The sequence below is a fragment of the Carassius auratus genome, chromosome 15, assembly GCF_003368295.1.
Source record: "Carassius auratus strain Wakin chromosome 15, ASM336829v1, whole genome shotgun sequence".
NCBI classification, from domain to species: Eukaryota; Metazoa; Chordata; class Actinopteri; order Cypriniformes; family Cyprinidae; genus Carassius; species Carassius auratus.
The window spans coordinates 16,646,460-16,768,355 of record NC_039257.1 but is presented as its reverse complement, the minus strand read 5'-3'; the positions used below and the strand labels follow the sequence as shown (position 1 = coordinate 16,768,355).

The following is a 121,896-nucleotide window of genomic DNA, read 5'->3' as shown; positions in this document are numbered from 1 at the left end:
ACAAACAACAAGCGATACTCTACACTGCTCAAAACTCACGTTTGAATCATCAGTGGCAAATTCTTTAAATCTAAAAAAAAACAAAAAAAAAAAAACATACTTACAGGTTCTGAGTCCGGCATTCAGGAAACAGTCCTTCAAAAAACGACATGATGGCGGGGGCAACAATACGACGGCGAGAATCAAAGTTCCTTCATGTTTCTTGCGTGAACATTTGAGTGGTGTTATGCAAATCTTCCCACACAATGATGTAGACATGTGGGTGGGGGGTGGGGTGGGGGGGTTAAATTAGGAGGGTGTGGATGAGTCTTAACTTTTATAAAGAACATCTCTTTTTGAACTTTAGGGATCTTATCGATTCACAAACAGCTTGTAACACTCCAAAGAGAACGGAAAACTTGAAATCGCATAAAATGACCCCTTTAAGTGTGAACAATAAGTGCTCTCTCTATATTCTAAGTGATGGCCACCAACCATACAGGTCAACAGCATCATTCAGTTCATATTCTGTTTAAATGGAGGACTTCACAGCGAGTCTCAGTTCCCCTACATTTAGGTGCGATAGTTGTGAGATACTTCTTTTTTTTTCTAATTTCTAAGATAGTTGTAAGATAAGTGGTCAACAAAGTATTGATAGCTGTGTAAATATTGTCATACTAACAGTTGAAGTCGGTCTGAAGTTTTGGTTGTTTGTTATTCAATACATATCTTTCTATCAAAGTTATCCGACATTATCAAGATTAATTTGTTCTGACACAGTTTAACTCGGAGTTCTTTTCATGTTTTATTACCATTTTCCAAACTGTAGCAAATAAACTGTGATAATGTGAGAAATGTTGAAGGTGTCTGAAAACATTTTGGTTTGACTGTGTATTTTATTATACATTAAAGACTATGCAGTGCTATTTTACATTTAATTATTCGGTTTCTGTACCTGGACACCTACAAACTTGAAAAAAAAATAAATGTAAACATTGTATAATTAATACAAATAAATGAGTAAGATGAAGGTGATGCTAGCAGAGCATTTCAGCTCCTGAGCGCTGCTGACAGGCCCTGTCTCTGCCTTTAATGACTTAGTTATTCAAGCATAATTAAGCTCAGGCCTGGAGCAGTGATTAATGCTCTTTGTCAGCTTGCAGAACAATATTTCAAGCTTCCTGAGCCCTGGCTCATCTCCAGCTCTTCTATTCTTTCTGTTCGTCTAACCATGCAGTTCTTTACATCTGTAGAAGCAATGACCAAGACTGTGATGTACAGCATGATACTGTACATGTGATGTAGACGACACTGGGGTAAGAAGAGCCACTGTAAGATGACCTACCTTGAGGGAAGTTCACCAGTGGTTGTTCAATATGGTTTTAAATCTTGTTGCATTGTTAATTATTATTCAGAACTGATAGTGTTTAGACACTGAAAAAAGGAACAAACAACAAAATCTTTAAGGAAAAACAGACATGTGAAAATGACAGTTCTGTGGAAGAGAAATACAATCCAGACAATTTGAAGATGTCGGCTTGTGAATTTATTAAGGAACGTTGCAAGCGATTACAGTGGATTCCATTACACTGGTACGGTTAGGAAATCAGTAGATTTCTTTGAAAAATCCGAGAGCATTACTTGAGAGAAAAAAGTCTTTACATTCGAGGAAATTGATGTACGGAACTTCCGTGCTGAGAAAAAAAAAAAAAAAAAAATCCAAACACAATTAACTGATGGATTAAATTTCACTGCCTAGCATGGACATCTGCTGAATGTCAAAATATGCTATATTGCTTTCTAATAATTTGAGTTGATATGAGACATCTGTAAATATACTTCATGCTAGACCCTTATTTTTATGTTTGTATTATCTAAGTAACTGACCATCATACCCCTCTCTCCCGTGTGAGGCTTGTCTAGCTCAGATGGAGAGTTTATCTGTGATCTTTGCACAGGAAGCAGGTTTCGATCTGGAGAAATGATCGTTCAGGATTAGTGAATACTCACAGATCTGCATACATCTGTGTTTGCTCAGGTTAAACAGACCTCGGGATGTTTCGTGGAACTCCACTGAAGCAAAACATTACCAATTACAGAAGGTCTTAAAGAAGAAGATGACGTTTTAAAATGCTTGGATATTTAACAGTTAAAGAAACAACCATGTTAGTAAGAATATACCAACAGAAATGACTGTATATATATATATATATATATATATATATATATATATATATATATGTGTGTGTGTGTGTGTGTGTGTGTGTGTGCGTGTGTGTGTGATATTTTATTTGTCTCATTAAGACCTGAGAAGCAATTAAATTATAATTCTAGAATTAAAACCAAGTACTCATTATATCAAGTATTATTATTGCACATAAAACACTTGGAAGAAAAGATCAAATGTACAATATGACCAACAACGGATTTTGCGGGGAAGGTTGTATCCCAAAAGCTGAGATTGGCTGCCCTCTACTGTTTCATATTTGATATTATCAGAAGGTTGTATGGCAAAGAATGTATTAATACATTAGTAAATTACCTGAAGAAATGGTGCACACGCATGCACACACACACACACACACACACATATGTTACCACGGCCAGTTGAATGCTTGATTGGCTGACGACTGTTATAAGGTGTGCAGTTATTTTCTGGGAACTGCATTACAGTTCAATATCACTTCGCCAGATGATTTCAGTTGTTTCCACTGATCGTGATCAGAAATCATGGCCTAATGCTAAAAGAGTCGGACTCCTAACCCAAAGGTTGTGGGTTTGAGTCTCATACCAGCAGGGAGGTAATGTACAGTGCTCTCTCTTGCCTTCATATCACGACTGAGGTGCCCTTGATCAAGGCACCAATCCCCCAACTGCTCCCTGGGTGCTGCTGCACTGGCTGCCAACTGCTCTCTCTGTGTGTGTGTGTGTGTGTGTGTGTGTGTGCGTGTGCACTTTGGATGGGATAAATGCAGAGCACTAATTCTGAGTGTGGGTCACCATACTTGGCCATGTCACTTTCAGAAATTGGGAAAATAGCAAATACAAAAGTTGTGTAAACAATGCCATTTCAGTGTCACTAGGAGCATAGCCAACAAGGTCTATTTAAGATTTAAAAGAAAAAAATATATATTTCTTGGAAAATCTGCTGGGCTATAAAGCACAAGTGGCCTTAATTATTCTTATTTTTTGGTTTAGAAAAGAAGAATGGCCAAAGTAGATGTATTCATTGCCTAAAATATACTAACTGACAGGAGCTAAGCGAAGAATCATATATATGTCAGAGAATTATTGATTTCTATGTGGAACTTTATAAAAGTGAACATGTGGAAGGTAGAAAACTGTCTGAAGATTGATTTACCACGAGTAGAGGACACAGCTAATGCAAAATTAGAGGAACAATTAACTGAGAATTAGTTATATGAGGCTTTGCACAGTATGGACAGTTGAAGAGCTCCAGGAATTGATGGCCTCACAGTAAGGTTTCTATAAATTTTATTTCTGTATCTTAAGCAGTGCTTTTTTTTTTGGACACTCCTTTTAAGTTGTAGGTTTTAAGTTTTTACTTTTAATTGAAGAAGAGATGAGTTTATAATGTGATACAATAATGGATGTGCACCTGATAATGATGACTCTTTTGTATTCCTAATATGGAGTTTTTCCTTATTTTGCAGAAGAAGATTTTTCTCACCCATTGATAACTTTATGAGATGAGTGTTACAGTGTTGAACAAAGATAAGCTCAAAAGTAAAACAGATATGCCTTGGAAATCACACTTTGGGGTTGATGAGAGTTATAAACCAGAATGGAGAATAGTATAAAAACCACCATTGACCAAAATTAGTCTTGAAATGGAAATTAATACATGGAATTATTGCGGTAAATGCATTTGTAAGTATTATTAATCAGTCAGCTGAAAGTAAGGGCCCTTTCTGTGAAAAATAGTTTAATTTTATTGATTGATGGATGGATTTATTTCTTTATTTATTTTAAATGTGGAACTTTAAGTGGTTGGTGTGGAGTTGATGTGAGCTTTTAACAAGAATCATCTTGTTATGAAATCAGATACACCATGGAGATTTTTCCTTGGTTTAAACAAAAATGTAAAACCAGAATGGACAGTTAATTTAAACTCCATTAAAAAAAAAAAAAAAAAAAAAATGTGGTTTTAATTAATATTTTTCTGAAAGTATTTTATTTTGGGGTTTAAATACAGTCAAGGAAGGAAACATATCTGTCGGTTGCTGAATTGCATTTTTATATATTATAAGAAATGTATATAATTGGTCAGGCAAAAATGGCAATATACTGCATGTACAGTAAGTAGAAGGAAAAAAAAAAGTGATCAAAAATGCTTGCCAAAACATTAACAATTTATTTTAAACTGGTAAAATTTAGAGTAATAATTGATTACATTTTATAAAGATATTAATTGCTTCTTTACCTTTGCAAAGGTTTGTTGTTATAACACCAAACCTTATATATATATTATATATTATATATATTATATATAATGGAGCTCTGATTTCTGACAATTATTTAACTTTTGCCTTGTAAAATATATGGGTGTGCGGTTGTATAGTTGTGTAGATGTTAGATTTGGTAAATTGTTTGCAAAGATGATGGTGAAATAAAGTTCTGTTTTAAATTCAACTTGGTTTTCAACACCAAACAGTTTTTTTTTTTTCCAAATCAATGGTTTAATGAAATGTTTAACAATTAAATCAAAGCTGTAAGTGTTAAGTTAAACATGATGATATGACTTTTTCCAAACGTACAGGCTTTTCACATCTCAAAACCATCCAGTATAGAAATGAGCCATCTTAAATGTCTTCGTCCACATGCTTCGCCTGACACACACACAAAATACAGAAACATTTAAAAACGGTCAGCTCAGATCAAATGCATTGTTCTCTGTGTTTATCTTTTTAAAGGACATTTCTCATTATATATATATATATATATATATATTAATTTTACATATGTGTATATATTACATAACGGTCAGTTTCAAAGTAAACCTACTCCAGTGAATATATCTAGCAGTAAAAAAAGTGACAACTACTTTGTTTAAAATGACAATATTTGAACTAAACATTGACCACTAGATGACACCAGAAACACATCAGTAAGTTAAGGGTGCTTACCTTACGCTTGCCACACCGTCTGATTCGGTTACCTACAGGCCCAGACATTCATTACACATCAGTGATTTGATATGACTCATACAACACACACACACACACACACACGCACACACACAGAGGCTAAAACGTACCTGTCAGGAGGAGGACAGATAGTACCACAATGACCCCAGCAAAGATCAGGCCTCCAATGCGCAGATTCTCATAGTCTGTGAATAAAGATATTCTGATTAAGGAAAACAAGACGCAAAATTCTGATTAAAACATTCTGAAGATGATTTAAAATGATATCGTTCTCCTGTCTCAGATGTGGACCTGGCTATACTAATGAATTAGAATTATTCTTAAAGAGTTAAAGCTTTTGGTCTTAATGGGCCTAGCAGAATTTGGAATATTTTATCCTGGATATTAAGAATATGACCATCAGGCAGTATTTATAGGTAATCAGATTATTATTGTCCACATATACAGAAAACTGAATTATTCAAGAGGAATTTGCTCATCCTTACCATAGTAGAAGTCAGCATCTGATTCTACTATAGGGACTGGAAACAGAGAGACTCAGAATAAAATCAAATGAAATTAGGCACATATATATATTTTTTAAATTAAGAAATCAGTGAATATACTGTGTATATATATATATATATATATATATATATATATATATATATATATATATATATATAGATAGATAGATAGATAGATAGATAGATAGATAGATAGATAGATAGATATAAACTACATATAAACTACATATAAACTAGTAGTGTATACTATATTTACAAGCCACCTAGTATTTTCAGTGTTTAGCAGCAGCTGTCAACTTGTTGGTTATTCTCATACATCCCTAGTTATAACGTTCAATAAAATCATATCACCTTGGAGCCATTACACATCATTGTTTTTAGCTAAAAATAGAAATCCTTATGCATTTTTTGTCTTTCATGTAGACTACAAAAATGCTGTGGGGCCTAAAAATGCAAACTTAATTCAAAGTGCACATTTTTTAAAACTATACCATTATAGCCTCTGTGTAAACTACAAAAGCATGAATTTAGATCTTTAATGATATATATATATATATATATATATATATATATATATATATATATATATATATATATATATATATATATATATATATATATATATATATATATATATATATATATATATATAATTATTCCATAGCCTTTCCTATTATATATATAATATCCCCTAGGCTAAGGAATAAGGGGTATGTGATTTCCCAAAAGGATTTAGTTCTGTATTTGTTTTGTGGTCGAGACATGCCCTACTTCTGCCCAGAAGTGAGAAAATGACAGAGTAGAAGAGGAAATCAAGGTCTACAGGGAAAACATGGCATAACTGTCATTTTGAGTTTCACAATCCAACACAACAGTCTGAACTGAAACACCTAAAATAACATGCAAACACAGACCTGCAAAGGAAGTGGTGTGGATTTTCACTTCAGTTTATTTGAATAGCGCTTTCAGAATAGATTGCTTCAAAGACGTTTTAAAGGAAGTAATGGCTTAATGCCTATTGAGCAAGTCAAAGGCAACTATTTGCAAAACATAAATAAATAAATGAAAATCTGCCTAAGTTAATAAGTGTTTGTGTGTGTGTGTTTGTGTGTATATATAAGGCAGAATAGGCAGAATAATATTAAACACTGCATCAGTTGAAAACAATTTCTATCGCAGAAACGCCCATATTCATAAATTCAGCTATCATTCCATTTTAATGCACATTTGGTGCAACAACAAACCATAAACCCATAATGCTTTGATTGTTTTTAAATGTTACCAAGAATCTCGGTGTGATTTTTGACAGTGCTTTTAAATTTGAAAAACAGATTAGTTCTGTTGTAAAAGCCTGTAAGGCTGTTGGCTAAAGTCAAGCCCTACCTGCATCGTAAGGAGTTTGAAAGTGTAATTCATGCTTTTATAACATCTAGACTAGACTACTGTAACTCTTTATATGTTGGTCTGGATAAGTCATCTCTTCAACTATTACCATTAGTCCAAAATGCAGCCGCTCAGCTTTTGACTGGGACTAAAAAGTAAGAGCACATTACCCCTGTCCTAGCTTCACTACACTGGCTTCCTGTCCACTTCGGGATGGATTTCAAGATTTTATTGTTTGTTTTTAAGATTTTAAATGGGTTGGCGCCTGCGTATTTATCAAAGCTTTTACATGTCCACGCTCCTGTTAAAGCATTGAGGTCATCCAATCAGGTGCTCCTCAATGTTCCAAGAACTAGGTTCAAAAATAAAGGTGACCGGGCTTTTTCACTGGTGGCACATAATTTGTGGAACAGTTTACCTGTACACATAAGAACTGATCAGACTGTTGGTATTTTTAAGTCATTACTTAAGACACACTTGAAATCCTCGGCTTTTATTTCGAGCTGAGCTGTGACGTTGTGATGTTTTTACTGTATTTGTCTTATTTGTGTGTGAATTTTTATTTTTATTTTCTGGACATTATTAAGCACTTTGGTCAACCATGGTTGTTTTTAAATGTACTATATGAATAAATTGATCTGAACTGAACTGAACTCCAGCTCTCATTAGCAGTGTGAAGTAGAGAGTGGAAAATAAAAGTACAAATAAAACTCTTTAAGATTAGACTCACCTGCTCCAGAAGACATGGCTGCTGTCTGTGGGTCAAAGTGCAGAATGGCAAAACTGGCAATGCAAATCATAATAATGCATTATAATCCAACAGTCTTGGCGCTTAAAGTAGCTAACTGCTGCATGCAGTTCAGTGTATTTGAGTTGAATACAGTGTAGTGAATAGTGTCATTGTTGTAATTAATGTGGATATCTGTACACAATAATTTGTTGCTGCTGGAAAGCAATAATCCCCTTTTCTCGTAATTTCATAAACCTTCAGCAAAATCCCACATTGCTTTGTATGCACTGTACTCGCTGACTTCTAGCCTGTCATTGATTTGGATGTACTTCAATTTCATTTCATGAGTGCCCACTACTGGCAGGACTCATGTATGGAACGCGGATGGGGGCAAAAGTCTTTAAATGGGATGCGTGAAATCTGTCAATATGCAGCAATTTTGAAAATGTTTGTTTTATATGAAAAGACATTTACATTCTGGCTGTGTTAGGTCTTAGTTTTAGCCACATTTCGTATATGTGTTTAGGCGCACAGATTTATCACATTATGCTGAAGAATTTTCATTGAATGTGCCTCTCTATGCACACCGATTCAGGCCGTGTCTGAACGTGTAATGCTTTTAAAATCAGTTTTACCTTTAGATTTATCCACATATACATTATTTATTTTGTTCATTGTGCTATTGCTTTACCGATAAATGCTGTGCTAGAGTAATTTAATTAATGTTACAGTGTAAATTAAGAGTTTTCTACTTTCATTCTAAAAAATGCTGGGTTGTTTCAACTCAGCTATGGGTCAAATAAGGACTAACCCAACTTTTGGCTTAAAAATGTATTGGAAAAATGTATATAGTGGTGGATAGTCCATGTTTGACCCAAATTTGGATTGAAACAACCCAGCATTTCTTAGAGTGTGAGAAAGAACTTAAACAACTAAAAGGTGAAAGACAAATCATGATGTACAAATTCATTATCCCTCATGAACAAATTCCCTCTGATGTTTGCATACAAGCATACCAGTATACCATTATGACATCTGTTGTTTGTATACATATATACCAATGTACCACACATATTTGCATATCACATATGCAAATATATTCAATTGGCTGTTCTGCATATTGTTCCATTAATGCAGAAACCATTATGTTCAGACAGTCAAATTTCACGCCATCTATTTAATTATTTTGGCCCCGTCTGCCTCCATAGCCTTGCAGTGGGTTTAACCCTCATAATGCATTCAAAATCTGTTCACAGTTTTATAGTAGTACTATTTTCATGTAGTCTGTATACTGTATAATAAAAATGCATCAGAAGCACACAAGATTTAAATGATTTTTTAAAACAACCAACACTGAAACCAATATACTGACCTGAAGAACATAAAGAACCATACAGCTCAACTCGAAAACAGCAACCAAATTTCTTTATTTCTTTATTTTTATTTTTTAAAGAAAGGTTTAATTGCAGATCCTCTACATTTCTCTCATTTCTGTTCCTCCAGGCTTTCTTAAGGATAGTACTTATATTGATTGCCTTCCCAATCCATATCTCATGAGTAATGATTAACTTATGCTTCTTTGAAGAGAATGTGACTCATAAAGCCTCAGTCAGGGCAGTTTGCCTTTCAGTTCTACACGCAGATCTTGTCAGACAAACCAACACTTCAGGTCCATGATATTACATTCATCTGTAATGCTTTGCTCTAGGGCACAGTGGTTTTAGCTTATTGTTAATTCCTTGCTTAAACAAGCAACCGCTCTTGAGCTAACCTTTAACCACTTCACCACACCACCCACAATTGGACACACTTACAGTGACAAAAGTTTTTAGTGACAAAAACTTTGAAACATGAACAGTTACTGTAGCAAGTTGACCCCAAAATTACTCAATAAATCCAATATACTTTCATATGTTAAGATACACTGCTACCACATGTCCATTAGAATTTGTTTAATTGTATTTTTTTTATGTTATTAGCTTAAATTGACCCCAAAATGCTAACTTGAAAGTGTTAAATTTAAAGTGACTCAAAAAATGAATAACACACACACACACACACACACACACACACACACACACACATATATATTAATAAGCTTAGTTGGTAAAGCATTGAAAAATAATTTTAGATGAATATATAATAAGGTCATTTAGAAACTACACAAAAGTCTCTGGGACCCCTACAAAGCGAATTTTGACAAAAAAACATGAGCATGAACATGCAACCTAACATGCCCCAAACCACAGTTGTCATGTCATGAACATAAACCAATAATAAAAAAAAAAAAACACTGTGCTTGTCAAATCTGACCATTTTTAGAAATTCTGATGATTAACATGCTGCAGAAATCCATAACTCAGTTACCATCTCACCTCACCTGTACTGTGGAGAGCTCCCCTTCCTTCTGAGGTCTTGACTACTGTGAAAGCGTGTCTTTAGTTCTGGTGTATTTCATCCCTCTACCACTCCCTGACTCCTAGAGCATTCGTAAATCTGACCGCCCAACCATTCTTTGAAACACATTTATTAGCCCATAAACACTGGCCTTCAAACTATGATAAAATACCGCTGGGCCCAACCTTTGGAGTCATTGCCCAAGGGAAGTCCAATTACATCACAGTATAAAATGCTGGGAGTGATTGTGGCCAGATTCTGTCTAGTCGGCTATAACCAACGGGCCTCAGAGAGCTTTGGTAATTGACTTCAGATACTCAATTTTAGTCGACAGCACGGTACTAGATGCTACAATGGTGTCAAATCGATCATTCTGATGGATAACCAAGTCCAAACGGTCTTAAATAAAATTTTACCTGATGTACTGAAGAGAGCCATCTTTTTCTGGCAGGTGATGTATGACCTTTTTAAAAGAACCAGAAGAAGAGAGACTGACTAAAGCAACATAAACTAATTCACACACCGATGTCTGTTTCAGACAAAGACTTTATTTATTTTGAAGCACAAAGAGCGGCCAGCAGCTGCACAGATATGAGACTAATATGTATTAAATTCCTCTCTGATAGCGAAGCATCTGTAGCGTTAGACTGTGTTCTTCAATACATTTGATTAATATTCTGTGAAACGCTTCTCTCTTTATAAACTGACCTACATTTCTACAACTCTCATGGGTTTATCACAGCAAGTGATGTGAGGAACAACACACAAACATACATACGCAGACGCACACAAATCTAAAGGTTGGTCTCTTTAGAGGCCGACATTTTGGTCCCAATGAATAGTGTTTATAAATATGAGTGATAATAGTTCGCCCAATAGTTAGTTCGTCCAAAAATCAATATTCTACCATTGTTTACTCAACCTCATGTGATTTGAATGCCAAGTTCACCATAGATATGGTGTTACAGATTGAAATTTAAGTTGCTTGAATCTCATTCACGCTGGCTTACATTAAAATATGGCGCAGAGTTGATCACACAAAATGCACAAACTAACATAGAAGAACGCCGAAAGAGATTTGAAAGCTACATTGGAGGTTTTCAGCAAATAATGATTAAAATTTCCGTCTGTTCCTTCCTTGTGTATATTTCATAATATTAAATACAGTTTTCTGGTGCTTTTTGTTTGCACCAAAGTCCCACCCTTATGAAAATTAACCACAGTTTTAATAATAATAATAATAATAATAATAATTATAATAATAATAAAAACATGGTTAGCACAAATTAACTATGGTTTTGCTACAAAAACCATACCACTACAATAAAACCATGTTTAATTTTCCAAAGTATAGTAACTATTTAAGGTCAAAATATACTTTCATTTACATGTTTTTCTAGATGTATATTTTGCTTTATTCAGTTTGTCCACCAGTTGTCAACACTGCCCTAGCGTGTTGTTTCACCGTCAAATAGGAAACTACTTTTTTTTTTTTTTTTTAACTAAGGTTCTTTTCAGCTCACAACTTTTAGATAGATATGGCACAGACACTAAACAGGAATACAACATCCTTTGTGCTCATGTTTTTACTAACTACGTTGAAAAAAATAAATAAATTGGCTACACATGCACTAGTATACTTTATGCTTTACCTTACTGTATGGAAAACAGCTGCTTGGACATTAAGCAAAATATCTCATTTTTGTGCTCCACATAACAACGACAACCATCTCAAGTTTTAATGACATGAGGGTGTGTAGACAATAATAAAATATTTACATTTCTGGGTGAACTATTCCTTTATGAAAGTGAATACGTAGGCTACAGAAGGCGTGAGATAGTCAAGGTAAAGGACACAGGTATGTGGCACTATGGTGAAGTGAACTGCTTCTGCGGGCACACTCTCAAGCCGCAGACGGTTAGACTATGGGTCCGAATGGGGGCTTTGAGGCCGGCAGTGTTGCAGCTGATCATAGGAAAGTGGTATAGCGCCCCCTATGGTACAGTGGTGGTACTGTGTTGTTTTTGTGCTTGGTCTGGGAAAAATGATTGAAAGATTGTCGGGAGAAGGAGCCCTGAATATGGGCGTACACGCACACACACACACACACACACACACACACACACACAGATTTATACAAGCTCTACCATACACGCGCACACATGTATACAGTGTATATCCAAATATATATTCTGCATCACATATGAATCAATACTTATATTAAATACTTTAAATATGTGTGCATATAATCTATATAATCTAAAAGAGAAAAAAAAACAGCAGGTGCGACACAAATGAGAAATTGCAAGTGTTCTTACCAACAATAACAGTAGCAGTTATTCAATGTTGGATGTTAAAGCAAAATTGTTTTAGAGATACAGTTCATCCAAAAAATTTAACCATGGCATTTTTTTTTCTTAGGTTTTTTCATTATATAATAAGGGCTACATGAATAATTTTTAATATGATCTCTTTTTTGTGATCAACATAAAGAAATAAGTGCATACAGATTTAGAACGAAATGAGAATATTCATTTTTGGGTGAACTGTTCCTTAAACTGCACATAAAAGTTTGATTGGAGAGGAGCCAAAAATGTTAAGAATGATTTGCAGAAAGTGGCTAGTTTTGCTAAAACATTTCACTCAAGACGGACTGTTGCAAAAGGGCACAGACGAAAAGACGGCTACGGTTACTGTTCACGTGACAGGACTAGAGGTCTACGTACAAGACACTGGCCCATTAAAATCCCAAGTCATCGTCGCCTCCCCCAACAAATCTCTGTCTCCTCTCTATCCTCTCATAGCCATGGTCTGGAATCAGCTTCATCATCATCCGCATCCGCAGCATCAGTGAAGTCGTTCAGCCACAGCTATGTGTTCAACAGCACTGAGAAGAAATAAAGCCGATATTACAGCAAGCTCCCTGCTTTTTTGGTCATTTCTGATTCCATAATCACACTTTCATAAGGAAAGTATATGTACCTAGATTGTTTCAGTTCTCTGTTTTAGGGGTCTCCTTGTCTTTATGAAGAAGAAGAATAAAATAACTGTTAAAATTGTTCTTAAAGATGACCAACGTGTATTACAAGATATAGAACTGATCTCACCCTTGGGGACCATGGGGTTCTCTGCTTGAGCTTCTTCATCCCCCGGAGCCCTGAGGAAATATATAATATGAAGAAAACTGGTTATAAACTCATGCAACACATGACAGAGAATAACAGAGGTTCTATAGGACTAACCTAGTCTTCTGGTTGATACTGCAGCGGCATCTGCGGCCTGAAGGGTGCACACAAGCAAAACAGTTTAGATCAAACTGATGAATGTCGAACCATACAAACGACCTGTCGGCTTTATTTTGTGATAATGACTGGGATAATAAGGGACAATAATCTCTTACAAATGTTATTCTTGTAACTAGACTGAAATGTTGATAGCAAGCATGTGTTCATTTCTATCGCTGCCACTGAGTGTGACATATATTCATGCATCTCTATTTGATAATAAAACTTCATCTCATGCTCAGTTGAATAAAAGCACTGCTGTATAATTGTTATCTATTGTGCTGTTCGGCAGCTCAGTTTAGCTATTGTGCTCTGATCTCTTTTACACTAATTTCTACACCATGTAGTTTCTGAATGAAGATGTTGAATTAAAAAATATTAAATAAAACAATGTTTCTTACTGAGAATAAGGAGCACTCCCAGAGCAAACAGCACCACAGCAAACGCCAAACCCCCGATCCTCAAACTCTCATAGTCTGGTTGAGAAATAAAGGATATTAATTTTTGGAGTTGTCTTTGAAGAAAAACTCAAGCTTATGTGGAAAACACACACACACGATTTCAGTTTGCAAACCAGTTTACTTATATAATGCAATATTCTCAGATGAAACGGGATATTCAAAGATAAAATAAATAATAAAAAAAATGGTAGCATGGGACTTTAAATTGTATTTTATCAGGGATAATTATGTACTGCATTTTAATTACTATTAATGAAGAAAAAAAATGAAAAAAAGAAAAATGAAAAAAAAAAAAATTCAGAGATTTCAAGTAACACATTTAATTAAACGTGAAATTTTGAAGTAGGAAGACTGAAATAGTATCTTCTAAAAATTATTATTATTATTATTATTTTATTATCTTTTTTTTTTTTTTTTTTTACAGTTTTTATTATTATTTTTTATATATATTTGTTACTGTAGAAGACTGAAATAGTTTCAGGCCAGTGTTGGTTATTAGTTATTTGACATACCTAAATTCAATATCCAAAGCATTTTTCCAAAGAAAATCCCTGGAAAAATTTGGGGTTAAGGTACCATGCTCAATTGTAACTTTAACCAATGAGTTACCACCATCCATGGGTGTTAAGATGAATTTTCGTTTCTGAATTTTGTTACTCCAAAATAATCTGTCAGCAGATTGCAGGTTTTTGCTTCTAGCAAACTCGAGGCATGATGTTGTAACTGTGGCCTCACTCAGAAGTGGCTCGTCTCTAGCCACTCTCCAACAGAGGCTAAACCTGTGTAGTGCTAAAGTGGTTGTTGATATCTCGGCAGTCAAAAACCTTTGGAGCTCTGCCAGTTAGAAACTGGCCTTTTGGTTTCTTCCCTGACAACTGCCTATATGGGTGAACAGCTTCATGTACTATCTACAATCGTAGTGGTCTTTTCTAATCTTTCTCTTCTTTATAGTATCATCACAGAGTTCCTAAGAAGTGTGATGTGATGATAGTATGTCTGATGTGAATTTCTTTCCTTTGTGTTTTTTTTTTTTTTTTTTTTTTTTTTTTTTACATGCGAGGCTCTATTTACACCTGGAATGATCTTAGGTTAACCACATGTTTGATTGACAGGTCCTTCACAGCTGCCCAAGATGCATCAAGACATATTAGTATTTGGAGTGCAAATGTGATGTGGTCACATGCTGAAATTGTGGTTTGAGTGGATACAGACTGTATTGGAGCACAATTTGACCTGTATTTTTCATATTTCATCATATTAGTCACATCAGTCAGGACAATTCACAGATTTTCAGATGTTACATAGCGTCTGGAGATGTTAAAAATACTGTGTAAAAAACTAATTTAGATTACATTTTGAAATAATGAATTTGGGTGTAACTGCTTTCTAAGGCAACAATTGATGTGACTGTATGAAGTGTGACTATACAGGTAATGGAAGTAGAGGTCTTCACAGTGCACCCGAGAACCGTCGACCCCGGACTCGACCCGGGACCCGTACGGGTTCAGGTCTATATTTTAAATCATCAGCCGGGTCCGGGTCGGGTCCGGGTCGGGTCCGAATCTATACCTCGGGTCCCGGGTCTGTTTAACATTGTGTGTAATACCCGTGCGATCGGAGTCATCGGACTCGGATAACATCCGGCCGTGATCAAAGACTGCTTGTGTTTTTTGTAACTTGCAACTTGTAAAATTAGGAAAAGAAAAGAGTGAGCCAAAAAAAGTGATCTTTCTCTCTCTCTCTCACTCGCAGACTCAAGAGTTAATACAAGTGCACACACGGTAATGCTTGCAGACTTGACACACTCATGTTTAATATATTTCAAATCAGCAACACAATCTGAGGTGAACTGTCACATGAATGTTTTCTATGACGCTCAAATTGCGTTAAAGCATTTTAGGTTGATAAAGCTAGCACGCATGTGCAGTTATGTTTCTATGGCAAGCAGTGAGGGACACTTCGACCGCCAAACCGCGTTTTACATTTTCTCCCGTTTTTATAATATTATAAATTAACCGTTTAATCTTAAAGTTTTAGTGGTTCAGATTCAGACTGGATGCAGAGCAGAGAGCACATACAGAGATCAGATGATAGCAAATAAATAACGTCAGTGGCCATGGCATTGCACGAGTGATCGTTATTATAGGTCAAAAGGCAAACAGTGTAAGTTATTATGCGAATTAAGTCGAGTCAGAATGTACATGTGCACAGTAGCATTTGTCATCCGTCACCGTGACATCAAGTGGACTTTTGAAGCTGAAATAATGAGTGGATTCCACTTGGACTTGGAATAACGAGAGGAATAACATTAATAACTTTCTTTTCGGAAGATTGTAATGCTTCACATGCAGTCAGGTACAAGGAAGAGAGACCACGGCTCTTTAAATTAGGTAAGACAAAATAGCAATAATAGCAATATTATAAATAATAGCAATTTAAGGTGGAATATGTGAACGTCGGGTCCAGTCGGGTCTGTGTCTTCCCGGCGGGTTCGGGTCCAGATTTCAAATAATATACGGGTCCGGGTCGGGTCCGGGTAGGCATTTCTCGGATCTACACGGGTCCGGGTCCAGCTTTTGAAATAAAAGACGGGTCCGGGTCGGTTCGGTGTAGTACATTTACGGGTCTCTGTCGGGTTCGGGCACGAATTTTTGGACCCGTGAAGACCTCTAAATGGAAGCCAAGTTATATTCCACTTTCTATGTGTACCTGCTGTAAGAAGTATGTTCCTTATATTCCCTGTGCAAGCTTTTGTAAGTATTGATTCTTACCATATACAAATGTTTCCAATGGCTTCTCTTTTCCATCTGACAGAAAACAATAAGAGATTATGCATGAAGCCATTTGCCTTCTATACATATATATGGTAAAACAGAAATATGTGAGGTGGTAAATGCAAAAAAGCAGAACTTGCCTTTGTCAGATTCAGACAGAGCTAAGACAGAAGATCAATACAGAAACAAAACCATTATAAGAAGAGTGAAACACATTAGTATTATGGATCTTTATATTCACAAAACAACCAATGACTGAATCCAAACTATTTGTTTGTGGTGGGTGTTTTTGCTTGTTGAGAAAGATCTCAGAGCCCTAAGCTAAATGCAATATTGGCAGGAATATGACATTGCCTAATGAATGTGTGATCCGATGCAGGCATAATAACAGGGTTTTGACAGGGTCAATACAATTTGTTGTATTTCAAACTCCATTAGACTAAATCAATGCCTGTGAGACAGGAGGGGAAACTCATAATGATTAACATCTTACTGATTTGTCCTCTCTGTAGCACTGAAATGAGTTTAAAAGTGATTTTCAAGCAGTTTAGGATGGGTTTTGTGCTTTTAAATTTGTCAAACTTACATCAAATGTTGATTGTATACTAGACTAGAATCACCATCAAACTGAAAAAGTATTTAAGGAGTTAACAGTCTTAAATACAAGCCCGGAAGTTTATTGCATCAAATAATCTATTAACAAATATATTAATATGCCACTTGGCAGTTGATAATTTGACAGGTGAAGATATTTATAGCTTTATTGCTCTGATGATCATTTGACTTTGAAATGAAATTACATATTTCCTCTTTTCACTCATCCTCACACAAGAGGTGATGGAGACAGCAAGGTAAGAGGAACTTTATGGAACACAAAAACAGGCAATGAAAAACGACAGGAAGTGAAAGACTGAAGGTACAGTAGAATGAACAAAGCATGACAGACACCTGAAGGAAGAGTGGGAAAAAAACATGACAAAAAAGGCATGATGGAAAATAACATACATATAACAGAAAGAAGGAAGAAAGAATGAAGGGAAGAAAATGACAGTGAAGAATGGATGGATGGATGGATGGATGGATGGACGGACAGACGTAAAGAAGGAAGGAAGGAAGGAAGGAAGGAAGGAAGGAAGAATGAAGGGAAGAATGAATAGAAGAAAAGGATAGTCAAGGAAGGACGGTTTGGAAGAAGGAAGGAAAGATGGAAAAGATGGAAGAAAGAATGAAGTGAAGAATAAATGAAAGAAAAGAAATGATGACAGAAGGAAGGAAGGAAGGAAGGAAGGAAGGAAGGAAAGGATGAAAAAGACAGTGGAGGATGGATGGATGGATGGAAGGAAGGGAAGAAAAGGACAGTGAAGGGATGATGGACAGATGGATGGAAGGAAGGAAGGACAGAATGAAGGAAGGGAAGAAAAGGGACAGCAAAGGAAGGAAGGATAGAGGGAAGGAAGGAAGAATGGATGGATGGACAGATGCATGGAAGGAAGGAAGAAGGATGGATAGATAGATGAAGGAAGAAGGATGGAAGGATGGATGGAAGGGACGGAAAGGAGTGTGAAGGAAGGAAGGAATGATGGAAGGATGAATAGACGGATGGAAGGAATAATGAATGGAAGAAAAGGACAGTAAAAGAAGGCTGGATGGTTTGATGGATGGATTGAACGAAGAATGGTGGGAAGAAAATGGATCAGGAAGAAAAAGAGAAAAAAATAAGGGGAGGAAGTGACAGAAGGAAAGAAGGAAAAAAATCAATGGATGGATAGAAGGAAGGGACTATGCAGGAAGAAGGAAGGAACAATGGAAGGAAGGAACAATGTGAGAATGAATAAGGAAGAACCAATAATAGGGAAAAAAAGGAGAAAAAATAATGAAGATCAGGAGGAGACCATGAGAGGCTTCCATATCTGCAAACTTTGTTGAAAAATAACTGGTAAATTACCGCTTTGAGATCATGTTTAAACAGGACCTTTAATATCTGCCAGTTATCTAATTTGAGAAATGGTCAAATTACACCAGTAAAATGTCATTTCTATACCACACCAATTTACTGAAATGTGACTGCGAAAAGAAAGCCAGTGATTCTGATAACATTACTGGCATCTAAATGGTTCCATGAAGAACCTTTAACAACTTTTCTGTTGTGCACAACATTATTTATACAGGAACAATTTTATTCCGATGATTATGAAAAAAAAAAAAAAAAAAAAAAAAAAAAATATATATATATATATATATATATATATATATATATATATATATATATATATATATATATATATATATATATATATATATATATATATAAATAAATAAATAAATATATATATATATATATAGAGAGAGAGAGAGAGAGAGAGAGAGAGAGAGAGAGGGAAGAGCAGAATGTAAACTTGTGGTTGCAGTGTGAAAGATAACCAGATAAAAATTAGTCTGACAATCAGCAGTGCTTTTAGCTGTGGTTTGCTGACAGCTGAAGGATACATTTTTTTACCAGTGTAGAGAGCTGCGTGTGTTTCATGTGGCCTAAATTTGGGAAGGGTGGAGTCTCTCGGAGGACTGAGATGGATGGGAGTGTTATTTAAATAGATGCTCTCATTTCACAAATGAAGTTTGTTTGGCAAAAGCAGGACAGCAATTCACAGACATGTAAAAGCACATATACAGCACAAACACAGAGCTGAGTCCAGTGAAGAACTACAGAGAGCACACACACACACACACACACACGCGTGATCTCAGACTAGAGAGGTCACTGATCAAATTCTCAGTTAAGAACTCTAGGATGGCGCTAATGTGTCATGTCATGGCTTTTCCCCATGCTTTTCCAGTTCTTTCCAATCCCAGAGGACACAGGGAGTCGGGAGTGAAAGGGAGGGGGCACTTACCCGCCACATAGACTAGGAGGGAAAAAAGGAAGACCAGAACAGTTTCCATGGCAACTGCAATGGGGAGAGAGAGAGAAACAGAGGGAGAAAGAGATAGTAAACAGAGTGAGAATCGGTGTTAGTGGGTTACATGACTAGAGTTCTCACAAGCTCACATTATTTATAATCACGATAATTCTCTATCCTTGACTGGCATGCTGTCATTGTATCTATGCGTCATTGAAAGAGCACAGTCAGAAAGCCTGACAACAGGTTGAATTTAGACTGTAGACCCAGAAATCAGAAATATGCATCTTGCGGTTTTTAGAAAATGTTCCCTCTTTTTTTCTTTTCTGCCATTTTATGAAATGTCTTGGTTAAAGTTGTCATACAACAGCCAGGATTGCCTGGTATGTCCAAAATATTTATTACATTTTGAGTAATTAAATAATTACATTTCACAATATAAACACAGAAACTATCATTCAAAAGTTTGAGATTGGTATTATTTAGTTAGTCTCTTATGCTCACCAAATTAGTGTTAATCAAAAACACAGTAAACCAGTATGGTTTCATATATTGTAATTATATAATTAATGTATTATATTATTTAATTAATGTAATATATTTTAATGTATAATTTATTTATTTCATGCAAAGCTGAATTTTCAGCAGCCATTACTTCAGACGTCAATGTAACATGATTTGTCAGAAATCATATGCTGATCTGCTGCTCAAGACACATTTCTTATTATTATACATGTTCAAATTGTTAAAAACATTTTTACAAATATTACTATTAATATTCATGTTATAAAATAATAGTAATAACAACAACAACAACAACAATAATAATAATAATAATAATAATAATACTAATAATAATTATTATTATTATTATTATTATTATTATTATTATTATTATTATTATTATTATTATTATTATTATTATTATTATTATCCAACTTAACCTTGTAGTTATGCATGGTGCAGTAATATATTTTGGATAAACGCTTTATAAACTTGCTCTAAAATGCTAATTAGAAAGGCTTTTAGTTTAGAGACATAGCCCTTTATTTATATTTACAAAATTCATCCCAGTCATTATGAATACAATCAGTCTATTAATTCCTTCAATTCAATATTCTACAAACTTCAAATCAATTGTAAGCATGTGTGCATCTCTAAAGTTGTTCAAACAGATATGAACATCTTTGTATTTTACCTTATTTTAATGTTTAATTGTTTAATGTTTGCATAGCTCGAAATCTGTGGAAATGTGGAAAACGCTGCAAACACATGTCATACAAATCTGCCTTCAAAATGAGCTGTCTTACTGGGTTTTTCTTTTTTTTTTTTTACTTTCTGTCAGTGAGTGCTGTAATAACATTTATCATAGAAGGACAAAGTCATTTGTTCTGTGTCATGGGCAGGATATTACTGGATTCTGCCGGTAGTCCCACAATCCCTGTGACAGCTTTCAGGGACCCAGTCAGAGCAGTGTCATTTACTAGAACATTAAGCATTGGAGAGCCATCGACAAGAAAATGACACGGAGCAGAGCAGATTAACTGCCCTTGACCACAGGAAGGACATGTATCATTCTTCTCTGAGTGTTTCAACAAATGGATTGTGTCACAGGAAAAATATTTCCAAATGGACCATTAATTTACCAAATCACAACACAGTCATTGAGATAGCTTTCAAACTTTTACAAATTTAGACATGTAGATTTAAATTCTATTTCTTTCTTTCTTTTTTAATCTTTTAGTCATTATGTCAGGTTATGGATATTTGTTCACTCATATGGGTTTCTTCACACACAAGACAAATACATGTTTAAAAATACCAAACAACCCTGCTGCTTCTGAAACCTTTAGAGCCAAACCTTCCATCGCCACCCTGCTGTTAAGTAGGGCACCATCATGTCGAAATGGTGTCATGGTCAACCTGTAAAGGGAACAGGGTCATTCTGAGAAAATGTGCTTCCCAGGACTAACTGATGAAATTAACATGATGCTGCTAATTTATATCACACTCACCTAACTCAATTTAGTGTGCAATGCAACACATATAGCCATAATACAATACAGTTATATTTGTATGACAGGAAAGTATTGGGTGGGCTCAAGGTGGGAACTGAACTCAGGTTGCTGTGAGCACAGTTGCACTATATAACCACAAGGCTATCTGCGCCAACACATGACGCACAATTTACACACATTAACTTTAGATACTTTGCTCCGCCAGTGAAAATAATTCCACAAGTCAAAGCACAGCCATTTCAACATGCAGTAACATGCAGTAGTGGTATTCCCTTTGAATCATTTACAGCAGTTCGAACTGAGTTAAATGATTCAATGACTCACAGAGACAATTACTTATCTCAACCCATTGCTGTAACAATTTAACCTGGATAAACAGTCAGTAAAATCTCAACAATAATGATGGAAGCCTGTTTCCGCCACTGAATAAAACAAAAATACATCTCAAAAGTGCTTCATATGAACTCACAATTCTGATTCCATAACAGACTGAACAGACTCCCATAACAGACAGACAGTTTGTCTAAATTAGAAAAACGCAACACGGACAAGTGAAACACCTTTGTGACCTTGTTTATCCAGATTTTTTGAGAAAACACAATTTTGTCTTTATTACTGTTCTATTCAACTCTGTTATTCTGTGACATTCCCACTCTAAAATACATATTTGACCTTTCTGACATCATATTTAAGGAAGTGGCATCTCTTTATCAGTGTTTCATTTCAACTGCACTTACACTGAACTTTCTGAAATTCAATATTTGAACTTCAGACATTTTGCAGACGAAACAGTGGCGCTACCAGAACTACCTACTGAACTATTGAACCTCATATTTGGCAATTGAAAAACCAACCGTATACTTATCGGACAACATTCTGAACACGGGACATATTAGTTTTTGGATTAATTTGGATTTTCTGTCTGTAGAGTAATTCTATTCAATGCAATACTGTCTCATAATGTTGTACTCATTAGATCCATCATTTTACAGATATACAGTAGCAGACCTCTTGGCTACCAGATGTCCAAACAGCAGAAGGGACAAATGAGCCAAAACCACAAGGAAATGAAGGACATCTGGGAAATATTGTTATCTACCATCTTGGATAACCTCATGTTCTTTTCAACTTTATCTAGAGACACATTGCTCTACAGCTACCTTATGTGTGATTATGTTAACACAGCATAATAACGCCCTTATCTTGGTCTTTTTTTAAGAGCTTCAGTCTTATCAGCATGTCACCCATTCCAGAGGCACTGCAGTCTGCTAATGGACAATATCAGTCTCAGTGAATTCACAAGGAGAAGAAGTGTTTGGAATGAGCCGATAACAACGACAAAGTTGTTATTCTGTTTAACCAGTTCAATCTCACCTGAAAATACAGCCTTGGGTCAGGATACTCAAACATGGTAGCAGTATTACTAAAGGCTATTACAAACATTGTATCATGTGATGTAACATGGTATTGTGTGTATATTGTAAACAACAGACACTGTCTGTTAGATCAGCCTGACTTCTCTCTTCCCCACGGCAAGCAGTCTCTTAGAGACATGAGCAGAAACCATCCACACTTGTGTTTCAATATCCATCACAGTAATGAGGGCCCACCCAAAAAAATCATGCCCTGGCCAAGTTAATTTTATCGATGGCACTGATTATAAAGAGAGTTAGTGGTAGGGATAGAGTTAGGATTATTTTTTACAGAAATGTACTTGGATAAATCACTTGTGCCTTACTGACCTCAAATAATTTTCTGTGTGGAAAGAAAATCAATAAGCAGTCAATGCTTTACTAAACAGACACCTGTTAATGGTCTCTATACAAGTATTTATCAAAGTGTGGGTCTCTACACTAGGCCTACGTGATAGTTTCTCTTTTTTTAGAATTGTTTGAAATGGAGGGAAACATTTTGAAAGTATTCTTGTTAAATATGTGTTTGAAATAAGCCCTTATAACCTTATTCACTATTCCATACATTAGAGCACAAATAAAGTCTTTGCATGCACAGTATTCTTAAGGTTGGGATCCATTTGCTCGGCATCTTTTGAACTACAAGTAAGTAGAAGCCAGTCTGTCAACTCACGGGCGCTAGAAGACGAGACTTGTTAGGCTTCAATCATCAAACACAGCCTCTGACCTCAGCAGACATATTGACAGAGTGCTATAGTTAGATGCACCAATTCATTTCTCCTTCTGAGTAAAAGCCTCCCCAGTCAGTCGCTGACCCGTGTAATTCACCCTTAAAGTCAATTGAGACCATGTTGTCGGCCACGGATATTTCCTGTGCTCCCTGGAGGACAAAAGGGAGACTGTCGCTATATCTGGATAGCTTGCGAACAAGACGAAACATAATTCACTCCCAATGACTGTCATATGTAGCAAATACAAACAAACCACTGCTTGCACAAACACACAAAGGGATTGGTAGAGTCGGCCTAGATTATGTACATTTCTTTCTTTCTTTCTTTCTTTTATTTATTTTTATTTAAGAGTTTTACTTTTAAGTGCTTGCACTCTTCACACTGTTTTTGAGTGTCCCACCAAGAGCACCACATTGTGAACAGAAGAGCATCTTGTGTAAGACGCCAACCAGTCATAAACGAAATGCATATGTTGTTGTGCTATTTTTGTCGGACTGGTTTCGTCATCAAATACAGCTTGATCATGTAAGCAGTAGTTACTAGACTATATGTCAGAAGCTGAGAGAATCTGACCTCATTAATATGACTCACGCTATGAGAGCAAAAAATATCATCAACAGAGCCTGGCACCGGCTGAGAGCTCTCATGACTAGGTGTAAGAGGACTGCAAGTGTTTACACGCATTCATTCTGCCAGAAATGGAGCAGTTTCTCTCCCCATCTAATTAGCTCTCTTTTATGCTATTTAGGCCCACTTAAAACACCAGCTAGGGGGGAGACTTCTCATGCCAGTTGCCATCTCTATTTTAGGCAGAATTTGTTGGGAAATGTATGCAGGTGAAATCAATATTTATTTTCATTGACTTTTACACAAAGTGGTATTGTGATATTTCTGTTTCAGGAACATGTGTGGGAACACCTGGATTTACCCGACCTGGATTTCTGAATAAATTGGTCATTAAACAATTAAAAATGCTACGATATCATGGTGCCAATGTGTACTGTAGATGACCACCTGAAAACAGAGTCCACATAACACAATCACAGAATGGTAAAATAGCACAATGTAACAACAACAACAAATATTATGTGTAACTTTCCTTTTGTGTGTGTGTGTGGTTTTTCTGTAATGCTGTGGTGTTAATTATTATTATTATTTTATTTTTTTTCAAGAAACTTAAAGGATGGGAACATAGACGTGTATGTAACATTCTGTAGTATGCTGTAAAATGCTAGTGCTTTTATTGAAGAACATTCTGGAACTAGTCATAAAAGACAAAAGTTTTGGATAACTCATTTTGATAACTGTTTATGTTAAACTGTTGTTGTCAGCTCAGTATTATGCCCGTACCATGTAACTGTTATGCATAAGTAACAACAGATTACTTGTTTTAGTTTCATGAGCACTTTTAATGATACACAAAAAGTAATCAGCACATCAAACTTCATGAAGAAACATAAAAAAGTAAAGCAAATTAAAATGAACTATAAAAACTAAAAATTAAAACTTTTATTATTATTAAAACAGCATAATGCACATATATAATAATAATAATAATAATAATAATAATAATAATAATAATAATAATAATAATAATAATAATAATATTTAGATGGTATCTATCATAATTTTACATCCAGCACACACTGGTGTGCCTGTTTCCCTTCCCTCCCTCTGTTTTTATCTGCAAAATTATATCTAAAGTATTTGCGATCAACTTAATAGCATCCCTTTCATTTGGAAATAATGTGATACAGTTTAAGTAAACTGCTGAAATGTCTGCGGGGGTGTTGATGACAGAAAATGCTAGTATAAAATAGACTGCAAAACAATATTGACACACTGTACTCTTTATTTTCTTTTTGGCAAAGCTCATATTATTTCTGATAATACACTAGCTGTCAAATGCAATGTCACCCACAATAAGTCCTTACCATACTTCAGCAGAACAATACATTTATGTTCAGAACATTGTTTGTGACAGATCCAGGATTTCTGTTTAATGAATAACATTTCATTGTGAACAATAGGTCATCTTTGACTATTTAAGGTGAGACCCTTCTCCAGCCTTTCATCACAACCGTAACGAGGGTAAATTGTATCCATGACAACAAAGCTTTCATTGGCGCGTTGCGAGACGAGGGTGCAGAAATATTGCTATGGCAACTGTATCCGTCAGGTGATTACGATTATGATTAGTTTTGAAAGAGATAGCGCTGACAACCTGGAAACTGAAATTGATGGCTATCATTGTTTGATACAACGCAGGACAATTCCTTGTCTAGACATTCTGGCAAATCAGACATTATTTGGAAACGCGATGGCATTAACAGCACGTTATAAAAATCATATAAACGCGGGATATAAGATGCAATTAATAAATGCATACACTGTAAGGGACGATTAGTACAATTAGATAATCATTTCCCCGGACTATAATGGTCACCTTGTTTTGTGTCACCCTGAAGGGGTCTGTTGGTGTACATTCTCCCACTTGTTTCACTTACAAAACCGAACATGTTATTTTGATACGAATTGCAATAATATGATTTTAATTCAAGAATGAGAAATGAAGAAAGAATGAATTATGAAGAAATGTGTATCCATTGACCAATCAGAATCAAGTATTCCAGAGCGCGCGTGATGAGCGCTTTAACTCTGCGCCCTCCGTTAACGAATCGATCAGAACCCGAAGATAACGCGCTACCTGTTGTGCACGGAGCTCAGTCGTGCTCATTACCGGACCCCTCCCAACCTGTGGATTTTCTTCAGCACGCATACTAAAAGCCCTTTTTTTTTCGTCTTTCTTTTTCACGCGATGATATATTTTCCTCCTCAGTAATTCAACTCTAATCCGCTCGCGCGCCATCAACATTCATTCTAGACGAAGAATATCAGACATTTTCATTATTATAACACAAATAAACCACTCCATAAATAATATGCCAAAACATATTATTATGTTTTGTTATGTATAATAACGCATAAAGCACGGACACACCCTCGCGCAACAATAACATTGTCATTCTACAGCATTTTATACTCACACATTTGTTCAACAAACTCAAATTCACTTATGCTATGTGTGAACTAAATTATGCATCTCAAGATAAAATCGACACTGTCCGTTTATTAAATGTTTACATTACTTAGACTGATGATGTCATTGGAGTAAACGCGAGGCTTGACGCACATCATTCCAAAATTCCTTCTTTATAATGAGGAAACATCACGCAGCATCTCTAAGACTAAAAAAACAACAGCACACGCCCTAACTGGATAAGTGACTCCATATCCTACCTCGTCTCATCTCCTTGTGGGTACTTGTAGGTAGATGGGCAACAGTGGGTCAAATGCTGCTTCACGATCCGCACGACTGTAGGGGTCCTCAGGTCGTTGTCTGTTAAGTGGATTTTTTGCGTTTTGAGAAGGAACGAAAAGTTATGAATGGTTAAAAATCCACTTAAGCGAGCGTTCGATATTGTATAGCAGTCAACAAGGTTCACCTCCTCTTTTCTGATATAAATATATTGACTGTTGGTTTGTCCCTCGTCTCTTCTCTCCCGCTCTCTCGGTTCCCGCCCCGCCACGCGCGCAATGAGGGACACCGCGCGCGTTGGTCGCGAGTAGTGGTTGGTTGGTGTTTATAAGCAAGCATGTACGGGAACATAACACAAGCCTTCAAAGCTTATCTAAAAGTCTATGCAGAGTCTTTCGAACTGACTCCAAAAAAATATTCAATAGCCTACTGTTTTTTTTTTCTTTTCTCGGCGTTCAAATTAGATATCTTTATTTTGGTTTTCTTAAACAGCAATTAGTTATAATGCAAAGGAAATCGGAACTTTTACTGAACTCTTCAGGTTCTCAGATGACTCTCCTGAGAAAAAGACCAGCGTGCGACCTCACATTCAGACGAGATCTAAAAATATCTCAGATGTGTCCCCAAATCTGGACTGATACCCAAGGCAGTCAATCAGAAGTATAATAAAGGCTATATTAACCTTTGTCAGTCTCTCTTTTTTATTCTAAAGTTGTTCTAGGAGAAACAACTGGGACAGATGTGATTCTGCAATATACCCAGGATTGGGGTGGTCTAGCCTACTAGTTGAGGTACTTTTTACTCCGTGATTATTTCTCAACATTTTTGAAAGTCAGTTGCTGCATAGATACATAACTTGGTTACCAGAACAATAATAATGAAATTATATATATATATATATATATATGTATATATATATATATATATATATATATATATATATATATATATATAAAACATATAGTGTAGCTTGGATAACTGGATATTAGTCCTGGTTGTGTAACATTTTTATTGTAAAATAGTTGTCAAATATTAAATGTTTATGTATCTTACAGTACCTCACTCTTTCAGATGAAGTGTTGCACTGGATATCTGAATGTGCCATAGTGGCTACGGCCCAATGAGATACAGAATTTGTCAAAGCTAGCCCCATTCTCCCCTAATGATCTCTGTTCTCGGTTGCAATAGGAGAATAAAGCTCAAACTGTATCAATTTTGGCATGATTTATAAAGAAACAGTATGAATCATAAATAGAAGAGGACGGACCCTCACATAGGCTAAAACAATGTTACCACATTTTATCGTAGTTCACAGACACTGATTTTCAAACAAAATGAACACCCCTTTGGTCATTAAATACATTCAGAATACTCCCTATATTATTTTGTAGAATCAGTGCAAGGATACCAAGTACCAAGGAAAACAATACAAAGAGGCAACAAAGGCTCCGTTTCAGCAGCTGTGCCCTGAACTTACAGTAAAATGCAAAGAAAAGAAATAGGAAAGCAAAGCAACAGAAGGGGATCACAGGATCCTCGATGCCTTCAGCTCTGCTTTCCCTAGTTGAGTTGTTTTATTGTTTTCTTACTTGAGAATGTGTGATTAATAAAGTTTGTTTTGTCCAATTGTGGCTACATATATTGCAATATTGTCCCATGTCAAAGTGCATTGATCAGTCCTTCATCGTTTTCGCTGTATCCACTGTTGTCTTCAGGAATGGACACATCATATAGAAAAGAGACATCAGGGCTTCTCTTGCTAAGATAAGATATAGACAGGTTCAAATAAGTATGATTGTGAAATAACAATATTATGAATTAACAAACTATGTGTCCTCATGATGTCCAGCTCACCTGCATCTCGCTGTAGATCCAGGGCAGAAGACTGGTCACTCTGCTATATACTCCTGGTTTTTGTCTTTCTCCACATCCAGCTCCCCAGCTCGTAATTCCAGCCAGATACCAGCGGTTATTATCCCCCTTGCACACCAGCGGACCTCCACTGTCCCCCTGAGACCAATGACAAGGACAGAGAGAAAGCAAATGGAACATGGACTTTCAGATCATTGTGAACAGGCATGTATAACAATGACAGTAAAAAGTATAACAGTGTAAGCATAAAATAAATAAATAAGTAGTTCTTTGAAAACTACTAATTTTTAGTCTTCACTACCAGTCAAAAATTATTAATATTATTATTATTTTATGAAATATCTTCTGCTCACCAAGCCTGCATTTATTTGATCCAAAATACAGTAAAAGCATATATATATATATATATATATATATATATATATATATATATATATATATATATATATATATATATATATATATATATATATATATATATATATATATATATATATATATATATATATATATATATTATATATATATACTTTATATATACATATATATACTTTTTTCACCCAATATTTTTGCTGTACTTAAATCTTACTGTTCAAAAGCTGTTGAATGGTACTTTAAAATAAAGAAATACATTTTATTAAAATAAATAAATACATGTAATACAAAGTATTTTATATAAACAGTTTTTTAAACAATTAACCAATTGTTTCTCAACAATTCTTATGTATGCATTTATTTATTTATGCATTTGGCAGTCGCTTTTATCCAAAGCGATTTCATTTTAATCATTTTAATCATTTAATGATTAAATGAAAAATTGGGGGTAATATCACTGACCCATTATAATTTTTATACAAAGTAGTTCTTAAAGCAAATTTCATCATGCACTACATACTTGGTTGAATAAAAAAAGAGTTGTAGCACTGTGAACAATAGCATAAAGTATTAGCCCAAACCAGAATAAATCAATGTCATGAGACAAAGAAGCATTGGGGGAGACTTGGCCAGTGAATAATGCATTTGTCTGAGGTCACTTGTGCTCTAGTAGCTGAGGAGACTCACCTGACAGGAGTCCCGGCCCCCGTTCATATCACCAGCACATATCATATTCTTGGTGATGGCCCCACGGTACACCTGACTGCTGTTACACAGAAGCGTGTTGATGATATTCACTGACACTCCCATGAGGCTTGTAGAGCCAGAGGCTGTGAGAGCAAAGGAAACGCTCACAGTCAAAGGTCAGCTTAAAGCTCCAAAGAAGACAAAAGACATTGAAAGCTGTACCATGGGCAGATTTCTAAGATCAAATCTGCATTTTCAAACTATAAAGTATGAATAAATAAAAATAAAAATAAAAAAATCAATAGTTTCAATAGTTTTTGTAATAATAATTTTGTAATAATATTTTAAAGAATATTTCTTATATAATTACATTAATTGCATTTTTTAAATAAAGATAATATAGTAATTTGTTAGGAAGAAAGTTATTTATTTTATTGTGACATTATTTTTAAGATTTAACACCCAATTTGTAATGACCGTAATGTGATCAGATGCTTTACTTTTACATTTATTGGTAATTCTCATTATTCTCAATAATGATCGTTATTGTTTTTGTAAAAATTGTCCTATTAATATATATATATATATATATGTGTGGTGGGCCGTTATCGGCGTTACAGTTATTGACATGGATGCAGCTAAGATGTCACCGGGTTTGCTTCAGGGAATTAGTAATTTTTTTTAAAAAGAAGCTTCCCAATGGAAACCTCGACAAGACACACATGTTTCACACACACTCCGTCTGCAGTGCGTATGCAGTCCGTGTGCGTTACGTGTGTGGTGCAGAAGCAGCACAGACTCATACTCATTGTGCTTTCACACAGGACGCGTTTCCGTTACTTTTAGTCATTATTTTATTTGGGTAGCACACATAATCTGAATGCCTTCGGCAGAATTCAAATGAGCCATTTTAATCTAGATTAATTCCAAGATTAATCTAGATTAAAAAAAATGTATCTATGCCCACCACTAAAATAAATATATATATATATATATATATATATATATATATATATATATATGAGGTGGCTAGTATTGTATATATACAATACTATTATAATGTATTATATTATTATGTTATTACATTTATTACTAAACATTATATAGTGTATCATTTTATTTTATTTTTGTGAATCACTGTGTGAATTCACATAATTGTGAATCACTACATGTTCTGTGTTTATTTTCTGTATCACACTGTCCTGTTTAGGGAAATTACACTTTGTGCCGTTACTCCTCCTCTTCCGTTTTCATTCATTTTCACTTTTATCTGCCTGTACCTGCTCCCTCTTGCGTTGTCCCAAAGCCAGATGTCCAGCACTCTGATCCATCAGAAAAGGTTTGGTCAAATGTGGGAAAGCAAACTGGCTGCACAGTGTCTGGAATGAGAGGGAGAAATATTACTATAGAATGTTTGGAATATAGAGTATATGCTGTATAGAGTCATACACCATAAATTTTATATTTGTGGCACTTTATGGGCGATAAATGGTTTCACTGTAGAAAAAAAAACAGTGCATTTTCATTTTAGGGGAAACTATTTCATTAAGAAAATCCAACTCACCGGAGAAGGTTACAGGACTACTGAGTTTCAGCAAAGCAACATCATAATCATTGGTGTTACTGTTGTAGTTTTCATTCACTATGATCTTATTCACAAGGTAGGATGTCTGAAGGGCACTCTGGGAAATAGACCCAGCATAGACACGCCAATTTCCAGAATTCCTCATTGAGCTGTGATCAAAATAAAAAAGCATGTTTATTTTAATAAATGTTATAATGGAGAGAGCGAGAGAGAGAGAGAGAGAGAGAGAGAGAGAGAGAGAGAGAGAGAGAGAGAGAGAGAGATTAAAATAGGGTTAGGGTTAATCTAACAATGAGCCTATTTTCAAAAATAGTGGAGTGTTCCTTTAAAGGGGTCCTGAAGTGAGAAATCACCTATATATATATCTAGGTCATTGTGCTATAAAAACATCCTGCACATTTCAGAAATTAAAACTTTAGAATTTGTCTAAAAAGCTTATATTATAGCCAAAATCTGCCAAAATGGCAGATTGTGGAATTTGGCACTTTATGATGTAGTAGTGTGGCTAGACACCACCTCCGCAGAAGAACAGGTCCTGCTTCTACATCACTGCCTGTTTAGCCCCGCCCACCGATTCACACATGCAATAAGAAAAACACAGGTCTATGCAGAAACCAAACGCTAAAATTTATTTGATGAATATGATTTTTAATGAAGTGCCGCATCAGTTATAACACTGCCCTTTGTTCATTTTAGTGCTCATTCATTTCAGGATCAATTAAAAAACTTCAAAAACTTCAAAAAACTTGGACCCTGGCTCATACAAATTTGTAAGTTTTGCGGAAAATCATTTGAATTTACCAAGGTGACAAATTTGTAGGATTTCATATGAAAGACCACCTCTAAACCTACCCATAACAGAAAACATACAAATTGTATGAGTGAGGTCATACAAATTAATACAGATTAGCCACCTCATAAAATCAAGTCATGAAACAGCTTTGGAGTGTCTGATGGTTTTAACTGATTTTGGATACGTTTTGTAGTGTAGGTTCATATTAATGAGTTTAATTTGAATACTTTTTCACATGTATTACACAAAAGGAGAATTATATTTGATTGTATTGACAGTTTCCCAAACACACATACACTGACACACACACATACGAGTGAATACCAACCCTTGGAAGCAATGGGCAGCTGACACAACAAAGTCTGGAGAGACCAGTGATCCACCACAAACATGGCTTCCAGTGTAATGCAGGCTAACCTGCCAAGGCCACTGGCCGCTCTTGGAGGTGCTGCCCCCTATGATCCTGGAGGCACTTTGCTGCTTGCCACAGTCTGAAAAGGATTCCATAGTTCAACATGGGAAGAATCATTCACTAACTCATCTACACAAGTTCTCATTAACAAATATAGTTGATAAGGTTTAGTTATGCATCACAGTTATTAGACATAAACTGAGATTAAATATGACTGGTGGTTTACTAGAAATAGATTAAGTCCTACCTGTGCATTGAAGCGAGACTGCTTTCTCACCCTGACAGCCCAAACTGAACAGACAAAGAAAGATCACAAAATACATTATATACTGTTGAGGGGACTGTTATCTTGACAAAACAAAACTCTACGCTCTGATATAATCTAGTCTTACCTGACATTGACCAGACCCTGTATTAGTTTGGCTGATCTCGGTCCTACAGTAAGGGCTACAGACGTCGTGCTATCCACTGGATTTAATGCATAAGACCTAAGGCACAGAAACCAGAGGCATCAGTCATATTAAAATAGTTGCTAGGACAAGATTCATATTTGTTCATATCTCGACCACTGAGTTCAGATACAGTAACGCATTAAGGGGATCGTTCACCCAGAAATTATAAATATTTCATAATTTTTGCTCATATTGTTCCAAACCTGTATGACCTTTATTTTCGAATATGGAACAGAATGAAAAAATAAATAAAAATAAATAAATGAAAAAGGCATAATGATTCATATGGACCATTCTACAAAAGGTAACGATGTAATAATGATCGCATTTTCAATTTTTGGGTGAAATATTCTTGTTAGTTGATGTTATTTTTAATTTATTTATTTTAAATATGTTTACCTTCTAAAGCCCAGCTGTTCACAGATCTGGTCAGCATAACTCTGATCCATTCCCTGATAACACACTGGGAGGAATCGACCATCCTGAGCAGTTCTGATCTGCAACACTGCACCTTCACCAAATCTTACTGAGATTATTGAAGAGGAACAAAAAAGTGTATTTAATTTCCATGATTGGTATTTTTGTTTTTATTTGTTTTTATTTTTATCTCAGCTTTAGTCATTTTAGTACTTCAAGTCATTTATTTCAGTAATTTGCCAAGACAATTTTGACTTTTAAGTTATGTTTTTTTCCATCTTATAGCTATATAAGGACCACAGAACCAGTCTAAAGTCACTGGGGTATATTATTAGCAATATTCAAAAATTTTTTTTCAGAATCAAGATTCGCAAATAGCTGTATCTCGGCCAAATATTGTCCGAACTTAATAAACCATACATCAATGGAAATCTTATTTATTCATCTTTCAGATGATGTATAAATATCAATTTCGAAAAATTGACTCTTAAGACTGGTTTTGTTGTCCAGGGGTCACATATATCATCATTTATTTCAATTATAGTTTGCAGTTGCTTAAGTATAAACATTTGTTAACAATAACAACAGTCTTGAATTAGTTTAATCAATTCAATATATATTCATAACTAAATCCATTATGTTCTCTGGTTTTTATTACCTAACACAATTTTTGCAGTGTAACCAGCAATGCAGCTTTCACCATCATGTGTCGTAATACAGTAAATAGAGGCCTTGCTGTGTACAATAAATGCTTTTCTAAGAGCAGTACGGTTTCTCGCTAATCTTGAAATCTAGTTTCCTTATCTACACACGTCATCATTGAGTGTAGATCCACTTTTAAAGCCAAATCACTTTCTGAAACACTCAACCACTAATCTCTCTGTGTTGTGCCCCTCAGTTACATCTGACTGTCAGCCTCTTTGCTGTAGAAAGTGTTCTCACCACAGTTTGTCTCATCGGCACCCTGTTGGCAGGTTTGGATGGCATCACACTGCTTGGAGGAGTTGGAGCAGGTGTCAGGTACACTCATTCCATCTTGGATCTTGTGGTGATCATGTTCCCCGCAGTCTTTTCCTTTGCAATCACTGTCATGTTCCTGTTCTTTGCAATCGTCTCCCCTGCAGTCATTCTCATAATTTCCAGAATTTGAATTGGATCTATAACGCACTATACCCATCAGTGAGAGTGGTACACAGAAAAAAACAAAGCAGAGGGGTTTAGATACAAAGTAAGCATTGATGGTGAGTCCTGTCATTCCGTAAGCATCCCTTCCCTTACCTCCAAGCCAGATGGCCAGTGCAATGAGAGCCAATGCCAGCAGCGCACCAACCCATCCACCCCAACACTTGGCACTCCGTCCACAAGACTTCTGCCTTTTTGTAGGAACTAAAGCAACAGGATTCTGTCAGCAATTCATACTCAACGAACCACTCACAATCAATTGAAGAGATTCAGTACATACCAACAACTTGCTGTGTGGTGATGATGACGGCGTCTACCTTTACTGGTGCTGGATCCTTGGGAACATAGCACGGCACAGGTTTCTGCGTGTACCCATATTTGTCCTGGAGAATGACCTCCTCATAGGTTATAGGAGGTGTCTGTGGTTCTGCTGCCACAGTGTAGTATGGTGGCGGAGGGTCCTTCTACGAAAGAAAAAGTGAAAGGTTTCATAGATGATTATGAACTTTTTCCCTTAGCTCTATTATGGTTGGCGTGGTTTGACAAGTTCATTGTAAAGCATTATCATTTTAAAACAACAAACAATGTCACGCAATGCTCTTAGAATTTGTTTGTGCGCCTTGTCCTAAACATTCAAAATGCCTTGACTTTCCTCACACACCAGAATTCTTTGCATTCTACATTCTAATCAAATGTCATAACAAATATGTCAATATACTTGTATTTCTGGTCTACTTTTGTTTTACCTTAAAAAAAAAAAAAAAAAAAAAAAAAAAAAAAATCAAAGTTGGCATGACATTAGGTTTTGATGTACTGTACTGTATAGCTGTGTGAAATGGCTCAAATGGATTTATGGATCGGAAACAGGTCTATGTAAACGGAAAGTACACTGAAAAATAATAAGATGTACAAACAATGTTCAATAGTAAAATTACCAGTAAATGTCTGGCAGACTATCTTTGACAAGGGGTTGATGTCTCAATGCTGATCTGTAACCTACATAAACAGTTTGGTCACTAGGATCGAATGGATTGCTTCCTTGTGAGAACACAACAATGGGCAAAAAGGATTACATTGTTTCTTCTTCTGGGTGTATGTCATTACAGGAAGTGTTTATATTTACAGGAATAGTTCTGTGAAAGTATATATCAATTATTTCCATTGTCGTCATTCAGAACTCGTGTAACTTTCTTTCTTCTGTGGAACACAAGATTAGCATTTCTGATGATGACTTAAAAAATGATGCAAATAAAAGTGGTCTAGTCCAGTATTATACTGTTATTCCCTGTACGGAGCCTTTTAATGTCGCGAGTGAATCAATAAGTCAATGAGCTGAACTCGAGAATCGAATCCTTCCACAAATGAAATTAGCAAAAACTGAACATCACAGGACCTGCATCTTGAACACTTCTAGGTATTTAACCTAATTAAAATACATTTGCATCTGCGAGTAACAATTGTCTCTCGTGTGAACGAGCACTGAATCGGGGTTTTGCAACTGATGCTCTTGGGGAACAACTCTAGTAAAATGATTTCAAAGCACTTCAGTATCTACGTAATATTGTTGTGGCAATGTATGCTAGTCCCAAACACTCTGACATGTGTTATTAACTCTTATAAAAGTTTTTTTTTTTTTTTTTTTTTTGGTAGTAAAACCATGGTTGATTACATCTGGCTTGACTGTATATTCTTTTTAAACACTGTATTTGCAGTAGGTCTACACCTTCAGAAACTATGGATTTGAAGTTATGTACAGTAGTATGGAGCTGTTTATTTGTGACTGATGTATTCCGAAGACCACAGACTATCTCACTTGAATTTGCATTTCAATGGCTGCTTTCTCTGTCACTTTCAAAAGATGTCCCTCTTCAGCCCAGCGAGTAGGTGCGTACAGTAAGTGCTTCTAGCTTCTTGACCAAATAATAATAATAAACCGGTTTACATTCACTGTCTCTGCACTTTCACACCTTGCCAGGACTTGGTGGATGTGTCTTGTGTTTTGTATATTGAATTCATGTTGTATTCATGTAGTTTACATTCACCATAGAAACCGATCCTAAAGTATCACAATACAGCATGGGAATCTGGTTTCTGATTACATTTTTGGTGCAGTGCCAACTTGATGATGTCAAATATGAATCAGTCATAATAAAAAGATTAAGAGAGGCTATTATTATGTACTATTTATAGTGAGCGATTCTAATTTTAAACCCTTGAGAAAATATCGCAGTAAAAGTTTATTGAGTACTAGAAGGAAGAGACATAGTCTAACATACTTAAATACCCAAACAATACTGACCCCAGGATAAGATTCAGTCCAGAATGAATAGTGTGTTTCTCTCTGCCATGTAGGACAATGAGAGTGTTATTTAACTACCTCAATGTACCATATTTATTTAAATCCATTCTTAGAATTCAGTGGGCTTTAAAACAAGTTCATACTCTGCAGGTGATCTACTTTAGATAGCTGGAATAATCCAACTTCAGGTTAAACACCCTCAAACAATAAGACTTAGGTTTGCGTCTGCATTTGACAAATGATATGTGGTTTAGCTCTCGCTTTGTTGTGTCTGAAGCTGAAACAGAGAACGAGAATGTTTTCATTTCAATGTGGAAAAACTGGTTTGTCAAAACTCTCACCCTTTTCTAAGAGAGAGACTAGCATTTACTGTATATAAAGCAATTAGCAGCAAGCTGAGGCAGTAAATAATAAATAAAATATAGTCTTTTAATGCACTACCTCTACATTTTTATAGTTATATTTAATGAGCAGTAGATAATTCTTTAAAATTAAGTTCAATTAGTTAACATTGATTAATGCAACTTACAATGAGCAACAAATATTTGGGTAGCACTTTATTTTACAGTCCTGTTCCTCATGTACATAGTATGTACTTACTATAGTAATTACAATAACTGTGTAATAACTAGGTACTAACCCTGAACCTACCCCTAAACCTAACCCTACCCCATGTAGTTACCTTGCATTACCAGAATGAAGTACACTATAAGTACATGTAAAATAAAGTGCAACCAATATTTGCATATATTCATCTTTGTTAATGTTAGTTAATTATTTCAGATCCATCACGTAACTGATACAATTTTTTATTTGAATAAAATATTAGTAAATGTTGGATTGAACATTAACTAAGATTAATTAATGCCTTTAAAGTATTGTTAATAGTTATTTTATGTTAACTAATATTATAGTTCACCAGTGTTGATAAATAGAACCTTACTGTAAATTGTTACTATTATATAATTTATCAATATACAGTATACCCACTTATTTGTTTTTATTTTTAATCAATTTCAAATGGTGTGTTAGATTATACATGCAGTTCATTAATAACTTGATTGGTAAATAGTCCTACAAATGAAGGCGGAAAATGCATGAGAAAAAAATAAAATAATTAGTTAACGCAACATGCATAATTAATGCATTTTTAATAAGTCCCACTTTACCTTTAGTGTCATCTATTGTTACTTTTAACGCTTAATATCTAAAATCATGAGGTTAAGTACACTTATTATTTCAGTTACTTGACTAGCCTTTTTTGATGTCGTCATTTCAATTTCAATGTTTTAACAATGCAAAGCCAGGTCAAGTATCTCCTGAGTGTTTGAGACCCCCGCGATACAAGCAAGCCTAGACTCATACAAATGCATTCATATAAACCATTGAAATAGACCACACAATACAGAACTTTAACATGTCAAACATGCATAAAAATAATTACCTTGTCATTGTCTGCCATTAAATGAGGACTATGGTTAGATCCAAAGTGTCTGTGTATTAGGGTGGGCGGGATTTTAACCTGTCTCTACAAGCCTAAAGAAAAACTGAGATCCCCTTTTCTATTTCTGACCTGCTTTTCAAGACGTTGTTAGGACTGCCCTCTTATCCTCCTTCTTTTATTCATAATGGAGGAATGCCAGTGCCATACAGTATCTACCTGCTCGACCAGTTTCACAACTCTAGAGCCCTTGACACTCTACCCTCACCTCCTCTCTGGCTCACGTGGAAACAACGAGCTGAAAACAGTCTCGCATCCAAAAGAACTTCCTTGTGGGAATGTTATTAAAAGAGAATCACTGCTTTGCTTTAGGCAGTCCTTATAAATATTATAAAACAATTGCAATTTACTACAATTCTGTGTTCACTCCACTCTCATAAAAACAGTTAATGCTTTGAGATAAAAAATAGTTCTATTGGATGAATATGGATGACTAGTTGGACTAAAAGCTGCTTGATTTATCAGAGACTTGAGAGATGTATATATATATATAATCATAATAATAATAGTAATAATAATAATAATAATAATAATAATAATATGTACGTCAGTATTTGGGGTTAAGAAAATATTATAGGTGCGGCAAGCTGTGTTTATTTGTGGCGTGACATTGACTAGCATAAATTTAGACTTTAGAATAGATTGTTTTTTTTCTGTTTTTTTTTTTTTTCAAAGGAGTTATAATGAGGCATTTGCAGTACAGTTGAAGGGTAGGTGGCCAATCCATAAGTATTGAAATATTAATCTTTTCTGTGCAGTTTTACCCAATTTTACATGATTTTAAGTTCTCCAAAAACTACCCCTGTAAAAATACAGTAAAAGAGTATTATTGTGAAATATTATTATGCGTACAATACAATACCAGTTTTCTATTTGAATGTTTTTTTTTTATGTGACCTTTGTTTCACTTTAACCAATCTTATGTGTTCCTGCTGAGTAAAAGATTTAATAACTTCCAGTAAATAAATAGCCCTAATATTGAAGTGCACGTCTAGAGCGCGTAACGTATACAGTGACACTTTCAGTGAGTCAGAGTAGCAGTCGTGTTTACAGTCAAATCATGTGGATCCTTGTTTCAAAGTAGCTTTTATCACTTTTCTCTTTTGTTGATGCAATTTACAAGTTGCTGAATATACATTCTTTATCTCAATGTGTTTCATGTTTTGTGTTACAGCACACATAACCTTCATTGTATTCTGCTCTTCTTTATCACATTTTCTAGAATTCTAATGGATTGCATAATTCAATAAATCAAGGTTGTCTCATGTTTTTCATGTGTTCACAAAGAGTGTTCATGGTCAAACATACTCTCCAAGCAAGATATCAATATAGGAAAGGTAAAATAAAATATAAGAATTCTTTCTTGACCAGAGGTGTATTCACGGGGAGTGAGATGAAAAGAAACTCAGTGACAGCGGATGAAGGAACAGCTACCTGAGGTGGAGAAATATGTTTAATTATAGCTGCCTTTTCTGCCTTGTCATTCTCTCTTTGTGAGGTGTCAGTGGAGCTCTTCCTGTTCAGTGTTGATGAACAGATGATCACATGATGATGAACACCTTGTTTCACCTTCCAATTTTTATATATAAATGAATACATTGCACACACACACACACACACGTTTGTTTTTGTGAAAAGTGGTGACATCCCATAGGCGTAATGGTTCTATCGGCCTACACCAACCCTACCCCTAACCCTAACCCTCACGGGAAACATTTTTACTTTCTCAAAAAAAAAAAAAAAAACTCATTCTGTATGATTTCTAAGCGTTTTGAAAAATGGGTACATGGGTTATGCCCTCATAAGTCACCCTCTCCTGGTAATACCTGTGTCATACCCATGTCATTACACAGAATTGTGTTCTGTATAATGAATTGCTCCACTGAAACCTCACAAAGAGAGAATGACAAGGCAGAAAAGGCAGCTATAATTAAACATTTTTCTCCACCTCAGATAGCTGTTCCTTCATCCACTGTCTCTGAGCTTCTTTTCATCACACTCCCCGTGAATAGTTATTTCATATATTGATATCGTGCTTGTAAAGTATGTTTGGCCATGAACACTCTTTGTGAACACGTCTCTATGCATGACAAACATGAGACAAGCTTGATTTATTAAATTTTGCAATTTCAATATAAACCAAACAATAAATTCTAGAAAATTTAACAAAGAAGAGCAGAAAACAATAGGTAGGTTACATCAGCTCTTTTACTGGCTATGTGTGCTGTAACACAAAGCTTAAAACACAGTGAGATAAAGAATGTATATTCAGCAATTTATTGTATCAACAAAAGATAAAACGTATAAAAGTTACTATGAAACTAGGATCCATATGATTTGACTGTTACTCTGACTTTTTGACTATTTGTCTCTGAAAGTGTCACTGTATACGTGCTCTAGATGCATTACATTGGTTAAAGTGAATCAAAAGTTACATTATAAAATACATTCAAATAGAAAACTGTTATTGTATTTTAAGTATACTAATATTTCTCAATACTCCTTTATTGTATTTCGACAGGGGTCGTTTTTGGAGAACTTAAAACCAAAAATGTAAAACTTGTAATTTTATAAAATCATCTTTATAAAATTTGATAAAACTGAAAAAAAAAAAGGTTAGTAGTCTTAATACCCACATTCACTTCAACTGTACTGTAAATGCCTCATTATAACTAATTTTTAAAGAAGGGTGGACAAGTCTAAATATTTATGGTGATCAACATTATGTCACAAATAAACAATAAACTGGCTGCACCTGGAATATTTTCCTATCCCCAAGCACTGACAGCTGAGGCAATGACGTACACATGTCTTTCTTATGTAGCAATGATCCGTGATCAAACACGGTGAGCGTAAACAAGCTTGGTACTGCTTCGCTGACTTATACTGAAAGATCATCTACAAATACTTTGAAAAAAAGGGGTGTAACCTATTTTTAATTAAAGTATTTACAGTTTGTTACTGTCATTATATCTGCTATTTACAGTAACTAGTGTGATGTCACACACACGTAATGCAACACACATTACACCTCATATAATATTATAATTTTTTTATAGTTATATTATATATCAAATAAATGACAATTTCACAGTGTAAAGTACTATTCAGTAATGCATTTAAACAACAAAGAGTATTTGATTATGAGTATTACTGTAATGCAAAATGCACTTCAAAAGGCTTAGATTATACATTCATCAGCAGGCAAAGACTAAGGTAAACATATGGGATATATATATAGACTCATGATGTAATCCAGGTTAGAACATGACACTTTCATAAGACTGATGGCAAATAAATAAATGAATAAAAAACACTTGAAACATTCTGAATATCTTTCAAGATAAATAAATGAACACGTTTTAGGGGAAGCTTTGTTTTCATTTATGGCATTAGAAAATAGGCTCAGGTCCTTCATTTATCATTGGAGAAATGGGAGTCATCTCCTTTAACAATGAAAGGCAGTTAAACAAATGAGTGCAAGAAATGAGTGTCATTGTTAATAAATGCTTTTATTTATGGCTTTTATAATTATATAATTAAAGTCAAGTACATTAGCAATCTTATTGACTGGGTATGATCTCAGCTGGGAGGCGGTTTTGTTTTCTTTAAGTGTACTTTCACTTTACACTGCCTCCTGTTGGCCAAATGAAGAATGGGTGCTTTGGGATTTTAGATTCCTGTATAACTACCTTCCTGCAAAGTTCAGCTCTACCCTATCGAATATAATCCATGGTTTTACTACAAAAAAAATAAAAAAATATTGTCACGGGGTGAAGAACCACTCGACAAGAGGTACGTGAAATCAAAAGCCCCGGAGGGTGGGTTTATTGAAAAGTGAAGGGTGCCTGGTGAAGTGTCCTGATCTGCTTTCCGCTGGTTGGTGCTCCCCGTGTGCTCTCCGTGCTCCTCTGTGCCAATCAAGGGGAAAGTGGGTGTCCAGACTGGTTAGTCCAGCTTTGCGTTCTGTTTGAGAACCTCTTCTCAGTGCAACATGTGCTGCTTTTCAATGTGCTGGCTGATGGGGAGCAGCTGTGACCGATCAGCCGGTGACGAGGACGTGCAGGTGTTTTGGTTTGGTTTCCAGGGCAACGCTGATTCCTCTGGGAGTGCTCGTCACATCCCCCCCCCCTAAGCGTCGTTCTGGTCCTGCGAAGACATGTAGAAAGTAGGGGTGAGATTAGGGGAGGGTGGGGAATGACCCCTGACAGACCTGCATAAGCTGTCCAGATCCGGGAGAGGCCATCGGCGTTCGCGTTGGCGGCCCCAGCTCGATGGCGGACTTCGAAGTGGAAGTCCTGGAGCGCTAGGAACCAGCGAGTCACCCTGGCGTTGGTGTCCTTGGCGCGGGCCATCCACTGTAGGGGCGCGTGGTCGGTTACCAGGGTGAACTTGCGGCCCAGGAGGTAGTACCGGAGCTCCAGGACTGCCCACCTGATGGCCAGGGCTTCCTTCTCCACAGCGGCGTATTTCCTCTCGGCGGGGGACAGCTTCCTGCTGATGTAGATGATCGGATGCTCCTCACCTTCCTGAATTTGGGAGAGGACCGCTCCTAGTCCTGTGTCGGAAGCATCCGTCTGCAGCAGGAAGGGGCAGCTAAAGTCCGGGGCGCGGAGTACCGGCGAGGACGTGAGTGCTGCTTTCACCTGGGAGAAGGCTTCTTCCGCCGACGGGGTCCAGCATACTTTCTCCGGCTGCCCCTTCCTGGTCAGGTCTGTCAGGGGGGCGGCTAAAGAGGAGAAGTTGGGGATAAAACAACGATAATAACCCGCCAACCCCAAGAAGGCTCGTACCTGGGTCTTTGTCTCCGGTCTTGGTGCGGCGTGGATGGCCTCAACTTTCTTGTCTTGCGGCCGGATGAGTCCTCGGCCGACTTGATAGCCCAGGTACTTGGCCTCAGAGAGGGCTAGGTGGCATTTTCGGGGGTTGGCGGTAAGTCCAGCCCGCCGGAGCTCCGAGAGCACCCTCCGCAGACGATCCAGATGTTCGTCCCACGCCTCGGAGTGGACCACGACGTCATCCAGGTAGGCGGCCGCGTAAGCTTGGTGAGGCCGCAGGAGGATGTCCATCATCCGCTGGAACGTCGCGGGGGCCCCATGTAGGCCGAAGGGAAGGGTCCGGTACTGCCAGTGGCCACTGGGGGTGGAGAAGGCGGTTTTCGGCTTGGCGGCCTCGGAGAGCAGTACCTGCCAATAGCCCTTGGTTAGGTCTAGGGTGCTGATATACCGGGCCCTTCCTAGCCGGTCCAGCAGTTCGTCCACCCGAGGCATGGGGTACCCGTCGAATTCGGAGACTTCGTTCAGGCGGCGGAAGTCGTTACAAAAGCGGAGGGTGCCATCCGGCTTTGGGACCATCACAATGGGGCTGGACCACGGACTCCGGGATGGTTCTATTACCCCCAACTTTAGCATCTGTTGGACCTCTTCCTCAATAGCCTGCCGACGAGCCTCCGGGACTCGGTAGGGCCGTTGCCTAACGACGACTCCTGGGGGCGTCCGGATATGGTGTTGAAGCACGTTGGTCTGCCCGGGCTGAGAGGAGAACACATCCTGGAACTGACTGACCAGGTGCTGCAGCTCCGTCTTCTGGGCAGCCGAAAGGTGGGGGTTGATATCCACAACCACGGGCTCGGTGAGGCTTAGGGCAGCTACTTGGTCCCGGGTCCCCACCCATTTCTTTAGGAGGTTGACGTGGTAGAGTTGCTCCGCCTGCCGTCGTCCCGGCTGTCTCAGGCGGTAAGTGACCGGTCCAACCCTCTCGACGACCGAGTAGGGCCCCTTCCAGGAGGTCAGAAATTTGCAGGCGGAGCTGGGGACCAGGACCATGACGCGGTCTCCCGGTTGGAACTCCCGTGGCTGGGCTGTCCGGTCATAATGACGTTGCTGCGCTTGTTGGGCCCTGGTGAGGTGTTCCCGGACTAACGGCATCACTCGGTCGATCCGTTCCCTCATTTGCCGGACATGTTCGATGACGGTACGATGCGGGGCCGGCTGCTGCTCCCACGCTTCCCGGGCCACGTCCAAGAGGCCCCGGGGTTGACGGCCAAACAGGAGCTCGAAGGGGGTGAAGCCAGTTGAGGCCTGGGGAACTTCGCGGATCCCGAAGAGCACGTAGGGGATCATGAGGTCCCAATCCCGCTTGTCCTCCGCCGCCACACGTCTGAGCATTTGCTTGAGGGTCTGGTTAAATCTCTCTACGAGGCCATCAGTCTGGGGGTGATAAACAGTGGTCCTCAACTGCTTCACCCGCAGCAGCCGGCAGAGGTCAGCCATTAGCCGGGACATAAAGGGGGTTCCCTGGTCAGTCAGGATCTCTGAGGGGAGGCCGACTCGGCTGGCCAGCAGAAACAGCTCCTGGGCGATGGACTTTGCGGTGGCCTTCCGCAGGGGGACTGCTTCTGGGTACCGGGTGGCATAGTCGACGATGACCAGGATGTGCTCATGCCCTCGGGCAGACTTCGGCAACGGCCCCACTATGTCCATTCCAATCCGCTCGAAGGGCACCTCGATGATAGGCAGCGGGATGAGCAGGCTGGGGGGAGGAGTCCGGGGCGACGTGGCCTGACAGGTCGGGCAGGCCTGGCAGAACCGCTTTACCTCGGCGTCCAGGCCCGGCCAATGGAAACGGTCGCGGATGCGTTGGGCAGTATTGGCTGCCGCGAGGTGTCCTGCCATGGGGTGGGAATGGGCCAGCTCCAGAATGGTCTCGGTCTTGGCACGAGGCACAACTAGTAACTTTTTCTCCTCCCCCCTACGCTGGGCGACACAATACAGCAGGCCATTCTCTACGACAAAATGTGGGAGAGGGTGGGGCCGGGGAAGGACGTCCTCTCCATCCACGACTCGCACCTGGCTCCAACAGTGCTTGAGTCGGTCGTCCTCCCGCTGTTCCTTGGCGAAAGAGCCCCCTCCAGCGGCCTGTTGGTAGACATCATAAAACAGATTAGTAGATTGGGAGGGGGCCTCACCTTCTCTCCCACTGTCGGAGACGAGCAGGGCCGGTCGGCGGCGGGGTCCAGGCGGCCGCCTCGGTCTTCGACGGTTCCCCTTGGGGCTGGCAGGCTGGGTAGCGGCGGACAGCAGCTTCTCGAAGCCGGGCCAATCCCTTCCAAGCAGTACGGCCACCGGCAGGTCCTTCACCAGGCCTACCTCCACTGGCCAGGTGCCTTGGGGGGACGAAATGACCATTTCACGGGCCGGTACTTGACGAGTGTCTCCGTGCACACAGGTAATCGGTAGGAATCGGCACTATATTGTCAACGAGCACCATCCTTCGGATGAGACGTTAAACCAAGGTCCTGACTCTCTGTGGTCAGGTGTGACCTCGGCATCCTGGCTAAATTCGCCCATTGGCCTCTGACCATTATGGCCTCCTCCATTCTGCACACTGGTGGTTGATGAGGAGATACCCCCTGACAATGTAAATGACAATGCGCTTTGAGTGCCTAGAAATGTGCTATATAAATGTAAGGAATTATTATTATTATTATTAATGCAACTATCTTATCAACCAATCACACAGCAGTTGCTTCAATGCATTTAGGGTTGTGGTCCTGGTCAAGACAATCTCCTGAACTCCAAACTGAATCTCAGAATGGGAAAGAAAGGTGATTTAAGCAATTCTGAGTGTGGCATGGTTGTTGGTGCCAGACGGGCCAGTCTGAGTACTTCACAATCTGCTCAGTTACTGGGATTTTCACGCACAACCATTTCTAGGGTTTACAAAGAATGGTGTGAAAAGGGAAAAACATCCAGTATGTGGCAGTCCTGTGGGCGCAAATGCCTTGTTGATGCTAGAGGTCAGAGGAGAATTGGCCCACTGATTCAAGCTGATAGAAGAACAACTTTGACTGAAATAACCACTCGTTACAACCGAGGTATGCAGCAAAGCATTTGTGAAGCCACAACATGCACAACCTTGAGGTGGATGGGCTACAACAGCAGAAGACCCCACCGGGTACCACTCATCTCCACTACAAATAGGAAAAAGAGAATACAATTTGCACAAGCTCACCAAAATGGACAGTTGAAGACTGGAAAAATGTTGCCTGAGTCTCTGATGATTTCTGTTGAGACATTCAGATGGTAGAGTCAGAATTTGGCGTAAACAGAATGAGAACATGGATCCATCATGCCTTGTTACCACTGTGCAGGCTGGTGGTGGTGGTGTAATGGTGTGGGGGATGTTTAGCACACTTTAAGCCTCTTAGTGCCAATTGGGCATCGTTTAAATGCCACGACCAACCTGAGCATTGTTTCTGACCATGTCCATCCCTTTATGACCACCATGTACCCATCCTCTGATGGCTACTTCCAGCAGGATAATGCACCATGCCACAAAGCTCGAATCCTTTAAAATTGGTTTATTGAACATGACAATGAGTTCACTGTACTAAAATGGCCCCCACAGTCACCAGAGCTCAACCCAACAGAGCACCTTTGGGATGTGGTGGAACAGGAGCTTCGTGCCCTGGATATGCATCCCACAAATCAACTGCAAGATGCTATCCTATCAATATTGGCCAACATTTCTAAATAATGCTTTCAGCATCTTGTTGTATCAATGCCTCGTCTCTACGGCAGTTCTGAAGGTGAAAGGGGGTCAAACACAGTATTGATATGGTGTTTCTTATAATCCTATAGGTGAGTGTATCTCGAAAGTTAAATGTCTGAGCTGGAAATTATGTCACATCCACATGAACCTTGTTCCAGTCAATTAAAAACAAATAAAAAGAAGTATTTTGCAAAGATAATGCCATAGTATCATGTCCAAAAAATACAGGTTGAAGAGTAGGCCTACTGTGTGCACCACTGAGGCACAGACAAACAGAAGTGCTACTAAACAATGTATTACTGCTGTTTCTCTTCTGTTGATGCACTGAGCAGCCATATTGGATTCTGAAGTTGATGTTGTTGTGATTCCGATTCAGAACTACGACTTCTGAGACCATTCTGTTTCGTGTGTTCGATTATGGTTGGAGCTGAACTTTGCAGGTCGGTAGATCTCCAGGAATAGGATTGGGCAAAATTATGATTGTATTTATTTTGGATTAAATAGGCAACTTTCAAATTGTCTAAATTCTTTCAAAAACAGGCCATTTGGCTAAATTCAGCTCAAGTCTAAGTTGGTATGAAACACTTATTTCCACGAAAGAAGAAATTAATACATTTTGTACACGTTTTATTAGAGCAGGAAGATGCCAGAAGGACAAGAAGGCAATTATATCAAGAAGCAAAATTTCAACACATAATTGTTGTTGTTGTTATCGGTTGTTATCGGTTGTGTTGGCCTTCATTCCGCCCTTGAACAAGTCTCTTCTTCACATATTAGCAGAAACGAGAAAAACGAACCAGTGTTTTGATGAAATAAGCAGTTAATTTAGAAAATCATGTTATAATGACAGCAAGTGACACACCAAAATGAAGTATGTCAGGAGAAAACACATGGGAAAGTGCTGAAGCTGTCAAAACGAAGCATTTTGAGGAAAGACAAAAGGGAAGTTACACCCACTCCTGGCAGAAAGTTCCCTCTAATTTACCAGACTCATTCAGCCGTCATCCATACAGCTCGTCCGGCCCAGTTGAGATCCATATCTGTGAACTTTTTCGGTAGCTCACACATTCATGACAGTACTACAGTATTGTGGTAGGTTTAGCACTGTTAGACATTATTTTTAGATAATCTTTCCCCCAAAATGAAAATGACAATGAAAAATGTAAAACAACGATAGCTTATTGTTGCTTTACAAGTAATAGAAATGGTAACTTCTATCAAAGTAGGTGTTTTTTTGGTTAGAATAAGCTGCATAACTGACCACATTTTATCTTATTAGTAAAAGGTCTGTCTACATGAGACTGCTTCTGTGAGTTTGGTCACTGGTGAGAGTAGTATGTCTTACCAGAAGAGGGCAATGTTTGACCTTTTTTTAGGTTGTCCTGGCTCTATTGGGTGCCGTTCTTTGCTTTGGCCAAGTGGCTTCCAAACAGTGGTGACCTTGATAGTTTCTGGGGAAGTGCTGGTGTTTCCAAAGATGGAATTGAGGCATTCAAAATGAGACCGATAATGACAATAACAAGTAGTTTTACACATTATTAATAAAGTCATCTGAGTGGTGTACAGACTGCACTCAGTCTTATCTATAGACTTCAACCAGTTTAGATGCCATGTTATATTTAACGTGGTTGAAAACAAGGCTTTGAGGGATACACTTACAGTGGGCAGCCCTAGAAAATAGTTTGGTTCTTGAATTAATCTGCATTTTGATAGAATCCATTGAGCAAATGATTCAGTTAGCCTCAGTTAGCCATGTCTCTTGACTCCGAAATCATTTAGTGCTATGCCCACTTTGTTGTGCATATTCAGAGCTTAGTGAGGCAAACATTCCTTCAGTAAGGGATAGATGGTATTGGTTCTCCATAGAGTCAACACCAAGTGTCAAAGTTCCACTTCTGGATGTCTTAGGTCGTGTATGCTACCAGGTTCCCTGAGAAAGGGAACACCTGTGTCTCATTGCCATACTTTCTGTACATCTCAGAACAACACATTCTCACTCCCAACTCGTCACATTGATGCTTGGTCAGGGCCCTTTGGTGTAATTTGTTGATGCACAGGGTACCACTATAACGGAATTTTTCAATGTGTAGGGTCTTCCGTTACTTTCAATAAGAAAACTTTGGCAACAATATGCCGACGCGAAAGGCATTGGGAATTTTGTCGTCATGATTAAATTTTAATTAGGTAATTATAATTACATTATTGCATTTTTCAATGTTAACCGTTACAACAATTTTATTTACATTTCATATTTTATGCTTATAAAGAATGAGCATGTAAACCAAACCCTGCAACTACAATGTTCAAGGCCTAGAAATGTAGTAAGGACATCGTTAAAATAGTCCATTTGACATCAGGGGTTCAACCTTAATGTCACAAAGCTCTGAAAATATTTTTGTGTGGAAAGCAAACAAAAATAATGACTTTCTTCAACAGTTTCTTCTCTTCCGTCTCAGACTTCGACGTACATTCACCACAGTACCACGAAAGAGAAGAATTGTTGAATAAACTCGCTATTTTTGTTTTCTGTGTGCACAAAAAGTAGCAGCGAATAAGAATGAGACTGTGTTGTGCTTGACAATTTTGACCATTTTTCTTTTTCTATTCCTTGTTTTTTTTTTTTGTTTTTTTTTTTGAAAAGCAGCAGTGGAACCATGGAAACACCATGAAACTAGGCCGAAAACACCAGCACATTTGACCAAATACACAAATGAAACCCAGTAATAAGCAAAATGTAAATACACTTCCTTATTCAACAAGGGCTGGGCTACAAAAACAAAACATTATGAAATAGAAATCCCGAAAATAATGTATTTCTTTTTTTAACTTAAAAAAGTACAGTTTAAAAGTTAAATGTGTATTAGTCTTGGTAAGCATTTGAAAAAGACTGTAAAATATTAGTTTCACATGTTTGGTTAAATGTATTAGGGCCAGAGAACTGAGTTGTGAGGACCCTCTTGGAATAGTTCCATTTCTTATTTAATTTCATTAGATTTTTATTTTATTTTATTTTTTTAAGTATTTGTAACCTTGGACCACAAAACAATTCTTAAGTCGCTGGGGTATATTTTTATAAATAGCCATTAATTTTTTTTTTTATATATATAATAAAAAAGAAATGATAGACAGATTTTTCTTTTATGCCAAAAATCATTAGGATATTAAGTAAAGATCATGTTCCATGAAGATATTTTGTAAATTTCCTACTGGTAATATATCTAAACTATTTTTATTTTTGGTTAGTAATATGCATTGCTAAGAATTCATTTTGGACAACTTCAAAGGCAATTTTCTCAGTATTTAGATTTTTTTGCACCCTCAGAAAAAAAAGAAAAGAAAAAAAAGACACTTAAGACTGGTTTTGTGGTCCGGGGTCACATTTGAAAGAATAGCTCCTTAGCATGCTGAATTGGAAACTGTGTTATCATACCATTTTATTATTTTATTTTTTTTTTGTGTGTGGTTTTCACCCTGCTAGATTGGATTATTTGTTCAGTGCTGTGTATTTTCTGTTGTGTGACTATGAGAACAGGGGTCAGAGATCTTCCAAAAAACCATGGCAACAATCTGCACTTCGTGTCAAATAATTTTAATCTGGGTCCATCAATGTTCTAGTTACATAGTTAAACTTCAACTTTATTCACCCTCTCATAGAGGCCACGTGATGATCTCAATGTGATCTGTACTCTCGAGGGAGATCTGAGCAGTATGTGCATTTTTAGTCTAAATATAGACATATGCCCTAGATATTGACGCTCCTCAGTATGTGATTCATCCTGAGTTTGACCTATTTACATACATACATAAACAAACACCCCCCCTCCCAAAAAAAAACAAACAAACAAAAAAAAAAAAACACTATTATTTATGCATTTTTCATTTTCAAATCATTCAGATGACTTTATTTTGAAAAACGGTAGCTGAGCATGCATGAGGCGACTATTGCTATTAATAGTTTCACTTGTTGAGATGACTCTGCTTAATAAAATGCACACTGGCTATTGTAAGATCACAATTAGATGAGCAAATAATTTAGAAACAGGGCTGGCATATGTCTAGCTGCTAAAGAGCTTTTCTGCAAAAGCAGACTTGTTGAGTGAGTTTTGTGTCATGTTTCATGTGATTCAGACTTAGATCAGGCGTGTAAGTCTGTTTGTAAGAAGACTGATCTTAGACCAGCCTTTGCTTTTCAAATAGTGAAGAATATAACTTCATACTGTGGAAGGAAACTGATTCTAGACGATGAGTTTCACTGTAAATGTGTCTCCAGGCCTCGGTGAGGGTGTGAGCTGGATGTATTAACACACTGGTTTTCAGTTCTTCATCTAATGGCAAAGTGAAACATTCAGACCGAGTGAGTCAAATTTGCAGCTTTCTTATGCAAAAGGTCATTCTCTGCTGAAAAAATAATAATTAAGACACAATTTATAACAGAGTAAATTAATGTAGGTTAATAAAACAATATTTTTATTTGCTTTTTAATATATTTTTATTAAATTATGCTCAGAATTAAAACATTGATGCAAAACTATTTGTTAAAATTTTAGTATTTTAATATTTATACTTAAATTTAAAGCAATTATATAAAAGCATCTATGAAAGCGAATGCAGCAATATTTTCTGTTTTATTTTAAGATGTTTTTTTTTTATACGTGTTGTATTACAATGTATTTTAACTGAAAACATTTAACAATGTATAATACAACATATATAAAAACATAAAAAAATATAAGTTGCATTAAGTAACACTAAGGATAACGTGCACACACACACACAAGTTTAATACTTTATGTTTTGGTTTAAAACAATTACATAAAAGTATAAACATGGAAGTTAATACAACAATATGTTTAATTTACTTTTTAATATAGGTATTGAGATTTTATACTTAAAAAAGAAACATAATTATAAAAAAAGTATTAATAATTGGTCAATGCGACAAAACCTGCAAATGGACAGAAAATCATAATATACACAACAGATCAGTCTCTTCTTCTCAGAAATTGGTTACAGATTCCAGCCACACCCCGCCAAATGTCAAAGTTGGTTTTCTGTACTCAGAAAAACAAAAGAAAAAAAAAAAATCTGCTAACAATAGATATGTGGAAGATAGTCAGTCGGATGAGCAAAAATGCATTAAAATGATGTGCAATCACTCTGCATGTATTACCACTAACACTTCAGGCGAATATATGCGTGCACACGTGCATGTGGTCACACGCTGAAATGAAAACATATTTGTAGTTTAGCACAGAGAAACACCTGTTTTTATAGATTAGGAAAAAGTGAATATCACAAACAGTAAGAACTTAATGAACTATATATATATATATATATATATATATATAAAAGAAAACAAGCAAAAAAAAAAAAAAAACTGTAAATACCAAGAACAAACATGATAACTCTGGTACTCTCCCTAATTTATGAGTACACTGGTATTTCCCTTTACAATAGGAATAGTATATATAGATTTACATATACACTGTAGATTTACAATATTTTTCATTTTCACATGTTCACGTACACAGCTACAGTTTTGGCTTGATGGTATGTTTATAACCGAGAGAGAGAGAGAGAGAGAGAGAGAGAGAGAGAGACATAGCTTTCTCAGAGTCGGGGAAATACTGTATCTGCCATCACGGAAGACCGAACAGAGAAAAACAGAGAGAGGGGAAGTTCACAGTGCAAATACATAGAGAGCCAGTCAACCACTCAACCTCACATTCAGATGAGAGATAGAGAGAGAGAGAGACGTGCGGACGGAACTGAGCAGCAAATGAACATCGCACTGGCTCTGTTAGCACAGTTATTTAGTTATCAGGACCAGTTCAATTCAAATACAGAGAGTTTTTATGTGTGTATGTTCGGAACTGGACTGGAATCGGGATTTAATATTGGATATGATGCTCAACTGACATAAACATGGATTGGACTTCATGGATTTCTTTTTTGGTTGTGTTAATAAACACTCCAGCTTACATAAGAGGTAAGATTTATTTATTTATTTATCATGCTTCTTCTTAATTTTGCTCTCTCTCTCTCTCTCTCTCTCTTTCTCTCTCTCCCTCTCCCTAGACAATAACAATATATTTTACTGGATAATATTATAAATTATTTATTTATTTAAATTGCATATTTATAAAAATATAGTATACACAATACTGAACCCATAAAAAAAAAAAAAAAAAAAAGAAGTCAATGCATAGTGTAAGGGGGCGCTTGACTTGAAGTCCCCAGTTTCAGTCACCGTGATGATGAGAGTGATGTAAATTCCTCGCCAAATTTGGACTCCCCAGTGTTTTCATGCCACCTACACATGAAAATTACAGCTGATCAGGATTTATTCACAGTACTGTAAATACCTCGAATGTGAGACTTCAGCTTTGACTGGAACGAGCGCAAATAAACCACTTCTCTATTGGGAAGAGAGGATAATTGGGTCAAAGTATGGGAGATATGGGAGAAGTCTGTAGATGATTCTGATCGTTTTCCTCTTCTTTACAGGTGAGCCACTGGAATTAAATGTGACTATAGACATATGGGAGGGAAATGTAACTGTGCTCTGGGATCCCCCTAAAGGTGCCCCTGTGAATGCCCTATATCAAGTAAAGACAGCACTGTAAGCAGAAATTTTGCATTACTCTCCACCAAACAGTATAAAACAATGTATATGTTCTCATTTGCCAAAAATATTTTTTTTTGCTTTTTAGTTATTGTAAATGAAATGTACAATACGCCAAAGCTAATCTACTTTTATTTCATTTGATAGATACTCGCGTCGTAATGCTGAATGGGACGTTGTGCCAGAGTGTAACATGACTACAGAAAATAGATGTGATCTTGGGAACTTTATATACAAACCGGAAACGAAAATAAAGATTGGACTGTTTAAAGGAAATTGCAACGTTTCATGGTCATCAGCAAAACGAATTCGTTTAATTAATAGTAAGTATTTGTAAGACAACAATTTACCTAAAAAAAAGAGTAATAAATACAGCTAATACTACTTTCTTTTAAGTATAAAGAACATCTGTTTAACTGTCTACAGGTTGTCCAATTGTTAATGGTGGTCTTCCTTCCATGTTTTAGGCAAACTGTTGGCTCCAGAGTTTGACTTGTCTTTCTCTCCTAATACGGTGAAGGTTAAGATTTACAGAAAGCCGTTTCTCAATGATATTTTTAAATATGGATCAATGTACTCTGCCATGCTGTACCCAAAAGGAAAGGAGAGTCAGGTTGGTTTTTAGTGTACTATCCTAAAATAGTTTTTTTTACAAATTGTAAGTGAACGTTTCAAGGTTACATAGGTAACCATGGTTCCCTGAAGGGCCAAGATGCTGTGTTGAATGCTTTGGGAATGCCCCCGGAGCTTGGAGCCTCAATTTTTAGGGCCTCAGCCCCTGTTCTTGAAAGGATGTTTGCTCCCTGATTGAGATGCCTGAGATATAAAATGCTCTGAGTCAGAGGAGATTTCCCTGAGCCCACAGGAGAACTTGGTGCATCAGCTTGTAAAGGTGGCACAAACCCAGATGCAAATTATGTAGGAGACCACCAATGTGATGTCTGTGTGGTCAAGCACATGATGGAGGACTGGGCACCGTATACTAAGGTTTGTACCTCTCCATCTCATCTGGTGGGATGATGCTGAGGACAGGGAGAGATAATTCCTGAGCATCTGCTCCACCACTGGCATTGCCCCAAAACCCTTCTCATTCAGCCCCATGATGTTAGAGTAGTTTGTGACTGTAGGGCTGAAGAGTTGGGATGAATATGGTTTCTCCTACAATCTGACACCTCGGTATGGAGATAAATGGATAAACGTAAGGCCCTGATGTGTCGGCTGCAATCTGGCTTTGAAGAGAGTGCTTGACGAAGGACGAACCCATCTCAGATCCCTCCGCAAAAATTCAATTGTGATGCCCACAATAGCAGCTGCCACTGTGCCTTGGCAACAGTGGGGCCAGACCCAACCGGATCACAAACTTGGCTTCATCGAAGACGGCCAGGTGGGAGTGGAGAAAACACAGTCTGAAAAAGAAACCCCATCAAGGGCTGCCCGTCCATGCTCCCCTCCCAAACAGACAACACAGAAATCGTGTAAACTCAAGAGATAGCTTGGGCATGGAGGAAGACACGACTTGAAACACCCTCCACTTGCCACATTAGATTTTATTTTTACACTTAGGCAATGTCTCTGAAGAGCAGAGGCTAACGTGTGCTTGTTGGATGCGCCTTTATGCTTCCTGGTTGCTCACGTCAGCCCGCTCGTGACATCTCGCTTCTCCGTTGGACTGATTTCACACATTCTTCAAAAAGTGGTCTCGACGGTGGTGTTCCCAAAGTGTTCGACGCAGCTCGATGTCCTGTAGGGGAACTTGCTAATTGTATTGTGTGTCATTGCAATCTCTAAACCAGTGTTTTCTTTCTCTGATGTAGGCTTTAAAAAAAAATGATGAGGATGAAGATGGAGAGGTGGAGTTCACATCAATACCGTTATGGAAGGAGTATTGTGTCCATGTGAAAGTGGAGTTGGAATCTGATGACGTGAGCAACACCTCATTACCACGCTGCATACATCAATCAGAAGGTACTGTAGATCACATGGACACTATTTGAAAAAATAATAATCATCAATTTTTACAGAGTTCTCTCAAATAGAAGAAGGTTCTGATGTTGTTTTTATATAATGCAAACAAAACATTAAAGGCTCTATCATACACCCGGCGCAATGCGATGCAAGGCGCAGTGCAAGTGTGTTTGCTAGTTGAATTTTCCCGTCCAGTGCCGCGTCGTTTAATTAGCAAATGCAGTTGCACCCATTTGTGTGCCCATGGGCTTGCTGGTCTAAAAAAAATGTGTGTTCAGGCGCATTGCTATTTTAAAGGGATAGTTCACCCAAAAATCATAATTATGTTATTAATAACTCACCATCATGTCTTTCCATTTATCTTCCGAACACACTTTAAGATATTTTAGATTTAGTCCAAGAACTCTCAGTCCCTCCATTGAAATTGTGTGTATGGTATACTGTCCAGGACAAGAAAGGGAAGAAAAACATCATCAAAGTAGTCAATGTGACATCAGAGGGTCGGTTAGAATTTTTTGAAGCATCGAAAATACATTTTGGTCCAAAAATAGCAAAAATTATGACTTTATTCAGCATTATCTTCTCTTCCGTGTCTGTTGTGAGAGAGAGTTCAAATCAAAGCAGTTTTTCATATCCGGTTCGCGAACGAATCATTCGATGTAACCGGATCTTTTTGAACCAGTTCACCAAATCGAACTGAATCGTTTTAAATGTTTCGCATCTCCAATACGCATCGTTGAATATATTCCACGTGTCATCAGTGGTTTAACCATAATTTTCAGAAGCTACAAAAGTATTTTTTCTGTGCAAAGAAAACAAAAATTACGACTTTATTTAACAGTTTGTCTCCTCTGTTTAAAAAAAAAAAAAAAAAAGTTGTTATTTTTGTTTTTTGTTTGTTTCTTGTTGTTTCGTAAAATTGCGGTTTGAACCACTTATGTTAAATTATTTTAATGATGTCCTTGGTACATTTCTGGACCTTGATTGTGGTAGGATCCTTGCAGTCTATGGTAGGGTCAGAGAGCTCTCAGAATTCATAAAAAAAAAAAAAAAAAAAAATGTTTTCCGAAGATGAAAAGAGTTCTTATAGGTTTGGAATGACATGAGTGTGAGTAATGACAGAATTTTCATTTTTTGGTGAACTATCCACTTAAAAGAAAAAATCAGGGTCATTCAAGAATTTTCATTTTGTGTTTGGGTTTATTATGGCCTGTGTATGTTTCTAAAATTAATTCTTTGTGAAATTTAAATCACTTTCTCTTGTTTGTCAGATGTATCCCTGGTGATCTCCATGTCCTTTGTTGGTGTAATAGGAGTCATGTCTTTCTTCATGTTCGCAATCTGTTTCTTCCTGAGGCGTCCTGGTAAAATGCCCGCTGTTTTGGTGAGTCAACTTGAGGATTTTAAAATAAATGCAGTTTCATCAAAACCAAAAGTTCTAGAGCAAGCCAGTTTCATAGTCTTAAAAAAGGAATAAAGTGTAAGCAAGAAAGCTCAGTACTGACCCATATCATAAGTGTCGCTTCTCCTTTCGAGGAAAAACAGCAGAAAAGGGAAACGATGGGGATTTTTTTAAGTCTTGTGCATATATCACCTCAATGTTTGGTTTAAATGATAACAAAGTTCCACTCACAATGAAACTATGTCTACACTTTCAGTTTGACAAATAAAAAGAAAATAAAATCTTATGCTTACCAAGGCTGCATTTATTTGATCGAAAATACAGTAAAACAGTTATATTGTGAAACATGTTTACAATTTAAAACTTATTTGATTATATATATATATATATATATATATATATATATATATATATATATATATATATATATATATATATATATATATATATATTATTTATAAAATTTATATAATATAATTTATTTCTTATATGGAAAAAGCCAAATTTTAAGTAGCCATCATTGCAGTCTTTGCCATGTGATCCTTGATTTGATGGTCAAGAAAGGTTTTTAATTGTTTTTATTTATTTTTTTCATTAGTAGTTATCAGTGTTATAAACAGTTTAGCCCCTAAATATTTTTATGGAAATAACAATATATACAATTATATTTTATTTTATTACATTTTATTAAGGGATTATTTAATGAATGCATCCCTGCTGAATAATAATAATTGATTTCAAATAATTGACTCTCCAAACATCAAAATAATTTTTATTATCTAATTTTTGTGTTCAACAGAAATCTGCTGTGAATGGATGGAACCCTATGAATGTCGGATTGATCCAAGTGGAAACAGTCACTGACAAGGGATGGCTCCTGACTAGCAACAAAAAGGTGGAAAAAAGTAAAGAATTTGATGAGAACAAGGACCTTTTGGAGGAAGACAAAGAGAGAAGAGAGAGTACAGACAGTGGAGTGAGTGTCGGCCAGCAGAATTCGATTAAGAACGAAGGACTAGACGGACTTACGGAACAGGAAGACAGCGGCTGTGGCAGTCTGACAGGCACAGAGGACAGTCTCAGCAGTGGAAGAAGAAGCCTGGAAGAGCTCCCTTTTCTAGATGGTGAAGTAAACAGCAGCAATGAAAGTGAAAGAAAAGATGACAGTGGCTTGGGAATAGGAGACCAGGATGCTTCCGACAATCTCACGGGAACGGACGTTGACCTCTCTGAGATAGTAGTACTTGGGGATGGATATCGTAGTCAGAGTCCTTCAGCTGATGCTCAAAGCGAGGCCACCATCCCATGTGATATAGACGCCAACATGGCCAGCCCTAGCGGTGGCTATCGGTCTGGTCATGTGACATGCTTGTGTTCTGATGTTGAGACTTGCATGTGGTGCAAAACCAGGAAGCTCCTAACAGACAGTGATTCATTGTCTCATGAGCAAACCAGCTGTACTTTCACAGCCAATAATGACAATGACAGACTGAACTATTTGAAAAAATCTCCTTTAGATTCTGTGAATGTATCGGGATTGGAAGAGTCATCCTTCCAGTCAGAAGAGGACTGTGGCGAGTCGTCGCTTTTTATCACCTGTCCACTAATGCTACAAGAACCTTGTGAACTGGACATTTTGCCTCTTAAATTAGGAGACGTAAAACTGACATTCACGTGAGATGTGAGACATTTTCATAATTGCGAAGCCACTGGACAAAGCATATCTGCTTCTCCTCATGCTGTTTGTCCAGCTGGCATTTATTCCTCATTTAGATGCTGGGCTGTCAGAAGTGGGGCTGCCCCTCTGTGACTTCCTGCATGCATCGGGTCATAATTTTTCCCATATGCTGACTATAGAGGAGACATCCAAGTTTCTACTTGAGTGACCAAGATAGATATACTATCAGAATATGATGATGATGATGCTGAGTCTAATGTCATGTATCTGCCCCACCACTGATACAGTTTTATACAGACTCAATTATGTTACACTCTCTAAAAAACAACAAAAAAAACATGGTTCTTCTGAAAGTTTATTTGTAAACTTCCATGACATTACTGCAAAAAAAAAAAAAAAAAAAACACATTTTAGAACCTTTATATTTAGGAGTGTAGTGTGGAGAACATTTTAAATATCAGAAAGAAAAAAAAAATGTTTTACTATAAAGAACCTTTTACTCAATGTAAAGGTTTTGTAGAAGGTGCTTCATAGAACCATCAATGACAATTAAGTCATTTTTTGCACATGCATTGTACATATTTACATTATATGTATGCACTTACATTTTCTAAATGCTGAATATTGAAAAAAAAGTGTTAATAAAAATATCATTTTTTTTCATTATATACAGTATATATTTATAAATATATATATAAAAATTGTGTTAATCCTATACATAACTCACCAACATGATATATATGGTGGTTGCAAGAGTGTTGCTATGTGGTTGCTTTGGTGTTTGTGCATTTTGCTTAAGCAAGCACCAATAATAATAATAATAATTTTTTTTTTTTTTTCATTCACTTTTATGCATTTGGCAAAAGTTTTTATCCAAAGCGACTTACATTACATTCATGGTACACATTTACACAAATTATTGCTTTACCTGTGTATTTAAACCATGAACTTGTTGTTGTAACACTAAGCTAAACTTGTATTTATTTTTTCTTCTTTTCACTGTTTAGCGTCCTTTCAGGACAAGACACAAATGATTTTCTCCAAAATTCCAAATGTGGTCCAAATGTGCACTTCATATCACCAGCAAAAACATACGCAAATCATAAGGCAAGAATACATGCCTGAAATTCCAATGTAATAATAAATATACAAATATTAATGACACAGGAAAAACCAGCACTTCCTCTAGTGGAAACCCACAAAACCATGTGACTGTTTGCCTATTAAAATGACAGGAAATGCTTGTGATATGTTGTGATGATGTGTGCAAACCACGTCAATTATTTAAAACAGTTTTACTGCAAAAAAAAAAACACCTGGTGGAGAATCCATGACCATTTTCCCCCCTATAAACTCCTGGATATAAACACATCTTCCAAAGCAAGAACTCACAGATCTTGTGCAAACCCATTACTCAGTATTTCCATACAGTCACCGAGCTATGACGAAACAGACTTGAGAGAGCGGATGAGAATGAGAGAACGAAACTCCGCCGCAATCATTGACCTCCATCTTCAGATAGGTAAGGAAACAAAAAGTACTTTGAACCACATCTGATTAAAATAATGTCACAGAAGCTCACAAGGCTCTTTGCATAAAAGAAAAAAAAAACATGGAATGGAAATGCTGATTTAGAGTCAAACAATCATGGCGATTCCACATTGTGGAAGTATCTGAAACCTTTTCAGAGAAGTGTATGTACTGCTTTAGAAATAATTAATGTGCACTTGAAGTAATTATCAGATCTTTTTTTCAAAGAAATAGCTCAATCTGATAAGGACTGCAATATAGCACTAGAGTTGATTTCAGTATTTGCTTTCTCCGAAAAGTTGTGTGTTTGCAGTCATTTGTAGAATGGCAGGCACTTTTGCTTCTCATCTCAATAGCAAATCGATTGCTCAAAGAAACCACACCACTTCAACTGAGACAGAACACAACGACAACATTTATACCCACCTAACACTCTGTCATTATATCGCACACACTCATTTCTGAAACTGTCAGGCTGATGAAAAAGCGAAAATGGTTCAGTTTCTGTTCTACAGACTACCCTACAATGAAACAGGTGGTAAATTATATGTTACTTTATATAGAAAAGTCTAAAATACCCAGAGAAAGTAATACTTTAGATTTTTTAGTGTTCAAGTTTTATATTAAAGGACAATAATGATTGCCTTGCAATGCATCTTTTCTGAGACTGTACATCCACAGAACCCTTAAACTATAATGGAAAAATCAAATGTTATAATAGATTTGAGTTAGAAATTATTTGTAAGGTTTGAAACATGCTGTTTCGCTACGATCAGCCTCTGTTCCATATTTTTGAGATATTCAAATGTCCTTGTAGACACTTGTGGCACTTTTGGACCGAGACCATACCAGTTTTCATGTTAATAAAACAAATGGTTGCGTAGTTATAGGCTTTTTTATGTTTTATGTTTTTTGTTTCGTTTTGTTTTTTGTTTTGTTTTAGTTTTTTTTTTCGCCATGACCTCAGATTGAGATTTTACATACGTGTTCTGATTTTGGTGAAGATATCTCATTCCATTCTTTAACTTGGCTTACACATCACACACTAATATGCTTCTAATATCCAAATCCGTTAAAGTATTTTTAGGCTGCAATAATTAGGTAAACCGGAACCGGGAACTCTTCCCATAACACCTGATGTACTTGCTACATCATTAGAAGAATGGCATCTACGCTAATATTAGTCTGTTTCGCTTAGTTGGGGACAGTTCTTTTACAACAATATTGTTGATTTGATTGCAAATGATTGCACAGACACTATTTGAACCGAACTGAGACGATGACATCACTGAATTCAATGATGAACTGCCGTTAACTGTCATTTTGCGTTACTGACACACTGTTTTCATAATCAATGTTGTTCAGTTGCTTTGACGCAATCTTTTTTGTTTAAAGCACTATATAAATAAAGGTGAATTGACTTGACTTGACTTACAGGAATTTTACTAGAAGTCGACCAGTCCTTTTCAAACGTTTTGATGCTATTTTGCGATGGTGGGGCAGTGAGAACTTTTTATTTGTGTGTTCCCTGGAAATAGAACCCACTGCTGCTAACGCAATACTCTACCACTGAGTCACAGGAACACTCCAACAACACAAGACATTTAAGCCTGCGACTGACGGTTTAGGAGTTGTGAGCAATTTCTTTTTCACTGTAGCGCTCCCATCAGGCTGATTGAGGGAAGCCTTAGTGACATTGTAGGCAGTGTAAGTACTACCATCCCTAAAAGTTTCAAGTCTATACAACTCATGGTTTGGTCTGCACAATCAGTTTTACTTGAAGGTTCCTGATCCTTGGCCATTCTAACAATTACAATAGGGTTTCAGTGCTACACACTTGAACCCCTAATAATGAGTATTGACAAATAAATCACATTTTAATGGTAAAAGTGTAAGGATATCAATAGTATTGAATTCTTTCTCAATTATTGCCTCGTGATTCTCTCATACACTTTTTATTCAACTCTCAGGATTTTCAAAACATCTTTAAAAAAACTACTGAAACTGAATATGATCATAAGTAATTTTATTTAAATCCTTATTTGTGCATTAGTTTGCGCTGTATAGAGTTTTATTGTTACTGTACCAATCAACGTAATGCATTCAGTTGAAGTTCTGGAGAGCAGCTGAAACATACCAAAGACAAAACACAGGAAGTGCTTTAGAATGTACTTCCTGTCTTTGATGTCACAGCTCAAAACATCTGTGATAATTAAATAAGAATAACAAATTTAATTGTAATTTAAAGTAGTTTTGGATGGGAAGCATGTGAACCCTTTAAATTCTTGATACGTCAATCCAACTACCCAAATGAAGATTAAAGAATCCCAGAAAAACAAAAAACAAAACAAGAACTAGAATCTAAAAACTAACTAGATCTTTGGAAATTCTACAGTAGAGAACTCCACAGACATTGCATTTATTGATCTGTGTCAGCCTTTAACGAAAAGATGCCTACAGGTTAGAAGAAGATTGGAAAATATTGGAGTTTTTGTGAGTTAAGCTGACATCTCACTCCCCCATGCGAAAAACTGCCATCAGCTTAGTCATGCCTGCGGTTTCCCAGCTTCTATGTCGCCCTCACAGATAGTATCTGCCACACAGGGACGACACTGAATGGAGAGATTTTGAGTGTATCATCTCAGGGTTTGTCCCACTCTAATATGTTGATAAGAGATAACATCCCACTACACACTTCCATGTTGTTATCAACTTTTAATGAGTCGACAAGAAGCTAACCATGAAGTTAAACTTCAGTTTCACAGTGTAAGTTTATGTAAGATTCAAATGTCAAGTTTTGACATTAACGTGGACTGATGCACGGCTCATGCTGAGTATCAGAGAGGAAGTGGGTAGGAAGGTCTGATGAGGAATGTGGTTTTTATTTAGCTGTAGTTTCTCAGTATCTCTGAAAAAAAAAAAAAATGTATCAAGTTAATTGTAGAATGCAATTGCCTCGTGCATACATTTTACAACTGCATTCCACACTTCACAAGAACTTTAATCAGACTATCATCTGTTTAAGCCAAATAATATTCTGGTTGTCAGGGGCAATTGCAAATCTCACGCAGTGTGTAATATATATGTGAATGTAAACAATCTGCAAAGTTGTAAATTAGAAAGTGCACAAAAATGGCTAGCTCTGTCATGAAAACGCATTGGCTGATGGCTTGTTAAAGGGGTCAAATGATGTTGCTAAAAACAACATTATTTTGTGTATTTGATGTAATTAAGGTTTAAGGTTAAAAAACACATTATTTTCCACATACTGTACATTATTTTTTCTCCTCTATGCCCCGCCTTTCTGAAATCTGTCAGTTCTTAAACAAATCATAAGTCTGAAAAGCGAGGTGAGCTCTGATATGCCAGCTATCCAGTGCATTGTGCTTTGCCAAATAGCTCAAGTGTGTGACAGAATTGTTACGCCCCTCACCATACTGTGTTCTGACGATTCTGTGCTACCCTGTCAGATTTTTCTTCCTCCCATTAAAACAGATGGCAGCATAATTTGATAGCGAAAAGTGTTACCTGTTAAATTTGGCTTGCATCATGATATTTATAAGGTTTGAGGCTTTATTAACATGTACACCTACCCAACACCTAAACCTACCTTTACAGTATGGTAAATACAGTGTTGGTAGCATAATCTGATAAGTACCGTTATTTGTCAGAACACTGGCTGAAACCCATTACAAGGCATTTGTTGCATTCAGTGGGGACATAATTACTGATTATATGTCTGCATTTGTGATCGGAGAAACACTACTCTACACTGCTCAAAACTCACGTTTGAATCATCAGTGGCATATTCCTTAAATATAAAAAAAACATAACTGTGAGTCAGAACAGCCATCATCATAGTCTACTCTTCCCGGATCAGGAAACAGTTTGCCATAAAATGCGTTGCACACATCTGTATATTTAGGTTGAACTGTTCTGGAACAATGTTGTAAATACAACTTAATCACTTATTTCTATTTGTGTCCTCTTTTGGAAGGCCAAACAAAGTAGGTTCATTGTCACAACAAAACACAGCATCACACACAGTGGGCTTGAGTGAGCAGCGATGAGTTTGAGAACGGCGTGGCCAGCGGATTCGGCGAAGGAGCGGTCAGCGGGCTTGCGGTAACCACGTGTGACAACCCCAGACTGGACTCTGCTTCGTCCACAGTCAAATCCAGTATGGATCAGTTCCAAGCATGACAAAGCAGATATCGCCCTCTTTTGGAAGGACAAATTAAAGTAGTTTCACTTTCACAATGAAACACACAGCAACTCCACAACATGGTAGTGTGCCAACAACAATACTAAAGCGAGAATAAAAGTTAAAGAGCCACACAGATGGGAAATCAAAAATTGCCTGTATTACAGTGTATGATGTAGCTGTCCATCAGTGTAAACAATGTGCAAAGTAATTAAACCAAAAAGTACACGATTTATAAAGTTATTGGCTTCTAAAGTAAGGAGTCAACTCTGAATCGCTGAAACGAGTCGTTATAGATTTCAAATCTTTTGCCCATCTCTATGTACGTCACTAGGAACACTTTGCATAATAATCTCCGCCTACCGTCTTGGGAGAAACGGAACTCTGACCTGCCCCACCGCCCCCCACACAGACGCTCTGGTTGGTGTGATAGCGTCGTGTCGAGGAGACAGTGTGTTTTTAATTGTAAAGGCAAGTTAGTTTTATTTTCACTGCCAAAGAATGAAAATCAGAAGAACCAATGGCTAAAATTCATTTTTACCACAATACCAGAGCAGTACAACAAATCCCTTTTGTTGTGTTCACAACATTTCACTGATGACTGCTTTTCTAATCTCGGTAATACAAGGCTGGATTTTCAAAGCGTTTGGCCATAAAAGAGGGTTCATTACCAACTTTATTTAGACCAACAAGCATCTCTGAATCACAACGCGAAGTATGATTATGAAGTTATGTGTTTGTTTTCTCCCGAGCGTCTTATCAGTATGTGTGCTGTCTGCAGCCTTTGTCTGCGCTGATCTTCATTTACAAACACGTCATTGAAATGAAGTGTAACAAGTGCTGCTAACAGATATTCTGTGATAAAGTAATCCATATGAAAACAACGCGATGTCCGTTTTTCACGTCTCGGTGACCACGTCCCCGCTCTGAACGCGCTATTTAGATTCAAACTGAAGTGCGCGGCTTGAATACACCCACACAGAAGAAAAAGCAGCGAGACTGTTCAAGTTTTTTATTTTACTGTTTGCTTCGCGATGAGAGGAATAAGACATTATTCACCCCAAAAAGATGCTAACGCATTGTTTACCATGAAGTTGTGTGCGGAACAACCAATCAAAACTGACTATGTTAGTTGACCAATCAGAACACAGTATGCTACCGAAAGGAAGCAGGTATTCATGTCTGCGAGTACTACTTGGCAAAGGTCCCATTATGTCCACTCCTACCATCTTGTTGGGTTGCGACACTGTAATTGGTTGTAGTTTGCCAGCTGGTTTCTGATTTTCATATTTAAGCTTTTGACATTTTTCACAACGCTTGACATGGTGTTTTACATCGGTCCACATTCCAGGCCAAAAAACAACATGATGCAATCGTTTGTAGGTCTTGAATATGCCACCATGACCGCTTAGAGGATTGGAGTGGTAGTATTGAAGGACAGATGGAATGAGACTGCGAGGGAGGTACACCCTGTAGTGGACTTGGTCCTTTGTTAGGTAAGTCTTGTGATAAAGTCTGTTGTGCCTTTTCCACAGTCCAAGGCACAACAACATTTCAGTGCAAAACTAGCCCCCAAGTGGAAAGGTCCTTACCGAGTGCTGAGAAAATTGGGACCGCTGAATTACCAGATCGCACTGGAAACAACTGGGGAGGATGTCAGAACAGCGCACGTTTGTAATTTGAAACCGTGCTACCCAACAACGGAAGAGTTAGAGCTAATTGAAAAAAGAAAACTCGTTAAGATTTTCGAACAGTCCTCTGATGAAGATGAGGAGTTTTTGGGCTTCTAAGAGAAACTCAAATATTAGTTGTTTTGCCAACCATGGGTTGTTTGTCCCAGCGGGGGGGAGTGTGGCGATGTAAAGAAAATCCGCCCCTTCCGTGCCCATATCGGGATGTGGAACAATTAAGGTAAAATCATAAAAAGGAAAAATCGCTTTGGAAAGGGGGGGGGGGGGGGGGGGGATGGTAAACGCGAACGCCAAGTGGCAGGAAACTGAATCTTTTGAACAGCTTTGCGCGAACCGTTTGGGGATCTCTGAGAACTGAGGTAATTTTAAAATTATATTTTGACAAAATGACAATGTTTTTTAACCTTGGATGGATTTAAACCTATTGTACAGGACTTATAAACAGTGATAGGAAGCTTAGAATTTTCATCTTACTGGCTCTTTAAGCCTTCTTTCTTTGCGTGAACATTTGGGCGGCACTATGTAAATCTTCTAACAACGTGATGTAGATATTTGGGGTCATGTTAGAATGAGCCGTTTTAGGTAGGCATGACAATATTCACAGCACGTGGCAAAAGCTGATTGATTCACATTGCATCTGCAGGCGATGAACTTACTGCTTTATTTAAATAGCAATTTGGGGCACGTTTCCCTTCACCTTCTCCAGCTCCACCTGTATAGATCTGATGCAAGATATTAAATATGGTATTATTGCTGCAGCAGTATATCTGAATATTCATAGCACTGTACTGATGCATTCATTGACAGAAGGAAGTTCTTGTACTTGCTTTGTAGCAACAGCAATAATCTACAACAGTAGCAATAACAGCAGCAGCGTAGCTACTGTAGATCACAAATACATCTACATTGTCATATGTGTTACCACCCTAAAGTCTTCTTAGAGTTGTCATGATAGAATTAAAGTTGTCTCCCAAAAGTAAGAATCGACTCTGAAAAGTTTAAACGAGTCGTCATTTGAATCCCACTTCTTTGACATCCAATCTAAGAACTGCTTTGAACAAATCGTTTGGGAATCCTTGGAAAATTAGGTGATATTGGATGCATATTTTGACAAAACTAAAGTGTTTTTGACCTTGCATGCATGTAAGCCTAATATAGGAGACTCCAAAAGCAATATTAGGAACCTTAAAGAATGGAATAATAGGGACACTTTAACTGACAAACCAGTGCAAATGATTCAGTGAAACTGAATCATGATTCAGAACGTTTTGCAAAGCTGTTTCACTGCAAAGAATCAAACTAATACTTAATTCATGCTAGCAATTTGATGCCGCTGTAATTTTGAAGTGTGTACTGTGAAACTGTAATGGAATAATACACAAATTAATGACATGGGATTAACAAATCTTCTTGTACATGCCATGATGACTTACATGATTACTTAAAATGAACAATGAATGGAACACAGTCAATGGAATCGGCATCATTTATTCACCCTTATGTCACTCCAACCCACATGCTGATATTTTTCCATGGACCAAAAAGGCTACATGAACAAAAGATAAAGAGCACACCGTAAGTAAAAAAGAGTATATGTGTGTGTGTTGGGGCATGTTTTTGTGACATATCAGGACACACTTTGTATAATGACATGGGTATGACACATGACGACATGACCCATGTAACCATTTTTCAAAACGCTCATAAACCATACAGAATTTGTTTTTTTGAGAAAGTAAAAATGCACAAAGTTTCCTGTGAGGGTTTTGGTTAGGTGTAGGCTTGGTGTAGGGCCTAAAAACCATTACGCCTATGGGATGTCCCCACTTTTCACAAAAACAAATGTATGTGTGTGTGTGTGTGTGTGTGTGTGTGTGTGTGTGTGTGTGTGTGTGTGTGTGTGTGTGTGTGTGTGTGTGCGTATTTATAAACGTACATCTCAATAAATGAGAATGTCATGGAAAAAGTTCATTTATTAGCTGATTAGCATATCACCATATTCTAATTGTTGAGATTATAATTACAGATTAGAGTATTTTTTTTTTTTGTTAAATGTGAACCAAAAGCACTATAATTAAAAGAACCAAATACTTAAAGTATTCAGTCTGTGTGCATTGAATTGACTTAATACACAAGTTTCACAAGTTGAGTTGAGTTACATTTAACAAAACCTCCCTCAATGTAATTATAACCTCAACAATTAGAATATGGTGACATGCTAATCAGGTAATCAACTCAAAACACCTGCAAATGTTTCCTGAGCCTTCAAATTGGTCTCTCAGTTTGGTTCACTAAGCTACACAATCATGGAGAAGACAATCACTGACACCCTTCACAAGGAGGGTAAGCCACAAACATGCATTGCCAAAGAAGCTGTCTATTCACAGAGTGCTGTATCCAAGCATGTTAACAGAAAGTTGAGTGAAAAGAAAAAGTGTGGAAGAAAAAGATGCACAACCAACCAAGACAACCGTAACATTATGAGGATAGTCAAGCAAAATGGATTCAAGAATTGATTGAACTTCTCAAGGAATTGACTGAGGCTGGGATCAAGGCATCAAGAACCACCACACAAAGACATGTCAAGGAATTTGCTGAACCACTGACACGTCAGAAGCGTCTTACCTGGGCTAAGGAGAAGAAGAACTGGACTGTTGCCCAGTGGTCCAAAGTCTTCTTTAAAGATGAAAGCAGGTTTTGTATTTCAAATTGCTTAAAGTCAAGTGTTGAGTTTCCACAGTCTGTGATGATTTGGGGTGCAAGGTCATCTGCTGGTGTTGGTCCATTGTGTTTTTTGAAAACCAAAGTCACTGCACCCGTTTACCAGGAAATTTTGGAGCACTTCATGCTTCCTTCTGCTGACCAGCTTTTTGAAGATGCTGATTTAATTTTCCAGCAGTATTTGGCACCTGCCCACAATGCCAAAAACATCAAAAGTTGATTAAATGACCATGGTGTTGGTGTGCTTGACTGGCCAGCGAACTCACCAGACCTGAACCCCAGAGAGAATATATGGGGTATTGTCAAGAGAAAAATGAGAAACAAGAGACCAAATGATGCAGATGAGCTGAAGGCCACTGTCAAAGAAACCTGGGCTTCCAGACCACCTCAGCAGTGCCACAAACTGATCACATCCGTGACACACTGAATTGCAGTAATTAAAACAAAAGGAGCCCCTACCAAGTATTGAGTATATGTACAGTAAATAAACATACTTTCCAGAAGGCCAACAACTCACTAGAAATATATATATATATATATATATATATATATATATATATATATATATATATATATATATATATATATATATATATATATATATATATATATATATATATATATATTATTATTATTATTATTATTGCTATTATTATTATTATTATTATTATTATTATTATTATTATTATTATTATTATTATTGGTTTTATGAAGTATTCTAATTTGTTGAGTTTGAGTCATCACAATTAAAAGAACAAAAGACTTAGACTACTTCAGTCTGTGTGCAGTGCATTTATTTAGTACACGAGTTTCACAATTTGAGTTGAATTACTGAAATAAATGAACTGTTCCACAACATTCTAATTTATTGATTTATTTATTGAATTTATTAATATAAATAATAATATATAGTAAATTATGATTTATTTGGAATGTCATGAGGGTGAGTAAATAATGACATAATTCTTTAAGTTGTGAAGTCACTGCAGCATGTCAGTGTCTGTGTGGTTTAAAGAAAGGTCTTTTTTTTATCATCCTGTGGGGTTTGCATGACCAGCAGATGTTTCTGACAGAACTGGTCTCGAAAATAGTCCCTAAGTTTAAAAAGCTGTTGAACCTCAAATGTTAACTGCTGTTTCTCACTTCCTACAGACCACCGCAATGCTTTTCGTGTAGCTTGCCAGCTCAGGAAACAAATAGCCTCTTTAGATGTTTGCATAAGTTGCATGAGTTGAAGAGCTAATGAAGCTCTGTCTGGCTTGCGGTTTAGTGCGCTGTATGATGTACTGCAATAAACTGAATCAAATGAAAAACAACGATGATAACCAAAGAACAAAGAGGAAAAGCAACCACAGTGCTTCTATTTTTATAAATTGAATATATATATATATATATATATATATATATATATATATATATATATATATATATATATATATATATATATATATATATATATATATATATGTATGTATGTATGTATGTATGTATGTATGTATGTATGAACAAAACATTTTGAGTGGAAAGTTGAATTGAAAAATAAAAATAACAAAAAAAACTAGTAAAGGATAATGTTTGAAGAAACACACACACACACACACACACACACACACAGAGAGAGAGAGAGAGAGAGAGAGAGAGAGAGAGAGAGAGAGAGAGAGAGAGACAGAGTGAGAGAGAGTGAGAGAGGATAATATACTAGACTTATAAATCTAATAAATATTTCTTAACAGGAAATATATCACTCTAGAGGACTAATATAAATCACATTGAAGATATTGTGACCTTTCTACTGCGACTGAAGATAAATATATATAGTACATATGGCGACCTCTGACATTATTTTTTACTTAGAAAAAGTTTGACTTGAGAAGAAGGCTTCGCTGTGTTTTTGTGGTGACACTGAAACAGTGAGACAATTCACAGAATGTCAGAGAATGAGAAAAACAACAAGAGAAGTGATCGCAAAAAGCATTAAAGGTGTGTTTTTTTCCCCTTAGCTGTGGGAAAATGAATCATCAACACCCTAGCAATACTAACACCTTTACCCCAGAAACGTGATTCACACTTTTCACAGAAATAAAAAATAATAATAAATTGAAAGACTTCAGAATAATATGGAAATAATCTGTTACAATTCTTGTAGGTATATATACACTATTTATAGACATCGAGAGAATGTCATATGAGCAGTGATGGCCGTTATTTCTTGTCAATGAGTTTGATGATTGAAAATGGATGTGAAGATTTCGCAATCCCAACTTTCCTGTAAAGATACACACAATGAAAATAAGCCATGATTAAAACGATTTCACACATAAACACACCCAAAAAACTATTAATAAACTATTTCTTACTTTAAAATTTTGTCTTTCACTGAAGGCTCTGTCAAAGAAAAGAAAATAAATCCTCACTGTTACTTGGATAGTTGTTCATTACTTCAAGAATTTTAATAAATGCTGGTTTGTAAGGAACGAAGATGCTACTTACTTTTGCACTTACAATATTTGATTTTCTTGATGCATATCTGAAGCAAACAGATCAGCACGAACAATCCCAAGATCCCAAATGCCACAACTCCATCACAGATTTTTAAATAACACACATACTGTATAGAATTTACGTTTGCCAAGATATTCTTCAAACCAACGATACTACATACTTATGTTGGGCTCTTGTTAGACTTATGGATTTATGCCACACTCCAGTTCACATAATACCTATCCTAAACTGTAGAATTCGGATGTCACAAATTCTAATATGTTGAAAAGAGTGTCCCAAAGGAGCGTGGGTGGTCTAAAAGTTCTGGTAAGAATACAATGTATAGATCTGTGCATACTCTAATGGCTAATACTTTCCTCAACCCATTGCACTTTGGAAGAGATTTTAGTTTAAAACCATAAACTTTAATAAAATGTGCAAAAATGTGTTTCATCTGACAGCAACCACATTGTGGATTTGTATAAAGACACATTTGACCATTAAAGGCGTAGTTCACCCAAAAATGAAAATTATGTTATTAATGACTTATATCATGATATGTGAGTCAAGATTCATATTCCATCACAAAATGTATACAATATGTATGCTTAACTGAAGAGACTTATATTTGAGAGATATATCATATAATTTATCTTTCATTTGCATGCTCATAGCGTGTTAAAAAATAAGTAAAGCACACCACATAACAGGCTTTAAAATAATTACTTATCAGTAATTGGTAGCTATACGAGGCTACTTGTTACTGACTGCAGCCATTTTTTTTGTTTTTATGTGACATCACCACAGACACGTGCAGGAAATCTGTGATTGTATTAAATTCCAAACTTGTGACTAAAAGTTTGACAAAAATGCACACACACTATGTACTGGGCAGAATACACTATTAATCACAGTTAATGCTAATTATGAATGCTGATTGCTAATTGCTAAAATCTAGCATATTAGCTTAACATGTATTATGAAACGTTAAAAGTCGGATGAACACAAAATTACATTGACAAAGACATTGTCAATGTATCCCTTAAGTTCTGAACACTGTAAACATATTAAATGTGAATGTATTTACATTTATTCCTTAACAAGAAATTTGTCATAACACCATCATAGCAGTTTTATTTATTTTTAATTTATTAAACGTTAAGTCTTCAAGTTAAAAGACTTGTACTGTATTTGTGAACAGCAATAGCCACGTTCTGATAAATAGAGTTTCTTACCCATGATGCCTTTTTCCTGAGAGCAGCTGTGCTTTTTTACAATGTGCTCAAAAGAAAGGTGAGATTTTCTTTTTTACTCAGAAAAACAATATTTTTTTTTCTGATACAGTGCTAGCTTTCTGTGTCGCTAATTAGCCTTGTGTACATGCTGACCGGGAAAAGCTGATGTTTTCTAAACTGGTCTGTCTTCATTATATTTTTGACATTTTCTAAAAGGCCCACCCTTTTACAATGGCGCTTCATTTTCACCTGACTACTCTCGCTTGTTCTGATTGCTTCTTTAGCATATTGGCTAGTTTGTTTTCATTATGACGACGTTTCTTTCAGTCATGCCGAGGCTCAGGCTACATTGCCTTTTTCATTTGGAGACTGGTGATTCAAGGACAAATGGTAAGAATGTGTTCGGTTGAAAATAAAACGTTTTCAGGTATGTTCTGTTCTGGTAAATGTGAAGTATGCCGCAGCATGTCTTCACCACGTCTTCTTATATACACCTACATTTGTCATCTAGTTTAATGTCACCTGTCTGGTTATGAATCAGATGGAATGAGGTTTGCGTTCTCATTCAGTACAGTGCACACTTTGTGGGGGAGGGTCGGTTTTACATAAATATGCATGTGGTTCGTACTGCCCTCTGCTGTTCAAGAAATGTTAAATACATTAGGCTGGTGGGCATTAACCAACAGGTCCATAAACCACAGGCCCTTTGTGGACTTCCTCTCTCGGAATGCAATAAAATACCCTTTAATTCAACAGGGGCTTGCATAAGACAGCATAGGAAACATAAGGAAGGAAATACAAAACCAGAGAGATAAAGTTCAGCCTTGTGAAAGCGAAAGACTTAAATGCCCATGTCAGTCCAAGTTCAACCCCATGGCTCCAGATGTGAGTTTTCTTTGGTAGTTAGTAATTTAGTTCTGGAACACGTTGTTATACTAGTTTAATCACTGAAGATATATTTTCTAGAATTGTAACTACAGGTTCCAGATTTGTGGGCTTCAGATGAGAGCAGTATTTGCATTATTTGTAAGTGAAACCAATTGAATGTGAAAGCAGCTCCAGAGTCTAATTTATTTTTACTCTTTGTAAACAATAACAATCGCGTGGTTTGATGACGCAAAGAAGGAGCGTGGAATCATGGGATTTGTTGTCTTCTACCCAACCACTGACGGCAATCAATCAGACGGAAAGATAAATCATGGATTTAACGGATGCATATTTTACTGCAAATATCTTACAAATTGTAACTTTAAATGACAATCTACTAATCTGTACACTTTTTTGTGTGGTGTGTAGCGAAGTGGTGTAGCGACGTTGTTGATCCAATTCATGAAACCAGTCTGAATGATTAATTTACAAAGCTGACTGATCTACTTCTACAATTATAACTCAATGACCCAATGATCACTGGAGGGACACATTATCAGGAAATACAATTGTAATGATGTTCATAAGACTTGAAATATGCCACATAAATTAGATAAAGGGATAGTTCACCCAAAAATGAAAATGATATAATTAATTACTCACCCTCATGTCATTCCAAACCCATAAAATTCCCATAAATTCCCCTTCGGTACACAATTGTTTTGCACTCAAAAAGTATTCTTGTAGCTTCATAAAATTATGGTTGAACTGATGTCACATGGACTATTTTAAGAATATCCTTACCCTTCTGGGCCTCGATCGTGGTAGGACCCTTGCTGTCTATGGAGGGTCAGATTTAATTAAAAATATCTTAATTTTTGTTTCGAAGATGAATGAAAGTCTTGTGGTTTTGGAACAACACGAGGTTGAGTAATTAATGCTATTATTTTCATTTTTAGATAATGAAAAATAGTCTCATTAAAATACCAAATCACCCTTTCAGCATACTGAGTGATATAAAAGGATCTGTAGCAAATGCAGGTACGGTATGTTTTATCCAGATACCGTAATAGTGTACTGTAAATGTGTAAAAGAGATGAGTAGGTCAAATGTAATATGAGTTGGATGATCAATGAATATTAACTCTTTAAGAGGAAATGGCTGTCCCTATGTGGGGAGTTCCCCACTTGCACCTGTTTCTGTTTATTTCAAAACTGTGTAAAGCTGGTGAAAACAGAGCTGCCGCCCTGCAAACGAGCAGCTGCAGAGTTCAGAAGAAGAGCAGAAAGGCAGGTAAACACAGCGCTCACTGCAGAGTTCTCAGAATGTTTTGAACACGGAGATCAAGGCATTAACCACAACCTGTCACATGCCTCTCGCTGGGCTCCAGGCCTGAAATATCCTAAAATAACACCTGTGTGGTTCTCGAATAAATGAGAGCTTTTAAAAATTTGCTCAGGAGGACTTTGTACAAACACTGCACAAGCTAAATATAAATAAATAAATAAATAATAATATATGAATTACAATAGTTACTTCATGATTTATTAAATTATCTGATCGTATTACTGTATATAATATAATATAATATAATATAATATAATATAATATAATATAATATAATATAATATAATATAATATAATATAATATAATATGTGACCATGGACCACAAAACCAGTGTTAAGACTTGATTTTTTATGAAACTGAGATTTATACATCATCTAAAAGTTGTTTACATAAGCCTTCCATTGATGTATGGTTTGTTAGGATCCGGCAATATTTTGCAGAGATGCAACTATTTGAGAATCTGGAATCTGAATACTGAGAAAATCGCCTTTGAAGTTGTCCAAATTAATTCTTAGCAATGCATATTACTAATCAAAAATTACGTTTGGATATATTTATGGTAGGAAATTTACAAAATATCTTCATGGAACATGATATTTACTTTATATCCTAATAATATAATATAATATAATATAATATAATATAATATAATATAATATAATATAATATAATATAATATAATATAATATAATATAATAATCTTTAAAGCATGTGCTGTATAATAGCTGATTATTTATGACAACTTATAAAGTGCCTTATAATCTTTTGACTGAAACATTTACTTTAACACTCAGACGTGTCCTTCTCAGGCCTGGATTAAGAACACATGGGGCCCCTGGGGCTTTAGCAAACCTAAGGGCCCCCCTTCATCGTAGCCTATCTTGGTGCCACAATGTTCTCTGCAACAGGAATAAATTTTATATTATTATTATTATTATTATTATTATTATTATTATAAAATCTCCAACACACAGACCTACAGTGTGTATGCACACTAAATATTCCAGACTTCAACACTTTATAAATATAAACACATTAACACCAGTCATATGAAGTCAAAGCAAACGGGTTTCCAGAAGCAGCAACAACTTTTGTGCATATACGATCCCTTAAGGAGTTTAGTTTAAATAGTTTTATTATTAGAAAGTTTTAGAAAGTTAGAAAAAAAAAATCTGTCCCTAGAAGAGGAGAACCATCAGGGCTGGACTGATGCTAAAATCCAGCCCTTCTGGCCCACACAGTCCCCCATATATGTGTTGCTGGGGTTGGGGAAATTGAAACAAATTATTCATTAATAAAAAAAACGGACAGAGACATTTGATGTTTTTTAATACTTCAAATGCACTTAATATTAATAACCCATTATATTGCAGGCTCTTAATTATTGTTTCTGCAATTAAAAGTTTATTAGAGCTATTAAACAGTCCTTTGTAGTTGTCCTAATGAAAAGCTAATTCTTGCAGAATTATCTATAGTATTAGTAAACCTTTATAAAATTGCCTTTACTGAAAATTGAACCAATAGCTATTTTTGTGACATTAATAATAAATACTTTACCCTTACACTTCACATCAGAGACTTTACGGTTCAAATATACGGTAAGTGTCATGTTTGGGATTCAAAAAAGGGCAAGCGCTGCATATTATCACTACTGAAGTAATTTGAGCAATCTTTTGGACAGAAATAGCACAGACACTAATATGTGGGGGCATGGTGGGATTTCGGCAAACGGCGCACAGGGAAAAGCGCGGCTGCTCCCGAAGGGCAACCAGTTCTAGGTCAGCTTTTCCTTTCCTCCACAGCCAATCACGTCGGGTCCTGATACTTCTGTGTAATTATGCAAGAGATTACATCATATTTTACTTTGGTTTTGCTGTAAATGATTCAGCACATCTATAGACAAATACTTCCTTCCACACCGATTCTGTGTAATATACTGGTAATACGGTAATCTGAATCCGTTTTCCTCCATATGAGATTTCAGGATACGAGTTGAGATATCACTACAAGAAAAATAGGAGCACTTCCTTCTATCCTTCCACAGAATGTAACATATTCTAATACAAAAAAAGATGACAAAGATATATGAACAATAGATTAGTGGGAAAAAAGAAAGACAGAGGCAAGGGTCAGTTATAAAGGGGCTTGATTCTGAATTGTATGTTAGTTTTGAACCTGCTTTGCCTCGTGAAGACACATCTCCATGAACATAGTGACCTGACTTATCCTGCCGGTCTTCATCAACATCAGATCCGTTTGGAATACAGATCAGGATTTCATTTTAAAACAGTAAGATCTTGCTTAGTTTTTCTATTGTGCTTTTTTTTAAATTATTTATTTCAATTTAAAAGACTGAAAAAGTTTTCCAAAAAGAAAACAAATGTAAGACAGCTGATATTGCTTACGTTTACTTGTAATTGTTCTATGGGTTGTGATTATTAGCAGTATCATAATTGTTAATTAAGTTGTTTGTTAAAAGTTATTTACATGACGTTTACTGTAAACTCTGTTCAGTACGTGTGTGTATTCGTGTCAGGTGGCATGTGATTAGAGTGTTACGCTTTACATGGGCTTAAAAGGGAGATTACAAATATAATTTTGCAAGAAATAATTGATTACCAGATATTCAGTTCCTATCCTTCATTTATTTATTTATTTATTTTTATGTAAAAAAAAAAAAAAAAAAAAAAAAAAATCCATTCCTCTCAATAAAATAATGTTCAGTACATCAATTCATACAGTATGTTGTGTTTCAATACATGGCAATGTATGAAGTGCCTTATATCCTATACAGTGTTTGTCTAAAACATTCATTCCAAATCTCAGGTATTCTTAAGTATAATTATTTATGTAAAATAAACAGAAATTCATAACCTATTTTAATTTGGTTTTACTGTAATGATGCAGCATCTCTGCACACAATTACTTCCTTTTACATTGGCATTGTACAATATCCCAGTCATGACAATTAGTCTCAGCAGATTTTTCTGCATATCAGATTTCAGTATATTAATGTATTCCTTTAAATCAGCTTGACTGGCATTGGTTTTAGAACTAGGGCTCTGTTTTAATTTCTATTTTATATATATATATATATATATATATATATATATATATATATATATATATATATATATATATATATATATATATATATATATATATATATATATATATTTAAGCAGTTAAGCAACATTCTTATTCATGTTCTCACTGGCTTTGTTTTTCACGTTCTTGCTCAGTTTTAAAGTCATTTAAAATACAAAAACAAAGTGAGTCATCGAGTAGCATGGTACTTCAGTATCTATACATCATAATAGTTGCTGAGCAACTTTGTTACGATAGCAGTATCAACAACATGTTTAGTGAGGTAAACAGCTCTGGTCTTGGCTAGTCAGTATGAGTTGCTGGAATTCATTACACACAGTTTCCTAACACAAGACTGAGATGTCGACCAATATCATGGGGTCATACTCATCAAGAAGAGGTCACACTGAGCTGACCCTGTAGAAACATGATCACTTTCCCACTGAGAACTTTCACAGAGAATATTTTCTCTACATCTCACTCAATGAGAGACCTCTCTCTCTCTACAGAATGAAATTAGAGTGATAACAGAGCTCCAGGGTCAAGCGTTCTTTGCTTTGGTTCACTTGATTATATTGATAGTTTTATGTTTGTTTACCAGATTGATTGACTATAGACAAGTTTACTGATTTGAGTTTAGAAAATGAGGCGAGAGACTGTTTCTATTTATTTCTCTGAAGTTTAATTCATAATGTACTGTACATATTGAGTTCTCTGGCATTATGAGGTCAAATGTAAATGTGAGGCAAATTCTTTAGTCATGTTGAGTAAATTTACTCCTTAAAGGAAATAGCACAAGACTAGTTTTAGGCAGCTTACATCAGACCTAACAGGATAGCATTATCATTCATCTGTGAGGAAATGATGAATCACATGCAAAGGAGGTTAATGAATCTAACTTTATCAAATTAAACAAATTAAACTGACTGAAGAGAAGGTAAACCAAACTAAACTGAATCTGACCTAGACCACAAAACCAGTTATAAGTAGGACTAGTATATTTGTAGAAATAGCCTACGATACATTGTATGGGTTCAAAATTATTGATTTGTATTTTTTATGCCAAAAATCATTAGGATATCAATTAAGGATTGTGTTCCATGAAGATATTATGGCAACTTCCTACCATAAATATATCAAAACGTATTTTTGATTAGTAATCTTTGTTGCTAAGGACTTTGTTTGAAAAACTCTAAAGGCTATATATATATATATATATATATATATATATATATATATATATATATATATATATATATATATATATATATATATATATATATAATTATTATTTTTTTTTTTTTCATGTTTAAAATTCATATTTTAAATAGTTGTTTCTTGGCCAAATATTGTCCTATCCTAACAATCATGCTTCAGTGGAAAGTTTATTTATTCATAAATCTTATAATGTATATGTTTAATCGTATAAATTAAAAAAAAAAAAAAAAAATCTTTGACTTATCATTTTGTGATCCAGGGTCACAAATGTGGAAAGGATTTCGCAGTCATAAACTGTATACTGATAGGTAGCATTTTCAGAAGTAAAGTGCAGTGAATCAGTGAAGTAAAGTGAATTTAAGTAAAATCAAGTACATTTAAATAAGGTAACTACAAAAAGATGCACCATCATTAAAAGTATAACACTGACTTCTGAAGGGAACATTTGAAACCTTCTTATTAAAGAAAGAGGTCACTGAATTATTACACATTCTGACATGAGCAATGATACAGCAACATCATTATATGATATGGTCAGTTATTTCATTGTGACAAACCGGTAGATTCCTGATCTACATTAAAAAACTGTTTTCATGAGCTGTCCTAATTAAAATACTTAAAATACAGCATAATTACAATGATAAACTACTTGTCATAGCCACCAAAACCTGTTTGAAAGGACATCTGGGAAATGAGGGCTATTTCCTGTATAAAACCAGCTTCAAAAACCTTCCCTGAACCCAGAACAACTTGTAATCCTGCTCAACCAAGCACAAGATTTAGCTCCGTCCCAATGAGGAAGTGAATGCAGCGGGAGGAGTGACATATCTAGGTGAGATGGGCGGTATCCTCTTACATAGGTACGGGTTTTGATCGGGGGCTGGGAAACTCCAAACAAATCTCCACTAGACAGAAGCTGGATAGGTGGAACATTTCAAAAGACAGAGTCTAGAAGCGTAGAGAGTTTGAAACAGCATTAGGGCAGATCGGGTAGCAGTAATTGTTAAGTGAAAGACAAGACGAGAAAGAAGTTACTGACAAAGAAAATAGAAGCATTGTGCATTAATAAAAGGAAGGTTGCAGAAAGAGGTGTCTTTTTTGGCATTGAAGTGGCTTCTGTGGTCTCCACTGGTCATACTGCTGAGGTCTGTACGGCCGGCAGATTCCAGGAACGTGCCGACGGCAGTGATAAAACCATGAGGGTGAGTGTGAACATGCTCAAAGAACAAATTGATGTAGGCAGAACAAAGATAAGAAGGACATTTACTTTGCTGATCACTAGACTGACAGGTGTAGATTGTGTTGTTGTGGGATTTTGAGAAGAAAATTAACTTTTGGATGGCATGGTCGCATCTGTCGAGAATTGTGCGATTATTGAACATTTGCTATAATCTTGCACCGATCTTTATGTCATGCCAAACTCATTTGATTTACAATACCGAAAATTACGTTTCGTAGTAGTGTTTCGTAGTAAATTCAGTAGTAGTGTTTATAAAACAGTTGCGTTCCTTGCTACTGTACATCCATCATGTCATTATCATGTGATAACGTAAATTATCAGATGCATTTTCATTACTTCTCTCCTGTGGCCCCATGGGATTATAAAGTGTCTATCTGATATGCACATTTTAGAAATAGTAAATTTTCGTTACTGTTTGGTTACTTTTTTTCACATGCTGTTTTCATTTATAGCAGGATACTACATAGTATGCAGACTACCAGTCTGTGTTCGTAATGGGGATTTTTCGGTGACTCTTTTGCAGGTTACATTGTTAGGCCAGTAGGTGGCAAGTGACTGTTTTCGTTATTCAAACAACTGATTAATTCAAGGAATAGAACATGTGAACATTTTACAACTGAGTCATTCACTTAAATAATTAATAAAAAAAGACACCATTAATCATGATGGAACGTGACTATAAATGAGTCATTGAATAATCCACTCAACCTACCGTATTTATATAAAAAAAACATACAGTAGAAGCATTCAGCAACGAGACACTTCTAGTGTGTGCTGGTGTTCGGTTTGGGACAGTTTTCATCGGTGGACGTGCAAGTGACGGGTTGTTTTGAAAAATGTAAGTTACGCAATCTTAACTTCTTAGAGTAACACTTTATTTTATGGACAACTATTAACTGGCATGCATATTACTAGCATCTTGGCTGTTTATTAGTACTTATAAAGCACATATCAATGCCTTATTTGGCATGAATGTAATTAAGATTTAACTCCTAAACAACTACCATACTAACTATTAATCTACAGCAAATTAGGAGTTTACTGACGCAAAAGCCGTTAATAGTTAGTTAATTGTGAGAACTGGACTTAAAGTGTAAAAAATAAATAAATAAACTAAATTTAAATATTTGAAACAACCCATGGTTTTGCATTGATAAAGAAGGTTTGGATGCATCTAGCAAAAAAAATAAATAAATAAATAATAATAATAATAATAATAATAATAATAATAATAATAATACGTATTATATAGTGCAGGAATAATCACAGCTATAAATTGTGGACATGATCAGTTATTGTACACTGTCTTGATTTTTTTTTTTTTTTTTTTTTTTGTGCTTTGTGTAGAGTATATGGAGACTACACATGGTTCAAAAACACCTACTTTACATTTCAGTCATTTGAATGGGCCTGGTTCCTGTTGCACGGCGCAAGTGAGATTAGAATGCTTGAAGCTTGAACTGCAAAACTGAGAAGTTAATAACAAATGCTTGGCTGCCGTTTGAAAGGAGCTGTTGGGTTGGCATGTGTATCTAATCTGCTTTGGCATGAGTCAGCTTTGATACTTTCTCACCTGAGAAATCTCTTTGGGTTTGTTACTGTAGGTATAGTATTTCTCCAGTCTCCTCAAGGGACCTGAACGATGATTAGTGTTTACTTGTACAGTAAAATCAGTAACAACACTGGGCATGACATGGAGTCAATAATTGCTGGTGTATGACTAGATCTCTTTCACAAAGCAATAGTACCAGACCGAGCTGTAAAAAAAATAAACAGTATGAGTTTATATCCAGACATTCTGGATGGGACAGACCATGCTAAATGACAAAACATTTAAGCTATCCATCATTTTCTTGCCTGACATTGTGCTTTTGTGCAACTGTTTGTTGTAATTTAATAGTTTCTAGTAAACGGTCACTCCTCTGAAACAGACATGATCCTGTTTTACTAGCTTATTCTTTCATTTGCTCCTGTTCTGTCTGGTTTTAGATATGTTGTTGTTGTACCTTTTACATTCAAAAATTCCGTACTGTTTGCATTCTGGTTTCTCTCTGTCCAGATCTCATTATGTGATAATGACCCATTCACACAAAGTTGCACTTTCAGTCTCTGTCTCTCAAAGATCTTTCAGTGGTTTCAGTATTTGTTGAAAGGGGGATTCAAATTCCAATGTCAGCCTTTCAATTTGAATTTGATTTGCATTCTCGCCAATACAATACACAATTTCACCCGTACTATATTACAGTATGATGCTGAAACTAATGCAGACGATAGGTAATTTGATAATACAACAAATTTCTTTACACAATTACCATATTGCGCTGTAATGTTGGATAATATTGCAAATAGTTTAATTATGATGATTGCTGATCCCTTTGGCTATGATCTTTGACCTCTAGTGGATGTGTAATGTGTTGAAGTATGTTAATGATATAATTTTATAATCATTTAAGGGTGAATTTAAACACAGTTCTGTGTTTAGTGAACTATGAGTTGTCACCAAGGCATGAACACACAAGATTCAACTGGTTAAAGATAAGAAACATGATTTTAGAAGCTAACTAAATAAATAAATACATAAAATACATACATACATATATATATATATATATATATATATATATATATATATATATATATATATGTGTGTGTGTGTGTGTGTGTGTGTGTGTTTTCTTTTCTTTTCTTTCTTTTTTTCTCCAAATTACTGATGTATGTTTGTCTTATGTTTGTCTCTCGTATTTAGTTGTGATGTTAAAAAATTACATGAATCAAGGGAGTGTTCTGGGGAAATACCTTTTTGGGAAAAGCCATTATCAAATCTCTTTTGACTTAGAAGACACATGTATGTTTAAGGTGTGCCATCTCATTGTGGTTGATAAATTAAGAAGAAGAAAGAAGAGCACACCCAGTCTGTATTGAGAACACTGTGGATGCTGCATGATGAATGCTTTGTGTCAGTACAACTCCATCATGTAAGAAGTCAATCAAGCATCTAGAACTTGTTGTACATGTGGACACATACAAGCACCACAAATTTGGAAGCTGTCCCACCCCATTCTTGACCTGAGTTCATAGGGTTTCTTAGTGAAACTAAAAAGTGTGGCTAATCAGGTTGTGACTCCAATGACTTAGACAGGAACAAGTGCCATTAGTTATAGGCTTCTATTGATATAAACTGGAATTTGGATCACTTGCATTCTGACTAGTTTCTGTTAAACTGTGCCATTATTGACCAATAAAATTGTTGAAATTACATAAAAAAAAAATAAAATAAAAAAATAAAAAATCTATTATTTCTCTCTAAATAAAATTTCACAAGGGGATTCTGTTGTCGCCAAATATGTGGAACATATAATATAGTAATAACACAGTAGCGTTAGATTAAAGTTATTGGTAGAACTTTCTTTTACAGTCCTGTTCCCCATGTACATACTATTTACATATTATAGTAATTACAATAACTATGTAATAACTAGGTACTAACCCTGAACCTACCCCTAAACCTAACCCTACCCCATGTAGTTACCTTGTATTACCAGAACTTTCTTAGATAAATACACTGTAAGAACACAATAAGTACATGTAAGTACACATACTTAAAACAAAGTGCAACCAAGTTATTTCCATTAATGAATTTAAAAGGTAGCTTTAAAAGAATAAACTTACAGTACATCATATTAAGTACAGCATAAGCATATTGCTTTTCATTCATGTATTCTCCGACAATGATAAAGGAGATGTTTATTTGGAGATTCTCATGCTGTTGTCGAAACTGGACGCGTGTTTTGGAACAGTTTGTTCTGACTGTTATTTCACGGGGTGTTTTGAGTGACAGAGGTGTCTGGAATCAGCCGTTACACTGATGCTAAGTCTTAGTCATTGTTTTGACTAGTTGGCTGATGTTGAAGTTTCACCTCGTGCTCTCAGATGTGGCATTTCTGGTTTATTCAGCCACGATACAGTACACATTAAAGTAAATAGGAAGAGGTTTTTGAGGAGACGTTAAAGTTCAAAGATGTTTGAGTGGTAGTTTTTAAAAATGTTCTTAAAACAGAAACAACAGTCTATATTAGGGTTGCCATGAGCCATGTCTGATCTGATACAATCAAAATTATATTAGCATCAATACACGAGAGAAATGTGCCTGAGCTGTCAGGAGAGTACTGGTCTCTGAGCATGACAACATTGGGACTAATATAATTTTCCATAACCATCCAGGATCAACAGGTGTAAAATTTAAAGAGATGCAAAAGCCCATTGGATTATATAACCAAGAATCAATATATAATACACATAATATCTATCTATCAAATGTGTAATAAATGCAGCTACTGTTTATTTCTTGCTGCAGCTGAACTGCGGCCTACATGTTTAAGCTGAGTAGGCTGCTTTACAGGGAAGTGTGTGAGATTTCAAGAACAACTGGGAGCAAAAAAAAAAAAATCCCATGTGACACACTGAAAGCGATACAGAAAGTTACAGCTGAGTCATAAAGCTTTAGGGGATTGTGGGTATGAAAGAAATAAGAAAATAACCTCTCACTTTTTTCGATTTCCTCTTCTCTCTTCCTTATTCTCATTCCCAGACTGAAGTTCAGGTTCCCGAAGAGAACACCAGACCCTTAAACCCATCACAGCAACAAGGTACAGCGTCTGGGGTTGCTGGTCTCACGTGTCAGCCCAATACTCGTGATTTAAGTGGGTGTATTACCAGAAAGAAACCACACTGTACTGATTTCGACTGACTTTCGTGTTCTCCTCCAGCGGCTCGGCCCGGAAAACACAGAAAACTCATGACGGCTCCAAAGACTCAGGCGGGGAAAAGGCCGAACAAGAAAAAGATCATCATTACAGTCCTGATAGTGGTGGTCGTCCTGGCCATCTTGGCTGTGGCTGCTTACTTCAGTAAGTTCTAGGTCATTTGAACCCCGTCTGGATTTCAGTTGAGCCGAAAATGATGAAGGCTAAGGCTGGTTGTCCTGCTTTCACTCCAGTGAATATTGCTCAGGGAGGATTAGGTCTCAAACTCAAAAATGTAATCTAAAGACTTGGCTGCTTTAAGTTATTGGGCATTTCTAATGATTCAGCGTTATTAGCCTGTATTGGCAAATTGTCACACTTAAAATCTGTCATTATACATCTTACATATGACAATTTAAAGAGAAAAAAAAAAACACTTATAGAATGGAAAAATGATTTAACAGTAAAACTATAAAAGCCATCATTCAGATATATTATTATGGTAGACTTAAAATAGCATGAACAGATCATAGGATTGAAAACGTAAAATCTCCAATTAATGCATTGTATGAATTGATACAATTTAAAGCATGAAAATGTAAATGTTTAACATTCTAATACTTAAAATGAAAACGTGAACCGTATTTAAAGTTTGTGAACATTTCAATTAATAATTTGTACAAATAATAATAACGATAATATATCACATACATTTATAACATTCCAATACATTTGTAATTAATTAAAGTATCATACAAACACACACACACACACACACACACACACGCACACACACACACACACACACACACACACACACACAAATATATATATATATATATATATATATATATATATATATATATATATATATATATATATATATATATATATAACATTTCTTACACATTACATACATTATTTCCTGTAAATATGAATGCTACAGATTTATTCGATTTTCAATATGTGTTGAATCAACAAGTTATGAATTAATATATTTTATAACGTTTATAATATTTAAAATGTTGACAACATGCTCTGACCTGATTAATAAAATGAAATAAAATAAAATAAAATAAAATAAAATTATTTTTATTGTTATTAAATTATCTTATCTTGTGAATACAGTTCAGTTGAGAGGCAGGCCTCTTTAATGTTTGTTTTTAATGTGAGTGAGGGACACCAACCTACTATTTTCTGTTTATAATCTTTCACACATTCACTTTTTACAATAAAATGAGTCACAGACTGAGTCTTAGTCTTATCTCCTCTTCTCATCAGCAGCAGTTATTTAGTCACCCCTCTGACCGTTGTGACTCAAGAAACAAAAACAGACTGATTCATTTAACCTCATTTTTGGTTGCTTTAATAACAAGTACTGTTTTTACTCTTTCCTCCTCTTCATGAAACAGTCAAGCAGTTGATCGAGAGCAAGTATTATTTTTGCTCCAAGTCAGTGAAGTTCATTCCGCTGGAGAAGGCCTGTGATGGGAAGGAGGACTGCAGCGGAGCCGAGGACGAGTCAGCCTGTGTCACCAAGTTTGGAGCCAACTCCACCTTCCCCCGTAAGACACACACACACACACACACACACACACACACACACCTGCTCACCAACATGTATGCAGTCAGCACTGCTAGAACCTGTGTGTCTGGTTTCAGGAAAAAAAAAACAAGACAGATCCCCCAACACTAACCTAATTTCTGACTGATAATATGTTAAAAGATTATTTATATATATATATATATATATATATATATATATATATATATATATATATATATATATATAATAGATTTTAAAACTGTTTGTCTGTCTCTGTCTCTACAGTACGGCTGATAACATCCCGCAATGTGCTGCAGATCTTCAGCCCTGATGAGAATAAATGGAAAAGTGTATGTTCAGACAGTTTCACCCAACAACATGCTGAGACAGCGTGCAAGCAGCTGGGCTACTCAGTGTGAGTTTTTAATCCACAAAACACTGTCGTTACACACTTAACTTCCTGGTTCAACCAGAAAGACGTCAATACCCGAAGTTTGCAACACTATTTGATTCATAATATTAAATTAGAATAACAAACTTGGATTATTCTATTATCTGAGATACTACTAGGTTAATTAATAGCCTATGTTTATTTTTTTGTTCATTTTCTGTTTTCATTGAAATATTGGTTAGTTTTAGTAATTGTGTTGCATGTTTTTACCATATATAAAAGGTTTTTTTATTTATTACACAATATGAATATGAATATATATATATATATATATATATATATATATATATATATATATATATATATATATATATATAGTTATTATTATTATTTTTAAAAATTTTCCCCATTATATATGAATAATAATCCCCCCCCATTATTTTATATATTCATATACACATTGTAAAATAATAGTAATAACAATAAAATAAATAATAATAATAATTATACATACTGTATGTGTGTGTGTTGATTTTCATTTAATATTTCATTTTTAGTTTTATTTACTTTGTTATGGTTTATAGTTTAAAGATAGTTTCAACTAGCTGACTAAAGGAAGATAAGCTTTTTCATATTTTATTTCATGTGTTTTAGTTTCAGAAGTTTTAGTTTTAGTTAACTAATATCCATCTTGGAATAAAACCTCCTGTAAACATATTAGAATCCTAAATATGTGTAAGAATACAGCTCATCATTTGATCTCAATGTCATTGTCTTGTGTTTTTCTGTTCTCAGTAAACCCACTTACAGTGGAGTTCAAGTGGGTACACTGCCGACTGATCTGAAGATGTCTTTCTGTACGGTGGGCTCATCTAAACCCCAGACCTTCCAGTCGACCGTATCAGATCTGTGAGTATTCATACTCTGCACATACAGTAGCCTTAAAAGGATTGGGCACTTCTGAAGTTAAACATTTGAGTAAAAGAAGGGCCTTAAATGATAAAGCAATAGATATGTTGTTAACAATTTAGACAAGAGTAATTGGCCTTTTTTCTGGTTGTCAGATGTTAAGTATGAATCACGTTTCCTCATATTTTGGGGGCTGCAGGAGCCGTTATTAGTTTTGCCTGTAGGCATTCTGACATTCTCCCATGTTTTCTCTCTCTTTCTCAGTAAAGTATGCAGTAAGGGAGAAGTCGTTACATTAACCTGCTCAGGTAAATATGCAGTCATTATTCAACAGCCAATTATCAATAATGGAACACATGGATAATTACAACAAGCACAAAACTAGCAATACATCATCAGAGGTGTGTTGAGTCATTTGAACTGGGCAATTTGACATGCTAACACATGTTTTAAAGAAACAGAACAAGAGGAGAACTGCAGACATTTAGCTTCATGTTTGGTCAAAGTATCCCTTGTGAAGTGCTATGCTAGGAACAACATATATTTTATATTTACATTATGACATATTTGTATTGTTACATTTTATTAGAACATACAACTTTACTATCATATATTCTCTACTTATGATGACAGGCACGTTTTGTGTGTGATGTATCATTGGCCGTTTTTATTTTGCAGCGGAGTGTGGGTTGTCCAGAAACCAGGAGCGGATTGTAGGCGGACAGGACGCTATCATTGAGAACTGGCCGTGGCAGGTCAGCCTGCAGAGCATCGGCCAGCACACCTGTGGAGGGTCACTGGTGTCTCCAAACTGGGTCGTGACTGCGGCCCACTGCTTCAACGGGTGCGTGTGTAAAACACTCTTACAAAGCAAATGCATCTCTTTAACCCTTTAGCTCACACAGGCATTTCATCTGCAGTTAATTAATGATTGAATTCAAAATATGAACACTTAAAAAAAAAAAAACAACAACAACAACAACAACAACAATAATAATAATAATAATAACTATTATTATTATTATTATTATTATTATTATTATTATTATTATTATTATTATTATTATTATTATTATAAATAACAATAATGAAAAACAACTATCTAATTAACTAACTAAACAACATCAACAGCAACAATTATATATATATATATATATATATATATATATATATATATATATATATATATATATATATATATATATAATATAATCTTTCATAATGTATATACTAATAGTATATACAAATGTGCTAACCATTCATATATATATATATATATATATATATATATATATATATATATATATATATATATATATATATATATATATAAATATGTTAATTATTATTATTATTATTATTATTATTATTATTATTATTATTATTATTATTTACATTTGGTACACTGAAAATAAGGTGACCTAAAAACAATAACATCTACATTAACTGGTTATATTAAAAGCCAATATTTTGTAATATTGTTGAATCAAAATAATTTAATTGATTTATACAATATATCATTAGTACCATTAATATTATTTCATATATATATATATATATATATATATATATATATATAATAATCACAATAATATTAGCATTATATGTATGGTCTACAACTACTTTGGGTTTATTACATTTAATATCCAATATTACTTAATATTTTGCTGAATACATTTATTTATACCACTAAAAGTACATAAAAAGGGGTAAAATTGATAGAAATAGCTTTAGCACTTAGGTTGCTTTTTTTTTTTTTTTTTTGCGGTGTATTTGCATTTGTAGCTCGTAAGCACCTTGCAGTTTCATTAAAACCTGGTTCATTAATATATGTCTATACATTTTGTATAGGCTTCATTCAGGTAGTTAACACAACCAATGATGTGCTGTTTTGAAGCCTGCAAAGAGTCTCATAAATGTCTGTTACTTTTGGAAAACATGAGTCATGGAAGTAAACATGTTTTTATCATTAACTTCAAAGATATGTTCATAAACGCCATTCATTTCTGAAAATCATTTATAGCCCTAACAAGTTCACCCAGTTTGAAAACAGTACGCTGTACGTCATTCATCATTCACCGTGCAAAAAATGTAAAGAACTCAGAACTGAATTGTTTGCATCTTACCTGACGCATACATTTAAGCTTTGTAAACAGAACTAATACAGGGTATTTCTTAAACGAGTAATGCATTAAGAAGGTCACATTGTTCTTGTCTTCTTCAGGGAGGGTAGGAAGGCGCTGATCCGATGGAAGGTAGTCTCTGGAAACACTTACCTGGGCTCTGCTGATGCTTCTTCTGTGGACAAGATCATCGTCCACAAATATTACACGTCAGGACACAACGACTATGACATTGCCATGATACGACTTGAGTCTCCCATCACTGTAGGAGGTACATCACCGCACACACACACACACACACACACATACACACACGCGCGCATGGACGCACACACACACACACACACACAACACACACAGTTTGACTTTCAAAACCTAAAAGTTTGAGTTAACTCGATATAACAGCATTCCATTTAATCTCCCATCAGTATTTTGAAAGTAATTAAGAAATGTACATGTACAGTAAGAATATTATTATAATAATACTATTATTATTATTATTATTATTATTATTATTATTATTATTATTATTATTATTATTATCATCAGTTGTTGTAATAATATTTACATGATAATAATAATAATAATAATAATAATAATAATAATAATAATAATAATAATAATAATAATAATAATAATAATAATAATGATGATGATGATAAATTAATTGTATAATCATTATTAGTATTATAGCATTATATGCATTAATGGCATAAGTATGAATTAATTATTATTTATTATTAAACTAATTACGATTTTATTTAAAATTATTGTATTGTTAAAGTACGTAGAACTAATTAAATTAAAGTCCAACTTATTTACATTTTTTTTTTTTTTTTTTTTTATTTAATGATATATTTTAATACATATTCTACATAATTGAAATATTTGTGTGTGTGTCTATATAATGTAATTATGGTATATTATAGTCCCACAAGATATTTAAATATTTAAACAGTTAAGTCAATATAAAATATTTATTTTATTAATTATAACTTTTTTTGTATGTGCTAGATAGCTAAATAGCATCAGCTATAATTTTAACATCACCACATCCCTTCAATCCTTCAAGGTCAATGTTTTGTGTTTTTCTTTTGTTCATGCCAAATGGGAGTAAAGATCATTATTCTTTTTTTTTTCACATTCAGAATCCCGCAGGCCAGTATGTCTGCCACCTCAAGATCTTGGTCTCAAAGGAGGAGAAAACTTAGTTGTGACCGGCTGGGGACATCTGACAGAAAAAGGTTCCTTGCTTTTTTCCCCTCTCTAACAGAACCCTTATTATTCAAACTCAGTTTACATCAAATACCTCTAAGACCGCCTGCAAACTTAAACCTTATCTTGGTGTTTTCCTGCAGGAAAGTTGTCTTCAAAGTTACAGAAGGCTCAGATCCCTCTTGTAGACAGAGACCAGTGCTCAAGCCCCATAGTGTACGGCGCTTCTCTCACTCCCAGGATGATCTGTGCTGGTTATATGACGGGAGGAGTGGATGCATGCCAGGTAGGTCTCAGTTTTTTTCTGTGTACCATTAGGTAAAACCATTACCATGTTATTAGAATAACATTTGCATGTGTTCTCTTTCTAAGGGCGATAGCGGTGGTCCTTTGGTCTATTCATTCAACCGCTGGATGTTGGTGGGTGTTGTGAGCTGGGGTTTGGGTTGTGCCAGACAAGATCATCCTGGTGTTTACACCAATATGGACCAGATGCTCGACTGGATCCATTCAGTCATGAAGGTATGAGCACATTGTTCTGGAAAAACTCTAGCTGTGTACGAAATGGCATGTTTGTTCAAAACCTGTTTTCGACAGCTAGAAAAGTTAGATAAAAAAGTTAGATTAAAAGGATAACTGTGACTTTTCAAGAATTTTCTGAATTCTGGGAAAAGAGAAGTCTGTATTGCAAGGTATAAACTCAAAACTGCTAAATATAAAGTTAACATTTTCACAGAATTTTTTCCCCCTTGCAATTGCAAGCAATTTTATGTTCCAAAAATAATAATAATAATAAATAAAAAAAATCGCAATTCTGTTTACATTTCACAATTCTGACAGTTTTTCTTCTTACAATTGTAAAAAATTAATTTATAAAAAAGTCAGTAATGTGCGATATAAATTCACAAATGTGAGACAGTCAGTACTGTGCAAAATAAAAATAAATAAATAAAAACCATTTACTTTTACATTGTGTGGCAGAACAGAATTGTAAGGTATAAATTCGGAAAAAGTCATAATTCTGGTTTTAAATCACAACTCTACGTTTCTACGTTTTTCTCCGAATTACGAGTCAGAATTCAGAAAAAGTCAATTATCAAGGCAATTGTCTTCCACAATAGAGAGTGGCTACCATTACAATGGGTAATATGAATAAAATTTGTATACGCTACGTCTAACATGTTCACTTTACCGCCATTCACAAATCCTCTCCTGTATGTTTTTTTTTTTCTTCAATTAATTTAGACATACTGCTCTTTTGACATAATGTATAGTATGGGAATAAGCATATTCAGACGCAGCATGTGTCTGTGTACACCAACACTGAAAGCAGAAGAGTGGAATACTAATGGTTGTTTGTTGTCTTCAGGAGTACCAGTGAGTCTGGGATGGAGAGAATAACAGTAAAAGCCACAGCACAGATTTACAGAGATCTTCAGTCCTCAGAAAGAAGATATTCTATTGATCCACACAAATTTGTGAAGGAATCGCTGTGGGAGTTTTGCTCAGGGTCTTAAAGGTGCCATGAGAAAGTTTTTGCACACTGAAATATATCATGTATGTACAGTATATAATGAGAACACAAATGCTATCTTTTGTGCATCTACCACTTTTTTTGGGACAGCAATGCAATCTTAAAGGGACAGCTTGTCTTTATTTACTCACCCTCATTGCTCCGAGTCAGTAAGACTTCCTCTCTTCTGGGAAAAAAACAAAAGAAGATGATTTGTAGAATGTTCAAGCTGCAGAATTCTTAGAAAAAAAAAAAGAAAAAAAAGTTCCAAATGGGTTGAAGGGTCAATCAAGTTCCAAAATAGACAAAAAATGTAACTCAAGGCTTCTGAAGTCATATGATAGCTTTGTGTCTGGAACACACTACAGTTTAAAGTTTATATCATGCCATTTGCGTTTAATGTTCGGAAAAGAGAAGCTTGGACATTCTGCTGCATTTCTTCCTTCGTGAGGATGAATAAATCATAATAATAATAATAATAATAATAATAATAATAATAATAATAATAATAATAATAATAATAAACTGTCCCTTTAAATCAAAGTGACGTCAAATGGACTTTGAGACAACAGTCACAAGAGGGTGCTGTTTTTTTTTTTCTTTCTCTTTTAATATGTCTGTCTATACTTGTACTGCATGAGGTCTGATGACTTATATTGGGTGCCATGTTATATCTTGAATTAAAGCCAGTGCTCATTTACTAAAATTCCATGATGCCTTTGAAACGCTTTACAAATGTTGCATATACTATTACATATTTAATGATAATTTATGACATAAGATACAGAGGCCAACTTATTTTATATAGACTGGGATTAAGCGCTCAAAAGAAGAGTGACACCTGTATTTAACTGCTTTGTGTATGTGAACGCCACATTTCCCTTTGTGAGCCATTATTCAATCTAAATGAGTCACAGTCAGTCCCATCTGGCTTTTCATATTTGTTCAGAAAACATTTTTAAACTGCACACAAAGCTAAGATGCGTCATTCAACCTGTGTCCATGCCTTGCAACTTGTTTAACTTATTAATGTTGGTTTTTAACTTAGGGTGGATTCAGGTAATTAGGGCTTTGTTGACCGTCATGTCAAAAAAGTCGCCCATTTTATCTGAATTCACCCTAATTGTGAAAGTAAAGGATATTTCTTTGTAAATATTGTACAGATTTGTGTTTGTCATGTCAAATTCATTATATTAAAGTGAAGAGTGGTAAACATCAAGTTTGGTCACTGACTCCACAACCAGCGAAAAAAAAAATAAAAAAAACAAAAAAAAAACACAACTAGTAATATTTTTTTGCAAACCTTTATTCCGCATAGTGATATAGTCATTAGTTTATTAGTTTATTCTTTACAATCCAGAGAAATCTACTGAGATGCATAGTTATGACAAGGAAATGTGACAGATGTTGGTACAAAGGGAAGTTGTACATACATGTTTTTTTAATGTTCTTTTTTATGTCTGTGTTTAAAGTGCTCAGTCAGAGCCAGTGATCACAAAACTAGTATTCAAATGCTGTCCATCCAGACTTTTTTTTGCCTATTATTTTGCCGGTTCCTTTAGAAATGTACAGAAGAGGGAGTTCAAATGAAAGGAGCATTCTCCTGGGTGCACTGATGGGAGGTACAGAAGGGCTTGTGTTTAAGTAGATTAGATAGTTGTATATTTAGGCTGTTGTCTTGGTTTAAGTATAGGAATAAAATCTCTTAAATTTGTCTAGACTATGTGGTGGACAAATAACGCTTGTGCACACCCGCAAAATACAAACTTGAAAACTCTACATTTGTCCTTATATGATGGCTAGGTTTGGATTAGCATGCTAGCATACTACTAGTACTATTTTTGCAGTATGCAATATGTGATTTTAAGCATGTATGGAATTCCTGTTAAATTAGGTCACATGTTTGATCTATAGCATGTGTTGTTGTTGTTTAAATTAACAAAACAAATTGTGATATTACAATTATAAATGGATACTGGCAATTAAAATAAATCTGAAATAAAGTATAACTATTAAATGGAACACTTACTGTAGATGAAAAAAAAAGTGAATTAAATTAACGCTGAAGTGCTAAAATTACTCAAATTTAATAACAAATAAAAGCAAAATGGAATTAATTTAAACAACTACTACTACCACTACAAAAAAAAAACAAAAAAAAACAAACAAACAAACAAAAAAAAAACTTACAATGTAATGGTAATGTTAAAATGTAAGCTAAAATTAAAATGAAAACCAGGGTTGCCAGGTCTGCAAAACAAAACCAGCCCAATCAAGACTAGCTCAAATGTGTTTCTTCCATTGTCAGACTTGGCAACAATGATGAAAACTGAACATATAAAATAAAAGCTAATTCAAAATTATAATAAATATAGTAACAGCACATGAATGGGGAAGTCATGGCCTAGTGGTTAGAGAGTTTGACTCCTAACGCTAAGGTTGTGGGTTTGAGTCTGAGTCTCGAGCCACCACGACTGAGGTGCCTGATCTCCCTGGAATTATTTCTGCTAGATTTTAACATAACGTGAAGCATATTGCATACTGTTATACATATTATTTTTTTTAAAAAGAGACAGTAATTAATATATACTGCCCATTATGTAGTAAGAAGTATACTTAGCCATTCCAAACATAGCCAGTGTGACTGGAATCCTTGATTATTTAAAAATATTGGAAGTCTTAAAATCCACTAGAGGGAGACAGAGCGTCTTGGAATGTGTTGGAGCACACAGAAGTCCTCACACTCTCTTGGCTTGGCAGTGAGAGTGAGTCACCCAGGCAGTGAAATCCAGTTGTTTTGAAATCCATTATTTGTAAGTCTGCTTTACAAAAGGTCAATCTGTTCCTGAACGAGATCAAATTGGACAGAGCCAAACTCTCAACTGAATATAGTAGAAGGATTTTAAAAGAGTGCAAGTGGTTTTGGACATCCCACGTGAGTACAGTGGAACAAATTCTCACTGCAAAATAGAGAGGAAAAAATGTGCATGTAAAGCACATTTTATATTTCAGATCTAAAATTTTCTATCTACCAAGATCGAGCAGCCTGCCTGAAAATGCAGCTGTAGATATTTCACTTAAATTAGTATTTGTAACATGTGACATGACCCTAAAAGTGTAAAGAATTTAATAATATGTTGGCCGGATTGAAAGATTTTTCTTTTTTTATGACAGAAATCAGAAATATCCCTTAGGTTTCCTCGCTATAACCCTTCAGATCCAGAGAAAAATAGACTGATGTGTGCAGATTCATTGCTCAGTGCTGCAATATTAGGATACGGTTCATACTGCAACACTGCAGCTATGCAGTATGGTTTCAGCGCAGAGACTCGCCTACCCAGACATTACTAATCGAGCCCAGAGTTGGCTGATCTGAGCCAACCAGTCCAGCAGACACAAGCAACAAGACCAATATATCTATGCGTCTATACAGCTACACAGTACACCAGTGGTTCTCAACTGGCTGCCAATACAGTGGAATGAAAGATACTAAATGCATTATTTTATGAAAATACGATCATGCAATAATTATGTGGCATTTTGGCAAATCTTAACCTCCTTATGCTAGTAAAACAGATTCCAAAATTTACAGGTAATCTGACTTTCGAAACCATCATAAAAACTGATTTAAAATACTACATCTGGAGTTTCAATGCATCTATCTATTAGTAATTTCAATGCATGATGCAAAAAGCACTATAGTTTACACCACTTGGTGTAAAATGCAAAGCAAAACCAGTTGAGAATCACCTCACTGTTTCATTATCAATAAACATCTGATTCAAATAAGTGCAAAATATTTAGGGGGGAAATAAATACATAAGCAAAGCAGAACAGGAATTAGGTTAACATTACAGCTAAATAATAAAAAATAGAAGCTCTAATAAAAGTTACATTTGCACCTTTTGCATACAACAGTCCATTCTCGAGAGCCTAGGCACTCATGTATATCATTTTTTTTTTTTTTTTTTTTTACATTTTCCTTTCTTTTTTTTTACAGTATTGCTGATCTACGTAATCTCCTTGTTTATGTGATAGTTTCCTCAAATACACTAGCTGCAAATGACAAAAGGCAACAAGCTGTAAGAAGCATAACATGGTAAAACATTCTGCCATAAATTAATCAAAGAAGCAATGTGAACAGCTCGACAATGCTAACCACATTACTGTACAGTGCATCTTACAGACAGAGCGGCACCAAACCCTTTCTCCAAAGCACAGTTGATTTTAACACACATTTATGGATGCAGTTCAAAGGAATTCAAGCTAGGATTTCATACCGCTCTGTCAAAGAATCCCAAACAGTTGGGATTGCCGAAGCCCCTGATTTCTAAAAGAGAGTCAAGTGATTTGGAAGACTGCTAATATGTGCACATACAAGAGATATAGCCATTCAAAGAGACAAAATATTCCTGTTCCACTATTCTTAATATATCACCACTGCAGCTGTTCAACTACGTAACTATAAATTCTTCATCATTCTTACTTTGCTCTACATAAAGAATGAGCATTCAAAACACTTCTGCGTACATCTTTATGAATAAAGTGCCCAGAAACGACACCTCTGAACTCTGCCATAACTACAACCACTGCGTACATTCATCTTTGGGTTATGGCGGAAGACTAGTAGAGTTTCATTGCATTTCTTATTTATTATTATTATTATTATTATTATTATTATTATTATTATTATTATTATTATTATTATTATGCTGCGTATTCGCAAAGTGACATTCATCGCATGTTATAAATTCGTTGATACATTTATACTTAACCCATATATGGATATGAACGGGCATTGTGCATTTATGGGGTTCCCTATACAAAAGGAAAGAGGAAGACAAACGAAACAAGATGGACGCAACAGTAAATCATCCACCATTCCACTAGCAGTTCTGTTTTGGCACTTAAATCTTAAATAACTACTGAAGTATTTGGAAAGTTGCCTTTTTTGATAAACAGAGTTAGCTTTACAGCTCCAGAATGTCTAAAAAAAACTCAATCCCACAAGTATTTTCCACCATTTGTGTGTTTTCTTGAATAAGCATCAAACTACTCTGATATATGAGGAGTTTTGAGAGGTTTATGCTAATGCTAGTTACATGTGCACTGTAATTAGCCATTGAGAGGCATGTGAGGTATTACTATCTATTATAATTTGTCACAGAAGTAGTGTGTTTTTGTACGATGATATGAAAACATAAGTATTCGTTTTCAGATGCTAAATGTCAACATTAGCAGTTAGCAACAATATTGTGCCCGGTGAAGTTTGGATGTCACGATAAGTTTTACCAGTTAACTACAGTGGCCCTTCATGCCTGTATGTTGGATACATACAAGATGAACTGTGACGATGTATACGACAAGCACAGATTGATCAGTCATGTAAGAAAAGACTGGAGAACACGATTCAGAGAAATGGATATATAGTACCCTAGATGTACTGTATAAAAGCGTTCACATGCATTAGGAAAAGTTATTGGTTATTGAAAGCAGCATCAGAAGATCATTCATTTTCTACAGGGAGTTGATTTCTTGGGATTGTCTTTATATTTTAATGTTTTTTTCTTTTTTTGTTGTTTTTTGTGTTTGTTTTTTTAATGTGAGCATTGTTTAATTAACTTATTTATATAGCATTTGAAGGCTCCCAGGAAGCATGTGGAGCTTGAAGCATTAACAGGCACCTGTGTTTTATCTAAAGCAGAAAAAAATGAAAAGAAATGAATAAACCGTGCTGGGCTGGATGCTGGATATACACACGCCTTATCTCTGTTAAGTCCTTTTATTTTCAGTTCCTTTTAAACAATGCTTTAGCCATGAAAAACACTCTACACAAACTTTTCTCACACAAGACATGTCACAATGCATGTGTTGTAATATCAACATTGCCACAAGGGGTGCTATTGCGTAGAGTGTGTTTCTGCCCTTCAAGTGCACTTGCATCCTGTTCTTTATGACCTCAATATCACCTGTAAAATTAGTGGGAGTGGTTAATAATCAGACTTGGTTAGCTGCTTGAATTGGTGGTAAACATATTCCAATTTGTAGAGGCACCCTTGGTTTTTAATCTGTAAGTTGTTTAGTATTTTACAGAAAGGCGTTTCTGTGTCTGTTTTGTTACTGACTTGTTAGCTTGTGAGAGATTCCACCGCGGGATCATTTGGAATGCAGTGTGAGGACGTTGTAAAGTTGCACTGGAATTGTACCGCAAACATTTTATAATGTGGGTTTTGTGCTGTCGAGCATTGAAAGGATATGGCAGTTCATGAAAATGGCAGTGTGTGTGTGCTGTGTCTCACAGACAAGAACAGAATGCAAGCACACTGAAGTGTCTCCCATCATCTGCTCTCCGAATATCTTTTTATGCCTTTTCAGTCCAGCAAAGGGTGTGTGATCCAGCCTGCAGCACTTTGTATTTTTCCTCAAGCACAATCTAAAATATATATTTCCACATATTTATATGTAGCATTTTTTTTCTTTGAGATAAAGATAATAAAATGGTCCATTGTTATGACTTTCTTTCATATTGTTATGAATATGTATGCATGTATACATATGCTCATATATGTACACACACATGCTCTTTTCATGCCTTTGGTGTTGGTTTGCTGTCTGCTTTGGATCCCGGGAGGCCATTTTCTGTATTGTCATTCCCTGAAGAGCTCACAAGGCACTCTTTACTATAAGACAAAGGAAAACAGACAGACATTGACAAATAAGAGTGGCCATGAAGAAAGAAAGAAAGAAAGAAAGAAAGAAAGAAAGAAAGAAAGAAAGAAAGAAAGAAAGAAAGAAAGAAAGAAAGAAAGAAAGAAAGAAAGAGAGAAAGAAAGAAACATATTTTAAAAAGATTATATTTTAACATTTTTAAAAATCCACCTAATGTCAATTTTATCACAAAAAAAAAGAAAAAAGGAAGAAAAAAGACATATGATGTGAACATTTAATATTGACTTTGAATTGATGTGAATATACACATTTTAATTATTATTTTAAAATCAAGGAAAATGTTGAATCTAATTCAGAAAATGATCTTCACAGTCGACATTCCAGAATAATCCATTCAAGTGTTCAAATATAGGTTAAGTTATAATGAATCAGACAGAAGAATTAGGGAAATGTTGTCCTAAGAGGGATGACCCCTATAACCACTACCCAGAATGCCTTATTGTTGGCATTTACTCAAAATGACAGAATGATATTTATTGGCATTTGCTCTGGTGTCACAGGGGTTTTATAACTGTCAAAGTCACGAGACAAGCACTGGACCCTAGTGGGTCGCTCAGTTAGTGTGCAGCACTCATGCCACCATTTACAGAGAACAGAACGGTGGATGACTCTGCATATTTCTCCCTGTTGTGGCAAACCCCTGTCCATTATAATTGCAAATGTGCTACATATCTGTCTGTCGGTCGGTTTATAGTGTTGGGTCCGAGCCGACCTTGTCAATCTGAGTCAAGTCTTAGACTTTAACAAATTGAGCTTGAGTGGAAGACATTTTATATATTTTTTTTTTCCTTCATTTTATGTTGTTACTTATGCTTTTAATCTTTCATGTTCACCAAGACCACCTGAGTACGTCTGAAACCAAGTTTATTCATAATTGACCTATCGGTGAGATCTATCTATATGTCCGTCCGTCCATCTTTCCATCCATCATAATATCATGTGTCTAAGAGACCAGTTATAGTATCTAGTAGCTAAGTATCTACCAAGCAACTAATTAGAAAACAAGGGTAAGATAGATTGGTTCATTTGTTTAAACTTTACCGTTTCATTACTGTAGAATTGTTTTATCAGGATAAAACTGACTTACTTCTTCTCCTGGACCTTGTTTAGAATGGCGAGGACTACAGCTTTCACTACCATGATGAGAATGATCAGACCTATAACTCCACCAAGCACGGACACAATGATGAGGGTCAGTGTGTTGTCCACCTCTCTCACTGTGAAGACAAACACACGTTGAGTTGATCTGGGTGGGTATAACACCAAACATAATGGGAAGAACAACAATATTATTAAAATGAGGCCCTTTGTAAAATAGAGAGTGGAGACTCACATTCGTCCACCACATAAAGAGTAAAAATGGCACTATGGTTGCGATCCTTCTCCTTGGGATTGCGGGCGAAGCAGATGTACTCTCCCTGGTCCTCGAAGGTGACGTTATGCAGTAAGATTGAGATGTTATTCTGTTTGCTGGAGCCGACAAACTCCACCCGCTCATGATAGACTTTCACATTAGGTTCTACTCCTTCTGCTGGGATGATGGCCTCACAGAGCTGAGGTAAAAGATAGTGTCACTAGAGAGTATTTGAACAATTAATCCACACCCTTTTTTTTTGCATGAACTGCATTAAATAAGTGCACTTGAGAAACGGTTGGTTATCTCACCTTAATCAATGTCCCATTGTCTTTGAACTGCCAGTTGAAGTAAAGGTTTTTAATGCCAATGCAGCTGGCATAAGTGCAGGGTAAGAGCACTGAACTTCCATTCATCACTTCTATAAAGTGGACCTTTCCTGTATTTACCTCCAGTGCCTGAGCGTACCACACTCCTGAGACAAATGGAAGAGATAAACACAGATTATGAAGAACCTTTTTAACAATAAACAGTGATTGAAAGAGTATGGTTTGAAATATATATGTGTGTGTGTGCGCATTATATAGCAGTTTTTAATTGTATAATAATTAAATACTCAGTATTCACAATACAGTGAGCAAGCACTGAAATTAAAAAAAAAATAAATAATAAATAAATATATCACAGTTTCCACATAAATAACTTATCATAAAAGCACAATTGTATTCTATATAAGTAATAATAAGAAATGTTTTGTCGGCAGTGAATCAGCATTTTCAAATGATTTCTGAAGTATTATGTGGCACTGAGACTGGAGTAATGATGCTGAAAATTCAGCTTTGACATCACTGGAACAAATTACAACTAAAAACAATTTTACAGTTTAATAATATTTCTGACTATTTTAAACTTACTGTATTTCTGATCAGATGATTGCAGACACTGTGAGACTTTTTCGAAAACGAAAATAAATAAATAAATAAATAAAATAAAACGTGTATACAAACTTGTATATATGTATGTTATGTTTTTACATATTGCAGTTTTTTTTTTTTTTTTTTTCTCTGGCTTTGGTACTACTTTTACATGTAAGGTGTAAATCTAATTAAAAACTTGTAAAAATCCAGCTTGTAACAGTGTTCGTCATTCTTTTAAAAACTGACAACTATCATAATCATTGTTTCAAAACATAAGGTATAGGTATAGGAGAGGGCTGGCAAGGATTTAACCTCCTGGCCCCTCTAATGCTGGATTCACACCAAACGCGAATAAAGTGTCAAATTTGCATCTAGTTTGCCGCTTGAACATTTTGAATGCATTCATGAGTTCACGTTTACATATAATTCGCTGAGGTATGGTATACGTATTTGGCATGCTGTCCGGGGAAGGGCTCTGAGCTCGGGAATGGCCCGAACCTAGAGTACTCCCCAAAAAGCAAATGGACAAGAGGACAGCCGCCAGATTAAGAAAGCCCCCCAAAAATGGCATTGAGTACTGGCGGGGCTGATTTTATTTTCTGAGAAGTCATCTCGTTGGCGGGCCGGAAGAGCCTACTTACTCCAGTGGGAGTGACATAAGCGTTGGAAAGGTGAGTTCTGCCGACCGATAAGGAGGAGCAGCATGGTTATACAGCCTGACCAGGAGGGCCCGAGCTGCCTCGACTGAAATAGGTCACAGTGTCTGTGTACGGGCCCTACTGGCTGATAAGCCCCTTCTATTCAGAAGGCGAAGGGCAAATGGCTGACCGAGAGGGCCCATGAAGCCTCCGACTGGAGATTAAGACTCAGGACGACAGATGTCTGGGTCCTCTCGGTTTGGCAGATAAAAAGTATTTTTGGGCTGACTGTCAAGGAGACTCTTGTGACATCCGACGGGAGGTTGATACTCACGGCATTGGAGGATGAGACTAGCTTGCGGGCAGCAAGTATGGAACCCAACCAGGTGAACTCTTGCCAACGTCGGAGCACACGCATTAGCCTCACCGGATGGGGAGAGGAAAAGAAAACCCATGCTGGGAGGCTCTCGCTGCATCCGATGGGGTATCAACTCAGAACATTGAATGGGTAAGCCTCACCAGGCGGGGGGAAAAGATTTGAGGATAGTGGAGGGAGTTTAGACAGTATTTGATTGGAGGTTGAGACTCGTGGCATCGGACGGTTAATTCTCGCCTATTTTACTAAATAGGTCAACTCGGACGTCAGACACGGATTTGCATCAAATGCGTAAATGCACAAAAGCAACATTCACGCATAACGCGCCAGACGCTCAATTCACATCATTCGCGCAAACTAGATTTGCGAATGAGGTGAATTTGCATCTACAGCACCGCTCTAAACACCTCATTCGCGCCACAAGACCTCCAGATGCGCGGAAATTCGTCTTTACATTGACTTAACATTGAAATCATTCATGCCAGATGCTCTGTTCGCGTTTGGTGTGAACTCAGCATGATGAACCTGATGACGAGGTCATGCTTACCTAAAGACTTCCCATTCAAGGTACGCAGCAATAGCGGCAACCTGAAGAAGCAAACAGGTCTACCTGAGAAACTCAGAACCGTCTCCAAATCAGCTGGACCGTCAGGGGATGGAGTCGCCATTCTCCCTGGAGCATTCCAACTCCATACCAAGAAAAGAGATCCTCTGCATTGGTGAGAGTTTGCTCTTTTTCCAGTTGCCTTGAAGGCCCAACAAGCTCAGATGCCAGAGCACCAAGACCCTGTGCTCGCACAACTGATCCCGAGATTGTGCTAGTATCAGCCAATCATCCAGATAGTTGAGAATGCGAACACCCTGCTCTCTGAGGGGAACAAGAGCAACCTCCATGAATTTCCCGAAGGGCAGGACCTTGTACTGATATGCCCATCCTTTGAACGCAAACTGCAGAAAAGGTCTGTAGCGCGGAAGGATGGATACATAATAGTAAGCGCCCTTCAGATCGATCACTGCAAACCAATATTGAAATGCCCGACAACCAACACCCGAAAAATGTGTTTATGCATCAACATCTTGAAAGGTGGCCAATAAAGGACCGTATTCAAAACTCGCAGATCCAAGATTGGTCGTAACCCACAGCCTATCTTTGGTACAATGAAGTAAGGGCTGTAAAACCCCGTCCTCGTATTGACTGGAGGATTCGGATCTATCTGGGCAGCCGAGAAGTGCTGGGCAAAGTTCTCGACTGCATCGTCGAATAGGCTGGTCTGGGACACAGGGGCATTGAGAAACCGGACCTGTCTAGTGTCCCTCATGTCTGACAGACACAGCCAAAGATGGCACTCCTGGACCACTAACGTGGACATTGCACAACCCAGTGAACTTGTGGTGACCTTCGTCGCTCAGAGCATGAGGTCAGTGGCGGTTCGGAGCTCTTTCAGAACTGCTGGATCGTGACCACCCTCGTGCAGGTTCTTCAGTGCCTGAGCCTGGTGCACCTGCAATAACACCATGCTTCCCCGCAAGCTGCATAGGCACCGCCATTTAGACTAGATGAATGCCTACAGGCCTACAGGCCAGGGAAGGCAGTACTGACTCTCCATGCCAGGAGGAGGCCGACTTAGGACACAATTGCTACGACGCACACCACCGGCAGGATCGCCAAATACCCCTTTGCTGCACCGCCATCGAGGGTGGTGAGGGAGGGGGAGCTCACCGGCTGGTTTCTGGCAGTAAAAGGTGCCTTCCAGGACTTGGTAAGCTCATCATGCACTTCCGGGAAGAAAGGCACTGAGAACCAGTACTGGCTGCCCCGAGAATCCAATCATGGATCAGATGTGCAAGAGGAGTGATGGTCCCCAGAGGGTTGGTTCCCTGCGAAGTTTGCAACTACTGTCATACTCAAACCACCCGCGCTACTGCCGGAAGTGGTTCTCGTCTGTCGGCCGCCAGAACGAGCCCCAGATCACAGCAGAGGCAATGGGATTTGCCCCACTGAAGGTAGCAGAGCCTGGTTTACAGCTACGAGATGGTCATATTCCCGTATTGGGAACACGACTTATTCACGAAGGCCCCCTCAGCGTGCTCAATGCCCAGACATGTGAGGTAGTGATCGTGACCATCACCCGTTGCCAGGTAACGACCGCACCCAGAAATGCATGGGTGAAATGGCATCCTTATAAGGATGATCCATCGTCTTTACAAAGACGCACCTGTGAAACTCTTTTACAGAAATTTGCTCTTTAGGAAATGCTCTTTTAGTGCTGAGGCGCACATGGGGGTTGGTCGCTTGTAAAACGACAGGGGGTAGTTAAGCCTAGAGTGCGCAACCAACTTGACACGGTAACGACCACAGCTGAAGCGCCGTCTCGCCAACATACGAAGCTTCCCAGAGCGTGCTGAACACGTAGTTTACAGCAGACATAGTTGTGTAGAACGATACTAATGTTCGGCTCTGAAACGAAAAGCTGGTATGCATTGCATAGTATGTTAGGGATTCTTGTTAGGGAACTCATGTCCAAAATTATACCCTGCAAGAGCGGGAAAATTTGGACCACGTGCTTGATAAGATAACATATGATTTATGATACCCTAAGCAAATACAATATCTAATTGGTCAAAACAACATTTGAGGTGTGGCCAAGAGGCCAGTTTAAATACTCAGGACACCATCAAATTCAGCTTTTAGCTTTTAGCTTGCATTTCGCTTTTGCTATCTGTCATGCCAGCTTTTAGTGTTTGCTTTTCAGCTGCTGCTTTTAGTCGTGACTTTTAGCATTCTTTGAGCGCGGTTCAAGCATGCTTCAGCATGCACGCCTGCTGCTACTTAGCCACGATGAGAAGAAACACCACCTAGTCTCGTCAAACTTTACTTCTATTCTTTTACTTCAGTTTATTTTCTTTTCCGTTGAGAGTTTCTTGTTCTGAGTTAAGTTTTGTAATGCTGTGTTTCCGAGTCTGACCTCGAGTGCCAGTTCAACTTCAACCAGTCCACAACCCCGCATCGTCAGCCAACGCTCAACCACGGGTTTACCATGACGTCACTTCAATGACTACTGAACTTCCAGCCAATCAGCAACGTCGGGAAACCCCCTTTCAAAGGCAACAAAGGTAAACCCCTTTACACAGGCAACACAAGTAACTATCTCCAGACTCTGATCTGTACTGGTGTATCTGATATAATTTTAACCTTACTGAGAAACTCAATGCGAGGGTTAATTAAGTGATCGATGGCTGTTCATGTCTATGCAATTCCACACATTGCTGTAAACTTGGGATTCCACATTTTCATTCTCTTAGACTGATTATTCCCTAACTTTCTATCTTCCTGCAACTTGTGTGAATGTGTGCGTGCGTGCGTTTATGTGTTAGATTAGTTTATATGTCTTAGATTTATCTAATAAAGCATTATTCATATTGAAAGGAGAAGTATCTTGTGTTTTCTGCTTACAAGTTGATGTCTTAAACTGCCGATCTTGGTACTGTGCTAATTAATAGTGTTTTCACTATACTTTGGGTATTAATATCCAGTGCAGATTTGATGTTAAGTGGCTCGTTCAATGAATCGCCGTTCAATGGCCGTCTCAGTGATCAGCCGTGAAACAGTGATTCTGTTCAAGTTCCCTTTAAAATCTTAAATGATTCGCTTTGAGCTAAATTGAACGGTTTCCCGTACAATTGCATTCTCAAAATATGACAAAAAGAGCCATTCAGTATGACATTTATATTTGTTTTCTATCCCCAGCTCTGGTATTTGTAGCATGTGTCTAAGAGCCATTGCAGGAAGGGCTATTTATAAATAAATCCATCTCAGTATTTAATTTAGTGTTTTCACTATACAGATTTGATGTTAAGTGGCTTGTTCAATGAATCGTTGGCCGTCTCAGTGATCAGCCATGAAATGGTGATTCTGTTCAAGTTCCCTTTAAAATCTTAAATTATTCCCTTTGAGCTAACAATTCCCTTACAATTGCATTCTCAAAATATGACATAAAGAGCCATTCAGTATGACATTTAGAGTTGTTTTCTGACCCCAGTTCTGGAATTTGTAGCATGTGTCTGAGAGCTATTGCGGGAAGGCCTATTTATAAATCCATCCATCTCAGTATTTAATTTCAGTTCATACAGCAAGATGTTCTGTGGTGTTCTTGCTTTTTTGTAAGTATAGTTTGCTTGAAATTACTGCAGTTTTGGGTGGTGCGACAATTTCTCTAAAATGTTTCTTCTCCTGTAATTATGTATAGACGTTTTGAGACGTAGTCAAACTTAAGGCAAGCAGTTTAGATCAAATAGCCGAGTGAACGAGTTAATCTTTCGTTCGTTATCTGGCTCTGCTCTGTGTTCATCTTCAGTTCTCTCTTCACAGCAGTTCAGTCAGTGTACTGTATGTGTAAATTAATTACCCTGTGATATTGGTTTATTTGACCTCAGAGGGAGTGTCAGCCACGTTAAAAAGACAACAGTTTAAGTCATTTGTGGATTAATGCTTATCAAAGACGTGAACCATTTCAAACGATTCAGTTCGATTTGGTGAACTAGTTCAAGAAGATCTGGTTACATCGAGTGATTCGTTCACGAACCGGACATCACTACACTGCAGTGAATGCAGACAATCCTGAATAAAGTCGTAGTTTATGTTATTTTTGGACCAAAATGTATTTTAGATGCTTCAAAAAATTCCAGCTGACCCTCTGATGTCACATGGACTACTTTGATGATGTTTTTTTATTACCTTTCTGGACATGGACAATATACCGTACATACATTTTCAAGGATTTTCAACCAACATCATTCAAGGGTTAAAATCTTTTGCTCTCAAGCAAAATTCCTGATTGCATGTATTTCTATAGTTAAATGGCTGGGTTGCACCTTTGAAATTCCCCAAACAAAGGTAATCTTGCTGTGCATTGTTAGTATGATGTTAGACCAACATAATTAACACAACATTAATCATTAGGCCTTCTATTATTATTAGTGCAGCAAATGTGAAATTGAGAAAATACTTTCTTCTGTTTTGGCACCTATTACAAGAAAGTGATTCTGAAAAATTCAGCTCTGAGAAAAAGCAGAAGAAAGAGAAACGCAAACGTCTGTTTCTCTGCAACCCGGCAAATCATTTTATTGCTTTTCATCACTCTGTTATAGAAAACAATTCATGACTTAACAGCCCAGTGGTTTTGGTAATTAATCTAACCAAAGCAATCGTGGAACAAGTGCTGAACAAGACGTCTTAATGCTGTGGATAGCATACCTTCAGCCATGTGGATCAACTCACATTCATGCCTCAACAAAACTCTACCCACTCATTGGTGAGGAAGCAGATTAGATGTTATTATTGCTAAACACCATCACAAGAATGCAATGCTAATTTGTGGAAAGTCTGCATATTTAATTTCATCCCTCTAGCAGAATTAAGAAGAACACCAGTGATAGAAACCTCACGGAAAGACATTATGACTAAATATGTGGATTACTTTTGTGTGTGTGAATTGATTTTTTTATTTTATTTTTTTATGTTAAAAGTTAATGTTTAAAGCAGGAGACGATTCAGCTGCAGCATGCGCTTGTAAGAAACTGAATATTATCGTGTCTTGATTTTTGCATGCTAATACAATGCAACTGTATTGTTCTCTTTATGGTTATCATGCTAGGTGTGAACAGGCATTATGTGCCAGCTCATTTTAATCAATCACAAATTCTGCCGATTCATTTTTATTGTTAAAAAAAAAAAAAAAAAAAAAGATTCTGAATACTGAATTGTTGGATTTTGTTAAATAATCGAGTGTTAAAAAATTAATTAATTAATTGTAATAATGTAAAGAAGCATAACATATTTGAAACTATGTAAATTCAGTATTTCTCTCCTTTGACTTCTGACAGGGTGAGTTTGGGTGGTGACAGAAGGTGGAGGGAGATGTAGATGCTCTTTGACTGTGGAGCAGATTTCTAAGTTGTCTAGGTTGATAAAAACTCAAATGCTTCTATTCAAGAGAAGCATTACAGAAAACACAGTGTCTTTTCATAAAATACCAAATAATGCATCTAAAATGCCAATTAATACAACTTACTTTAATGCAGTGATATCTGCCATCTGACCAGCCTCTCCCTTTAGTTGCAAAGCTGGATGTCAGTAAATAATTCATCATCTCAACTCAAACCTCTTTCTTGCTGAGGGGACTGTTTCAGCATGAGTTCACTTTTACCTTCCGGTGAGGTCAGCACGTGGGAAACAATCTGATTTATCATTTCGTTTTTCATGCTAAGTCTTTAAACTGTCTGGATTTCTGAGCGGTGGTTTTCCTCCACCTGCATCCACGTGAAAACACCCAACTTTCCCCAAAGCCATTGCATTCTCTTTTCCTCCCCTGGCCAACTTTCTTTCTAACTCACTCCTTTCACTGTTTTTCTTGATCCCTCTCTTCATATCCATCCTCTTTTATTTCATGCTTTTTCTGCACTATACAATTCCTGTCTACCTATCTTATATTATATTATGTCTAATGAGATGATATTATTTTGGTGCTTTTATTTTATCTACTTATCTATATAATCAAGATATTATGAAAGTGTAAGTGTAAATACATGTTCCTGATATACGTTTTTGCAGTCTTGCAATCATCTACACTTTGGCAGGGGCCATTACCATTGCTGCTGGTCTTTCTTGTTTCTAGAATACTTCCACACTCGTTCTCCATCCCTTTTTCTCTCTGTAACTCCATTCAGCCCATTTGTTTCCATTGGCCCTAATTCCCCCTGAGACTCTGAGTGCAGTCTACAGGAGAGGGAGGAGCTATGGCTTACAGTAATGTGTCAGCCTTTTCTTGTTTAATGTACTGACTGCAGCATTGCGCTGAGATGGGAGCTCATCATTTTGATCATTTTACCACAAGCCACTTTGTCAAGTCTTTTCCATATTAACTGATGGATGACTTGCAAACAGATGGTCCAGTTTGTTCAAAGTTTTTTGACTGGATGGGGGGGTCCGTTAGCCATGTAGATTCCATTGGGAAAGACAACTGACAAATGAGATGTCTTATCTAAATAAATTGTTCTAGATTCTTTTTCTACTTCCAAGATTGCTCTCCTGATCTCACGTGTGTCACACTAGAATTTTAGTGTCTCAAACTGTGCTCAGGTTTGCCGAATGATAAACTCTGAAATCAGAGATTTCAATAAAACACTTTTTGAAAAACATTTAGTGTCATGTCCAGGATGAAATTATCTTGAAGCATCGAAGTTTTAGTTTGTACTACTACATTTGTAGAAGTTATGTAATAATTGTATTTCAACAATGGACTTACTCATTTGTTCTTTATAAGCTAAATCTAAATAAGAACTTTGTTTTCTGAGCAATGAAAGAGCAACCTGTGGGTTGAGACTTATTTTACGTAAATCAAACTGAAACTATTCAAATCAGTTTCTGTTCATTTTAAATAAAGCCAAAGTAAAATATAAATATTGGATACGAATAGATAAATAAATGAGAAATTTTGTCATGGCAACTAACTGAAATAAATGAATAAATAAAAACAATTATATGTATTTTTTTTAATGAAAATATTTGTGAAAAAAAAATATATATATATTATAACCTTAAATTGTAATATCTTAATTTAATTTTAATTAAATATATATAACAACCACAAAAAAACAAAATCAAAGTACTAAAATTGTATATTGATAATACTAAAACAGCAGTGGTTCATATAAAAAAAAAAGAAAAAAAAATCATTATTATGCATTATGGAATTTGAAATGTAAAGCTTAAAATAGAAGGACTTTATTGTGTTCGATCTGATTCACATAATATTAATCAGAACTTCCCCTTAAATCTGCACCCACTATTCCACTGAGTATCACTCCAGAGAACAAAACTAATTAAAGCAAACAACCCCCCTTTCTCCTATCACTCTGGTCCTCTTAAGCATCTTTCTCTTTCCCTTATTCAGGCCATCAATTTTCAGCCAGCTATCATATCTCATTATCTCTATCCCTGATAAGACATTCCCTTGACTATATGTTAAAGTTCCTCATTGCAGTGTCAGAGAATGCCAAATAATAAAGCAAATAATGTACCAGTTTTGAGTAGATTTTGTGCCATTTTATCTTATATGTGTTATATTAGTGAGCTATGCTACTATGGAATGCCAAAAGGTCAAATGTACGGTGCCCGTAAAATGACTTATTCGGTTTACTTAGTTTTGTCGTGGCCACGAAATAATAACTCCTGGAAACATGATGATATATAGTGGCCACGAGATATTAATTTGTGGGAACGTCATATTAACTTGTGGGAATGTCATGTGTCGTGGCCACAAGATCATTTTGTCTTTGCAACGACATCCTTATGTACAATATCCATTTCTCGTGGCCATTTCACTTCTGATGTTGAGGCAACGACTTGTTTTTCTTGTGGCCACGAGTTTAATGCGTAAACAAACCTGCGTGACCATAGCAACCCGGGATTATCAGAGATGGATTCATTAGTAATTATTATATTATTTTTACATACACAATTTATACATTTACATTATGACATTTTATGTTAATGTCAAGCATTAACAGTACGCTATTATTAGTATTCAGAATATTAAATAAAGAGATCGAAAAAAAAGAATATAAACAACAACAAAAAAAATCCAATAATAATAATAATAATAATAATAATAATAATAATAATGTACACATATTACGGGGAAAGACTATCAGTTAATGAACTTACAAAACTATAGGATAGATAAAAGAAAGTTTTTATATTTTATTATGCACTTTATGTAATATTTATTTATGATAAACAAAAAACAAAAAAACAGAAAAACATGTCGTTCCCTCACCATTAGAAGTCATGGCCACGAGAAATGGATGTTGTTCCCTCAACATAGCATCTCGAGGCCATGACATAAGGATGCCGTTACCTCGACAAAATGATCTCTAAGTGAACGTCATATGAAATAGTATGAAGTTCCCATGAGTTAATAGGACGTTCCCACAAATTAATATCTCGTGGCCATGACATATTATCACGTTCCCACGAGTTACGTCGTGGCCACGACAAAATTAAGCAAACCGAACAAGTCACCCTACGGGCACCGTACAAATGTGTTATATCTTGAAAAAAATATATATTTTGACAAAGGAATTATTACAGACTGATTTTGTAAAGTTCATTTAAAATAAATGTCTAAGTTTTTGTTTACAATTGATATGATATGATTGAGTGATCCTTTTAATGTAAGCCAGATTGATATGTGCATGCTGTTGATTTATTTAAATAGTGAGATACTTCAACAATATACATTTTTAAAATCAGTCATAAGATACCAAACATCACGTCAATTTAATTTATGAAAGTACTTAAGTTGTATGAAATGAAATGAAGAACAACAAATCACTAATGAATGAAACAATCACTTTTTGAAAATATCACTGGATATTGTATATGCAGTATTTATATAAAATGCTGGTATTACGATATTGATTATTATTGTTTAATTATTAATTATTATTACAATTATTATTAATTAACCAATTACCACTTTTTATCCTAATAAATATTATACTTACTAAGGTTTATTTTTTTTTATTTTTTTTTATAGTATACATCAACTCTTGATGGTTTTACCCAGCCTTTTGTATAAAATGCATTGCAAAAAGAAAAGAAGAAGAAGTATTTATATTTATAAATGTATAGATTTCTTGCATTTACAGATTTCAATACCTCACCTTCCACCCCTGGGAGGTAATAAATACCCATAATACATAACCACAAAGACTCATTTGCAGTGGTATAAGGTTCATATTGCTACTTAACAGGTCAAACGGGGAGTGAAGGGAAAAAGAAAGAGAAGTTGAGTGAAAGAAAGAGAGAGGAGAGTGATGTGTAACTACGTACAGTATATCTACTCTGTGTAACAGGACTCCATGTTCAGCCTGTGACATCAGCATATCATAAACATACTTTAGAGCCTTTGGATCTTACTGCTGGATTAAACCAAAGTCCCTTTAAGGACAGTCAGTCCACTTGCTGGCCAGAGGGCTGCTATTTTGGAATCATGCATGTACAGCTGGGTCATTCCCGATGGAGAAACTGTACAAATAATATGCACGATTGTTTAACAAACCTTTTCACACAGTATTAGTATTGTAAGCATGGCATGATTTAGCTGGTTACCCTTGGCAGTTAACCACTGCTGGTAGATCCTGCATTATCATTTTTTTAATAACAATAATAAAAAAAATTAAAAGTTCCTTCATAGACAAGCATTTAAAAGTAAACCCTGTAAAAATGCAATATGTATAGTATAAAGTATAGTAAAAATTGCCTTTAATCTCAAATGGCTTTATGCTACTTTAAAAAGAACTGACTGCCACTAATAAAGTGATTATGTTCAGGACGTCATTATACCGTAAAGTAAGCCCTTTAGATCTGTGCTTACTGAATTTTAATACATACAAATTCCCAATAAAGCTGTTTCCATGAGTATAAAATAGCATCACAATTCTGATTTATAACCACTACATTGCCTGACTTGTTTTCATCTCATGCATTTATGAATTTCACAGCACACCCTATGTATTATATTCTCTTCCAAGGAAAGAAACTAAGGCTTGTCAAGACAATTGCTAGAGTGGTTATGTGCTTTTTGAAAAATATATTAAAAGGGGTATGAAAAAGCTGTTGGTAACACTGACAAATATGTACATATAAATAAGATATTTCCTCACAATCAGGTGGGTCCTATACTGTCAAGTTGCTAATTTTCAGAGATGATAAAGGTTCTGTCGAGGGGTCCAGGCGTGAGCTCCTAATCATGTTTGTCCTAATCACTCTAAGGTGTTAGGGACTAGTGACGGTAGAGGAGATACCACAACTGCTCTTCACATGCTCTGCATGCCATGCCATTACAAACATGTTCTCTTGGACTATTTTTAGAGCCCTTTTTATCAGATTGCGCAGGATAAACTATATTGACATTAAATTTTATTCAAAATATTAGTAAATAAAAGTAATGTCCATTTGGTACTATTAGGAGCCATTTAACTTCTCTGTCTTTCAAGATCTCCCAGGCTTCTGACAAGCGAGTACATTTGCTTTTTTCACAGCACTGATGCAGTATCAATTCTTTGGTTCAAAATAATTCTATAGACTTTTAAATGACTGACACTTTTTTTTTTTTTTTTTTTTCGGCACGGACGCAGACAGATCTGATGAACTCTGATAATATACGAATGAGGGTTGTTTATATTGCAATTAACCTCACATTCCATCAATTGCAGGCACAGCGAAAGGAAAAATTGTAATCAAACCACCAGCAAAACTGTGTCGTATGTCAGAATGATGGTTCGCCCCTAAGTGGTGCACCTTTCTCATAACCTGATGGATGTGCCGCGAACATATAGCAATATATCATACCTCTCCGAGTCTACTGGGAACTCTGCAGAGGATGCATATTAACCATCTGAGTTCATGCTATAAAGGAGAGAGTGAGAATGACCTAGTTTAACGGCCTCTAATTCACCTTCACAAGCTGTAAAGAGAATCGGGAGGGGGGCTTGCTTGGAAGAACCGGGCCCACCTGCTCAAAAAGAATTAATGTAATTCAGTGGCGAAATTCACTGAACTCAGCATACTGTTGTGCAGTGTGATTCAAGACTCGCACAGCGCAATACATCATAAAGATGCTCTAAAGCAGAAACCCACACGTCCCAAAAACATCCTGCAGCTGGGGTAAAATGAATGCCTTTTACAGCGAGATCATCAGATTTTAATGTAAAAAGTATGTAAAAATGGAGACCGTATTTCATGGATGAGACAAAATTTTCACGATTTGTGTAAAAGTTCAAGAGTCTGTCATTAAAAAAAAAAAAACCTTATCAATTGAACGCTAATATGAACATTGGGGAAGATGTGTTCCCCTTTAAACTTGGCTTGGCTACGAACCAGTACACTGGACATGGCTTGAAGCACAATTGAGAAGAAAAGGCAAAGTCACCAGAGTATTTCAGTCACTTAGTGAGATGGATTTACTGCTTTGGAGGTGAAGATGTTAAGTACGATCTTTGATAGACCTTATGATTCCCATCAATATCAACTAATTTAAACCATCTGATGTCAACATGATCATGCCTCCTTGATATGTACTGTACCGTGTATTGATACAGTACTTTAAATTATTTTTTCACCCTCTATCCCTTTAGTTTCACCAGAGTTAAGAGAAGGAACCTAGTCCTCCCAGAAGATATCCTCTCGAGAGATAAAAACCTGAGATCTTTCAACAAACGGCAACAAGTATATAACCCAGCTTGTTTGGTCCTATCGACTTGTGCAAGCCATGCGAAAACTGCAGCATTTTGGCAGTTACCCCACTAGGCAAGCATAGGATGGTGGGCTCAGGAGTAAACAGATAGAGAGGGGGACAATGTAGGGGAATGATTGCAAGAGACTTACCAATCAGAAGTGTGACGACCAGACCGGCGTGGACTACATCACCAGACCGCGCACACCTGTGCAGTAATGATCTTCTGTGTTGCAACTCCATGTCAGACCGTCTGCCCAGTCTGTCCCTGGTCAAGTCTTCTGCCGTATGTCTTGAGTGGGATACTGCAGGTCTGAGGGGTCACAAGGGACCCGACACGAAATTAGACTTTCAGCTGGGGAAGTCTTGCAGCGTACCTCCTTGTCCTCGGTCCTCCTTTGCAGTATGTCCCGGTGAGGGAGGGAGGGGTAACTAGAGAGCGAGAAATACGGAAGCAGCAGCTGATCCGTTGCTTGATCTTCAGATCAGTGGCTTTCAGTTGCCGGCAGTGTCTCGCTGATACTCTGTCTGATACTCTGTCTGACTCAGCGTGGTTGTAGACGCAGGAAACGATGCATTCATTTCGCGGCAGCTGTAGCGCAGAGCTCCACTTTCAGCCTTGGGTCTTACCCATGAATAGGTACCGCATGCTGGGATGAGTGACCAGAGCAGGGGTGGAGGGGGGCGGTGTGTGTCTCTAGCCGGCGCAGGAAAGAATGAGCCACTGCAGAGGCACGGGACAAGTGAGAGGGAAAGAGAGAGAGACGGAGAGAAATAAGGGAGGGCAGGAGAGTGTGTGAGGTGGGGATGGGTGTGTGTTGTGGGAGTGGGAGTGGGGGTATAGGGGGTATCTTTTAGACTAATCACATCTGTGGAGATCATAAAACCGTCAGTGTGTCCCGTTATAGCCCGTGCGTGTGAGCATGGGATTCTTTATTCCTGCCCCTATCTGTTTCAGTATGGTTGTATTATTGTACGACTTCAGTTCAGTCAGTTCTATTATTGTTATGTTGCATTTACTGCTGCCTTCTGTGTTTTATCTTCCCTACTTTTCTGTTCTAAGTTTGTTGCAATGCCCGCAAAAAAATATTTTATTGCTCAGAGGTTGCCTCTTTCACATCTTGGGAGCAAGGTCAGAAATTAAACATGACGTGTGGCAAAAACTGCACTAAATGTGACAGAACATGTCCCAGATTTGTAAAATGTGGGGTCCAAGATGTCCCTGTAATAAACGCCCTTTTATTTATCTGTTGTAGAATTTGATATAGTTCCGTTTTCATTCTCAAGTTGTATTTTAAGCCTGTCTTGTTGTACGTGAAGAGCAGGAGTGTCATATTTTCCAACGAATAGAAGTAACAATAAAATAAAATAAAATAAAATAAAATAAAATAAAATAAAATAAAATAAAATAAAATAAAATAAAATAAAATAAAATAAAATAAAATAAAATAAAATAAAATTAAATTAAATTAAATTAAATAATGGTTGGTTTAAATGTTTAAATGGTTAAAATAAAAATAAATAAATAAAATAAAATAAAAAATATCCGTCAACCTAGGGCATGTAGACAAGATATATTCCTGAGATTGCTTTGTATTCTCTAGTTAGTGCACTATGTGGCATGCTCATTATATAGGGAATAGTGATTGATTGAATAAGTGAGCAATTTAGGCCAGTAGCAGTGTCAGTGGGGGGGTCCAGGGGGAAGAATTGTTCCTTTTGTTAAAAAGGTTAATATCTGACAATTCTCAGGAGTTTTTCCCACTGAAGCTGCTCCTAAAATTCCATCAGAGAAATTAAAATAGACTCAAATTGTCACTAGAAACTAGAAAAAGTACCAGGGATAGCATAGCCATTTGAGAAACGTTTGAGTTCATTTGAAAATCTTTTGTATCCTCACAGCCCCCCTCCTATGAATATCTAGCTCTTTCTGTCTATTTCTCTATTTGGAGCTTTTCCAGGTCTTGAGTAAAACCAACCACAAACCACCCAGCAATGCAGGACTGGATCAATGATTACGGTTCCAGGAAGAGAAGCTAGATCGAACACTGTCTAGCCTTGACTGAAATACTAAATATGCATGATAAATGAAGTAATGGACACTTGTGAGTCCTGTAGTATCCCAGCGGAGCTCATTCAGGATATCAAATGTATTATCTGCATAATTTATGATGCCGTTTTAATCTCAGTAGTAATGCATCCAAACAGTTTTGTTGTCAATAGTGGCCATATTAGCCTTGTAAACAAATTACTGACTGTTGAAACCTCTCTCTGTGGCACTATTTATATCTTACAATTTAATAAAATACATAACTTATGAATATGATTTAATAATTATTTGTTAAAGAAAATTATTAAATCAAATCATTAAAAAAAACATAAATATCCAAGCATTCTTTTATTTTATTTTACTAGCATTAGATTTGATTAGCTCAAAAATGATTGCATTTTCCATATTAAATTCATGATTAGACATATCATTTTTTATCAGTGGTATCACAAGCTTCATAGATATATTATTACGCCAAGAAAATGTCAAGTTAAACACTCTGTTGCCTCAGCTTCAGACAACACGCTCACAGACTGCAGTCTTTTCATTGACCGTCTCATGCTTACGATACACGGACATGGCAGAAACTAGCTGAAATCTCTAGCTCTGATTGGCTGAATGTTGTGTTAAATCAATAAGTCCGTGCACATTCTATATATATATATATATATATATATATATATATATATATATATATATGAAGTATGGGGCACTAAATTCATTACATAATTTTTTATCAAATTTCCATTTCTTTTCAGCCATTGTTACAAGTTGAATACAAACATAAACTGTGAAACAGACTTTATCCTCCTAAAAAGCCTGGCTCTTTTGAGTCTAATCTATCTGAAAGGTGCTATCCAATGGATTATTTGATTATTTGTGTCTCATCTCCCCAGAATTCTAGCAATTGGATTGGATGACAGATGAGCCAGCAGTGCAGCTGTTAAAAGGGGAAAGCTTAATACATGGGGAAGTGGTCTGGGACCTTTGTGGTCAGAGTTTTATAGACTGAGACACTTGGCTAGTCAATCACATTGGCCATTCAAGACATGTGACTTATCTAGACACGTGGTCTAAAGGGACAACAATATAACAGTTATCACTCATCAACTTAATACGACATACTATAGTCAAAAATGGTTAAACGTAAAGATGAGTACGTTTTGTTTCTGATGACTGTGATTAAATCTTTAGGCCTGATCTTGGGGGAACATTTGCTGATGAAGAGCGCCGTCGCTCGATGCAGATGTGACACCGAGAAGAGACAGCAGCTGTTTCACAGACAACCGATCCAAACAGAGACATTTACACACAAAAGCACACAGATATCTGACTGACAGAATCTCATCCTGTGTGGGCTGTTGTGATTTATAGGATAGCACTTGATATCAACCCCCTGTGGTCACACTCTTGTATACACACACACACATTCAGGACAATGTGACCTTGGGAGTCCATATCACAGCATATGTGTGTGTGCTTGTGCAGGGTGTAGTATCAGAGAGAGAGAGAGACAGAGAGAGAGAGCAATTCCCATAATGCAATCTACTGTATAGAGAGAGAGACTGGACAAGAGAGACCCACTCACGGATGAAGAATGGAGGAATGCATTAACAAGACAGAGTTTGGGACGCTTTGGAAAAAGGAGCACAATCATGGGCTTTGGATTGGGATTGACTAAGCAATAGTAAAGAAAAAGAGAAGAATATTTCATTAACGTGACCTTGGTTAGGATGAATTTCACTTGGGATGCCACGCACCAAATGATATGCAAGTACTGGAGCGCATGACATGTTGTCAACTCCCCTGGACTGCGCCAGCAAAGGGAGCATGATGTTGCAAAACTTAGCCAGAAGGGAAAGGCAGAGAGGAATGGAGGGGAGGAGGAGGAGGAGGAGGAGGAGGAAAGGTGTGGAGGACACCAGGAGGAGGGAGAAGGTGAGCCGGAGAGGTAGAGAGCGAGAAAGTCTCTGCATTTCAAGTGTTTAACAGTGACCTTAGAATCTCTCTCTATGTCTCTCACTCTCTCGCTCACTCTGCATTAAAGTACAATGCTGCAGTTCTTCAGACCTTTAGCGTCCCGGGAACAACTACAAGAGTGTCTGCAGGAGGACGCAGCCCTCCCTGCCTCTGTTTCTCTCTCCCTCCCTCTTTTTCTATAACTTTATGATGCGTGGACGGTGAACAGTGATGCTGAGGCCTGAGAGCGGAGCAGAAGTTTGGACTTGTGGGAAGGACGGGCTTCACAGGACGGAGTTACCCTTTAAAATGTCTTCAAATTTAAGAGTGAATGCTTCTTGTATTATGGTTCATTACCAGGTAAGGACAACAGTCATTTTATTTGGTTGTACTTTGAATGCATCTGGATCTCTTTGAACTTGAAATTTTCAAAGAGTACTTTTCCATATTATTTATAATCTATAAAAAGTGTATGTAGTACAGTTGTTTCTTTAAGAACTATTTGTAACTGTGACTTTGTCAACACTCCAGATTATTGTTGTTTGTATGACATAATTTAGTACCATATGAAGCACATTTTTAGGTTTACTGACAAAACTTTATAAAATACTTTGTATGTGTAGAAAATGTATATGTTGAAGAGATGCTTTTAACAATTCCTTACACACACAAAGAGTAAGTCACATGAAACCAAAACCAAATACCATAACAAATACACTTGTACTGAGATGCATTTGAAGGTGAGGCTACGGTGTTACACTTGTCTACAAAATACATTGTGCATTTTAAAGCGCTCATCAAGTTAGCTGGTTTCTTGTAATACATCATTTTTATGCCTAAATGTTATGTTTCCCCCTTAAGAAATATTATTTTATAGTTTTATTTTAATCAATACCCTTTTTTTGCTATTTGCAGGTGACCACCAATATATATATATATATATATATATATATATATATATATATATATATATATATATATATATATATATACATAAACATTTACTTGATGCACATAAAATAACGTGTTTGTTCATTACCAAAGTTACATCAGTAATATATTGCTGACATGACTTTTTTTTTTTTTTTTTTTTTTTTTTTTTTAAGGTTAAGGTTTTGGATAATTTAAGCCAATTTATTTAGATGTTGCTATTTTTGGTTACCATTTATTTCAGTGTAGAGAATAATCAAATAGTCACATTTCTATCATAAAAAAAATGGCAGACACTTTATTATTTAGAAAATCATTGAAAATGAAAGATAAACTGACAAAACAGCATTCGTCCTCAAATAAGTATTTCTGAACCATTATAAAATTTACTCTAATACATTGACTATAGGCATATTATCAAAGACAAGGACGTTGGAAAGAGGAACTCTTATGAAAACAATAAATGCTATAGGAAGTAAAATGGTAAGACTGGTCTTTCAAATAATTTGACTTGACAGTTCAAAAAGAAAGAGAGAACAAAACTGTTATTTGAGGAAATTATACAAATAATTACCAATAAGAATACCAAGATGAGAAATAGTCACATCTGTGTATTCTATATCAGACTAATTGTGGAGCGATTGATTAGCTGAATGGTTTTTGCACCAGATGTTTGAAATGACATCTGTCGTGCTGAGTCACTGTATGCAGAAGTAGCACATATTAAACATTAAAACATAAAAAAGGAAGAAGAAACAAACCACTTACTGCATCAGTAATACATGTACTGATCAAAAGATTCACAACTCATACGCTCTGTTTAACTGAATGACTGACTAGTGCTCAGCTCAGATTTGTTTGCAGATAACCAGGCTCTATGATTTGTATTATTTTGAACTTTAAGTTGTCGTGTTGCTGTGGTCTGATTTTGCCATTTTGATAAATATCTATGTTGAATATTTGCATGCATGAGTCACTATCACTTTTGCCTGTACAGCAATTTTCTCCAGCAGTAGCTGGTGTTGATCACACTGCGGATCTGCTGCCAGCTTCTCTCTGTAGAACTTACTTAAAACACCTGCTCCTGCTCATAATTTAATAAGAATAATCTTCTACACAATGCAATTTTTTAAATGTATCTATTATTATTTATTTATTTTTCTTTTAGGTATTGGTAAATGGCTTGCATGACTTTAAAACATTAATCAATATTTGAATGCAGTAATTGTAATGTTTATTTTTTTATTTTTTTATTTTTTTACCAAAAGTACATTTTTGAGGGAAACTATATCTTTGAATATTAATTAATACTTTTAATTAATAAAACATTTTTAGATTTAAAAAGAGGCAGGCATTAAATGCTTTGTTTCTTTGTTTCTTTTATTAAAAAAAAAAAAAAAAAAAAAAAAAAAAAACAGAAACAAAACAAAAAACAATCAGTGATGTAGGTCTTAATTATGGTGCAATGCAAGCATACAGTGTGTTTACAGTAGGCCACCTTCAGCGAGACACTAAACAGAGGGCATGCATGATGATGAAAAAGGAAATAAATAAATATTGGTCCCCAAACCATTCCAACCAAAAATGCTGGACTGATTTATTTATTTATTTTTTATGCCCACATATATGTTAGATTTGTACGATCTTGATGTACAAATTAAATTTTGAAGGCAAATGCATTAAATAAAACATCAAGGCAGTACAATCATGGTTGCATCTACTGTA

The 121,896-nt window shown here is 36.3% G+C and overlaps 5 protein-coding genes across 6 annotated transcripts; 2 read left to right on the top strand and 3 right to left on the bottom strand.

Annotated features, from left to right (window-relative positions):
- Positions 1 to 10,691: 10,691 nt before the first annotated feature.
- Positions 10,692 to 27,471, bottom strand: fxyd6 (FXYD domain containing ion transport regulator 6). Of its 2 annotated transcripts, XM_026282701.1 has the most exons (10): positions 27,248 to 27,471; positions 27,042 to 27,141; positions 19,575 to 19,628; positions 16,824 to 16,844; positions 16,681 to 16,716; positions 13,850 to 13,924; positions 13,407 to 13,443; positions 13,272 to 13,321; positions 13,147 to 13,185; positions 10,692 to 13,051 (listed from the first exon to the last, which is right to left on the bottom strand). In XM_026282701.1, the coding sequence occupies exons 2-9, from the start codon at positions 27,049 to 27,051 to the stop codon at positions 13,157 to 13,159; spliced, it is 312 nt and encodes a 103-aa protein (XP_026138486.1). In that variant the 5' UTR covers positions 27,052 to 27,141; positions 27,248 to 27,471; the 3' UTR covers positions 10,692 to 13,051; positions 13,147 to 13,156. The 2 variants fall into 2 exon arrangements, with proteins under 2 accessions (XP_026138486.1, XP_026138485.1); XM_026282700.1 differs by having other exon boundaries at positions 27,042 to 27,471.
- A 572-nt stretch (positions 27,472 to 28,043) lies between these two features.
- Positions 28,044 to 38,743, bottom strand: tmprss13a (transmembrane serine protease 13a). Its single transcript, XM_026282699.1, has 13 exons — positions 38,579 to 38,743; positions 35,116 to 35,299; positions 34,932 to 35,039; positions 34,596 to 34,820; positions 33,636 to 33,762; positions 33,177 to 33,272; positions 33,032 to 33,075; positions 32,701 to 32,863; positions 31,559 to 31,728; positions 31,275 to 31,373; positions 29,995 to 30,137; positions 28,915 to 29,070; positions 28,044 to 28,819 (listed from the first exon to the last, which is right to left on the bottom strand). The coding sequence occupies exons 1-13, from the start codon at positions 38,594 to 38,596 to the stop codon at positions 28,805 to 28,807; spliced, it is 1,548 nt and encodes a 515-aa protein (XP_026138484.1). The 5' UTR covers positions 38,597 to 38,743; the 3' UTR covers positions 28,044 to 28,804.
- Positions 38,744 to 52,823: 14,080 nt separating this feature from the next.
- On the top strand, positions 52,824 to 59,243 carry il10ra (interleukin 10 receptor, alpha). Its single transcript, XM_026282697.1, has 7 exons — positions 52,824 to 53,177; positions 53,696 to 53,810; positions 53,961 to 54,136; positions 54,281 to 54,426; positions 55,628 to 55,778; positions 57,050 to 57,162; positions 57,980 to 59,243. Exons 1-7 carry the CDS (start codon positions 53,114 to 53,116, stop codon positions 58,856 to 58,858), a joined length of 1,644 nt encoding a protein of 547 aa, XP_026138482.1. The 5' UTR covers positions 52,824 to 53,113; the 3' UTR covers positions 58,859 to 59,243.
- Positions 59,244 to 80,113: 20,870 nt separating this feature from the next.
- On the top strand, positions 80,114 to 94,132 carry tmprss4a (transmembrane serine protease 4a). Its single transcript, XM_026282695.1, has 13 exons — positions 80,114 to 80,442; positions 85,069 to 85,126; positions 85,247 to 85,387; positions 86,635 to 86,787; positions 87,054 to 87,183; positions 87,955 to 88,068; positions 88,333 to 88,376; positions 88,747 to 88,912; positions 90,293 to 90,462; positions 91,340 to 91,435; positions 91,550 to 91,692; positions 91,779 to 91,928; positions 92,776 to 94,132. Exons 1-13 carry the CDS (start codon positions 80,437 to 80,439, stop codon positions 92,785 to 92,787), a joined length of 1,383 nt encoding a protein of 460 aa, XP_026138480.1. The 5' UTR covers positions 80,114 to 80,436; the 3' UTR covers positions 92,788 to 94,132.
- Positions 94,133 to 96,872: 2,740 nt separating this feature from the next.
- On the bottom strand, positions 96,873 to 115,991 carry scn4ba (sodium channel, voltage-gated, type IV, beta a). Its single transcript, XM_026282696.1, has 5 exons — positions 115,385 to 115,991; positions 101,314 to 101,477; positions 100,982 to 101,201; positions 100,736 to 100,865; positions 96,873 to 99,599 (listed from the first exon to the last, which is right to left on the bottom strand). The coding sequence occupies exons 1-5, from the start codon at positions 115,473 to 115,475 to the stop codon at positions 99,506 to 99,508; spliced, it is 699 nt and encodes a 232-aa protein (XP_026138481.1). The 5' UTR covers positions 115,476 to 115,991; the 3' UTR covers positions 96,873 to 99,505.
- Positions 115,992 to 121,896: the final 5,905 nt, after the last annotated feature.

Bases quoted from the DNA above. Each gene is read 5' to 3' on its own strand.
- il10ra (XM_026282697.1), top strand. From the start codon at position 53,114: ATGGATTGGACTTCATGGATTTCTTTTTTGGTTGTGTTAATAAACACT. The intron at 53,178-53,695 runs GTAAGATTTATT...TCTTCTTTACAG, and splicing joins CACTCCAGCTTACATAAGAG to GTGAGCCACTGGAATTAAAT. The intron at 54,427-55,627 runs GTTGGTTTTTAG...TCTCTGATGTAG, and splicing joins CAAAAGGAAAGGAGAGTCAG to GCTTTAAAAAAAAATGATGA.
- tmprss4a (XM_026282695.1), top strand. The intron at 88,069-88,332 runs GTGAGTATTCAT...TCTCTTTCTCAG, and splicing joins CAGTCGACCGTATCAGATCT to TAAAGTATGCAGTAAGGGAG. The intron at 90,463-91,339 runs GTACATCACCGC...TTTCACATTCAG, and splicing joins GTCTCCCATCACTGTAGGAG to AATCCCGCAGGCCAGTATGT.
- fxyd6 (XM_026282700.1), bottom strand. The intron at 16,717-16,823 runs GCAAGTTCTGCT...GTTTTCTGTCAG, and splicing joins TCTGTCTGAATCTGACAAAG to ATGGAAAAGAGAAGCCATTG. The intron at 13,444-13,849 runs GTAAGAAACATT...TGCACCCTTCAG, and splicing joins GGGAGTGCTCCTTATTCTCA to GCCGCAGATGCCGCTGCAGT.
- tmprss13a (XM_026282699.1), bottom strand. The intron at 30,138-31,274 runs GTACAGGCAGAT...TTGCTCTCACAG, and splicing joins GACAACGCAAGAGGGAGCAG to CCTCTGGCTCTACAAGCCTC. The intron at 29,071-29,994 runs GTGAGTCTCCTC...CATTGGTCTCAG, and splicing joins GGGGCCGGGACTCCTGTCAG to GGGGACAGTGGAGGTCCGCT.
- scn4ba (XM_026282696.1), bottom strand. From the start codon at position 115,475: ATGGAGTTGCAACACAGAAGATCATTACTGCACAGGTGTGCGCGGTCT. The intron at 101,478-115,384 runs GTAAGTCTCTTG...CATTTGTCTCAG, and splicing joins GGTCGTCACACTTCTGATTG to GAGTGTGGTACGCTCAGGCA. The intron at 101,202-101,313 runs GTGAGATAACCA...CTTTTACCTCAG, and splicing joins ACAATGGGACATTGATTAAG to CTCTGTGAGGCCATCATCCC.